We start from the raw sequence: 134,788 nt of genomic DNA on the forward strand, positions 1-134,788 counted from the left end.
AACAATTGTATGTACACTTGTTGTTTTAACTTAAGTTTTGTTAGTACCAGATTATATTCAACGATTGTTTTCAACTATTTGATTATTTTAAGAAGAGAAAATTTTACGTTTTACTATATTTTAAAAATTATTATGATTGTGATTGATTAAAATAATGCTTTTTTTTAAGATTTATATCTGACTATCTAATTGTTTTTTGTTTTTCATGTTATAACAATAGTTATATTTGTTTAAAATAAACGGTTATAAATGATAATAAATATGTTGCCAACTGGAGATTTTCATGAAGGGAAATGTTTACAATGTATATTTTGGTTTTGTACATATTATTATTATTTAGTTTAAATATTAAGAGTGAATAAAATGTGTCACTTGGTACATGAATACTCAAATATGATTCAAAAATTACCATAATTTTATAATTTTTAATGTAAACAATTATCATAATTTAATTTATTATAAATAAAGTATGAAATATATGTATTTTATATTTTCAGAGACTAAAAAAAAGGTAATGTCCCAAAAAGATTATCTAAAAAGATATCTGTCAGGTGGAAAGAAGAAAAAAGAAAAAATTAAAATTCAAAAAAGGTATTTTTTATAATATGACCAATATAATTAGCTTTATTTTTAAGTATGATTTTGCCAATATATACAGTTTAGGTGGTGCTTGTGTTAAATTTTGCATATTATACAAAAAGCTTATAATTTCATTTTTTTTTTTTTTTAATTATAAAAATCATCAATATTAATTTACTATACAAAAATGTCATATTAAAAGAAAATATATTTACTTATATTTTATTTAACTAAAAATAAAATAAATCATAAAGAAACTTAACACATGACTCAAGTGTTGAAAGAACTGTATCATTTAATTGCTCTATTCTAGTATCACAAACTAAAACAATAACATATTTAATATTATTGTAGAGTACAAATTATTGATGATAATATTGATTGTGTTGAAAATGATTATGAAACTTCCATTGGATTTGATCCAGTTGATGAATTTGCACCTCAAATAGTAGGTATCATTGATGAGAGACCTGAAGACGTTAAAACATTGGACACATACAAAAATAAAAATCGGTGGAAACGAGTTGGTGGAGATAGTGATATTGAAGAAGATTCTACTAAAATTGATATTGATCAAGTCAAAAATTATGTTCAAAAAATAAATAAATCTACTTTAAATGATCTAATAAAAGAGGTTAGTAATGACTAATGAGGTCACTAAGTAGAGTGCAGATTTTTATAGAATCACTTATTTTTTTCCTTTTCATTTTTTTTATATTTTTGTCAGTTATCTTCACGAATCATAATAATTTAAATCTAATGATGAAATATTTTTTGCATATTTCTTAATATTTAATGATTATTGCATATTTTTGTATATTTTTACAAAATTAGAAATGTATTGCATATTAAAACAAACATTTAAAAAGAAAAATGTATAAAATAATATTTTATCAAGTAGAAATATTAAAAATAACTATTGACATTAAATAATAACCAGAGTGCAAATTTATATGCATTTGTTTATTACTTTATTTTTTACTTTTTTGGATTTTTGTCAGTTATCTTCATAAATCATAACAATTTGAATCTAATAATGTTATATTTTTTTACATATATCTGAATATTTTTACAAAATTTTAAATAAATTGCATTTTAAAGCAAGAATTTTTCATATACTTAGTATATTTAAGTAATTAATTATTAAAAGTTGTTTAATTTGTAAATTTTATATAAATAAAAAAAAAATTTCTTGCATATTTGTTGCATATTTTTATTATTTTTACTGCATATTATATGGCATATTTTGGTACTTTTTATTGCATAAAATCCGTGCTCTACTTATAAGTAATAAGTTTAATCACAAATTAGATATGTTTAAATTTTAAAACATTATCCTAAATTTTTAGAAAAATGAAGAATCAATAGAAAATGATATGCCGATTAGACGTGACCGAAAAACTGGTAAGAAACGAGATCTCAAAAAAGAAAGAGAAGAAGAAAAAAAGAAAGAAGAAATATTAAACGAGCATAAAGCTAAATATGCTATTTGGGGAAAAGGGTAACTGATAAATTTATACATTATAAATAATTATTGATGAAGTTTTACTTATTAAATTTAAATACACTTTTAATTTTAATTATTTTGATTGAAGATAATTAGGATTTGATTTCTTTATGATCTAATTGATTTATACAGATTGGGTACTTAGATATCTTGTATATTATATGCTTTTAGAGTAAAACAAGTTAAGGATGCTCAAGAAAAATACGAGTCTGATCTACATGAAATGCAAAAACCATTAGCGAGGTATGCAGATGATCAAGATCTGGATGATTTGTTGAAGTCCAAGATCAGAGATGGAGATCCAATGCTCGAATATATCAGTAAAAATAAAGGATCGGGTGAAGATTCTCCTGATGGTGTGAGACATGGTAATTCTTAATTTTTAGATTTTAAATTAATGAGGCTAAGTCAATACCCCAAAAAGTTTTAAGTACGCTTTAAATAAATAATATCATGAAAAATTAAATTCAGGTAATTCTTTTCTTTAAGTTATTATTTTGTTTACTTATCATTAAATTGTATAAATCTATAAAATAATATTTTTAACAATGCATATTTAAGGATAAACCCAATTATATTATTACTTGCTATAATTTAAAATACATATTTACAAGATTATTTATTTAATGTTAGATACGCACTGTTTCAAAAAACAGTTTAAAAAAAATAAAAATAATTTAAATAATTATTAACATTATTCATTGTTAAATAATTGTTAGTTATTACTTAACGTTTTTAAAAAAAACTTATTTTTTTTAAAGTTCTTTACACATTTGTATGAAATTTCATATTCTGCAGTAGTATATTATTTTAAGTATTAAATAATCATTAAAGCATTATTCGATCTGTAAAAATCAAATTTCAGGCTACTAGTTTATTAGTTATTACTGTTATTAGTATTTGTAGTTAAATTGAGTTGAGTAGTGGAAAAAATATTTTGCTGGGTATCACTGTATTATTCCACTCCATCAATCTAAATTTTAAATACTTATTTTAAAAACTATCCATCCAAAATCTAACTTTTATATATCATATTATATAAAAAAAAATATTCTACTGAAGAATGAAATTGAGAATGTAAAAACAAAAAAATCAGAACTAATTTTTTTTTTTATGTATGTATAGAAGTAAGAGAGTTTCGAGGTTTTTGTCCACCAAATAGATTTGGCATACGTCCAGGATTTGCATGGGATGGTGTAGATAGATCTAATGGTTATGAACAGAAATGGTTACTGCAACTAAATTCTCAGAAAGCTGTGGAGGATGAAGCATATAAATGGAGCTGTTCTGACATGTGAATAAATATGTATATATTTATATATCTGTATTATGAGTTACTAACTGTAATTATTACCCATAATAATTTTATGTTTATGTTTACAATTAAATAAAATTATATTTGGCTTCTAATACATTTCTCAAACTATTATTTTTAACAAGCGAGATTCTTAAACTGATTCAAAGATCAAACATTTTAAAAAATATTTGTAATTGTGAAAAACTTTAATAAGCTTACAAAACAATTTACTAAGCAATAAAATCTAGTTTATTAAAACAGAAAATTTAATAATTTAAATGGTTATTTTACTTGCTATCTTCTATTTTTTATCATAAGAAATATATTAACTATTTTGTTTAAATCAATTTTGTTTGCATCATATTTTTCTAATATTACTATTGGTTATTCATAGTTGACATTGCTCACTGGCCGCAGACTAAATTTTTGTTAATTTATTGAAAATATATAATATTGTTTATGGTTAAAATAAATACAATAAATTGGACGATGACAGTAGTATTTGTAATGGAATTTGTATATTAATATACAAAATTACATAATATATAAAATAAAATATTTTCAACACTAATTATACCATATTTATTTTTTTATTATAATTCATATTGTTAATTGATTTTTATTCGGGTTGTCAATGTCTATAAGGGATTCAAATTAAATTACCTAATTGAACTATAAATACTTTTTTTTAATTGTAGTAATAATATTATTTGTTTTATATTTTTATTAAAAGTATGAATTATATTTAGTAATTTTAAACAAATTTTTATACTAAATATTATATACTATAAATTTGTCATACGCTTTACTTACTGTAGTAATTTGCAATAGAAATGTGTTAAATTTGAATTCAATCATATATTATGATAGGTATACAAAATGTGTTTTTGAACATAGATAATCTGCTAGTTGTATCACTACATTCATTTCATGATATTTTTGATATTGCTATTAAAGTAATTTATTTTATTGTAAGTTTTGATTTAATTTTTGGTGTAAACATTGCATTTATTTTTATTTTAATATTATGAAAATGTATATATTATTATAATTATATTATTTCATTAAGTTTTGTGTCAATACTACCATTACCATTCACCTTACCATAAAACAATGTGAATAGGATTTATTTTAAGTTTCCATGAATAATGTTTTTAAATTATGACAAATAAATTTGAATTTTAAATGTCTGTAAAAAATAATTATGTTTTTATTAACATTTATAAAAAGAAAAAGAAAAAAAATTATAAATTTAAAATGCCTTCAGATAATTCAAAAAGAGTAAAAATATTTTGATTGAATACTATGTGTAGAAATCACAAATATAGATATTGAATTAAAATCTTAAGCTCTAAGGTTATTCATTTTTAAGTTACCTACGCCCAAAAACAAAATCGATTTTCTTAAAAACTAGTTTTGTGTAAAAATCACTGTGTTCCTTTAATTTTTTATTTGTTATTCCCGATAATTTCGAAAGGTACAGAAAAAGTGTTGAGAATAATAGATGAATTTAAAAATCACGCTATTACATTCCTCTACGCGTTCCGGTGCTGTCGAGGTAATTATGTTTATTTATTCTAGAATTTGATCAAATTTACCATACTCGTACAATACAATATTGTACGTAAAATTTATAAATATTATGTTATAAACAACGTATGTGCTCTACCCGACAAAGATTTATTACACTCGGTATGCGGTGTACAAGCGGTTGCTTATATACCTGAACACCGATACAGCAAGAATAATGGTTAATTTTGTATCTGCAAGTAACCTATACATACGTAGCAGCCAATAGACATACATTCACATACGACTCAAACGAAAGCAAACGACTGGGTAACTAAAAAGTAAATTGGGTTGTGCCCAAGACCTGCAAAGTCGTACACAACTGTGTAGAAATATACACAGTATTATTTATTAGTTAATGTACATAACATAACAGGTACATAGCACAACAACAACAGTTGGTCGTACATTTTTGAACGTGACACCCACGCGATGTACGTATATCATAACAACGTGAAATTTACTTCCACGACGGTCTGGTCGCGTTGACCAACGACAGCGATGACGGCCGCAAATTGTTTTTGGTTTTCGCGTCAGTCGCTCTCTGCGCGTGTTCGAACGACTTGCGATTGTTTAAGGCAATCGTCTTCGTAGTCGGTGGCCAATAATTGTGGACCGAGTGGACCGACAGCTTGTTCAAGTTGAACATCCGCCGCAACAGCTGCGTCTTATTGGACTTGACGGACAGGGGCCAGCGCGAATTACAGCCGCCACCGACCGATGTGATGACAGTCAACGATCGGCGTCCCGATGTCTGCGTTCGTTTATCGGAACGTGATCGGCATACGACCGCCTGCAACTCTGCCGTCTTCCCCTCTTCCTCGTCTTCCTCCGTCACCGCCGCTGCCGACGTGACGTCGCCGTCCGTCGAGGAGTCGCTGTGGAAGCCGTTTAACATAACCAGGAAAGGACGAATTTTGATACCGGCTGGCACCGGGTTGGCCTTTCGATAATTCCTATTAATCGCACGACCGTGTTTGTTCAGCATACTATGAAACTGATTCATCTGAACGCGTCGAAACGTCGTACATACGCGTGTAGTAGGTAGGTACATGATAATAATAAAAATCATGCTTTTAAAATATTTTAATTTTTTATGAGTTCTTAACAGGTGTATAGGAGGTAGGTACTAGGTACTAAGATACATATTGTAAAATATATTAAAGTAGGCACAGCGACTGACTCAGTTTCGCAAACGAAGATGGCCGATGGGTTCAGGAGTGTTAGTCAACACTCCTATAAAGATGGAGGGAGGAGTGATGAGTGGCTAGTGGCAGGGTAATTTATTTGTGGATTATTTCATTTGAAGTTGACCTAATAATTATTATGATTGTTGACTGTTGTTAATGTAACAGAATTGATTTTTAAATAATTAATAGGTAATGGGTGTGTTATAATAAATGCTGACACCCTTTATACAGGACATCTACAACGCGAGGTTTTGTTTGAATGTGTTCCAAACCTTTTTATAATGTTTTTGGTAGGGAGATAGCCGGAAGGCACATTCCAAAAAAAATGACTTTAATAGGTACACTAGGACTTAAAGATAATTTTTTTTTAAGTGTGTCATCTTTAAAACGATTTAAATTTTCCTCTTTCGAATCTGATAGTGGATAAATAAGTACTAGAAGATATTTACCTTTATATTATATATTTCATTTAGATATTTCATTATTCAAAATTAAGTAGTCATTTCGTTGTTCCTACTTAAATCATAATATTATTTCCTATTTTTAAAGAAAGGTGTGGCTGATGACACGACCTACTTATATAACACATTTACTTATAATTTTTAGTACTTTTCTTATTCGACTATGTTTTTTTTTTAAATATATTGAACTTAAGTTTATAATATAAACCTATTTATTCATATAATGGGTACCTGTTCTCGATTTACTTCGCTTGTTTTAGTGAAAACTATCCACTGAGTTACACTACACTCACATCCGCGTTTATCGATTTTGCCAGAATACGTAAAGTACTCGACAGGTTGATTATGAATCACATGGCTTAACGGAAAAACGGGTATTCTAGACGTTTGTCCAGACGTTCGTACACTATTCAAATAAGTAGTTATGTGATTAATGCCTGGGTGTTGGTTATCTGTGACCTATGAAATATCAAATACTTATATATTATAATTTTCAAATCACATAATATATTAATCTATTAATTATTAATATTAAACATGTAATATTGGTAAATAACTACTGAATACAGTTAATAATTAAGATTATGCTAGGGTAGTTGCATTCGATGTAATAAATTCAAATATGTATAATAAATCAGTAAGTATAAGTAGGTATTTAGGAATCGGACCATAGACGCCTAATATTAACTACTTAGATACCTATTAATTTTCTGTTAAGTAATCATGTAAAATCAATTTTCCCACGACCTAGCCACATAAATCCACAGAAATATGGCTATACGTATATTTATATATTATATATAATTCAAACACAATTTTCATTATTAAGGTGACTTATACGATATTCAGTGGTAGATTATAGGTATAAATATATAATTAACAGTGCTTTACATAATTTAATCGAACTGTGTAGTAATTATTAATTTATACTGTTTTACTATTATTATATTCATTATTAGTTAATGTTATTACATATTAACATAATATGCTATATCCTTAGTAAATACCTATATTTTATATTATAATATATTACTAAGTGCTTGGAAAGTCTCTTATAAATCAATAAATCACAAGGTAACCTATCAACAAAAATACGAGTATCTATCTAATACACAGTTACACTTGTGCAGATTGTATAGATTTAGTACTTTTTACAAACACTGGTCGTATTTATAAAGATAAATAAGGAACAAATTGGGAAAATAACATAATTTGTTTTTATAAACATGATAACATTTAGTTCAATAATATTTTGAAAATTAATTTTGTATACATTTTAAATTTATTTGAATTGTTGAAGTATTTAAAAGTTTACAAAATAATACATATATACACAGCAGTAGTGGCCTGTGTTATAATACCTAGTAAATAGGTAACAGAAATTTTAGTCAACACATTATGCTAAGGGTATCTATTTTTATATTTAAAACACAATGATTACAACATAATGCAGATGGATTGATGGACGTTTCGTCAAACCATCTTTATATTCAACAATTTCACAATAAATTGTATTATAAATTTATTAATGTATAAATTCGAGGTCGAGGACATTTACATTATTTACAAATTCAAAGTGTTGTTTGTGAAGAATTATAAAAAAAAAACAATTAGTATTTATTATTTTTTAACATAATATCAATATATTTTGTGGTGTAATTTTTATAAAAATTGTTTATAATATTAAAATTTAAATTCTACCCCAGGCGTGTGCCTTTGTCGTCTACCCTTTGACCTGGGCCTACACAAATATAACTCAATATTATGTTATAATTATTTTATCGTAATAATTTCGTATGTATCTGGGTGATTAATGAAGAGTGGTTGTTTATCGGTTATCTATATTCATTACCTATTTTATTATCTCATTCGTAGACTTGAATCGTCAGACTGCTTCTACCGCTCAAACTATCACAAACTAAACAAGAATATCTATGATATAAATACTCAAACAAAAAATGAAAAAATGGATGATGATACTAGGACACTCGGGAAAGTATTTGAAAAAAACTTTGTAAAAATAAATCGTAAAATAGTTCAATAGTGTCGTCAGAAACTTAGTACATAAAAAAGGCCTGTATTTTTTTTTTATATAATATATAATATAAGGATGAATAATTATACTTTAATTCAAAACTGAGCACTCGCTAAAGAATATAATATAAAAAACAACTTGCATTATATTTATATCAATATAGGAAGGTATGTCCTTATTCAGTACCTATATTTACTTACGTCAAATAAATATGCCAATGTTACAATACCATTTTTTACTGATTCAGCTTCAAAAATTGTCTGACACGACCCTTTGAAAAATATTAGATGCATTTCCAACTCGTGTCTATAAAAGAAAAAAGTATGTTAATAATGCTTTTAAATTTCACCATAACGTGGATAGAGAAAAAACTAGTCTAGGGCTCATACTTAATACCAGCTACTTAACTTAACTTATCATTTATTAGAACATTTAATGTTATATTGTTATATGTATTTCAATTACGTACAACTGTCAACAGTGTCAACTGTATCATGGATATAGAACTATGACGTAGACATGATACTCTATAGCAGGGATGTCAACCTTTTATGAAAATTAGACCACATCATATGAGTAGGAGTTGTTGTGAGCCACATACATTTTAATAATAATAGGTACATTTAAATTTAATGATTGTAATACAACAATACATTTTTTATAATTTTACCATAGCGAATAATAAATAGAAATATTTTTACAATCTATTAAATTCTAATTATAATTACAGGAAATATATATTGTTAATTTATAACAAAAAAATTAATTTAAATAATATAATATTTTATCAAAATCGGCTCGAGCTGATCGACTAAATCACCCATATCGATAATTAATGTTGGCTCCACATCCGTGCTATTAGATCCAATAAATGTAAAACTTTCATACAATTTTAAACAAGGTTGGGCAGTATCTTCGATACAGGTATTTAAGATATACATCTTACATATAATTGTATCTTTTATATCGATATAATTATATGAAGTATCGAGTATCTAGTATATTGATACTCCAAATCCCAGTATCTAGTATCGCTATACTGATTGAGTAGGTATCTTGCCCATCCTTGACTATGACACACCACACATACACGTTGAACGAGATTTAACTTTACTTATTGCCTATGTATTGATATTAAGTTATTACATTTTGTGGTCTATATTAATTAATTAATATAAATATTGCCTATTATACAACCTACATAATTGTGTATAAATAAAATTTAAAAAAAAATCTTATGACTATTTGTTTTAATGTATCGAGTATTGGATATTGAGAATCTAAATATTTAAAATGTAAATATCCAGTATCGAATATCTAAATACTTAAAAAGTATCGAGTATCTAGTTCTAATATCTTGATTCTCAATACTCAAAATCCAAGTATCTAAAACCTAGTATCGCGATACTGATCTTTGAGTATCTTGCCCATCCCTGTTTTTTAAATTAATTTGATTTTTAATATTTTGTAGTTTTATATACTTAAATAATTTTTTTTCACAATATTAATATAGTATACACAATTAATTGATGGTTTATAAACTATCGAAGTGAAGGCCGCATCAATATCTACTGCGAGTCGTGGGATGGACATTCCTGCTCTACAGGCTTTAAATAATTATCGATTATACATTTATACACGTTCAATGTTCATTGTTACACAGTAGTCAGTAATACATATTGCATTGATAGACATAACTTAATGGATCGTTTGTGTAATATTACCACCTTTCTCTGTGATATAAACTTAGATGCTTGGACATGCTATACACTGGTAACTTAAGTTAAAATATCGGTACCCAGCAGTTAGTACCACCTAGGTACAGCTTTTATTATTTTTAAATATTTACTAATTTATTAGGTAAACGGAAGACCTAATAAGGGTCTTGTTCGTATCTATATTATTAGGAGTTATATTTAGAAAATGTGCAATATCATTTTCGCTGCTCATGGCCGCTTACTTGTGGTCTTATTGTGTTAATCGTAAATACCTAATAATATTAATTAGTTTATAATTGTTCTGGTACCGAGATTATCTGTCACACACTGAAGGCCCACACATATCAATATCGCCATTAAGTTATTTTGCTTAAAATAATCTTTACAAGAAAATTCATTTTTTTATTGTTAGATATAGTGTGATTTTCTACAAGACGGATTGGACTTTAACACTTAAATTGCTTAAAATAAAAATAAAATAAAAACTTGCAAAAATTGATTATATTTAAAATCATATAACATGGTTTAGAAATATAATTTTGAAAATCGATGTCTAATTTGCACTAAAAGAAATATTTCTCTTTCAAAAAAATAAAATAAATAAGATCGACTGTATTGGATTATTTTATGAATAAAAGTTGCACATAATCCTGTAAAGAGTGTAAAGCATGTTTTTAAGCACAAAAACAGGCCTATTCAACCCTTAATGTGTCTATATTATAATATCAAATACCTAGATAGGCTAATACTAGCCATCAAGGTAGATTCTTTCTTATACTATATTCACTATAGGTGGGCACTTATATTGGCGATGAACATATTATATTATTATGTCAATATCCATTACCTATCTTAATTATTCTATTATGTAAATCATACTTGCCAGGGCTCAACTGGTTACAAAACTCACTACAAAACTATATTTTATATTAAATTAGTAATGTTATTGTTACCTATATTGTGATAAATTTTAATTACAAATATTGAAATATATTATAATGATGTTATTTTCGAATTTGATAATTTTATGACGGTTCCCATGCACAATCATTCAATATAATCAGATTTTTATGACTCAACTAGTCAAGTAATAAAAATCAAATGTGTCATAAATCAAATCGTAAAAAATGATGCGTAACAATTACCGCGGTTATCTATATGGTAATGAATAATGATTATGCATCAATGCAGTCACGATTTATGAAGTGGCATTTACAATCTTGAATGGTCGAGTATGAACCAATTTATACAGAACAATAATTGTTTAGAATAATGCTTATGAGTTTATGACAATCATCGATAGATTATTTGTGTGTGGTAATTGTGTATATTATGTATGTTGTATGTAAGGGGAAATAGGAAAATTTGTAAACCCTACTCCTTCGTTAATAAAAATTGCGCCTGATACTTGCCCTCGACCATTGACGATGTGTTCATTAATTACTTCATCACCATCACTGTCCGTCCAGTGGAAATGCAAATGAGAAAAATTATACTTCTCTTCTAGGTTGGCACCTTCGATGCACGGCTGTCGATCGGCAGCCCATAGACCATTCAACGTTACTATATATATTATAATGATGCATGTTTTACATGACAAAACCATGTGTACAACACGAATAATTAGACAATCTAAACATTACTACAAACAATAACTGATATAAAATATATTCATATAAATTCTATTAATGTTTAAAAAGTTTATTTAGCAAATTAGAATAAGTGTATTAAAATTTGAAAAATAATCACTTTTAATTTAGATTCTAAACAGAGTGATGAAATCAAACAATGATTTTATAATGATAAGTATTTTTTTTTTTATGTTCATCACCACCTTTTAGAGCAGTAAATATGTGTAAATCTTCAACCTTCAACCAACGTTTTAAAATTCCCGTTATATTTTTTAATAATAAAATTGTGAAAAACAAATTATTACGTAAGCCAATATAATTTTTTGTTTTGATATAAACTATAATTAAAAAGTTAATAACCACAGATAGGTACTTGCAATTTTCGTCAAATGTTTATATTAGCATTTTCTATGTAGGTACCTTACTTATGTCGTATGGAATAGATTTCAATAATAATTAAAAAACTTTGATTCTTTGTTAACTGTTATTATAGGCACTTAAAATGTTTAATTTATTTTTTCTATAAATGTCAATAATTTATCAAAAATTTCGGCAATAAAAATTTTTTCAAAAAATGTTAATGATACTGAAACTAAAAAAAGTTAGAATTTCGTCATAGTTTAAAAAGTATGAACTGTAGAAACTTGAAACAATCTATTGACACCTAAATTAACATTCTCTACGTTCAACGCAATTTTAAAAAATATTAAAATAAACTAATTATTAATTTTAAGTTATAAAATTATTGAATTTATTTAGTTTTAATTATTAATAAAAATATTTAGGCTAGATTAATAATTGAACTTGATCCCACATAAGTTGTTTTTATCTAAAAATTCAAACATATTAAAAATACATAGTCATAATTTTTTTATACCAAAGCATTTCAAGTTTTGAAAAAAATTACAACAATTTATAAATTATTTGTAATTAAACATTTATAAAAAAAATTTTCAGGTAAAGCTTTAAAATTTAATACAAAATTATTAGTTTTTTGAACTTTTTTCTGAAGTCCAACAAATTTAAAAATCTGTGAAGATGGTTTTTTTTTTTTTTATAATTACCTAATTTAAATCCTAATTTGGATTAAATTTGACGTTTTAAAAGATTAAGGATTTTAGTTATTTAGTTGTAATTTAAAATTGTTTTTTTTGAGGATATTTTCAAAATTATAATATTGATTTAAATCTATTATCTAAACCTATTCATATCGTTCTATAATACCTAAATACCTAGGTATTAATTCAAAAATTTATATTTAATAATAATAATAATATAATATGATATAAATATTATATAGATACTATTATAATAATAATTATTAATAATAAAATAAATGTAACGTTTTAGATAAAAATTAATTAAATTTACCTATAAGGTACTATAATAGTAAAATAAATTACTATGAAAAAATATATTTAGTAGGAAGGTAATATAGGTTGACGGTCAGTCTTCGCTCAGAATCATTTTTCATATAATATGATTTATCATTGAATTAAAATTTAATACATTCATTACAGTAACTTACTAAATAATTATGTATATAAGCTATAAAACCTATTGTATACTGTTTAACAGAGCGATGCCGTTTTTTGTTAATATCGAAAATGTCTAAAATTTGTAACAACAAATCCCTAATAATATATATATATATAAAGAGATTATATATACAAGTTGATTTTTTTATCATTAAACAATTATTATTTCAAAATTATATTACTTTTCTTTTTTTTCAGTACAAATAAAACAACATTTAAAAAAAAGTTATGTTTTTTATCGCTATCATTTTTTTAAATGACAACAAACATTTTTAATTTCATTTTCTAAAGTAGAATATTTTTTGGAGTATTTAAATACATAAAAATCGAGATTCCTGTATAATATACATTAAAAATTAAAACTCTGAAAATTATAGTCATCTTTATAATATTTCTTAGTTTTGTGAATTGTGATTGTAACCTTACTTGTTAGTCCATTGTTTTGGAGCCGAATTTTTTTAGGCAATACATCAAAATATCGAAATTCTAAAATCGGCATTGGTACCACAATCAAATCGTCGGTGTTAACGGCTAGCGGCGACATGAGTATATCGTCAACGTCTCTCTTGCACATTTCCCACATTCTTCGTAATTGTAATGATTCGTTTATGTATATGGACAATATATGTAGTAGGTCGTATGGTAACAATAATGTTGTACATGCGTGTTGAACAAAAATAAATTGCTTAGCTATATAAATCAAACTAGCAGGTGTAACTGTGCAAGTGAGATTTGTAAGCAGATTTGTATGTTAAACACTGTTGACAATCGGTTTATTGTAAATTAATTTTATTTGATTAACAAAATTATTAAATTAAATAAGAGTAAATTATACATAAATAATTTACTCTTATTTCAATTTGATAAACATGAACTAAGTATAATTCATTTTAAAAATTAACTTTCCCGTTACTGTATATCACACACAATATTTTACCATATCTTGTTTTTTATTATTATTATAATTAAAGTTAAATAAAATAAATTAATTTTTACTCTGAATACATTATTCAATACTTTTGACCAGAAAAATAACATCGTAAACTTTAAATTTATAACAACAAGTAAAGATTTTCTGTTATTAATTTATCACTACATCATACAATTTTTGAAATATTTTAGTTTTGATGTTTACCTCTAATGAACATGTGTTGTATAAATTGTTATACGATTATGTGATCCAAAGCATGAAGATTTAAGTTAATACTTTTCAAGTCATAACATATTATAACTAAAGAGTTCAATAATTAAACAAAACAAACCTCTGTTAGTTAATAAACAAATTAAAAATATAATAATACGTATTTTTAAGTAGCCAACAACATTTATATTCAAGAACCTTTGAAATCTTGCTATTTTAAAAAATTTATAAATTAAATCCCATGGTATCTTAGGTTTATATCAACTAGTCAAGGATATGATTGGCATAGTGACTCCACAATGCTTCTCTACTGCCCACTATGTTTAGATGCAACGAGGAAACCGCACGAATCATGAAGCAATAACTCATCATATTTGTATTATTAATTGTGCATTTATTAATAGAAGCTTTTATACTAACTAAATTTTCAAAATTGTGGAACAAACTTATAACTTTTGTTTATCTAATTATAAATATCATAAAAATTATTTATAATTTATACTTGTTATTATAAATGTTGTCTAGAAATACTTCTTTGTTGAAAATCAAAGGAGATAATTTATATACAAAAATAATTCTTGAAATAATCTATAATAATTTAAATGAATATAATGTGTAAAATATATATTATATAATTTTGAATAAAAATCGATTAAAATTAATTCTCTAAATCATAAGTAATAAATCCTAAAAAGTTTAATTATAGGTAGTCTATTTTTATCTATGTCTTGAAAATTTTATTCTTACCGAGATTAATCAGTATCAAGTTTTTATTAAAACAATTTAAAATTTTTTTCAGTTACCAAATGACTAACATAAACGAAAGAAACTGTTACATTATTCCGTTTACTAACCTTCATCATTTTTAATAGTTCCAAAAAAGACAATTTTAAACTTCATTCGAGATTGAAATCGATTATTTAAAATAAAATTTGAAATAAAAATAAAGCAAAAAACGTCATAACATTCACAACACAGGTAAATACTTACCATGCATTGTAGATCAATAACAGTGAAGATTTCCTTACTTTAGATTAACCAAATTAATCCAAAATTCATTTTTTATAGTTCCAAAATATCTCTCAAAAACCTAAAATAATAAATGACTTTGTGTAAATTTACCTTAAATTTATTTAATTAAAATAAAAGAGTAGTAAATGGTATTAAAGATATGTAAAAAGATGATTTTATTTATATATATATATCATCATAATAGGTATATATTATATAAACAATACCGAAAAGATTTAATTTATTTTGTGGCTATATTATTAATTAACAGACACTAGTTCAGTTATTGGTTAAGCGCTTCAATTCTAAATCTGATGTATATTTTAGTTTCATCTGGTGTATATTGAGTGTTTGAGACGTTTGAGTCCATTTTTAATCACTTCACTTTTGTTATAAATTAAAGTTTACAATTATTACCAAAACCATAAATTAAGTTTATATACCTATATTAAGGTATGTAACATAAAATATAAATCAGTCGCGTAGTACCACAAAGGCACAAAATTCTAAAGTATCTATTATTATTTAGGTAGGTATAACATTTGTTGTTGTGATTTATCATGAAAAAAATAATGGAATTAGGTAGGTAGTAAAAACTGTTGTTATTGAATATAGTAAATAAACTACATGGTTCTAGATTTGATCAGATATGGTCACAACAATAATTAACATGAATCTGATAAATAATGGCTTACGTAAGTCATTACTCATTAGATGTATTAGTTTTGAGTACATATTTCAAACATCCTAAATTCCTAATACAAACAATAATGCTTTGCAGCGGGATTAATTCGAACATTAATTAATGAATTCGGGTAATATTCTTTTTAAAATTATCGACAATCACTTAACGATATCGCATTTCGCCACTAATTATGATAATTTTGTATTTAATTTTTACGTTCCTTACCTTATATCCTTATATGGAGTATCTATGATCCTACCTATAAATAAGATGTTTTATATAATTAATAAAAATATTTTTAGTAGCAAATTTAACTTTTGCCAACTTTTGTATGACAGTTGAATAGTAGGTAAGCAAGGATTGACTTTACCAAGGAATATTAAATTTGGTTTTTGCACTTGTTTTTTTAAGTGAAATTTTAAGACTGAAAAAATTAAAATTAATATTTTGATAATTTTTTTTTAATGTACCTATTTTGAATTTAAGAATAAAAAATTTCTTGAATTTTTCACTTTTAATTTATAACTATTTTAGGCCTACAACAATATTTGCAATTTGTAATGTTTATACATTATAAATTATAATATAATTGCATTATAATAATTTAAGTGTATCATTAATGTATTTTTTTTATTTTTTTTTTTTTGAAACATTACAGCACATCATTAATAATGTAATAATACGTATTATTTTATGATATTGACACAGCTATTTTATAATATTTATGTTATGATTATTTAATATAATATTATAATTTTATCACCAGCTGATAACCAGAAAATGCCGAAACTGATAACACTATTTGGTTTCATATGATATGGTATCTTTTTGGCATCATCAGTAGTTAAGTAGTTGTTAAATAAATTGTTTTACAATACCGAGTTTTAGATTTTTACTTATTAAATAACCATAACGTCTATTTGAAAACTAATTATTAGATTTCCTGTATTGAATATTAGTAATTCCATACAATTTAGGTAAGAAAACATCATTATGTTTTAAGCTTGTTTATACATTTCATATAGATATAGTATTTCAATTTTTTACACTGTGCAATAAAGGTTATCAGTAATAAGCTAATTATTTATGTAGGTAATCAATCATTTTACTATATACTAATATGATTAATATAAACATAGTGTTAGTTATTTAATATTAATAACTATTTAAAATAGTTAGTTATATGTTCATAGAATAGTGTAAGTTGCTTTAATATTATTGTTTGAATACCGATTAATTTTAATGATATTTTAGAATATTAGTATTATTATTGGTTTGTGTCGTTTATTTATTTATTTTTGAAAACTGTATAATATTACCGCAATATATCAAAGTAATTATCTCATTTTTCAATTTTTAATACTGATAATAAATAAGGCAATATTACATATATATAATAGATTATTATTGTAAATATTTTTGATTTTATGATACAATTTTTTGTAAAATTAATTATTGCTTGCCTAGGTTAGAAGAGTTAGAAGATGAAGTTATTTGTCCCTAAAACAAAGTGGATGTGAACTACAGCTAACCATGTATTCTGATGACACTGTGTATGTTGGCTTATTGGTCTTATCATTTTTATTTAGCTTTTTATTTAGAAAAGTTAAACACAAAAATGTTAAACAATGGATATCAACTATTTATGGAGCAATAATTGTACTAACAGTTTCCGGTTTACATATTGTCCATCCAATAATTTGCACACTAGTCAATTCAATTTTAATAAAAATTGATAAAAGGTATGATTTCATTAATTATATATACATTTTTTAGAATTAAATCAATTACTTAAATAACTCAATAATATGATAAATTCACAATATTATTGAGGTAGTTTATAAAATTGTTATAAAAGGTGGTTTGTTTTACTCAATTTTGTTTACTATATTACCACTTGGACTTTGTCTTTCAAACACCATTGTCATTTAAAAATAATTCATTTTATTTAAACTTATACATTTTTGCTCTATATTATGGTGTACAAATGTAATTTATCAAAAAAAAAAAAAAAAATTGTATTGATTATTAATTAGAAGACTTTATTATTATTTTACAATTTCTTTTTTAAAGAATGCAAAAATATTGTATTTAAGAGAACACTACAACCACATTTTTTGTTTCTGTCTTACAAGTGTGTAACATAGCAAATCTACACTCAGCAATTCATATTTAGCTTCATCAGTTTTAATATTAAAATGAATCAAACTTTTATGAAACTTATGTTAAGTATTTAATCTCTATTTGTTGGTAAATTATGGTTATGAAACCATAATAATTTAGCTTTTGAGTGAATTATGTCCATTTTTAAACTACACTATTTTATATACATAAAACTTGATAAAAAATTGAAATATTGTAAAAAATCTATGCGCAAATATAGATAAAGTTCTTAACATAAGGTTTCATACTACATTAATTCATTATAATATTTAGCAAATAAAGTAAAATATGAACCACTGAATACAAATTAACTCTGTTATGCACTTGTACAACGGAGACCATTAATTCAGGTGTAGCGTCCTCTTAATTTGAATATTTCATGGATAGCCTTAAGTTACAATTTTATTATAATCAGTGATTAACAGTTTATTTCTTTTTTATATGTACATTAACTATTAAAAATTAAATTATTAATTGTTATTGACAACTAATGAGGTCGTCAGAGATAGTCTTGTTCTACTACTTATTATTTATTAGACATCAATAATAAAAATATTAAATAACCAATTGAAAATTAATACTTTCTTTATAAAATAAAATATAATTGAGAATAATATATAATTATTGAATATTGTAAGTACTCAAAAAACTTTTATTTTAAATTTAAATTTTGTATACTTGTTTTTTAGTTCAAACTATTTTGTGAAATCAATTTACCAAACTCCCTTTATCATGACACTAGTATAAAGTATTTTTATTAATTTTATCAGTTATCAATATCAGTAATATTCATATTTAACTTCTATTTTATAATTTTGTTGAATAAAATAAAATAATTTTTAATTGGTTTACTTATACAGTTGTACAAACAGTGCTAGATAAAGCTTGATTTGAAAAAATCTTAATTGGCTTGATCAATATTAGGAAAATATGAAAGTATAAAAAATATGTATAAAATTATTGATTAAAATTAAATGAAAATTAATTTACATAAATAAATATACTTATTTTGTATGTTTTTTAAGTTAGTTTAATTTTACATTTTTCATAAGAAAATAATTACTAAAGAATTGTACTAAAATATATTTTAGCAGTTCTAATTGTTAATACATGTTCAGTTTATTTTATTGTTCAATATTATGTTTAGAAAAGATATATAGTTGTATGAGAATGTTAATATGTTATACATACTTTATTCTTTACCTAGTCACATTTAAAAAGAATTTATTTTTATTTTAGGCATTGTCATGTATTAAGTTTCTTATTTACATTTGGATATTTGATATTCTTTCGAATGACAACATATTTTGGAATACCATACCCACCAGCTCATACTAATTTGATACAAATGATGCTTACTCTAAAGGTATATAAAGAAATTATGTGTATAACTAATAATTTTTAAAATTAAGAATCTTCAATAATAGTTATTATTTGTAAGGATATTTTTTAAGATAATTTTAAATTAGTGTTTTTTAACATTATTTCTCCATTTTACATTTGAATGCTTGTTTTTTTTTTAAACACAATATTTTTATGAATTTTTTAAATTTTTATGTTGTTTTTATATATATTTATTTGAAAACTTATAACTTATTTTATTTTAATAGCTTGTTGGTCTTTCATTTGAAGTCCATGACAGTTATTTAATTAAATTGAAACAAAAGGATACAAAATGTGATGCTGAAAAAAAATTTAAAATGATTTGTCAACCTAGTATTATAGAAGTCTTTCATTATGCATTTTGTTATGTAGGCATTTTAACAGGTAATTATTAAACTGGTATATAAATTGATTTTAAGAATTATGTTTATCTGTTTTAAAATACTTTGTATTATAGGACCATATTTTAAGTACCGTACTTATTGGGATTTATTTAATAATAATTATTGGAGAAAAGCTACGTACATTAATTTATTGGTTAAAAAAATACGTATAATCCCAACTTTAATTATTTGTTATTTGGCAACTTCTTGGTTATTTCCATTAAGTGTAAGTAAATTATTATTTTATAAATTTAATTTTTGTATTTAGTACAAATATAAACAATTATTTTTTTATAGCTGTGATGTAATTAATAATAATGACAAATTTTATTGGTATCTTATTTTAAAAATACATTTAAATAAAAATGTATATATAAATGAATATTATTTTATTTTATTTGGACTACTTACACATACAACATACATATTTATGTTTATTATACCTGATAATTTTCTTTAAAGCTTTTAAAATATAAGCTACCAAATGGATAAAAAAAAAATTATATATTTCTTTAGTTAAATACCATAAACTAACTATCTGTAAAACATTATAATAAAAATTATTTACCTTTTCTTTTATACAATTATTTTTATTCAAGCAGGCGACTGAAAATTGTATCACCAATAATGATACATAGTTTGATTCTATGATACAGTATTTATATATAAATTTGTTTCGTTATTATTAATTTAAAGTTTTCCTGACACTATCATCTGAATTTAGTGATACAATATATATATTTCTTATTGTTAAAATTAGAAATAAAAATATATTTAATAATAAATGGTAAATTAACTCAAATAAAATATTTATAGTACTAATTAAACTCTTTAATTTTTTAGTTAAGTACAAACTATTTGTAGTTATGTTTAAATTTATTATATTTTAGGAATTCAACAATGATTCTTTTTATACATCAACATCATTGTCATACAGATTGTGGTATATGTACTCTTCGTTTTTTATTTTTCGCACAAGATTATATTTGGGCTTTATTTTTTCTGAGCTTATTTGTATAGCTTCTGGAATGGGCGCTTATCCTGAAATGACAGATCCACAGTCTGGAAGTGGTCCAACTAAAAATTTTGAAACATTAGAAACAGAGTATGTTTTTATTTCATAAAATATATAAATATGTACTGAATTTTATACTTCTTTGAAATTATTTAAATATTTTTTGGTCTTCACTATTCATAGATATTCTGGAAAAAGAGAGACTTACAATTTTGATTGTATTGAAAGTATTGATATCATGAAAGTAGAAACTATCTCTACAGTTCGCGGAGCTACAAGAATTTGGAATATGACAGTACAGTACTGGATTGCTGAGTATGTGTATAGAAGAATTTCTATTAAAAAACTTAGGTAATTACTAATTACATTTATTTATGTATTTTGTACGTCAGAAATTTTTCACCATGATATATATTTTTATTTTTATTAAAGAACGTTGGTAGCATTTGGTATTTCTGCATTCTGGCATGGAATATACCCAGGCTATTATGTTAGTTTATGTTCAGTGCCTTTTTATTTGGCAGTGGAAGATATTTATGATAGACAATACCGTAACTATGCTGACTCTGCAGGCGTAAGTATAATTTACATATGAATTTTGAAAACATTATCTTTAATAACTGATCAGTTAAGTGAACGCTATACTTGTTTATGTTGTTTCTGCCCAACAAAGATACAACATAGCAAATTTGCACTTAATTAAGAACATTTTATGTTGTTATCTTTAATATGAGAATGAATTATCCTATTATCAAAGTTAAAAATAAAATCATTAATTATGCTTAAGTTTTGATTTTTTTTTATATTTTAATTTTTAAGATATAAGTGTTTAATATTATTAGTTAAAATATAATATAAAGAAAAAAATCACATTTAAGCACAGATAATATTCTTATCTTTCACTTTAATATTTAAATGGTTTCACTGGAAGGCTTCTTAAATTTGTCTTTTTAACCATATAATCAAATATCACTTTCATTTATTTGTCTATTTGTAACTGATTGTGGATTAAATTATGATAAAAAAAAAAACTGATATAGAGAAATTCACTGTAATATTAAAATCTAACAACACAAAATTGATTCTACTAAAGTAGTTAATATTGTGTGTTTGTAAGACAAAAACAACACAAGCAAGTGTAGCACCTTTTTGAAATATTAAGAATTGGGAAATATTGAAATTTAGTTTAACTTATGTATTTATTCGCCAACAAATATTTGTTATACTACTGAAATCTTAGTATAATATCTAACGAATTACTTTTAGTATTCTGTTTCTTATAATAAAAATGGCATAATGTAATTTCTGGTTTTTATTACTTTCATCAATATTACATATTAAATTGGAACTGATGTTACTTAAAATATAATAATTTAACGTGTTTTTGTATTTTATTTTAATGAATAATAGTTTGGTGGTTAAAACATTTAAAAATTATTTTTAAAATGAAACAGTAATTATTTTTACATATTAAGTCAAATATTCTTTTTTTTTTTTTGTTGATCTAAGAAAAACATTGACATCAAAGGACATTAGCTAAATATTCTTTTAATTGATAAGTTATTTGTTTTATTTTTATAAACTCTATTACTTAAAAAAAAAATTAACTAGAGAGTTGTGATTTGTTAAATATTTAATTGATATTTTATTTGTATTGTATAGAAACGCATATTGTGGACATTCTTCTTGTACACTATGAAAATGTATCAGTTTTCATTTTGGGGATGTACATTTCAACTTTTACATATCGACCTCATATTCAGATACTGTCAATCTATATATTTTCTCCCTTATATTGTTTTGATAACTATGTATGCTATCTCTCGATTCAACAATTTGCGAAATAGTTGACCAAATAAAACTATTTGGCCTATTGCAGTCAACATCAGAGAATTTCTTTAAGAGACTAGGAGCCTATTTATGTTATGTTTTGTTTTGTTTTGGTGAAGTATACCATAATTTTAAAATTAATGTATAAGTTGTATATTTTTCTTATATCTAATTGGCCTTCTACACCAATAGGTCTATATGAAAAGAAAATATTGCCTTTTCACCACTATATGAAAGACATTTGTAATAACATTTTATACGATCTATAAGAACATTTTTAATTGCTATTTGTATTAAGTTTAATTTTATAGATAAGTGTAAATATACAAAATGAAAAAATATAGCCTTTGATATAAAATATAAATAATTTTGACTATTAATTATTGTCTATTGTTATGTGAAATACAATAACTGTTTATTATTATTATATTAATTTATTAACTAATAATTGTGAATAAATAATATTAATGAATATGTTATGTGTGTTATGTAAATGCTATAAAAATAGTAACAATTATAGATGTAAATTCAACTAATTATGCTCCTATCATAAATTTATTCCCTTATGGCTTATTCAAAGTATATAAAAATAAGTACATTAAAACTTAATATTATTTGATAAGTAATTTAAATTATAAATAATTTTAGTGTAAACTATTTTATTTATTTTTTACACAATGTCTTTATACAGTGGTTATTTTATATCATTAATATATACAAGATTTGAAATATTTAAAATAAAATATAAGTATATAAAGTAACATTTACTTTTATGTTAAAGTATTCGGTATAATATGACATTCTATTATTGCTTTAAAAATTAGTAGCATTCATATAATTTATGTTTTTATAAAATAATCAATTTTATCAATTTAAATGCATATTAAATATTATGTTTTTTAATCATAAGAATTAATTTAATATTTTGTGCCATATTTTTCTTTATCATTTTAATTAATATTTAAACTTCCAACTAACACCCTCAAATATATTTATTCTTAATTATTATTAGGATATAAAAATATACCTTTATCTAAAAGTTAAGACACACATAATATACGCATAATTATTATATATACTTAAGATTTGCCATGCTCGTTTAAGTTATAGGCATTTATAATATATAAGAATAATGTATACTTGTATGCTTTAGTATAACTGTGTATACTATATGTATATAATTAATGATGTGCTTAAGCTAACTATATACATAAATTTATCTTTGAGTTTTCGTAAATAATAAAATTGTTTTGTATATTTTTTTTATGTTTTGATCTAGATAATATAAATTGTATATTTAATTGATTGTTTTGACTTAATTAATTTTTTTTTTTTTTTTTTTTTTTGTTTTATTAAATGTTTCGATGAGGAACTTAATAATTGAATAAGTGTTTGATTGTTTATTTCTATTTTAGCATTATAATTTATAATGTACGTTTTAACTATTGGTTGAAATAAATAACTATAAATAATTTTAACATTCTTTAATGTATTTCACATTATTTTAACTTGCTTTTAATATTGCTGTGTAACATTTTACTTTTGTTGCTGAGTGAGCATTGGACTCACCTCTTTGATTTCTCATTATTATTTATTATTTAATTAACACAGACATCAAATCTAACAATAGATTACTTACATTTTATATTTTTATAAAAAGTGTTTCTACCATTTTTGTACATTTTAAATATTTCAAACAAAAAAATTAAAAATAATGTTACTGTAAGAATTTAATTCAAATATTATTTTCTTTTGAAAATTATTATTTTTATTTTTTTAATGTATAAATTAACATTCTATAAAATAAATACATATAGTATAAGTTTTAATATTATTCGTTTAGGCCCGACGTGTCTGACACATGTTGTGTCCATTGTTACGCTCAATTAATGGATACTGATGAGTGAAGACTAGTGTTCAAAAATTATAGGAGTTAAAAAGGCAAAATATGTACAAAAAAATTATAAAATATGCATGAAAAATTATGAATTATACAAAACAAATTTAATAAATATGTAAAGAATTATTCAAAAACACATAAAAATGTCGTTATTACTTATTATCAACTTAAATACTTGCAGATCTTGTTGACGATAAAATAGTATTTTGACATTTTAGCGCAATAAATATTAAATGTGAATCGCACTATTGTCATTAAATAAATGGGTTGAACCAGAATACGATTGTGCATGTTTGTAGATGATATTAATTTTACTATTAACCTAATAAATATTTATTAAAATATGTACACTTCTATAACAATTAGGTACCTACTTAATGAGAATAATTAAATAATTGTAAAATAATTAATAAATAAATAAAATTATCCTTAAATTATTAATAATGCTCAATACTTCGTACACGATCGTATAGCTTAAAAAGGTATCAGCGATAACAAATGTAGGTACTTACGTACGCAATCGTCAATCGTGTTTTATCCAAGTTTATAGTATAGATGATCAAAAATAACATAAATTAAATAACTATGATAAATAATATTTAGTTTTATATGACGCTCGTTTTCGGCATTATTAACGTTTTATAATTATATATACAAGGCTGTCCGATAAATAAGGTACAAAAATATACCGAATAATGAAAAATGAATTTATTACTTTAAAACTTCTACACAATAAATTAGACATATTTTGCTATTTTTCTATATAGTCACCATTTAAATTGATGCATTTTTCCCAACGATGGAATAATTTGAAAATGCTATCTCGGAAATATGCAGCACATTTTTCATCGAAGTACTCTGTAACTGAGTTCATTACCTCCTCTTCATTTTGAAAATGAGTTCCTCCTAAGTGTTTTTTTTAACGGACCGAACAAAAAAAAAAACTGAAGGTGCCAGATCAGGACTATATGGTGGATGTTGCAATAATTCCCACTTGTACTTTTCTAGCCAAGCTTTAGTCTTTCCCGCTGAATGTGGGGGTCTGGTGTAAGCATTTTCGGAACCCAACGTGAACAAACCTTACGAAAATTTAATTTCTCATGGACAATTTCATGTACAGTGGTCTTTAGTAGATCAAGTTGTGTAGCCATTTCCCTAATTTTAAGTCGTCTATCCGATCGTAACAATTTTTCGACCGCCTCAATGGTTTCGGCGGTGGACGTGCTTATTGGTCGACCATTTCTTGCTTCATCTTCAACACTTTCTCGACCTGAATTAAATTTTGTACACCAAACCGATACACTTTTTCGAGACATTACGTGCGGGCCATAAACTTCGGTTAATTTTCTATGAATTTCAGTCGGAGAAACATTTTGAAAATTAAAAAACCGAATGACGGCGCGAACTTCTTCTTTTGTGAAACTTAAATATTGGTTTTCCATGTTTAAACTTACGTATTCGACGGAACACTAAAGTAAAATAGTCATGACACTCATGACTCATGATGCATAGAATACGTCGTTTGTTACATATATTATCAATGCTGGAAATTTCAAACTGATATCGTCTATTGTTTACGCCAAAAATAACTTTGTACCTAATTTATCGGACAGCCTACGTAAGATAAGATTATTTTAAATAAACAGTTTAAGAAAGAAAAAACTCGACATTGTACAGCTCGGATTTCTGCTTGGTCTGCTATAAATCGATGGCGTAGATACTGAACAATATGCAAATCCTATAACTTCCGAACCCTATTTATTATTTATTAGTAAATATTAATTAGTATACATTTTGACATTGTATTTTGTATTGGGTACTCGTAATATAATATTTGTCATAATATTTTGAATTGTAAAATTGTTTATTCAGCGGTTTGTAATATTTTTCATCACCACATTGGTTCTCCGTCTTCGTTTCAATTATTTCTAAAAGTGCTCGTAATTTTGTCATTCATCAATGTTTTTCGAGTTTTAGTACTAAATAGTTTTACTTTGATTTTGCTGTCTTTTATAGAATGTATATTACCAGTTTTGAAGAGAGAACTTATTAGGATTTCACAGTTAAGTAAAAAAATATAAACTACAAGCCAAATTGGATCAATAAAATAAACATTATGTTCAAAATACATATTATACAATATACATAAAATATTCTTATAATTCTTTAATTCAATATTATACTACTACTTGTTGTTTATTAATACTATTTTAATTTTAGAATTTTAGATCAGCGGTTTTCAATTAGATAATGATTAATTGTTTACGACAAAACGTTAGAATATTTGAAGGTTGGTATTAATAAAAATAAATCTAACGTTATCAAACAAAAAAAAATTAATTTTTAATTTTAAAAACATATCATCATATAATAATTTTGTAAGACATCAGTAAATCTTAGTTAATTCTAAGTTTTCGATAATTCTATACTATAATAGTTTTAAATTTCAGTATGAGTTCAATGACTAAAAGAAAGGTTGAAAACTTCTAGTTTTTTCGTATTTTTTAGAAAAATCATTGAATAATGTAAGTGATTATTATATTAACATAATACAAATTTAAATACAATAAATAGTATTCATTGGCTGACAAGATAAATATTATTTAATAAATTCATAATTTTACCTACGATTCAAAAGTCTCAGGAGTTATTGTTGTTATAGGATATTCTACGTATTGTTGACAATTCTAATTCAGATTTTGACTTTTTCGTGATATAACTTTGTGTGCTTCTGCCTTCTGGTATTATGCAATTTGAAATTAATTCTTTTTTTAATATTTTTGTCACTCCTTGAAATTAATATTAAAATTAGTCATAGTTTTTTTACAAAATAAACACTATTAAGCAAAACAATAAACATATTTAATATTATAAAATTTATTTTTGCATGACTTCAACATTGCTTTTAATGATTCCTCTTTTGCAGTCTATTTAATAACTTCTTCCATTATTCTTTCACAGAATAGAACACTTACATCTTCGTGAATTTTTAGTACCTGTGTATCGAAACATAACAATAACTACTTTTGAAAATATATTTTGTATATATTATTAGATATACATAATAATAATTTTATGTTATCATAAATATTATAGCATAAAGCCAATAATTTTTAATATTTAAAAATGCTTTAATATTTTATTAGATAATGTTATTATTAAAACAGTTCATTTATTTTTTATTTTATTTAAAATATCCTAAAATAAACAAATCAGATACTTTGGAAAAATCTAATTACTCTATAATAATCAATATAATCAGTAATACTTTATTTATTGATTTTTGTTTATAATAAATAGAAATATAATTTTGCGCATTAATCAATAATCATTTGTTTTAATATTTCATCTTGTTCAAGACTTCCTGTTATTTATATTTGTCTTTTTTTTCTCTCTATTATTTCATTCGCAATTCTACTGAAATTTCCTTGTTGAATCAACATTTTGTTTTGAATTTCACTGTAATAAATATGAATTGATTCGTTGGAAAGAATGTCGAAAAATTTACTAATATGTTTTCTTCTGGAATATTCTAATACATCAACACCTGTAATTTCTTTAATCCTCTGTAAGAAGGTATATTTTATTATTAAATACTTTTCTATTAATAATTATTCTTAATTTAAAAAATATTTTTTTTATAATTATACTTTTGTAGTATTAAGTTTTTCTTGTGCTTCGTCTGAGTGTAAAATTGGTTTAATATCTAATTTTTGGCATTATCATCTATAATAAATTAACGTTAATACTACAATTTACTATTATTATTAAGTTTTTATTTTAATCATAATCTGATAAGCTCTTCCTCGTAATAGTCTTTGGAACTGGTCACGCTTTTGTCTAATTCGGTAAAAATGTCTTCATCATCAATTCGATATTTTTTACGATTTTCTTCAATGACTTTATGTTTGTTTTGTGATTTTGAATTAAGTATTTTAGATTTAAAGCTTGTATCTTTAAATGAAAATTAAAATGAAGTAACTACCAATATTTATTTTACCTATATTAAGTTAGACCTTTATTAGTAATTAGTGTACATTTGACATTATCTTTCGTATTAATATATTTGTCATAATATTTTGAATCGTAAAATTGTTTATTCAGCGATTTGTAATATTTTTCATCACCACATTGGTTGTCCGTCTTCGTTTCAATTACTTCTAAAAGTTTGTTCGTAATTTTGTCATTTATCAATGTTTTTTGAAATTTTAAATATAGGTCTTGATTATTTTCATTTGTTGGCAGTCGGGGAAAACTTATTGAAAACTTATTTTGTGTGGTTTGTGAATCTGAAAATCATATTAAGTATTTAAATATAATTGTAATTTGTAATACTATATTTTATTGACATATAGATTTTTTTTAATATGTTTAAAACTTTTTGTTAGTTTTGAAAAAAGTTTTAATGCTTTGGGGTCTTACTTTGATTTCGCTGTCTTTTAAGTATGAAGAATATCTACTAGATTTATTTCTATCAATATCTTCATAGGTTTGAGCATTTCGTCGTAAAAATTTATTTTGTTTCCAAATTAAAAATCTTTGATCTAATATTAAAATAATAGAAATAGTATAGTATAATTAATCTCGATTTTATGAAATATTTGAGTGTATAATAGGTACCTACTTCGAGCGTTCGAGCCAAGTGTTTAGCCCTCTGATCGATTTTAACTTTTAATTTATTTTTGTTTAATATCTGAATTCTAGTCATATTAGATTGATGGCGTTCAACATTTTCAAAAAGATTTTTATTTTTCATATGTATCTTTTCTGAAATCATTCGATTTTTTTTCCTGTATTAAAAATAATAAGTGTAATCAATAAATAATTAAAAAAGATTTTTAGAACTAAAAACGAAAAAACTACTGTTTAGTATAATAGGCTTATTATGTCTCGTCAATAGTCGTCATTTACATTGCTGTAATGCCAATGGACGTTTTTAATTTAAGTTTGGTCATAAATTGTTGCATAGGTACTAAAAACGATTTTGAGTGTAGACTATGTCAGTCTCTTTAGGGAATATTTTACAATTTTTAGAATAGTTTTAATCATTAATTTTAAATTTTAATATTTATAATTAAGAATTGAACTAATTTTAGGTAAAAACACTGCATACATTATTAAATAATTATTATATTAGCTTATAATAAATTATTTTTGTTAGCTTATAAACAAAGCGTGAATTTCTATGCAATCGCATATTTTTTCCTTTTCACTTTTTTAGATTTTTGTTAGTTATCTTCACAAATTATAATAATTTAAATCTAATGGTAAAATTTTTATTTTGTATATTTCTGTATATTTAATGGTTATTGCATTTGCATATTTTTACAAAATTCAAAATGTATTGCATATTAAAGCGAAAACTTTTCATTAAATATTTAAGTAATTAATTATTATAAGTTGTTTAATTTGTGAATTTTAGATAAATAAAAAAAATGTCTTGCGTATTTTTTGCATATTTTCATGATTTTTACTGCTTAGTATATGGCATATTTCGATACTTTTTAGTGCATACAAATCCGTGCTCTACTAATAAACTATAAATCAATATACCAACGTACAATAAATTGGTCAAATTAATAGTTTTACATTAAAGTGGCATATTTTAAGATCCTATAATTTATATTTATTAAATCAAAACAAAATAGTAAAAAACATTTGAGTAAAAATCGTTATTTATGTTTGAAAGTACCAAATTTGCTTAATTTATTTAATATTCTGGTAAAAAAAAAATGACCTAAGAGTAGAGAAAACTTGTGTTTAATTTTTTAACTATAAAATAATTAGAAAATTTCGGAATTTCGAATGTTTATAAAAAAAATTGTAGCTAGAATAAGTAAACGCACATTGTTACATGACCAATATATTCATTGTTTCTCTTTAAATCTTAAATTTGTCATTCATATAATATGACGAGTCATTTTTATAGCTCTAATATTATAAAGTAAATATTAAGTTAAAGTTTTTATATAATTGTAATATTGTTTTCGTTCAAAATCTGATACAATACAAGTATACGAATATGCAATACAAAAACTAACCTAATGCTGAACATGAGTTTAATGAAAACAAATTAATGATATTTGAAAGAAAAATCTTGCAAAAAGTTTTTGGGTCAAAAATAAAAATACGATTACGAAACAAGGGGGTAAACTGAGAACTTATTACTGTATTTAGCGATTCTAATATAGCTAGTAGTCATTTCAAGAGCCAAAGCTAAAGCTAGGTCGGACACGTATGGAGAACAGAGGGTCAACTTAAACAGTTACAAAATGAAGACCTAATACAAGTCGATTAACTACCAAGGAGGAGAGAAGACAGCATTGGGACTTTTGGGAGTATCGAGTAAGAGATCTTAAAATATTGCACACCATAAAGAAACGTGAAGAAAAGTTGTGGTAGCCTAAAATAAGCTAAAAAAGAATGTAATAAATAATACTTAAAACTTTTGACAAGTCGGTTATATTAGTATAATAAACAATAATATATGAAAATTTTGAAATCTGTATAGCATTTACGTCCGTATGTCCAAATGTAAATATTTTTATTATCGCGCCATATAAAATTTATAACCCATCAGTATAAATAGTCCGTTACTATGATATATTTTGTATACCGCTACAAAACATTTGAATAATAGTAAATAATTAAATAATTAATTGTTAATTTGTTTAAATAAATAGTAGCATAGTCGATAAAATTCCGATCAGCTGAATGCTGATTGAGTGTCACTTGTTATTCCTATATTTTTATTTTATGGTATTATGACTATGGTCTATGACGAAATTAATTGGTATAAATACATTTAGAAGCGAAATAATATAGGTTATTTCGTGATATAATAAATTGTTGACATGTGCGTCGTATAATTAGATGAATCGTTTTAACTAATCTCTGTACGGCTAGCGATGTAAGCTCGCGTGTACAGTAAAGAAGTATAGTTGGTCGTTATTTTAACTTCTTTGTAACTACGTCATAGTCACTTTTACGATTATATATAAACTATAAACATTATAAACATAGGCAATTGATACTAGGGCCCAGGGATAACAAGTTAGAGCCAACAGGCCTGGACACTGCATTAGCGGTGAAGTACGGTCACCATTGAGTTTCTCGCAACAGTCCACAATAATTGATAGACGCAATAATCTTTGCTCAAAATGCCTGTTCAGTATTCACACCAGTTCTACAACATCTATATGACTATATATTTAAGTTGACGAGACCTTAAGGCCCTACTTATGTCTGTATGTAGAAGTTTACCATTCCCCATTATAAAGTAGGTATATTTAAATATTTTATTAATTTTAAAAATACAACGTGTGTAAGAAAATAAAGCTGTGACAAGTCCTTTGAAATATGATAACGATGTTGGTAACTACTAAGTAATAACTAGTACGGTCAGTAAGGACAGTATGGTCACATCACCCAGGAGCTAGCCGAGAGAGGAGAGAATTGACATTTAAAAATGTGAGTACAATTTTTTTATTAAAATCTAATATAATATCTAATATTATAAAAAACAATGTCCAATTTTAACTTTAGAAAAAATATATGATTTCAACAGAAAAATTATTCAACGTTTACTAACTTTAATTTTTCTAAAATAATAACCATAAGTTGCCATAAAATTCGTATGATAGACTTTATTGTACTATTTTTGAATTATTAACGTGTGCGTATAAGAACGACATTCGCTGATATTCTACTCAATGATAAGATTAAAAAATTGCCTAATTGTTACTCCTTAAATAAAATCTAGAACGGAGTCTCTTAAAGATTTATACGAGAAAAAAGTTTTTAATGTAAAAATATTAAAACATTTTCATTAGTATATTTAGGTACAAAGTGAATCCAAAACGAAATTTAGAACGTGATAACCAAGTTTCTAAAGGCAGATTTGGTTCCTTATTCCATTTATTTTAGAATTTAGGATTAAGTCTAAATTATAATCACATAATATTTTTTATATTAGGTGTTGGTAATATAGACGCATAGTAATTGTTTTAATATAATATTATCTTAAATTGCGACCGTTTACGTGCAGGTCACGTTCGGATCAAGCTACATAGATATATTAAAATTTATTAAAATAATACTTTAAAAAGTATAAAATATTTTATATAAATATTAAAATAATATATTCAGTGTCTCAGTGGTATGTGAGAATAATATATCAGCGAGAAATTACCGATTACGATTAATGATAACAATAATAGAGCTGTGATAACATAGATAGCAAGATAAAATAATGTAGTCGCTATATAGATTACATATAAATGGTACGAGAGTACAATGCACAAGACTATCGGTCTGATAATATTATTAAATATTAATTATTAAAATGTATGCTCATATTGTGCTTGTGCGTACTGCGTAGCATTAGCATTAGCTGGTGGCTATTGGTTAGGCTACTATAGTGAATTGCAGTTGTTTCATAGTATTCCAAGTAGATAAATATTATTATAGATTATTGTTGTAGTTCATTTTTGCGGCGTTCTGTCGCTGTCGACTGTTAAGCGGTCGTCACCCGTCACTCTCGTCAGACGACGTCAGTACTCAGTAGTGTCATTCAATATAATGCGTGCATGACGCGTGTGTCATTCATTACTCATAAATAAGTGGAAACGACATGTGTCTCTTTTAGAAAATAAAAATTGTCCGCGTTATTCAATTTTTTTTCGCATCCCCTCCCTGTGACCTTGTGTGGCGCGTATTGTATCGTGTGTAGACTGTCGAAGTGTCGACGGTTATTCATTCCGTTGTAAATAATTCCTGACAAAGACGTTTGTTTGACTGACGTAAAAAAAATAAATATAAATAATAAACACAAAATTCTTCCCATCGTATTTTTGCCGATTCGGGTAATACTGTTATGATTACTTAGTACTGACTTTTCTTTGTGCCTTGAATGTGTTGAACTGTTGAGCGTTCAGTCGCGCGTGTGCTCTGTTGAGAGTCAATGTATTAATTTGACTGTTTAGTTGTCCAGAAAATACTGTACACGCTCTACGCTTCAAACGTAGTCATGGATTTCAAATATCTGTTGATAAGCGTGGTGCTATCGATTACAGCCAGCAATGTAAATTGCAATTTGTCCTTTGATGATATTGATGATGTCTTTGAGTTGACCACCAAAGTGTTTCATTTCATCAGCCAATCATGGGATGTTGCTGATAAAATGGAAGAGCATTTAGGTGATGAAAATACTCCAATTGTGTGGTACACAAAGAAAAAAGAACGAAAGATTTTATCCTACTTTGGACAAATCACTCATCTTATGCAAATCACCCAAAAGGAAACAAATGAATTAAGGACTATGATGTTGGTTAGTCTTAAAAAGCTGCAATCCTTGCCTGATGCTGTTTTGAACGGCATGCAAATTAATGAACTCTTGGAGTCTGTCAGATCAATTGAAAATGATTTTATGACTATGGAAGGTATGTATTTTCTATATTATTGCTTTTAATAACAGTTCTTAGGTATTATGTTTCTAGATAAAAATTAAAATTGTTCTTATACATAATATAAAAGCACAATAGTAATGTAAAATGTTTTATATATACCTATTTTGGATTTGTATTTTGTACTTTTTATATAATTTCATTAATTATGTACCTAATGAGAGGTATTTTATTAGTTCTGGTACCCAGAGAGTTTAATTAAAATGTTTTTGATAGTTAATATTCAGTAATAATATTTATTCTTATTTTGAAATCAAATTTATGTTTAATAAGCTTGTAATATTTTTGTATTGATAAATTTTTATGAATATGCTATAAAATAAAATTTGTGACATAGCTATAAATAGATAAATGTATAATTTTTTGAAATTGTGAACTTCAAATAATGCAAACAATAATTATTAGGTAAATGGTAAATTAAACCATTAAAATATTATTTCAGATCTAATTTAGTTGATTTAAATATTTAAATATAGGGTACCTTATTTAAGTGTTTTGAATTCATATTTATAAATATGTTAATATCTTAGATCTACGATTATCTATGGTCAAATAAGCAAACTAAAATTCTATTACTCTATTATAATATAAACAAGTTTTTTTTTTTGTTTACCAGTGCTTTATAATTTCTAAAATAACCGAAAAGCAAAAAATTAATAATTACAAAAAGATAGAAATATATTAAGCATTTTAGATAAAACATTCAAGGGGGTTGACGAGTGGAACGAGTATGGAATAAAGTCATCACACTAGCACTAAATTTAATTAAATGTTTAAAATGTTTATTATCTCTGATTAGTTTTTGTTTCTAAATTACCAATTAAAATAACTAAGTATCTTATTTAGTTGTGTAATGTTTTTAGAAATTAGAAAACTTACATAGTTATTTTTTATCCTGTTTATTTATCAATGTTTATAATAGTACTAGTACCATTCTCAGTGATATATTTGTACCTATTAAATCTGTGATAGTAATAATGGTATTTTTTAACACTAAATTAAAAAAAAAACAAAACAATTATTACATTTAAAAATGTTATTCAGGTTCAGCCTTCTTCAGTTTACTGTGTTTTTATATTATGTTTAGAGTATAAGTATGAAGAAAATGGTAAGAATGAAAAAAATGTAAATCCTACGTATACATCTTATACATTAGAGAAATTTGCTGATGCAATGTTGACATACTCTGCGGGATCTCCTCATAAACAGTTGGCTAAAATTCATTCTTTCATTGTTCCGGAATGGGAAGAATTTCAATTTCATACACATGGCGGTATTTTCAATATCTTACAACACACTTTTGTAAGTAATGAATAATTTTGTTAACTATTTTTAGTAGTATTTTTTTTTTAATTGAATATGTATAATTTAGCAGTAATAATTATCTTTATCTATTGTGGATTTATTACATAAAAATTATTTCAAGCATTTAATTTATACAAACATTTTTACTAAAGATATTTGAAAATATAATATTTTATATATTATAAGGTATATATTATTTATTTAACGTAATTGAATGAAGTTTTAGTACTCAATTTGTATAGTATTATTTTGAAAAATATTTATATTACCTAAGGGAGTATACAAATTTTTTTTTAATCTAATGTAACTTAACAATAAATTTAGTTCCATTTATGAAGTTAAAAAAAAATAATATTAACTCGTATTTTAAGTTTTAAATTTTTATGACGAAAGTAACCAAACTCCATGTCTAGCAAAGAAAACTCGATTATCTTTAGTAATCGAATTTTAATAATGATAATTTAAAATAAGTATATACACGAAAAATTATCAATAAAAACTTAGATGGAAAAGTTTATTGTCGTAAATTAGATCTACTTAATACTTTCGGAGGTCAAAAGTAAAAAATTCCTTGTAATTTTTTTGATAACCGAAAAAAAAAATTATGGAAAAATAAGATTTTTTTTTTACTTAATCAGTTTTTGATAAAATTAAGTTTTTTATTTTATTCAAATTTAAAAACAAATAACTGTGGAAACTTGAATTTGAATTTTTCATCGAGTGTTTATATTATAATTTTCAAAATATTTTGACTTTGAGTATGAGAAATTTTGAATTCTTTTACGTTTTTTTATAAATGTCGTTAAAAAATTATTTGTTGGTTCTAATTTCTTCAAAATTTAACTCAAGATTTTGCATAAGTTGTTCTTATATCTGTATAATATTATTAAAAATACATATGTATTTTAAGTTAAAATTTTTAAAAATTCTTCAAAATCATGGAAATTACAAACTTAAAGTATTTTGTAATATGTAAGATCTTTAATGTTTATAGCTGAATTATAAAAATATAATAATATAATATAATGTTCTTTACTTAATCCTAAGAAAATCTAAGAAAATTTTTCGTGGGATTTTTTATGTATATTATAAATTTTACTAAACACAGTGGCCAGTGGTATTTTAAAAATATGTTGTTTAATTTTAAAATATTATCTAATTATAATATGAACTTCTTCACACTATTTTACGATGTTTATAGTAAGGTGTTATTAACTTTAAATAGGTATAATAAATGTAATGTTTTCGGAAAAAATTATATCAACATACTATAAAAAATATTTTAATAAATATGTAATATTAAAAATAAAATAAATTTATCGTTAAATTAATTTTTTTACTTTGTACTTTTAACTACTAAGCGGATAATTTTCATTTTTTATTTATGAAATAAAATAATATTATAGTACGTCTGTAGTAGGGAATGGAATGTTAGCAAGGGACAATAGTATGCCCATGGTACCTATAGAATAGTTGGGTTATTTTTGGAGTTCCATGTTGATACATCACACGGTGTGAATAGTGAAACAGTAAGTACTAGATAATGTTTAACCATCCCTATGATAACTTATTTTATAATATGTAAATAATTATGTTATGATTATAATTTATAAGAAAAATTTAATAACGGCATAACTTATCTATTGCTATCACCCATTATTAATAATAATTAATAATGTAATTGTAGGGATTGTAAAAACCCCAGCCATTAATTAAAATATCTCAAATTTGTACCACAAGCATATTATATTTAATTCTTATCAAAATGATAAATATATTAGTTGAACAATAATTTGTTTATGATTTTTTTTTCTTGTGTCTTAACGTCTAAAAATTTGAATAAACTTTTAGAGCAGTAAAAATTTTAAACTTTAATCATCAATTAAAAGAGTGGTTTTCGATTTCAAATTGGATTTATGGCTTTGAAGTTTGAGTAGACAAGAATAGAAAATTTTTAACTTTCAAAACATCAGAAATTTTTTTTTTTTAATATTATAGAAAATGAGAGTTTTTTGCAATTAAACTCAATAAATTTTATATTGGTGTAGATAAAATATTTTTCTTGCAAAATAGCCGAAAACGATTCCTGGTTCCTCTGAACTAATTAATAGTTACCCTAACTGAGCGTTGTTAATTTGTTTTTATTCTCATTATTACAAATATATTGTATGTTTGTTTAGTATGGACTAAATTAAGTGAGTTTACTTGTTGTTTGTTAGTAAACAAGTCGTGAATGACTACTTTGATTAAACTTGATTGGTCGTGACTAATACTAGATTAAGCCAGTGTGTCACCGAATAAGTTAAAATGTGCCACGGAATTTATTAAATTACACAAAATATCCAAACACTTTTTACACAATTTACAAAAATTAATAGTTATTTGATATTATTTCTATAATGATTAAAAATTAGTATTATAATAATATTTTATCAAATATTCATATTACGAAAAAATAACATTATTTCCACAAGTAACCCAACTTAACACTACTAGACATTATAGACCTTTATTTAGAGCATTGGAGTTTCATATCATGACCACTATAATACTATATATTATATTATCATTGAAATATCAAAAGATCCTAAATTTTACAAGATACTTTTTATAATATAAATTATATAAATTATATTAATTATTATATATAAATATTTTTTTAAATGCAGTCCGAATTAATAAACATTAATTGGAATTTGCCATATACTAATTGGCTAACATTTTTTATCTTTAAAATGATCGATTTTTTGTCGTCAACATATTATATTATATTAATGATGCAAGCAAATTTAATTATTTTACCATAAGTACTTAAACAGACTGTTTTTATGGTGATAAATTATAATATTATAATTAGGGCTCTATTTTAAATTGGAATTTGGGCATATTTTTATTAGTTGGAAGCTAGATGCGTACTTAAAAATTATGTTTTATGTAGTTGATGTTTTTATTATTTGTTGATTATTTTACAAATAGAACAAAAGTATAATTCTTATGAATTTCTATTACAAGTATTTTGTATTACGCGTAGATTGAAATATTTTTTCACGGTCAAACGATTAATACGGAAATAGGTACATAATACAGTAATACCTATATAATCATAATAGTTCATAATAATATTAAATTATATTATGTCGCATTGGCGTGTTAACAGGATGTCTCACCCAAACGTATTATCTTCATCTTATAAATATATAACATAACATATCAAAATCATTGTTAAATACTAAAATATATGATAATAAATGTTAAATACATGAAAACATAATTTCATATATTTTATTTTATGACAATGCTTCGAACAGTCTTAATCAACTCGTCACCTTATAATATATATAATATGTATTAACATAATATATTTAGATATTTCATATATCTTATTAACTATCATTGGATATAATTAATCTCCCTATACAAACAATGTTATTAAGCATTTTCTTAGCTTATATTAAGTAATAATAAATATTTTAAAATTATTTTGTGGGGAATGATGTACCTATCTTACATAGTTGGATAATCAGAAATATTCACTATATACGTAATAATTCCTACATATTTGTTTTTTTGGGAAATTAATACTGATCATTATTTAAATAACCATTTATTTTCTGAACCTGTTATAAATCAAACTACAATTAATTTGATTTATAATTTAATATGAGAATTAAAGAAAAAAACAATACTTAATGATTTTAATTTTCAAGTATTTTTTTCAGATATATATTTCAAAAATAATAATATAATTATTTTAATTCTTGTTTAATTATTATGCATATTACAATTAAAACAAAATAAGATTGAACAAATCAAAACAAGTAAGCCTAAAATTACATTTTTTTAAAGTTTTATGCATAATTCCTGTGTAATAATTAAGATTAAAAGCTTTTAGTATTTTTGATACTTTTTTCAATTTTAAATTACGTTTAGTTCTAAAAGTATTGGTATTAGAACGTTTATATAATTTTATAATACGCCAGTTTTTTGGGTGAGATCGTTTTCGACCAAAAACATACTCTCCCCTTATCGGTCAAAACAAAATTTAATGTAATGTACGTAAAAAAATAAAATAGTTAGTATATAATTTTTTGTAAAATTAGAGCAATTATATAATTATTTAATTTTTAAAATGATTAAAAGTATTAGTTGCATAAAATATTGTAAAATAAAATGTGGAAAATTATTTAAAATATAATAGTATCTATTATATTAACATCATTTTTATGCTAATATGTCACAAACCTACTTTTGTGGTTTAAATTTTATTTTTTATAAAATATTATACATATTATATACTGTGACATTAACATAAAAATAATGTTAATATATAGATATTTTTGTATTTCAAATAATTTTCTACATTTTATTTTACAACATTCTATGCATTTAATACTTTTAATCATTTTCAAAACTATATAATTACTCTAATTTTACAAAAAATATATACCAATTATTTAATTTTTGCATATATTATTATATAAAATTTTATTTTGGACAAAAAAGGAATCAGTGTTTTTTTTTTTTAAATTTGGTCAAAAAAGGAAGGGTACGATTTTGATCAAGGAGTGAATCGGCCGAAAATAAAAGGATACGTTTTTAGTCGAAAACGGCCATGTCCCATTTTTTAATGAGTTATGGGAAATTGAAAAAAATTGCGATACATTATTATTGGTTATTGCCTGGTTGGTCCAATGAGTATATTTTATGTTATATAAACAATTGATATTTTGAAATATTAAATATTTTTACGATTATATTTTAATATTGTATCTTTATATGTTTGTACAATAATTATTTATAACGACCATTTAAAAGATCTTTTAAAAAATTTATAAAAATATTGATCAGATTTCAATAAAGTATAAAAAATGACCTAAAAATGCTAAGAAAACGACATTAAATTAAAAAAGTACAAAAATGCAAAATAAAAATTATATATTTGAACTCGTAGATGACCAAATCACATTTTGTGCTTGAAAAGCTATATCTTGAAAATCCTAAAAAAAAAAAAAAAAAATGCAAAATCCTATACTATTCTAGCCTTATTTATCAGCTGCTTTGAATCCATAAAAGACTATTATTTTATCTTTAATTTAATTTGTCTACTAACTCTTATGTTTTTAACTTATCTCCTGTTGTTTAATCTATTTAAATATTAATATATTTTGTAATAATTTTTTACTTAATTTATAAATATTTAACAAACTCGCCATAGCTAAGCTATGCCAGGGTTAGTTATAGAAGTACAATACTCTGAAAAATTGTACAGGTGGCTACTATAGTTATGGACTAAAATTACTCATTTAGTTTTTTAAATATTAATAAATAACATTTTTTATCAAATTTCTGGTTCTTATATGTCAATTAGACATAAAATAGACCTATAAAAAAATTGATGTCATCATTTTTAAATGAATGAATTATTGTTATGAAGTGCTCAATTTTGCACGTATTTTAAGATGACAACTGCTCTATATTTGTCCAATGATGTCACATAATCATTTTAAATTCATCAATATCTCTTTAAAAATAAAAATAATACATTTTTTTCATTGGATTTTGTATTATTTGCTGCATATATTTTGCACTAGTTATATTGTAATCTGTAATAAAACTTTATGTTAATTGTCTACACTCTACATATTTTTGGTTAACCTATACCACTTTATACCATTAATAATCAATGAGTCACAAAGTAAAAACTAAATATTTTTATGGAATAATTATTAGTTATTTATTATGTACAGAGAATATTTAGATGTATTTATTTTGCTTTAATCCTTAAACCTATTTATATCCATGAATTATAATTTATAAATTATAATTTTGGATTATATTTTGGGAGGTATACTAGCTTGTGACTAAGGCAACAAAATATTTAGATAAAATTAATTTTATTAGAAAATGTGATAAATTTATAATGTTTATGCCAATATTCAAATAAGAAAAATATTATTTTTATTTTATAATTTAATAAATGTTTAGAGAAAGAATCATAATTGTTGGATTGTTTCAATTAATTGGTTTGAATAATATATTATAAAACATGTATAACAATTGTTATAGTCATTACTATCTTCATTTTTCAATCATCAACAATAAAATAAATATAATATTAATATTTAAGAATAGCATAAATTATATATTTAGGGCATAAATGTTCAAAATACACCTTCATTGTAGATATATAAATATGTATAGTACATAATATACATTTGTTTAAATGGTATAAAAATTTTATATGAATACAAATACTTTTTATAAATTGTATACAAAATAAATAAATAGGTTATTGTTAAATATAGTGTGTTGCTTGGATTGTAAATATATCAATAATATTTTATGTTTTCCTTTTTTTCATTTAATCAATCCTCGCATTACAATTTGCAATCAATAAACATATTATTATGATATTATTACGTATACGTATATATATATACTATATATAGTCATCACGTGTTTCACAGTACCTATAAAAAATTGCACCGTAATCTTTTATAAAAGCAATATGCAGTTGTTGTAGAAAATATAATGGTATTGTGAAATGTGTATTATACTATGATCTATATATATAAACATGGAACCAAAAATGTATAACAATTCATCAATTGAGAACGGTTGGGCCGATTTGGCTCAAATTTTTTTTAAATTGTTCGTAATTGCCAGAAGAAAGATTTTTTTAAAAAAAATTTTAGAAAAATCTAAACACCCACACCACAAATACTTTTTAATATTTAACGTGTATTATTACATATATAGATTGTTTAAATTTTTTGTTGTCATGTAAAAAAACAAATTAAAAAATATCCATCCATGTATAATATTATTATTATTTAATTAAAAATTAAAAAATATATTATAATAATTAAAATATTAACGTGGGTTTACTACATGGACTTAACAACCTTATTACGCTCCTATACTTTCAACAACAGTGTTGGCCGCATGAGTTAAGGTGTCATTTAAAGTGTAGTGAACCGTCGTGGTTCGAATCCGCTCAAGGGATCAAAATTGACAACGGCTGGGCCGATTTGGCTCAATTTTTTTTTAAATTGTTCGTAATTGCCGAAAAAACATTTTGGAAAGTCTGTGGGATCAATTTAGAATTTTCATGTTTTTCGCACGGTCAGCTGTACGTTGCCAGTTCGCGTGTTGGCAAACCGTCTTCGTTGTTTGTTTTTGCGCCAGAAAACAAAACGAAAAACATTGTTTATCATATTGCACTCAACTAATTTCTGTTTTAATTCATAAAAATCAATAAATAAAGTCTTGAACTATATGTTTTATCATTCTAAACTTTATTAGAAGGCATTAAGTTCGCTGGGTCCACTTAGTATTTAAAAATTTTTTTTGGCAAAACAACGTTTGCCGGGTCAGCTAGTATATTATAAAAATGTTCATTGTTTATATATTTTTTTTAAATAAAATACTTATTTGCTTAATGTCTAGTCAAATATAATATATTTAAATATTCTAAATTCCATGGTAATAAAATTAAATTGTTGTGATATTTATGTAATGTACTTATGTATATAATGAAACTACTAAGATCATTTTTTTTTTAAATGTGGTAAAGTAATTCAATTTCTAAGAATAGACATACTTTAAAGATGATGCTGTTTTGTACTCTTTTAATATTTATATAAAATAACTCACTGTGGATTATTGAAAAACAATGTTTGAAAATAATGCTTGAATTGTGTGAAGGAACAGGGAAACTGAGCTCTTTTAATCTTTTTATATTTTGAGAACACCCCTATACTAGTTGTTTATTTTTATTAAAATTATTGTCATAGGAAGGGATATGTTCTGTTTTACAAAATATTTTTCAACACGTATTATTTTTATAATTTTTATCTCACAAATTTGTATTAAATAAATATTTAATATTAATTTGATTATTATACAACTTAATTTTATTATAGTGAATTAAATACAGGTATAAAATATAATTTAATTTTTATTTAAAAAAATGTATAATAAATTTGAAATTATTTTTAATGTGAGGAAATACTGTTCAAAAATATTAATTTAATTAGCAATCATTACTGGTATAAGTATATTATAGTTATTTGTTTGAGAATTGAAAGTCTAAAGATTAAAATTCTTAAAATTAAATTATTAATATACATTGATTAATTACAACTACGAGTATTTAAGCAGATATTCAAAAATTAACCAATTTTTTTTTTTTATTGAACTTAAAAAACATCAACAGCAAAGGTTATTAGTTTTTGTATATGTTACATAATTAGTGGTTAGGTACTAGAATTAAATTTATAATATTTATATAGTGTTATTTAAATATAATTACTACAAACAGAAATATTAAAGCTATCATTAACAGTAGGTTTAAATTGTTGTATAAGTCAGTCTTCCTTAGGAAGACTAACATATTTGATATGTTTTCAATGTCTAGCAAAGCATTAGCTTTGCTCATGTTGGTGGAATTTTGTATTTTCTGAGTTCGTCAAAGTATTGATAGCACTCTGTTATTATATGTTTTACTATTAACCATATTTATATTACGCAATTAAAGCATTTTCAAGTTGTGCATCTAGAGGATAATGAAATATTGAAACTTCGTAAATTTATAACAATAATTACATTTAAAACTTATCTTGTTTACTGTATAAAGTGAAAGGTTTAGTAAATTATGATTAAAATTAAATTGCTTTAATGATTTTATATGAAATTAACATTTCGGTATTATATAAACATATTTAGTCATTTAGTTAGGTATATTTAATAAGTGACAATAAATATTGGATTAGAATATCATATAACATAATGTTTGTAATCAATTATTGTTACTATTGTTTTAAGAGTTATGAGTTATCTGTATCAATGTGTCATAAAATATTGTCATGTTGTTGCGGTTCAGTCCATATATTTTTTGTTTTGGTCTCTAGTACTGGATTTATATTATTATTTTAAATACATTATGTAATTTTCAAAATACCTAGACCAATTTTAAGCTAATAATAGTTAAATATTATAAACAGAAATGAGTATATTATATATGTACACTGTATAGTGTTATTTATAACCATGTTTTACCCAAAACTCGAACCATTAAAATCAAAAAAACCGGGCAAGTGGGTACCGCTCTGCTGTACATTAGGGGGTGGGGTGAACCTCGGACTAGGGTAGGTTAAATTTGAATACAATAATAGGTATCATTGTATACGAAAAACGATTCTGAACGGAGATGATTTGTCAGTCTAGGATATATTATATTTAAATATTGTCATACATTATATTTTGAAACAAATATTTTATTTTTCAATTAGGACGCATTTGAAAAAGTCATGGTTAATAAATTAATTATTAATTTTTATGAATTATACTTACAAAATAGTTTGCAAATATTCATGGTTTTGACGAATTTTTGTCAATATTTGAACTTCAAATGCTAATAAAAAAAATTGCGCCTATGTATTCTTAAAATTTTTGATCGCTATAAGAATAACTTATGAGGAACTTTGTATTAAACGTTCAAGTATTTTGATTGGGCCAAAAAAATTTTATCGACACTTCAAAAAAATTGAAAATTTCAGTTATCTATAAATAGCTCAAAAAAATTCAAAATATTTTGAAAATTAAATCATGTAAAGAAAATGCCAATCTAAATAACTGGTAAAATTTTCAAGTATCTACGACTTATACTTTTTGAATATTAACAAATATTTAAAATCGTTATCGTTACGCTATTTCGTAAAAATTTTAAATTCAAACGCACTTAAAATTTTTTCTGTAATGATGCTTCGAGTTTTTACTATAGCTACTTGAAGGAAAACTTAGGGAAAATATAGTGTAGTATTTTTAATCTTTAGTTATAAACACACAACATTTTATGATTTTTCAACTTTAAAATTACTTACAAATTTTTGCGTTTTCGATAGATTTCTTCGTAAATATTTGAACTATAAACGTTTATAAAAAAAAAAAATTGTGACTAACGATTTTTAATTTTTTTTAGCTACAATAAGAACAACTCATAAGGAACCTTGTATTAAATTTTCAAAACTTTTTGGTAATCCAAGATTTTTTTATCGACACTTCAAAAAAAAAATTCTCATAAAAGTCGATAATTTCAGTGGTCTATAAATAACTCAAAAAAAGTCAACATTTTTGAAATACAACCATATAAAAAAATCGATTTGTTCGAAAACTGGTTTTGCATAAAAATTGTCGTTTTTCCGTCATTTTTTTTTTTTCTCGATTTTTTTGAAAACTGTTGGAAAGTGTTTACTTTTTACCTCTATAATGCACCAAGGATATTCACTTTGCCATCGGAAACCACCCCTGAAGTTTGAAATTGAAGCGTTATTTCGACTACTTATGCTGTACAGACACACACCAAAAAAAAACACATCATTGTAAAATCAATACATTCATCACTTCGTTCAGAATCAAAAAATAAATAATCATCCTTGTTATTAAAGAATAGGTATATAGGAATAGCTTTAGCTTATTTTATTGTTAGCAATGATTGAAATTTTAATTTTCTTTAAAATAAATTAGGTACCAAAAATAATGTTGTGGTATAGTTAGTTTTAAAATATTTATTAATTATCTTTCAATAGAATTACTATGTACTATGTAGTGATATCAAAAATTTGGCCAAGATTTGTATTTTTAAATTATTAATGTTTTACATAATTTTTCAAATAAAAACTGAGGTTAAAAATTATGCAGTTATGTCAGAACAGAGACCTCCTTTAAACTGATATAATCAATTTTGGGTCAACTGACCTCCTCTCACATCCCCCCCTGCAAAGGAAATTAGGTATACATTTATTTTAAATATTTTTAATTATCTATTTGTAATAATCATTAAAATATAATGACTAATAATTGTATTATGTTGTTCTAGAATTTTATAAATGTTCTTTTAATTTAAGTCTTTATCATAAATAATAATTAATGACCATAGTCCACAGCCACAAGATTTAATTTTAATTTTTGATTATGAAAACAATTTATCAATTAAATTACATAATAGTAAATACTTATATGCTTAGTAGTAAAAAGAATACAAAATAAAACATTTATAAAATGTAATGCGATATTATTCAAGGATGTTTAAAAAATGTTTAGTGTATAGAATAAGATAATCTAAATAATGGAATCAATAGTTCTAATATTTTTAATAAGTACATCTTTTATGTTTTTGCATTTATATATTATTACATCTTTCCTTAACGTAGATATAAATTATAATTTTCAGAGACATTAATTGAAAATTAATTCATTTAGTAGATATCTACTTAAATTTTTTTTTAACAAAATTGTAAGTTCTTGTTCTAGTTTTTATAAATGATTATAATTAAAGTTAATTTATTATCAATTTTATATTAACTAAATAGTTTATATCAATAATTATATTAATTGTAATTTAGTCACATAAAGAATTTTATTTATTTTTACAAAAATCTTTATTGATATTAAATAATTTAAAAATGTTACAAATTTTAAAAGTGATTTTATGAGATTATGGTACTCTATGAGGCACTGGTTCTTAATCTTTTTTGTATGATAACACTCTAATTTAAATCCATAAAAATGGCGACACACTCATGCCCAGACTGGGAGGATACCGACCTACTAACCCAGGTAGCCCATAGATACAATATAAAAAAAGACTTTTTTTGCTCATTAATTGTTTTAAAAATGTTGTATCATTTAATATAGTACTTTACACGACACATTTGACTTACTCGGTGACATATCGGTTGAGAACCATGGCCATAAGGAGTTAGTATTTATTACAAAATAAATATTATATAAATATAAAGTAATAATAGTAATAATATAAATTATTACGATTTAAAATTAATATTATTTATCTGTCCATTTAAAATAAATACTTTGTTACATAAATTTTAATTAAATTTTATTAATTGTTATCATTCTAGTGTTAGGTATAAAATAACTGTAAAATTATATTTGAAATTTTTAACCTACATAACATAATTTTAGTTTTATTAAATCACAAAAAAAATTTTGTTTTAATATAAACTGAATTTAATTTTTAAAAGGTTATGAGTATGACACTTAATACATTATTATTTATTACATTAGTATCTATTTTTATTAGCTTATATTTAGATAATATTGCAGTTCAGCTATCAAAATACAGTTTTAAACTTAAGTTTATCTAAATAATATAAATAATAACTATATTATTGCATTTAGCAATATTGATTATTATAAAATATTACTATGGCAATGTATCAACATTTATAAGATAATATATCCCAATTATATACTACCACTTTTGTAGAGTTATTAATGATCATTAGATAAATAATTTCTTTGTCAATTGTTGTGTATTACTACAATAAATCATTTTTGTAGGTAAAGCACAATCTGTAGATACGGTTTGAATTAACCACATAAAAAATGTATACCATTAATTTACTTCATATTACATAAAATATATTTTTTTGATTATAGATTTTATCTGTATGTTCGTGTTACATGGAATGTTATGCTTGTGTGGCATAATTATTTTGTGCCAAGATCTTGTATAAACCAGTCATATTAATAATTAATGTTGTTTCAAGCTCTCATATCAAATTATTTGCATGGCTGTTGGCTGCACTATCATAAAATATTCAATTATTCATGTCCAATATTTTTTACCTTTACTTATTAAAGTCACTGTTAACTATCACCAATTAATAAATCTAGTAGAATCACAATATGAGACTTAAAGGTATTTCTAATTATTAAATGACCTAAACATAGAGAGTTTGAAATACTTACCTGATGTCCACATAATTTCTAAGGGTGTCAAGTGACACCATTATACTAGTATACTATATACTGCATAGTTAAACTTAAATTAATTACCACTACTGAACTTTATTTTACACGCTATATAAAATACTAAAATATTGTGATTAGCTTATGATTAGAGTTTTATGTGGCATTAATCTTTGTATAAAATTATAGCCGAGATAGACTCTAGTAATTATTAATAATTTATCTACTCTATCATTATTTCGTAAACATTTGTTCTGTAAAACTCTAGTATACAGTGGAAATCAGTTATAGTGACTTTTAAGGCACCAAAATTAAATAAAAGTTACTAGTTTTGAAAACATTTAAACTAATATTTTAGTTACATGAACATTAATCTTAACCGAAGTCCGTCCTTTACGTGACTTTCCTGTAAAGAATATTGAGTGATAAATAATAATCAATGTATAATAGTATAATTCATATACCTATTTATGATAATGAAAAATTTATTTGTATAAAATAATTAAAATAATGTTTTCCGTTTATTTTAACGTTCACAGACTGATGATTGAATAACCTAAACTTAGATCAAATATGAAGTGATACATCAACTGTAATAGGTATCTAATTATTATAGACGTTACATTATGCTTTACACGATCACAAAACAACAATAATTATAATGATTACAGATAAATTATAACTATATATGATATAATAATATAATCGTTAAATCAGATTTAGTGTAATCCCTACAACTGTCTACTAACTACTTAATATTTTAACATTAAAGTAGTTGGAAAATATTTGAGACGACAGACATATTTTATTCGTTTTACCAGTGGCGTCGAATTAGGTAGTCAGTGTCATTATCAATTTTTACTATGTGTGTTTTAGTGTTAATATAATATATTGTTGTATTATTGTATTCTTAAAGAGATAAAGATGATAAAAGTACCTAGTATTGATTAATAAGTAATTACTAATAAGAATCTAATTGTCAATCAATATTGAACTAATATTTTTATTTTTTTGATTATTTCGTACCACTTTAACTTTGCTTAAATATTATAATATAAATAATTTTAATGATATGAAATATTTAACTAATTGTTCAAACGTAATACCAACGGTTATCGGTAATATTTAATTAAACTGAAAAAAATGCACCGATATCTTATATTATAAATTGTGTTCACATAGGTTAGGTATATGAATATAATATGACATTTATACAAATACTTCATAGCATAAATTATAAATTTATATTTATTTTTATTATGTTATGATATGAATATTAAAATATTATAAAATATGTAATATTAAATAATTTTTAACATTGAGACATAAATAAATCAAAAGTTTCATTTTCTGAACAAAAATATTTCCTATCTAATGAGTAATGACTAATAGCCTATTTTGTTACATCAGAAAACTATTAGTTTTCTCTCTTTATGGCCCATGTGTGACATGGACTAAAATATTCACGCAAAATTGATTTTTTTTTTCTAGTAACTTAGATTAAAATCACCTATTACAAAAATGATAGAGAATAATATTTTTGAGTGTGACATATCGATATATCTAATTATTGTCTAAAATCAATTTCATATTAATTTAAATTTATACAATTTTTATTGTTATTTCTTAAGTTAAATATTAAAATATACAACTGATATGTCTTAGCTTCAAAAACTGTGAAAAACGATTTAATGTGAATGTTTTATTTATGTTGAGTATTGGTCTGAAAGAGATTTGAAAACAAATATTGCAATGGCATTATTTTAAATAAAAAAAAAAAATAATATTAATATTAATAAATGAAATGAAAAAATAATTTTGTACTTTTATATTTTAGAAAAATAGTGATCTACTTTGTGATCAAAAACAATCATTGCAACAATTGATTTTTAATTTGTACACAACATTGCATCTCACTCAATTAAAAGGATATTCTGTTATGCAATATTCATGGATGTTACTGCAAACATATGGAAAAGGTATTATAATATATTTTACATAATGCATTATACTAAAACATAGAAGTTTCTGCACTCATACTTTGTTTATTCTTTTCATCACATTCATATTCTAAAATATATTTTTTAAATTAATTCTTGACAAGTTAACATACTAAATATTGTATACAAATTAAAGAAATCAATATTATAGTTGTCTAATAATTAAATAATTTTGACACAAGTGTTATTAAATATTTAAAATATCAAAGTTCTAAAAAAATATTGAGCTCTTTTAAGAATAGGTAAATATATGGGTGGTTACTGGTTAGATATTAAAAATCTTATTTACTTTAATATTATTAGGTATTTTTCATCTAAAAAAAAATGTTAACCATATTTCTTGGAATTACAAATGTACATATTGTAATAATATAAACAAAAATATTAATACTGGCATAAAGCCCTCTTAAAAATCTTATTTTTAATATTAATTTTATTATTGTGTATATTTTTTCTATTTCCATTTGTGAAAAATCATGTACAAAAATGCTCTATAACTATAGTTAATTATTTTACAGGGAATTTTACGTTTGAAAGTAAAAAACAATTGGAACAATTTGACAAAAGAATCATTGAACAACTCAATGCTTTAAAAAGTTCAATAATTTCTTCAAGTAATATCTACTGGAAATGTGATCCAGCAAAACATGTTAAAGATGTAACTTATTTAGAAGTTACACAGTTATTACAAGTATATTATAAACAATTAATTTAATAACTAATTATTACTATCATTGTTCAGTATATTATGTGTTAGTAATAACATATAATTCATATAAATTTCATGAAATATATTTTTGATAAATAGGGTTATATAGAAAATGAAGCTGATATGAACGTTGAGCAGAGCTGCATGAAAGACTGTGGATACTATGAAATTGCAGAACATAAATCATGTTTTAAAGATCAATTTTGTGCTAAACAACGTGTTTGTAATGGACGTATATTAAATTGTCAGTATTTGGATTCTGATATGAGAATTTGTCAATCTGTAAGTATGATTAAAAAAAAAAAAAAGAATGATTTGAAGTATCTCAAGTTTCTTTTTTAATGCACTTTAAATATAATAATTAATAGTGAAATTAACTTAAATAAATCTTTATAGAAATATGGAAGCAATAGACGTTATGATTATATCGCGTATGAAAGAGGTAAAATTTTGGGTGATTCATCAGTTGAATGCAAAGGTACAACAAGTATGGTGGATAGCTGGTGGAATTATTTGATTTGGCATTGTTCTTACTGTTTTTGCATTTGCGATTCAAATGATTCTTCTTCTGATAAATATTTCAGTTTAAAACCTTCTATTTCTGATATTAAAAAAAATAAGTAAGCTTAAACCATTAATTTATTAATTTCTGTTCTTACATTTATAATTTGTGTTGTGTTTTATTTAGAGTTATAACAGGTATAAAGTTTGTTAAAGTTAAACAAATGTTCCATTTACAAGCACAAGAAGGTGAACTTGGCCCTCGAGGAAAAATATATGAATCTTCCAGACAATGGATTCAACTACCAGGTTTTGAGTTTTCTCCTAGGAATAAAACATTAAAAGATGGTGTTGACTATCATACATTAACATATGAAGCCCGCGCTATTGATATTGATAATGTAATAGCTCCTGAAAATACAGTTGTGACAGGTAAAATATTTTTATTTTGTGTTTTAATCATAACTTATATTTATAAATTATTATAGGAGTAAAATTTAGAAAGATTGGATCTCACCTTAATATTGAAGTTCGTGTTACACTTTTTGATTTTATGACTGGTAAACTTATTGAACCCGAGTTGAAAAGTTATTGGATTGGAAATGAAAACACTGAATTGTCCGCAAACCCAAGGTTTGTAAATTATTTTGACTGCAACACACACACACACACACACATATATATATATACATGTATAATGTATCATATAATCATTTGCAGAACCCATATTGACATAAATAATTCAGATTTGCCAACCAAATCAATTTCTCCATCTGAACCAGATATGTCGTCAAACAAATACCTTATGTTTACACATTCATCTATTGACCGCGATGTTGCTCAAACAACATTACCTTTTATTGACATGCAGACAGTAGAACCATATCCAGGTATACCATTTTCTGGACTGGGAATTTACTTTAAAGGGACAAAAGGTTATGGTGGATTTATTGGCGCTAGTGTTTCTACATATGATTATAGTAATAACATAAATTCCAAGTTGTTCTCAAAGCATATATTATAAAAGTATTAATTATTTTAATCTTTTTTTCTGTAATGTTAAGTATCAAAACAACCTTTAATTTAATCTAAATTTGTTTAATAATAAAATGCATTATAATACCTATAAAATATGTGCCAATAAAAAATAGTAAATATCTATTCTATTCAGAGCATATTTTAAGAATTTTTTATTAGGTGGCACTATCACTATAGTCTATAAGAAATAAAGACTAGGCCAAATATCTACTTTGGGTTCCTTTTATGTTTTTGACTTGTGACTAGGTACAAGATACATTCATTAACCACAAGGTGGCACTAATTTTTCACCGGGTGGCACTCATGCCACCTATTTTATATGTTAAAATATGCTTTGATTTTATTTGAACTATTTATGTTTTTCATTAAGTCAAGATTAACAAATATTAATTTTAGTATTGGTAATTTATACCTTTTATGTTTTAATTTAAAATTTTATAGCATTAATATTTGATTTAGTATTTTGTTTTTTTTTTTTTTATGTAAAGTTTAATGAACAACTAAAATAAAATTGTGAACATTATTAATTAAGCACTATATTATCTAAAAATATGCATATGCACTTTTCTTAGTTTTTGTTCTATTGATATTTTATTTTATATATATACTTTTTTTTTCATTTTTTATAATCAAATATTGTACATGTAATATATATATATATATATATATTTAATTAAGATATTGGCCATCTTTAAAATATTTGGCTTGCTGCATGCGTGACATATATAATGTCAATTGTGGTTTAATAATAAAAGCATAAAACTGTCTAATGAACTAGAGTATTTTATTTAATTTTTTTATATTTAATTAAGAGAATAAAAGATAAAAAAAATTGGGCATTATAATATCCCCGGGTATTATAATTTTATGAAACTATTATAATTCTAGTTCATATTCAATTGTGTTATCATTTTCAAGATATAAAGCACAGTTAATAAGATTTGATGGTAAGTAATGGGTATGTAATTTTGACTGAAAAAAAAATGTATTGGTTGTACAAATACATTTTGTTAGCTTTTTCAGTGCACGCTTTTATTTTATATGTATCACATATTTATTATTTAAATTTTATAGATATATATGTTACAGTTAAAACCCGAAATCCGTTGAAACTAGTTTTAACTAGTCAATACTAGTTTTCACAAATCCCTTTAGTCACTTCTAGTTTTAACTAGTTAAAACTAGAATTAACCGTAGGTTTAAATAAATCAGTAAAAACTTATTTTAACTAAAACGCATATATTCGAACTCATACTACATAAAACGCACTCGACCACAGACTTTATATTTTTAAATATTGCACGGTAATTCGACAGAGAATCAAATTCCAAAAAATCATATTTCCCTCCGTACAGCCGCAACAAAAGCATCAACGGGCTCAAAGCAAGGCTTTGTAAAATGCACTTGCAAAACATCCTGCGGAACAAATTGTTGTTTATGTAAAAAAAATAAAATTCAATGTAATTCTAAATGCCATGATAGTTTTTCCTGCCGAAATAAATAATATAATAAAAGTCTATATTTAATAATTACTTAATATGTACTAAATGTTTCTACTATTCCCTAATTAAAACTAGTTTTACCTATCAATATAAATAATACGGAGTTTTACTAGATAATTCTAGTTTTCACTAATATAATATTTTAGACACATCTAATTCTAACTAAATAAAATAAATTAAAACTATTTTTGACGGTGATAGTCTTAGTAAATTCTAGTTTTAACTAGTTAAAATTAGAAGTGACTAAAGGGATTTGTGAAAACTAGTATTGACTAGTTAAAACTAGTTTCGACGGATTTCGGGTTTTAACTGTAACATATATATTTTTACTGTATACATTTACAATATTTATATCATTGAATAAAGAGTGTAATAATTTCTAAGTTCTGAAGATCTTGGCAATCTTTTTTTAATGAGTCTTAATTCTGTACGAATTATATTACTAGATTAGTTATCAATGGGTTATTTTTTATTATAATGTAAAAATATTGTGTTGCTATACACTATACAGTCATAATAACACTAACAAACAACATTATTCCAATTTAATATTGAGTATTGTAGTTTTAACATTTACCGAAAAAAAATAAATATTTAACACTTTAATACCTTGGTACAAGTTCTTTGATTACATTATTTGACCTCTTCAAACTTGTATGAGTAAATAAAATATAAATATAAAAAAGGGTGGTAAAAAAATAAAACTGTGCAAGTATAATATTCAGATTGAATATTATTTTAAGAATGATTGCGTTTTAATATTTATGCAGCTGTCTGACTCGTAGTTTCAAGTATCCTTACCCTATTTGTTGAACTACAATATGTACAATGAGCCTTGATATAAAAGTATAATATTTTTTAAGAACGCTCTTGACCATTACTGTATTATTATTATTATTATTATTATTATTACGCTTCATACTAGAACTTGACTATTCGCAATAAATCTAACCGTGTAACTTAGTACGCTTAACATTATCCATCAAGTCTTCATCCAAACCAAAACTAACACAATAGCACTGCTCTGTGAATGAGTGTATCCTACGAATTCGTAAATCAATACAGGTATGCAATATGTATAAATTACGTATACTAGAAATAAGAGTTTATTTTGTGTACATTTTACTGAATATTTTTTTTTAGTGTTCATAAAATTGGCTATTGAGCTACCCTACTCGTTTCGATATTATAAAGATAAATTAAGATTATAGGTGAATAATAGGCGTGTATTTAAATGAATACTACACAGTTTATGATGTAAAAATATCGGTAAAACTCGAATTTGCAATTGTTATTACGATAATTACTTTGATGATTTAAAAAAAAATTATATGGATATTCATTTTTTTTTTTAAATACCTATAGTTTTTAAAATATTTTGAAATTTAACGTAATAAATTTAAATATATTTTTAGTTTTAGTTTTTTATATTTTAGTTCATCGCTATTTTTTAGGTTATTAAAGTATTCCAATTATAATGATTTACAATTTTATTTACAATTACAACTTAAACTTTTATAATTATGGAAGTTAATTAATATTGCGAGACACTTAATATTGATGATAATTATAGCGAGAATTTGATGACTTTTGCATTTTTTTCTTTAAGTACTATATAGTTCTAAGTTCTAACCAAAAGCTACATTTATTTCATCGCATAACAATATGTGTAATTTTTATTTTGCATTTTTAAGGTAATTTTTACAAATAAAGTCGAACTTGGTTATCTCGAACTTCTTAACTCGAAATCGTCGATGCTTTGAACTTTTTCTCCGGTGAATTTCCTATTTAAACAATGTAAAAAAATCTTGTTTAACTCGAATATTTTCGTTGATAACTCAAAGTTTTAAATTTTATTAATATTATAAAATTTTGATATTTCTCTCGTGTACCTATGTTTATATTTTAATATCGGAAATAAGATCATTATTCATTACTCATTAATAATATCGTTACCGATAAATGGTTTACAACGATTCATTACAAACGCTACGAACAACAGCAAAACTCAAACAAAAATAAATACCTTTTTGAAATAATTTTCTAACCTCATTTTTATTTATACATAAATACATACCTCTTTAAAATTACATATACATAATTCATATATAAATACACAATAAATATTTTTTATTACATTACTTTTTTCATAATAAATGTGTAGGAATTAATATATTTTGTACTGATTTAAAAATTTTCAATTTGGATAGCTCGAATTCTTGGATAACTCGAACTTTTTTCCGGTCCTCTTAACTTCGAGTTAACCAAGTTCAACTGTATTACGTTAGTTTTGTGTATTTAAACTCAATTTTGTTTATTTTAAGCTTTTTTTAATATGTGTTGTATAGTCGTTTAAATAATTCCAATTATCTACTATTCAATCCATTGATATTGAAAAAGTAATATTATAATTAATTTTCAACTCAAATTTGAATACACATATATTTGCTTAATTTACTTCTTAAAACAAATTTTTACCTATTTTGTGTAATATAAAAATGAATAAATAATAGTTATTTTTAAATTAATTTTTTTTTTTACACGTTTAAGTACGTTTTTAGATTTTTGTGTATTTTTTAGGTCATTAAAATCTTAGCTCTAATGCTAACCTATTTTCTAGGTACCAATCTAATATCGATATTCTGCACGGGTTATTAATAGTTGATGGATAATTATTGACGATAAAACAAATATTGAGTTGATAATTAAACATTTATTGTAAATTACACCCAATCTACGAAAACAATTTTACTGAAGCTTACGTAAAATTTACTGACATTTTTATACATAGCCTAGCCACTGGATATTTACAGTTTACAATGCGATGGTTGACGACGTTTACCGCCACCGCGGTGTTGGTCGGAATTCTGATGCCGGCAGCTGCTGCAGGACGCCTGGCTCCTTACGCTCCGGAATGGCCACACCGGTTGACCACGGCCACGTTAACAGCGTACGTGAACAAAACGTTCGGACCGTTGCAGCGGTGCTTGAAAGTGGCGGCTGACGACACTGCTGAGGCAGCCGCCATAGTGGCCATGCTCTACCCGCAGCGGGACAACGGCGGTGCGGGCGGACGTCCATCCGACGTGGACGTCCCCGTTAAGACTATCGCTTTAGTCACGTCTAATGACGTTTCGGTGTTCTGTTCTGCCTACGTGGTTGTCGGACGTCGGCTGGATACGATCGAAAATTATTTCGAGTATTTTAGAAGTGACGCGGCCGAAAGAATGTTGGTGGTCTTCTTACAGAGTAGGAACTACATTAAGCCGTTCATCAAAGTAAGTCTTAGCTTCTTCTGTGCCTTTCACCTCACCAAAGTCACCCGCCGAAATTCGGCTAAAACTAATTTTTGCAATTATGTAGGTACCTTGCGTTTACGATATAATTTTCCGATTGCTTGAAATCATTTACTCGGTCGTAGGTATACCATTCGAGGGTTTAATAATATAGAATAATTCTGAAGTATAGATTATACAGCTATAATGCAACTACATATATTATATATTTACTAACAGAAGATATATATAGAAAAATATATTTGCCAATTGAATAAATACAGGGTTATTCAAAATGATTCATCCGATTTAAAATGGCTATAAAATAGTTAATAATACATTTTATCTTATCAAACTATATACCAATTAATCGTCTATTAATTAGTAATTTAGTTAATTAGGGTATTCTCAAGTTTTATGATGTCATATCATTATTTTAAAATAATAGCTAACGGTGATAAGTTAGTTTTCGCAAATATGTTGACCGGACAGCACAAAGCATTTTGTGTGTTGCATTTTTCGAAGTGTGAATCGACGATAACTGTGAAACGCGATTTTCGCCGTCGTTACGGGATCGATGCTCCAACTATTCAGAGCATACGTCGATGGTATAAGCAATTTGAAGAAACAGGGTGTTTGTGCAAAGGAAAAAGCACAGGCCGGCCTAGTGTATCCGACGATAACGTGGGACGAATTAGAGAGAGTTTTGTACTAGATGTTATTCATGTAACCAAAGGAGCTCACATAGAACATTTATAGATACAGTTAATTAAAATTGACATATTTTTCTTTTATTTAATATATAACATATTGTTCTAAACCTAAAAAATAAAATAATATAAGCACTTTAAATCGGATGAATCATTTTGAATAACCCTGTATAATTGCTTATTTTTGTAGGTACTATATAAATAACAATTAGGGCTCGGATTTCAACGTATTTGTATCTTTTTTTCAAATGCCTTACATGATACTTTCCAAGATACAAATGTGTTTCAAGTACTCTGTGTTCTAACCATAAAATTTTTTTGGGGCATTTTTGCATTTCACGGATTTTATACTTTTTTAGGGCATTTTTTGATCTATTTCTCGTATTATGACTAAAAAAATTGACTTTATTGAATCATTAGTACTATACATAGTACTACATAATATAAGTTATTTTCATTTTGAACTTAATTTTTTATATTATACTTTTTTTACATAATACAATTTATTAATTTATTAGTAATAAATTTTTTGGTATTTTTAAGAGCATTTATATCCGATCACTAGTCATAATACCATTAACCAGAACGCGGATTCTATGTAATTGCATATTTTTTTTCTTTTTCGTTTTTTGGATTTTTGTCAGTTATCTTCACAAATTATAATATTTTGAATCTAATGGTAAATTTTTTTTTGCATATTTTTGTATATTCAATAGTTATTACATATTTTTACAAAATTTGAAATGTGTTACAAATTAAAGTGAACATTTTTCATTAAATATTTTAGTGATTAATTATTATAATTTGTTTAATTTATGATTTTTAATGCATATTCTGATACTTTTTTGTGCATAAAAATTCGTGTTCTAAATATAACCATACATTATACCTAATTCAAACTACAACCCATTATTGTAAACTGTAAAACTGAATGACTAACAATCAAGTACAACGAATAGAGCTAAAGCTTTCCATAGGCATTTTAATACTGAGAATGTATCTAGATACCTATAGACTTTATTGTGTACATATAATCTGTACACAAACGAATTATAAAAATGTGTGCAAATAAGTATTATATAAGTAAATGTGCGAAAACGTGAATCTTTCACAAATACAATAATAACCTATAAAACTATAGATACGATTAAACATATAAAGTACATAGTTAATAATTATAAGAGGACACCGTCTTCATATGTTGTTTTCGTATTATAAACGTACCTACTTACGTACAATACCTACAACAAATTTTATGTTCAAAATAATTTATTTTACTTTATTATTTTTAAATTTAAAGTGAATTGATCTATTTTGAAGGTAAGATTATTATCTAAAGCATATTGAAAGATTTTATTGATGTTTTAATTACAAAGCAAATTATGAGATTTTTAAAATTTACAATACATGTACGATTTTAAAATATGAACATAACTTGTTACAAAATCAAAATATAAAAGCTTCATATTTGCCCTAGATAAAATCAATTATAAAATAAATCAATTCATTCAAATTTTAAAAATATATTCAATTTGTCATTTTATACGACTATAAGATAAAGCAACACATGCGGATGTAGTGTTCTCTTAAGTTATCTTATAATAGCTATCATTAGGGCTGGATTTTGATGCAAAGGTTTTTTTTCTGGTGTTTTGAAATGTAAAAAATGTGCTCTAGATGATACTGATTATTTTAAAGTATTTATTTTTTTTTTATTTTTTGACAAAATTAACCTTAAATGCATTTTTAAGGCACTTTTTGACAATTATAGTGCATTTTATTAGTTTTTAGAGCATTTTTTACAAATTTTTCATGAAATGAGCAAACATTTTTGCAATTAACTAGAGACTTTCGGCAAACTGCTGGTGATACGAAAAGTTATCGTCGATAACTTTAGTCTTAAAAAAATATACCATAAAATACTTAAATCTTCATAACTAACACTAAAAATAATATATTAAAAAATGTTTGGAGAACACAAAAAATATTATTATTTTTAAAATAGATAATAAATCACCCGAGTATTAATACTATAATTATAGCCTATAGGAAAGTACTACAAGTAAATATTTTTACATTCAGACAGAGACAGCAAAAATTCTACGCATTATTATAGTAGTAGGTACATAATATAATATAGTATCTAGAATTTAGCATTCATGTTTCGATGTTCATACAATAAAACATTTTCAAGTTTGATTTTAATAATAATTATAAATTACTAAAATTATTTAATATACCTACATAAGCTATAATTTTGTAAAAAGTCTTTTAAAAATGAGTAAAATGTATAATATTTTAATTTGTAACTGTTATTACTTATATTTTAATAACAGTTACATGCTTATAGCTTATAAGTTATAAATATTTAGATCATAATATTAATTAAATATTTTTATCTATTGAATTTATATTTTGCATATATTGTCTTAATTTAACGTTGGACTCTGTAGGGGCGACTTTCATTTGAGTGAGCTTATATATATTTATTATGTATATATAATTTAGGTGAAAATTTTATGAACTTATACATTTTCTTTACCATATTAGAGACTTAATACTTTCAGTTAACCGGTATGGTTAATTGGTTAAAAATATGAAGTAAATATTATAAAAGTTGTTATATAGATGTGTTACTTCATTCGCAACGTACATTTCGATTGAATAGTTAGGTATATTCATTCACAAGTTCATAACTCACACACCTGACACATGCATTTTTTTCTAACTATGTATATTATTCATTAATTAATAAATTTTGCCCAAACGATAGGTTACTTTTTTATCCAAATAACACAATTCTCTATTTAAGTAAATTTTGGTTCATTCACCCAAATGAATGATGCCCCTTTGTAGAGTATTATTTTATAATATAGTCATTCATCAGGATTCAGGGTAAAACAATGATTTAACACATTTATATATTATTTAAATTTTTATTTACAATAGGTTCTCTTCAAATTTGTTACCTATACCAATTGTGCGTGTTATAAAATATTGTTTACAATATAGAAATTAGATTTTAACGATAACTGGTAGATAGGAAACGCAACAAATGTTACGTTAGATGTCATTATTTTTTTTTATTTACAATTTATAACAGTTGATGTGTTATTAAAATTGTGTTTAAAAAATTTTGTTTCGAAAAAACATGTAATTTTATCATTTGAACGGTGGACGATTGACAAATTTATTTCTAACCTTTTTTATTACTGAGCCTTTGTTTAAAGCCGATACTGAGGTTGTTAACATTTGTTTTACTGGAGGAATATCTTTTATATTATCCTTTGAACATTTATTTGATGGCTTTTGTTTTCGATTTTTTTGGTGGATATTTTCTGGTTTTGGAATTGTAGTACTTTTTATGTTAATGTTTGAATATATTTTATGCGAATTTGAATTATTTTTATCCAATTTAGGTTGTTCTATTTTCTGAATAATATCAGATAATCTATCAAATGTTTCAATATTTTCCGGACGTGTCTGCACATTTTGTAGACGATCTCCGCCAGGACCTTGTTTTTTAATTAACGAAGACTGTCTGTTAATTATTGTGTTCAACTAAATTAGGGAAGTTTAAAATATAAAAAATTAATATTATTAATATTTTATTTTAAATGAGTTATTGTTTATGGTTAACACAATATTTAGTCAATTAAGGTTTTACTGATATTTGTAAAATGAGATGGGGGTGGTTATCCTTATCAATCTTATCAGTTCTTAAGTAACTACAATGATACAATGTAAATTTTAACTTACGAATATAACAGTGTTTTTATATAATTAGTATATTATATTTTTAATTCAGCATCACAACATATTAACATAATTATTTTACCTAATATTAATGTTTAAAATTACGGTTTATGTAATGATATTATAAAATAAAATTTATTATCCAAAAAAAGGTTAAATTTTATAATACAATTTCAATATTTGAAAAAGTCAGTATTACCTAATAAAACAATTACTTGATGTATTGATGACTTGTCTACATTTATACTATAAAACACTGACTATAACTTACTGTTTGTTCGTTCTTGGATAAGCTGTTTATTGTTTTATTTCTTAGGGATTTTTCAAATTCTCTCATTTTATATTCATACCTAGTATTTCTGATCTCATAAAAATATGCCTTTCGTAATAATCGATCTGCGGAATACCTCTTGGATGGATCGTAAACTATCATATCTTTAATTAATTCATATGCAGGCCGGTATGGTTGGTACACCAAATGCAACCCAACTCCGGTGATTCTCTCATTTCGTTTATTCTTGTACCGTTTAACGAACACGTCAGATTTATGTTTCTTGAATTTATTAATTAATCTTTGGTCTGGACTGCCTAATACACAGTCAATCTTTTCCATCTGATCGTTTTCGTCTCGACCATCGAATAACGGATGGCCGGTGGCTATTTCATAAAGTACACATCCCGTAGCCCAAATATCCATCTTTGAATTGTACCAACCTCGTGTTAACAAACATTCTGGTGAGCGGTACCATCTAGTTGCCACGTACTCTGTGTACGGATGGCCATCAGTGTAATGACACGTGGTTCCAAAATCGCCAATTTTCAATAGCTTGTCCCGCGATCTCAGCAAAATGTTTTCTGGCTTGACATCCCTATGGATAAAGCCATTCTCGTGCAAATATCTTAAACCTTTAAAAAGCATTCTAATTAATAATTATTATTATTACTGTGGAGCGTCAATTATCCGTACTACAAAATTTTTGAGTACAAATTTATTTTTAGTTTAATTTAATTTAGTTTTATCATTTGTTATGTTTTATCGTGTACTATAATGTTATATATAAATATATATATATATTTAATGTTATATTATGAAATGCGAGATTATTTATAAATTTTATAATTTATTTATAATAAAAGAAGTTCATCGGAAGTGAAAAAAAAATTGATTATTATTTCAAATAAATACATTATATTTTTATTATATTTTTTATATTATGTATGAATATTATATTTAGTATTATATCTAATAAATTAGTTTTTAACTTTATATTAACATTTTCATTGGTTGTTTGATTATCCACACAAATCGATTATTCGCACCCCCTTCGGTCCTAATTAGTGCGGATAATCGACGCTCCACTGTATAATAATTTGTTAAAATTATACCTTCCAACATTTGATACATATAAGTTTTAATTCTATAATCTGATAGAGGACATTCTCTGTTTTCTATGATATCGTATAATGATTTTTTCATTAATTCTGACACTAATATAATTTTTCCTGTTTCTTTTTCGTGGTATGCATCTTCTAGCATAAGTAAAAATGGATGTTTTCTCAATGAGCTTAATACATTTACTTCGGAGATGGTATTCCATATTTCAGCGTCTACTTTATGTCCATAATTCTTTTTCAATATTTTTGCTGCATATTCTCGTCCGCTGTTACGTTGCACACATAACCACACATCGGAAAACGATCCTTCACCAATTTTTTTCTTTAGATCAAATTCAGTACTAAAATTATTAGAATTATCTTTTCTAAATGGTGGTACATTAGGTAACATTAGGTCAACTAACACTAAAAATGTAAAACAAATATTTTTTTATAAATTATTATGTGCAATATTTCTATTTTATGCATAATATGAACATATTATTAAAATGTTTTGGTTTCTATACAAACACTGAAAATCGATTTTCATTAATTTATATTTAAAAAGTATAGGCCAGAAATATTAAATTTCAATTTATTTTAATTTTAAAATTTGTGTATATAATAGGGCAATTATATACACAAATACAATAGGGCATAGATCTATTTGATTTTCTAATGGAGTTTGAAATGTATTAATCATTATGAAATTCAAAATGAATAAAAAAGGTGGGTTACCGTAATGAATGTGTTAAATTTGAATTCAATGGTATCATTTTCGATTTAAGAAAAACGATTCTGAACGAAGACAGTCTTTCAACCTATATCACTTAGTATATTTTACGATATGTTTTTAGATAAAATTATTAAATTAGTTTATTTTACCATTAATATTTAATTAGTATAAAATAAATATTTATACCAAAAATATTTTACGGTATTTATACCGTAAAATAATATAAATAGGTTCACATTATTAATAGATAATATTTTAAAATTGATTTAAATATTTTGAAAATATCGTTGTACATATAGTTAAATTCAAAATATAAATAAAAATTTTAAATCTTAACAAATAATGTTTTTAAATTGTAACAAAATGATTAACATCGTTATTCATTATTAAAATATGTAATTTTGTCAAAATTTGAACTTCAATTATCTTTAAAAAATATTTGTGATTATATAATATAATTTAAGGTTTTTACTTCCAGTATGAACTACTTACGAGGAAAATTGTATTAAATTTAAAATTGTAGCTATAATAATTAAAGGTTTTTTTTACATATTTTATTACAAAATACTTGTTACTTTATAATTTCCGTAATTTAGACAAATTTTGTAAAAATTTGAACTTTAAATGCATATAAATTAAAAGTGTGCCTATGCATTTTTGATAATATTATACAGATGTAAAACAACAAAAGACATAAGAATTAAGAACAACTTATGTGGGATCCTGTATTAAAGAATTTTTCAATTACTTATTGTGTATATGTTACGGTGAATGTCGTCATTCTCCAGTGAATGACGTCTTTTACCAAAATGATTCAATTATGTAGGTAAATGATGTAAAAAACCAGATTTTAAATTCAAATATACATCTTTCACCGGTCATTGATGTCATTAACCAAAACTATTGGTAAATTATGATAAATCTCAAATAATACACTAATTTTTTTAGTATAGGTACTATTTATAATAATGATTTATTGTTGGTGGATGTTTCATTTTTTTATTTTAGGTATTTATTTTAATGGGATAATATGTTAACTAAAAATAATAAAATACGTGCATATTACAAATTATTTATTTGTATAATTTTGGTTACCATGATATTTTAAACTGCACAACATTTCCGCTGCATTGAAGCACATTTTTTAGTACCACAACTAGTACACAAATTTTTACAAATAATATTATAAAACACACATTCGTAGTAAATACAATTTGTTATAATATGCCCATCGATACTACCTAATAAACTAAAACAGAGGTCTCCAACCTACGGCCCGCGGGCCGGATCTGGCCCGCCAAGCTTTTTGCACTGGCCCGCCAAGCTAATTAATGTTTTGAAAATAATATATTAATTTTCATTGTTTTTAATTTATTTTTTATTAAATTGATTAATAAATTAAAAAATTATATAAATAAACATACATTTTTTTAAATAAATCTCATCTATTCTTATTTATTTCTTAATTTCATAACCTATCAGATATTCCTAGAATTCTAGATAGACAACATTTTTTTTTTTTTTTAGACAACACATTTCTAAAAATGTTGGCCGCGATGCCAAAGCGTATATCAAATTTGGCCTGCCGTAAAAAAAGGTTGGAGACCCCTGAACTAAAAGATTATCTCATATTATTACTCGGGTTATCGACGTTATTGCTAGTTGGGATTTTCGTTTATCTATCTACTTCTGCATGATATTTTTAACTAATGAATATTACTCGGTACCTACACGCTTATCACTGATCGTTCACATCGACAAAAAAGTATTAAACATCATTCTCCAATTAAACTGGTAATTGACGACAATTACCGGGGAATGTCTGCATTTACAACGTTTACCAAATTTTAGGTAAATGATGTCATTTACCGGGAATGACGTCTTTTACCACGTTTACATCATTCACCGTAACATATACATACCTACACAAAAAAAAAAATCCTACTTTATTGTAAAATTAATATATTAATTATTAACTAGTTTAAGATCAAAATAATTAATCAATTGTTATATTATACTCTTTGATAGATAAAATGGTTATTACTTATTACAATTAAAAACCTGTAAATATTTACATGAATATTATTTTTTAGAAAAAAAACTTCATTTATAATATAAGTATTAAGTATTGTATAAATATTATTTTTATATTAAGTAGTAGGTACCAATTATATTCATATTAGTATAATTGTTTAATATATTATGGTAATAATAATTAATACTAAGTATATATTATTATGTATAGGTTGGATACGGAAAACACATTCAAAAAATATATAATACTAACTCGTCGGTTTCTATTCATAATAATTATTAATTTCATATTATTTATCATCTACTGGAGTTCGGTACAATATGCTTTGTAGCTAGACTAATTTTGTTTTATTCTGCCTACATGGTAGTAGGCCATCGACTAAGTAATCGATAAGTATTTCGAGTATTTTAGAAGTGACGCGACTGAAAGAAAGTTGTGGTCGTCTTACAAAATAAGAATTACATTTTACAATTGTACACATATAAAAAAATTACATAGGTACTAGACTAATTGTATTTAATATTTATGTATTTATTAATGATTAAATTCATTAATATTCAGTTTGTTTTATGAATTGCTTATTATTACTAGAAGCAAGAATTCAATAATTTATAATTTAGATATGCTTACTTTTACGTTTTTCTATAAACTATAAAGATTTTACTAGTCATAATATTCAACGGATAATATAAATTAGTACTTATTTTGAAATATTAATAGTTGGAGTAAAATCGTAAATATAATATATTTAAATGTTATATATATTAAGCATGTATAGTGATCAATATTAGTGATATTTATATTAATATTGAGTTAATAATTATCATACACATTAATATTTGCCTACGTTAATTTATTTCGAATTCAATGTAAAACATGCAATTCAACAAAAAAAATCCGCCTTAAAACTTACATTGCTGTTTATATTATTACGAAAATAACTCAATATCTGATGAAGTTGTATACTTACATTATGTTTCAGTATTCACCTTCATACTTCAATTACAAAGATGTTATACTTATAAATGTACATCCACAAAAAGAAACAGTGTATCAAATGAGCATATACTTCAAAAAATTTGTTCCTATTGCCAAGGAACATGACCAATGGTTTAGACATGTAAGTACTTAGTATTAAGTATAATAATAAATATTTGAAGTAACTTTACTATTTAGTATTTATATTATATATAATATACATTAGGTATAAAACTGTAATATACCAGGTGTGCATAGAATAGTAACATCAATGGTACCTTCTCTTGTCAAAATATTAATAAGATTTAAATATTAATAGGTTTTATTCAAATAAATTATTACAAAGAAGTAAGGACCTACCTACTCTTAGTGAAGTAACGAATAAGTTAGCATAATAATTTATTTTATAGATTCTGAACTAAGTATTAATCGTAAACGGTTCAATATTAGATTTCAATGGTTGTTTTTTAGGCAGTAAATCAGATGTAAATGTAGTTAATACTATAAGAGATTAAAATTAAAAATTCTATAGAGAAATGTACATTTTAAAATATTTATGAAAACTAAAAGTACAAAAACGGGAATGTTTACGCAAAATCTACTTTTGGTAAAGCAATTTTGTGTTTTGACATAATGCAAAAATAATTAATGATAGAAACTTTTATTTTATACAAAATATTCGAGTTATCATTTACTAAATATTATTTAATTTTCAAAATATTTTAGCTCTTTTGTGCTATTTAAAGTTATCTGAATATTTTCATTCTATAGAGATACTCGTATAATAACATTTTCGTTTATAATTATAAACCTTTACAATATAAAATTTATCGAAGATTTTCTTACAGCTGTCAAAAATACATAATCACAATTTTTTTAATAAGTTCCTATTCATAGTAAACTTTTTTACAAAATGTATCGTAATTACGAAACCTTGAAAATTATCCTGATATATACATTAAGTAATTTATTAACTAAAAATTTAAAAACATAGTTCACTGTGAAGTTATTATGTATTTTTTATTAGTTATTAAAGTTCAAAACATAATACAGTGAGTTCCGCTTACATTAAGCTACATTCAATCACTGGTTTATAGAATCAACCGTTTATTAGAATCAAAAATGAAAATCTCAAACCAAATTGTATGTTACTTATGTTAAATTGACCTTTTATTAGAATCACTAGGTACCGGATAATTGAATCACTTTTATGAACAATCTTATCGTTTTTATGGTATTTCAAACTGATTAATTTATAAAACCCATTTTTTTATTTAACTTATCAGTTAATTTAATTTCAGTCTAATATGGAAATGAAATTGGTAGACTCTCAAGTACAATCAAAAATAGATAGCTTCTTTAATTTGTTTTAAATGTATTTATTTAATTTTAATTTTAATTTAAGCATATACCTAAATATAGAACCATTAAATAAAAAAAAATGTAAAAATAAATAATTTTATGTCTTATAAATTATTAAATATGTATGTTAATTTAAATAAAAATGTAATTGTCTTAAAAGATTGAATTATGAAAAAAATGTTGTAAATGTTTTATAGAATCGGGAGATAGTAAACTGCGTCAAAATTTACCTTTTTCTAAAAGTCGATATGTAAACTGCAACAAAAAAATAATTAAGATTATACAATCTGCGACAAAACCGATAAGATACATCATACAAACTGCGGCAATTTATTTTATATACTTATACACGTTTATTGTTTAATTAGGTATAATACGTAGGTATTACGTGTTATGACAGTTATTAGTATCTCTTAAGAGTATTAGGCGTAAAAATAAAGAAAAACCAATTTTTAAAATTGAAAAATATATTATTATTAAAAATTAGATTGCGTAATGATTGTATAATCAAAAAACCAATTTTAAAATTAAAAAATATTATCATTATATTAAAAATTATTTTAAAAAATCGTATAATCAAAAATAAATAAATAAATAATAATACAATAGGTATCTAATTAAATTGCCGCAGTTTGTATGATATATCTTATCGATTTTGTGGCAGATTATATAATCTTAATTTTTTTTTTGCCGCAGTTTACAATCGACTTTTTGAAAAAAGTAAATTTTGCCGCAGTTTAGCCATAGAATCAACCGGTTAATAGAATCAAAATGATCTGCACCAAAGTGATCACATTAAGCGGAACCCACTGTATATTAATTACTTACTTAAATACCATATCATAAACTCCTGCAGAATTGCAAATCATTATCAAATTTAAACGGGAATACCTATTTAATTAATTATTTTAAAATATATTGAGTATAAATTGTAATTATATATTGATTAAATAATATTTATTTATCATTTGATAATTATTTTTATACGAGTATGCGGAGTATATATTGACTAATAAACACTGCAGTAATGAAATAAATAATATTTCATATTCATAAAAAAATGCTCTAAAAATTAAGAAAATACACTAAAAATGCAATTAAGGTTAATTTTGTCAAAAAATGCAAAAAAATTACTTTAAAATAATCAGTATCATTCAAAACACATTTTATACTTACCGACCAACGTTTCAAAACACCAGAAAAAAGATGCCTTTGCATCAAAATCTCAACCCTACTCATTAACAAATACATTCCTTTATGACTTTATAAATACAATACAACAAGTTTGAAACTATAATACCAATTTAATATCTCGAATTATTGTTACTAGATATTATTTTATTTTTATGCAATTATACTTAAGAGGACGCAATAGTGAAAAAAATATGGCATAAAAACATTGTTTCATACTTCAAGCAATACGGATTATTGAAAGGTTTTAAAGTAAAAATAATGATTATAAAAATTGTAGAGGAGAATTTTTGCTAGATTCGTAAGAAGCCTAATTTTTCTATATCGTCTAATATTTTATGGAAAATTAACTAGTTTTTTTTTACTTTTTATCGTTTAATTATTTAACTAATATATAAAAATATCAAAAATCGGGCTTTTAACAACTCTAGAAAAAATTCTCCTCTACAATTTTTATAATAGTACGAAACCATGTTTTTATACCATATTTTTTTTTCACTATTGCACTCTATTAAGTGTAATTGTATTAAAATGAAATAATATCTAATAACAATATTTCAAGATATCAAATTGATATTATAGTTTCAAACTCATAGTATTTAATTATTATCTAAAATAACGATTTAATGTGTACATTTTTTTTTACTTGTTTTAAAATACTACTTTTTGCAAATGTATTTTCAAACATGTTTTCATTTTTTACGATTTTTACTGCATATTGCATAATATATGCAATATTATGTTATTTAATAATTTAATATAGTATAATAAATCCATATATTTTTCTTACAGTAATAATAATATTGTGTTTAGATCTAAAAAAAAGACGCCAAAAAATGTATTATTTTTTTTTTTAATCTGTATACTATAGTCTATCTCTTTAGACTATTATATTTTTCTTAGTATATAAATTATTTATTATATTTATAATTAATTTTAGGACTTGCAAGGAAAAAAAAAAGTAAAAAACTTTCATAAGATCCGTATTAAGTTATTGGCTTACAACAATTCACTTTTTAGTAGTGTGATAAAGGAAAATGGAACGGGAAAATTAAGTGAGTATGTTAAACCTTAAACAGATCACGTCTAACTTAATATTTATACCAATTACTATGTATAGTATACACCTAGTTCATATAATATGGCAAAAATTCAAATGTTTTTAAAGTTATTTTTGTTATAAAATATTTAACTATAGACTATATAGTTTAATAAGAGTTTTTCTTATGCTACATATTAAACGATAATATAATTTTACACAATAAGAAAAAAATATAAAAATGTTTTGTTGCTAAATTGTTTTAAGCTTATATAATATATTGAGCCGTCCAAGGTGTAACTTTGAAGTGTCAAGTGTCTTTCAAATTCACATATATTTTAATTATTTTATGTATTTATTTACTTCTTTAAAAAAAATTTTATTTTTCACATATTACATAGGTACACAAGAATATTATGTTCTAATATGAAAAATTATTAATTCACTTAATAAAAATTTTATTTTTAACAGTAAATATACAAACATGGAAACACCTACACTGCACTATAATTTATCAGCACGTACAAGTTCCACAACAGACTAACTTTACTGTACAACACATTATACCGGATATTAATGAAAATACTAGTTTTTAAATATTGATAAATGATAACATAATATATGAAATCATAATCCAATTCCACGTTTTGAACTTATGCTTTATAGATATATATGATAGTATACTAATACTATGTATCCATTTATAAAGTTCAGAATATAGACTCTATTGACTCAGAATCTAAGTAAAAGCTAAAAATATTTATAAACAGGCTTATCGTATGGCGTTGAAAGTATTATATTCAAAGAAATCGCTGCAAGATTAAACATCACATGGGACACATACACGTCTGACGACAAAGACAAATGGGGGACTGTGTGGTCAAACAATACAATAACCGGTGGAGCACTCAAATGGTTGTACACTAAAAGAGTTGATGTATCATTTTGTTCACTTTGGATTGATCATATAAAATCAAAGTTTGTTGACATGTCTAAATTTTGGACATTAACGTGTTTAAAATTTTTAGTCCCCAAGCCCCAACTGTTGCGAGAAAAATGGGACTTGCTGTTCAAACCATTTCCATTAAATTTGTGGTTATTAGTTTTATTTTCTGCGACATTGACAACGTTTACAGTATGGATATTGGCTTGCGTTCAAAAAAAAATTGGCTATGAAAAAATCAACGGTTGGTATTAACGTCAAATTATATAGTTTTATCTTTATGTTACAGACTTTATAACTATATACAATTACTCTAAAATATTAAATATATAATATACAATAGACGTCACTTATAAGACTCACAGATATAAAATTCAGTCACTTCTTAGACTAAAAATTGACTGAAACGGTCTGGACGTATCTCTATATTTTTAAAAAAAAATCTGTTATAAGACTCAAATTTTGTGAGAAAAATGATATAAAATAAATTGGTTTTGAAAAACCAAAAATTTGTAAAAATTTTGATGTGCAAATTATAAATATAAATAGAATTAGAATTAGAAATAGTAATTAAAATTAGAATTAGTATTTTTAGAATACTAATTTAAAATAAAAATCACTAATTTTTTCATTATTAAAAAAAAATATATTAATAAAATTATAGATTAAAAAAAAATATAAAAAATAAATTGTATTAAACTGTATTAATAACGTATCTGGTTTTATTTGTTATTAAGTTAAAACAATAATAAAAGTTTAGTAAATATATATATATATATAGTTATATTTATTTAATAATATGTAATGACGTATTGTGTAGTAAAAGCAAAGTACCTATAATTGATAATTAACTATTTGTTGTTTCTAATTTAAAATCATCAATACATTTTTAAATGCATAAAAGTATCTAATACGTATTTATTATTAACTAATTGCACATGTGTCAGTTATATCTGGTATTTATAAGATGGAATATGGATATGGATTTTCTGTTTAGGGTTAAATATATATTTTTGTTACGTAAATAAATTTTATTGATACGGGCTTTATGAATATTGAATTCAACTTAATTTATGTACTATTATTACTTATTACTTATTAGTGTTCTAAAAACGTACCTATAAATATATAATGTTTACAAAACGTACCTACTTGTATTTTTTTAGTATTTACTTCGTTATCAGCGACCATCTTTTGGATTATCGGAATGATGTTATTGACGAACAATCCACGTACTTATCGAATGGGACCTGTTAGACATTTGATCAATTGGTGGTGCATATTTATATTCGTCATGTCTACTTCATTTTCCAGCATTCTTTATTCATTCATTACATCGTCTGAATATACAGATATTGTTTTAGAAGTTGAAGATATGGTGAAAGCGAATTACCATTGGGGCCTTACGTATCCTCCCCCTTATAAGTATATATTGAAAATGCAGGTAAGTTTATAATGTTATTTATATTATGATTGTGTCTTGGGATAAAATTATAGATATTTTCGATATTAATTTTAAACGATTTAGCATACATGTAATTGAAAGATCATAAACTAATGAAATATACGGTTTTTTTTTTTCTTAAAGCGTAAATTAAAACATAAGATTGCCGTGTTACTAACTGGTTTATTTATTGTCAACGTGTAAAATTTTTACAAAAATCGTGGTTTTGAAAAAAAATAATATTTCATTAATTAGATACTGGCAAATAGGGTAAGTTCATCAAGGACTTTCCAACTTTGCTCTCCTTTATTACTATGGCCTTAGGTGTATTAAAAATTATATAATGTGTATATTGTACCTATATTATATTATATTATTATTATCGATATTTTAATTCAACATTATTTAAACATTTTAAACTATTAACTATTCAAATTGCTCACTTTCCTAAAGTGTCCAATTTACAGAATATTCAGTTTATGTTTTACAGAAAGTTTGTGGTTTTTCAAAAAAAAAAATGTTCACTGTCCATTTGGAGAGAATAATATTTACCTGATAGATACATCGTACACGCGTGCATATAAACCTACCTGAAATAAAATAATAGATAATCACTAATCACTAATCAATAATCCAAAGTACGTAAATAATTATTTTTAAATACTGATGTTAACATATTGGAGACAAGCGCCACATTTACGTGGTATGTGTATAAAATATATTATACCAGACGGTCATTTCCGGTCAATTATTTCTTTTAAAGATGGGTTATTTTATTTTATTTTCTCTAGTTGTTTACTCGTTATTGAATAATCTGATTAAATTGTTTTTTTTTTTTTTTAGTCGAATTCTCCGAGTGTAGATCTTAAAATAAGTCTAAGAATAAATATCATACTGTAAAAACCAATAATAGTAATATACGCGTTATTTCAACAGTTTTTATTTTTTTGCCTTAAGCAAACAAAACAAAAAGTTGTCCGAGATATCATGATTTATATTGCTATTTTCATTATAAATACATCTAGGCATATGTCATAACTCATAAGACTAATATAAAAATAGTATAATATATAATTATTAAATTTTATTTCGTGTTTTCTTTGTGTATACAACACGTTATATTTATAATTTTATAATTGACAGAATATTGTACAATTGGCAGCGTAAGCATGCATGTGACAACATGTTCATTATAGCTTATTGGAGTATAGGACAATAAAATAAAATAATCGAAAAAGTATCGGTATTTAATATCGATTCAATATAAATAAAATATTGATATTCTTAAACGATTTTTTGTACACACCGTTCTAAACACGGTGCTTGTCCTTTTAGCTGTGCAAAAGCTAGTACCGCGTTAGAAACTGCGCTCGTCTCAAACGCAATAACAAAATAAAAGTAGATAGTCTCCAATGTGTTAACACTCCAATGCGCGATATTATTTTTAGAATTAAAATAATTATGACAACTAATTGAATGTAGTAAAATTCGGGAAAAATAGTTTAAAAAAATATAAGACTTATAGTTTTTTTGTAGTAAACTAACTTTTAGTTTGTTGCAAATTTTGCAACATTGCGCACAAAAGATATACATATTTTTACCATTTTCTTTTTTATATTACTCGAGAAAGGTTTATTAAGTTACTATTAAAGTAACATAAAACATCTCAATGCATTATGCAATATATTACTTAAGATAACAATTAACATTTAAAATGAAATGAGCTCAAAATAAAAATAATATATATAAATTAGTTATAATATTATGTAATATTTTTTTATTTAAAAAATCATAATTATGTTATCCAGACGTATGGTAAAATAAATCCAATGTATAAAAAAATTATTTTTAGTTTTTATTATTTATAGATACGTAAGTTTAATTTAATACTATTACCTATATTTTATTTTAAAATCACTTAAAATAATATTTTATATTCCTAAAGAAAAATGCTCTGAATGCTGTGTGAAATAAATATCTTCTTAAAATATATACTGGAATAATGCTTGATATGTTTAAAATAGACTAACAAGTAACAACAAACTTCTCAGTAAAGCCAGTTCGATTGTTTGATAAAAATAACTTTATCAGCAGATTCATTACTGTGGGAAAACATACCCATTACAAATATTATACAGACTGCCGACTCCACACAATATTATAAAATAATAAAAAAAATAAATAATGTTCTTATCGCAGACGTAATTATTATATAAATTGTTTTTAAAAACAACAACTGTATTATTTTAATAGGATTGTCTTCATGTAGAATCAGTTTTACGTAATACTTATATTAAAATACGTATTTTATTTTTAATCATTTTTATAGGAAACAATATTGTATTTTAAAATTTAAAAATTATAAAATATTTGTATTCGTCCTCTTAAAATGTAAACAGCTAACCAAACATTAAGAACAAAAAAATAAATAGTTTGAATGAAAATAGCTGATAATTTAAACTTGTATAGTACCATCACTTTATTTATTATGATATGAATTAACTATAAAAATAAGAAAATAAGCTTAAAACCAGAGCCGACACAATGGTAGTGCAACCGGTGCACCTGTACATGAGCCTCGCGGAAACGGAGCTCACTCAAGAAAAACAAATCATTAGTAACTAAATATCATAATTTTGTAATATTCTAGAGAACAGTACTAATGTATTGTATTTTTATTAATACTGGTTATTTACATAATGACATCTTAAAATAAATAAATTATAAAACATTTATAATGATATTATGGTTGATAGCATCGTTTACAATAAATAATTATGGACATTTTCGTGGTATCAATAATTGTAGAATGATTAACTAAAGAGTATAAACTATTAGACGCGTAGACTATGTCGAATATTGTCGATAAGATAAGATAACTTTGAGGTCGATATATCATTCCTTGTGCTCTTTTAATTCTTCTAAAATAATGCATTATTGTATAAATTAATTTAATTTATTTAAGCTAAAAAGTAAAGAGTATATTATATTAAATTTTTATTTAAATTATTTTACTTTTAGGACCCGCAATTTGTAACGTCGGCCCTGCTTAAAACTATAATATTTTTAACTTATAACTAGCTTTAAAATACAAATATATAAAATTATAAGTGAGATAATAATATGACCTTACTTTTAAATTTGATATCAGCACTGGTAAATTTATAAATTATTAATATTATTTAGGCTGCATACCCTGTGAAAAATCTAAAAGTGTTGTCTGACATATTAGTTAGGTAACAATAAAGTGTAGTAAGTTTTAATTAATATTTTACATAACTTTAACTCACTTCAAAATTAAAATATAAAAAAATCAAAGTTATTCCGATTTGTAAAAAATAATAATGTTCTTATTAAATTATATCTTATATAATAAATAATCTAATACAATATACGATATGCATATTCGATTTATTATAATTATAAAACTAATAACAAAACTAAATGTATTCCACCAAACGAAAATTTGCGTTCTATATGTGTTATAAAACTATGTCATAAATTTGGGCCTAGGGACTTAAATCTCTAAAAACACGAATTGTTAAGCATCAAAGAATGACCAAATATCATAAGCGTGCACACGGGGTAGTCAGGGTAGGCACTTGACTACTCTGCGAACAACTCCCCCTCCTCAACTTAATATTATGTTTAACCATTTCAGTATGTCCGTAAACGGTAAAATGTTAGAAATAAGAATACTGGAAAAATTAAAAAAAATATATCGTCGTTAGTAACTGCCATGATAAAATAAATATATCATAATTTTATTTTATCAATTTATTGTATCATGGTTATCGCTGTTCAAACATTGAATTCTATCCATAGAGTAATACCACAGACTATGTTTTCATATACAAGATTTTCAAGGAAGAAAACGATACGTATCGATACGTTCCGGAAACGGGCTCGAGTGTTCAAGAAGTTTACGATACGTTAAAAAGTTACATCTGTATCCACGGTTGTATTATATATTGTATTATATATCTATTGTATCGAGATTTGACGTATAGTCTGTGGTAATACTCTATGATCTTATCGCAAACCAGACTGGTTGATTTCAGTTTACAACATTGAGTAATCCATGGCTAAATATATACATATTTATAATTAGTCATGGAGTAATCTATTTTAGGTTCTATGGCTCCGTGGTAGACCATTGAATAATATCGATATTCGTTTATGATATTAATATTATGATAAAGTATTCGTGTTTTTACCGAATGTGACTACTGACTAACGAATTATTGCTCGAAAAAACGATACCTACATATTATAAAGAATTTAATTTGTAAATTATTTAATAAGGTGTATGTTAATTTAGAATTGTGATTTTAATCTCAAAAAATTTTTTTTTAGGTATACTACATTTAATTATTACTTATAAAATATTTTTTTATTATGGTAAATGCAGTTAAATAAAGTTACCCTATTAAAAATTTTTTGTTCATGTTAAATGTCAATGTGTAATGTATCATGTATGACTACCCTGCCAATAATGTCTGCGCACGCTTATGCCAAATATGCAATAAAAATATAGATACCAAGTATAAAAAAGTACATTTAAGTGGCTATTAAGTTCACTAAAAAAAAAGTTATTGAAAATAAAACTTTTTTGACCAAATAGCATATTTATTTATTTTTGTTATACTTTGGAACTGTGATTATTTTGCATTAAGAAATTGAAAATTGAAAATATATTTATTAATTATTTGTACAGTTAAAATAATTGTGATAAGTATTTGATTATTTTTAAATAATATACCTTATTTTTTCATTAATATTATAAAAATATGATCATAATATGAATAATGTACGTATACAGTGTACTTTTTACTTACAAATTATAAGTTATTACTTGATTTTTTTCTGAAGCTTAAATTTATATGAAACTAAGCTTAGCTTATATAAAGAAATTATATCAAATGTCATGTAGAATAGGGCTAAATGGGTCAATTATATTAAATTTGATAATATGGAATACAATAAAGTTCTATGTCAATGTCATCCAATGATTTAATAAAAACAAAATTATGATTCAATAGATATTGTATTTTGGCGAGGAGTCCAGAGCTTATGATTTGGAAACTATAAAACACAATGTTGGTGAAATATAGGAATTTTAATTTTACAATTACATTTTTATAAATAGTTTTTTTCCTGAGTAAAATAAAGAAAAAACGCTTATATTATAAGTTAAACGAGGCATTAATATTCAAAATTAAACTTTTTGAATTTGAATTCCAATTATAATATATTTATTCAAAATGTTTTAGGTCTTTTATAGTTATATATGGCACTGCTATTCATTGAATTATCCATAGTAAACATACTTATACCAAAGTCTAGAAGTTCCTAAGTCTAAACTTATAAATCATAATATTAAAATATTGTCATATTTATTATACAAGCCGACGGAAAACGGTGAAAAATACGTACGTGAAGTTGATTCACGTATTATTTAGCGTAGCGACTAGGTTACTTTCTCACAATATTTGTATTTCAATATAAGTTGTAGTTTTCAAAATCAAATATTATAATTTATAATAATTGCATGTAGAAGACAACGTTTTGAATTTCTGAAACTTTCAGTCATGTGAAATTGACCCACCCATTTTTATATTGTCTGTAACCCACAAAATCTAAAAATTCTCACGATCAACTCGAAAATATTGTTGAAAACTTTGAGTCACTGCTCTAAAGTGGGTGGACCGATTTCGCGTAGGTACATTAAAAACCTGCCGGAATGTGTGCCATATATAGCTGCCGTTTTAAAATGATATTATTCTACATTTTTCTATAATAATAATGTTGCACTTTATTGGATAGATATTTAAATATTATTAAGTAATAATTACAACGAAAACATCAATTTTGCATGAAACGCACGCAGAATCCGGCGCACATGGAGTTCAGCAAGCGGTTCATACCCGAACGCGGCGTGAACGATCGGATCAAGCGACTTGAAGGCGGCCAGTACGCAATTCTGACAAAGTGCCTGTACGAGAAACACTTTATGGAATCGGAAAATGTTCCGGTGTCCATGCTGAACAACCTGCGGACGGCCCGGACGTGCATGAATCAGTTTTATATCGGGTTCGGGTTCGCCAAGTGGTCGCCGTACACGAAACCCGCGAACCTGGTCATCCAGCGGATATTCGAGAGCGGACTAATCGACTATTGGCTGAGTCGGGTGACTGAGGTCCGCATGTCGCCTGCCACGTTCGAGCAGGTGTACGAAGTAAAACCGCGCAGGGGCGGTGACCCTTTGCCGCTTAGCTTCAAACAGTTCAAAGTTGTCATGGCCGTATGGATGGTCGGGTGCGCGCTGTCGACAGCCGTGTTTGCCGTCGAATGTCGGTACGGTCGCAGCGGCGCAAACCGATCGCACCGCACATAATGGTTACCTACTGTATAACAACAGCCCATAGAATATTAATATTTTTAGGATTAAAAGCACACGTTAACACTTCACATCGGACGCCTACGTCAAGTGTTGTCTCCGTCTTAAGCCGGTTTCTCATCATGATTTAAGTATTTGATCATAATATATTAATATACGCCCAAATTGAGGCAGGGCTTAGATGGGCTCAAAAATTATGTTCCCAAATTTAAAACACAATGTTTGCTCATGTATTCGACGGATATATTAAATAATATATTTCACGGGAAGGTGACAATAAAAGAATACCATACATGGGAAACAGAAAAAAATCTCGTGGGAGGAAGGGTAATTTGGAACATTTTTGGAAAATAAAACTAAATAATCATTTTGTATAATATGTTTTATGTTTCATATGGAAAATGCGTAAATAAATCTTTTCGAATTTAAATGCATACAGAATATTGTTTATGACTTACTAACTAAAAAATTTGTATTTTTCGATGTTTTTTAATTGGGAAATGAACAATTTATTAGGAACCTCGTATTAAATGTTCTAGTATTTTACCCATTTATACATTTTTATCTGCATTTATAAAAATAAATCTAAAATTACTTATAAATACGTATCTTAAAACGAGTCAAAATATTTTTAACCCGTCGTTGGTAACGTTGTATGTATAACACCGTTGTAGATGTGTGAGTGAAACGTTAGCGTACTGAAAAATGTCAATATTGGACTGCTACAACATAATAATAAAAATATAATAAATAATAAGATAATAATGAAATAACAAGATAATAAACCGAAAATAAAAACAGTATAATTTATTATAAAATACATGGTATGGTGATCACTGATCAGTGACGCGCGAGCACGACGCTAATATAATATCTATTATTACATATTATACGACAATATTGGACTTGATAACTTAAATAGTTTATTTATAATATTTAATTTTATTCCGTATTCATTTTCATAAATAACTCAATGAAGCATTTATAAAATATTGTCAAAATCGAATGAAATACAAACCAGTGGTTCTAAAAATAATAATTGTGTGAGCGAAATGCTTATAGCTATTGTGTTGAAAATTGGGTCTACGTAAAAATTTCAGTTTTTCCTTAATTTGTTGTTTATTTTTTCCAATATTTTAAAAAATACTAGTAACTTTTGAATTTTGAATTCTCTGTTGCACAAACTACATAGATCTAATTTGCTATCTAAAAACATTTTCAAAGTTTAAAATCGAACTATTTTCTTGACTACTTATTGTCTTGTACTCATACACAACAACAATATATACTCATCGCTCCGATTAGGATCTAAAATATATGAGTGTTGTTTATAAAACAAAGTAAGCCCATAATTTTATTCTATTTAATACTTCTAAATCCTAATATTGACTGTATTATTATAAAATGTAATTTAAATAGATATTATCATTAATATCATTACACAGAGAAAATTGCTTTATATTTTCATTATACATGTATAATACATGACAAATAAATATTTCAAAAATAAACAATTCAATTCGTAAACCACCAATACATGATAAAGTAAAAATTACCTAATTGTAAAAATATATCATAATATTTATCAAGTTTTTATTTAACAATATTAGCAATATTACCCATCGACAACAGACCTATATATAAATGAATTTATAACAGATAGTTATCCAAAGGTTTAACATTATTAGAAAAAAATAGTATAATAAATTAGTCATCTATACCGAAAGCCAAAATTAAAAAATATCTAATGAAAGAAATGTTTTTAGGAAATTGATCCATTGATTGCTTTCTATTAGTTGTTGACAAAACATTTAATATAAATATATCATTATTCATTATGCAGCTAATGAGCTAAAAATTTTCGCTATCACTGAATAATTAATGTCATCATTAACTTATTTTTGTAATGACGTAATTTGTTTATCCGTATTAAATTAATGTGTATAGAAATGAACGATGGGCGTATAAAACAATAAGATGATTTTAAAGATATTCAAATTGAATTTTGTATTAATAGTATTATTGCTCGATTTGGATTTCGACGTTTTTTATGGATCATTTTATCATTATTTTAGGGAGTAGGAAACATTGCAAACACGTCACTCATCAGACGATAGACGATCCAACATCCAAATCGTGCTCGGGCAGTCGGACTCTCGAAATTTGGAGTTCGGACGTTCGACAGGCAATATTGTCACTTTGTTCTTAATACAATAATTATTATATGTATTATGTAATATAGACATTGAACAGGCCACGGAACAGTGGTAGAGACATTTGGTATTCAGTGTAGAACATAAAAATTGTAAACGTTATGAAAAACCTTATAAGTTATAATATATTATATAATATTCTTTCCAGTGATGTTGATATTAACATTATCGGTATTATTTTTTGTTACTAGTTAGGCAACACCGGCGACAACAGACCACTCTTCGCAGTCCATAGTCCGCAGAAACTAAGTGTACGTGTACAAAGTATAATTATTAATAGTGATGGGCGCTACCGACTAGTTTTGGGTGTTTTGACTATCGAGTTAAAAAAAAACAATCGAGTGATTTTTCGGTATTATCGACCGAATTTACTTGATAATTTAAGTGTACTACAGTTTAGTGTTTACACTGTCTAGTGTCTATTGTCTATAGTACTACAGTTTATACTTATCATATTTCTATATAGTGTACAACGTTACAATTTACAACGATGAAATTTCATTTATTCTGTGGTATTACGCTTTAGTGTATTGTGTAATTAATTACGACGCAATTCGTCCGTCTGTCCGTACTCTGCGAAGTTCACATGCTATTATATTAATAAATTATTATTTATTTAGTCAGAGTATAAATGATTGCCGGATAATTATTTATATTAGACAACCAGTATATTAAATTTTCATTAGTATTATATATTAACACTTTTAACGCCTATTTTGTCTTGTGGAACGTTATTGCGTTCTGTATATAATTTAGTAAGTACTTTTAACGAATATAATTTGTGATAGATATTAAGTTATAAATAGTACTATTTAGTATGATAATCGGGATAAGATTCCTGTGTAAGTACGTCAATTTAATCTACTTATATCCCTTTTTTCAATGTTCTAAACAAAATTAATTTACCTTAGTCACACCAGTGTCACGTCATACTCGTACATCACTTCATTTTTTCTTTCCATATTATAAATTAATTAATTATTATTATCTGATCCATATAATATAATTATATAATATCATATAACCAGTGCTTGATTTAGAAAAAAAATAGAAGGGAGACTCATCGGATGTTTTATAAACGAGCGTTCCACACAAAATTAATCGTCACATTACCGTGGGGGCAAATAGAAGGGGTATGCTAAAAAAAAATTAAAAAAGAAGGGGGACTCCGTCCCCCATGTCCCCCCCCCAAATCAAGCACTGCATGTAACTATATATACACTCTATATTACTATGCTAATGCATAGTTCATATTATGCACATGTATATTATCTGTATTGTCTAAATTTGTTTATGTACATTAATTATCGAGCCGTAATAGTTTTGTACTAATGGCTAAATAAATAAATAAAAAAAAAAAAAGTATGTCAATAATTTTCACTCGAGTAGTCGTCTACATTCATTGTTTGATGTTCAAAATTCTCCATTTATGATCAGAGCGCTGCTTAACTGATGACTTCAGAATTCCTGGTTACGTTTTGCTTATCACTGGTTTGTATCTGATCTCCTATCCATAATTATTTTGTTCAACATAGTGTGGCCAGTTGTGCTTTTGTCCCATGTTCATAAAATTAATAAATATTAATTTTTTAGTTTTTATATATTAATATGATGAAAAGTGAATATATTATTATCTATAATTCATAGTTTTAAATATAAAATTTACACCATTATATAAACATGAACCAGTATTTATGCTTATAAGTTATAACCATTATCAATGTTACAATATACAATATTTGTGCACATACTAAAGTATAATCAGCTATATTGTTTTTTGTTATATTTTTAATTGCCTAAAAGTGTTCAGCTATCATTATATATAGTATTATACTTTATCTGACCTCAATAAAATTAATTAGGTTTACCTAATAATATGTGTATTTATAAACAATAGATATATTTCATACATTTTTGTATTTGAGTTTAAAGATCTCCCGAGAGATCTCCTTATCATTGCTCATTGGATATTTATCTTAATTGATATATTTATTTGAACCAGACTCGTTCAATTACAAAAACAGTGTAATCATAATTCATTTGGGGGACAAAGTAGCTGAGCATCCCTCTGGGCAGGCAACTGTCTAGGTGTTGAGGCTGCCATCCCCCAACTGGGCATGGCAAAAACCTATGGGTGTTTAACTAAAAATTCTGCCTAAAGGCGTCCGACTAGGTTTTCAAGCTTATTCCTGGACATAGGCAACATAAAAAAAAAAAATTCATAAATATCTCATTTTTAATTAATAATTATTATTAATATTGATATGATTCAATAAAAATGCATATAAATTTGTAGGCAAATTTAACAACACTAATTTATTTCCGTTCTTCAACATTTCTGACTTACAATAGACATTTTTAACTCCAATAAAAATAATTGTTAATTGTGTTATGAAGAATACATTGTATTATTGATGTAATGAAATAAGTTTTGCCTATTTTTTCCATAAATTTTTTTTATATTGTCATAATTTATAACAGAAATTATTATATTTCTATAATTCATAATAGTTGTATAAAATAATGAATAAAGAAATGGATAATTTAAATTTCAAACATTCAAACTAAAACATACCTATCTGATATGAATATTTTTAAATATACTTATTATATATTTTAACTTGTCTTAGATTTCAATAAATTTGATACCTCGCAATCTTGGTTATGCATATTACACTAAAGTTTATGTTACAATTTAGATACCGTCAGCTAGTATTACATGATACAATTTTTACTTTATTTTATTTTTTTGAACTTAAAATTACAGAAGTCTACAAAAAGTCATTTTAATTACTGAATTTCATTTAGTGGAATGCACATAAATTTATTGGCATAATTGTGCCAAAATTATTAAAATTATTAGTTACAAAATTAGATATTTCAATATTTAATAATAAGTATCTATATTTGTGTTTCAATTGTACACTATTATTTAATAAAATATAAAAAAATATAAATCTTAAAAGCCGAGGAAGTAAATTTATAAAATCTTTAATTATTTTAGTTAAGGTTTTAAAATATTATCAATGTTCCTCGTAGATATTTACATAAAAGTTAAAAATTCTTGAAAATATACAATCAATTAATTTTTACAAAAATTTATTCAGATTTAGACAAAATTACGCATTTTAAAAATTAATATAATATTTAACATAATACTAAAAATTATATAAATAACTTAAATAGCTATATAAAAAAAACCAATGTTTCCGAATTACGTAACTCTAGGTCGAGTTGCGTGTGTAGTTTATTTGCGAATGAGCCTACTTGCTTGTGGGATTAGTTGACCAAGGACTACTTTAATTAACCTAACCAATGCAGTATAAATTTAGTAAATATATTAATGAAAAATGATAGAATTATGCATTTACAAAAAATCAAAAAAATCATTAATTAAACTGATAAGTTTTTGTAAGCCAATTTCTCTATAAGCTCCAAATGGGTTATAATTTTATTGCCATACTGTTGCATATTTTCTTTGATATAATCTTTTTTTTTTTCACAGCTTTATGTCGTTTTTGTTAACCAACTTCCATGTTTATTATTTGTCATTTAACCAATCTAGATGCTAATTAACTATCAAATATTATAAATAATTGAATGTTAAATTAATATAAGGTAAAAAAAGTTACAATTCTATGTTTAATACTTATACATTATGATAAAAGACCATAATTTACTACAGCATATATTTAATACTATTACAGAATATAAATGTAAATCTGTGACTAGTTATAGATTAAAGAAGTATCATGTTCAATAAAAGACACACCAAAAATCAAGGTCAAAACCGTCATACTAGAAAATCCAGAAGAAATCCATCATTAAATGCAGAAAACATTCAATTTGATTTTAAGTTGCTCGATCAGCAATTAAATTTGAGCAGTTCAAATGGTTCTAATACAAAAGAAGAACAAAGGGAAAAAAAACAAAATTCAGATAATAGACAAGAACATAGGAGAAAAAATCAAAATTATGAAAATAGACGAGAAAGAGGGAGAAAAAATGATTTTGAACAAAAACAAGACTTTGATAATAACACTAATAAAAAAAATTTTAAAAATAAATTTTTTGGATTTAAACGACTTGAAGAATTATCTGATGAAGAACCTTCTAAAATTATATTTGTGATGTCTGATAAAGTTAATGGATTCATGGATTTATTCAAACAAAATAAAGAACCAGATTGGATATTTTTGCTTATGAAAGTTTCAGCTAAGATTTGTTCTTCAGAATTTATACAAAATAAAATTTTTTTACTAACAGAATTAACGTGTAATGAATTTTTTAATCATATAAAATCCTATATATTGAGTACACCTACAGAAAAAAATAAAAATCGTTGTGATAAAATGAATACATTTTATGAAGATTGCTTAGTAGTTTTTCAGTCTATAACTACATTATTTCCAAAAACAGCTGAAGAAAAATTGAAGGAGATTATAGTTAGTAGTAATATTGCTTTAACTGGTATTAAAACTTATTCTAATCATATTAAAATAAATGAAACTACAATCGTTGAGATGAATAATTTGCTAGAAAAACTGAAAGAAACTATAGTGACTGATGAATTAAAATTAAAAGAAAAATGTACGATTGAAAATATAGTTCAAATTATGCCTCCGCCTGAAAATTTTAGAATACTTACAGTATATCCAACCTCATTTGATTTTGAATATGGCAAACCATTTTTACGACCTAATATTTTAAAAGGAGCTTATCAAAACATAGAGCACTATTTGGATGTTCAATTTCGTCTTTTACGTGAAGATTTTATTTCTCCATTACGAGAAGGAATACAGTTTTTTAAAGAATCAATACATAATCAACATCACCGAAAAATAAATAATATTCGTATTTATCGAGATGTTGAATTTGAAATAAAAGGTGAATTTGTTCGTGATAAATATGGTTATATAATAAACTTTGACATAAAAAAAAAATTAAAAATTAACTGGGAAATGGCAAAACGTTTCATGTATGGTTCTTTATTGCTTTTTTCTGTTGATAATTTTAAAACTTTTTTTTTGGGTATTGTTTTGGAGCGAAAGATTGAACTTTTGAAGCAAGGAAAATTGATTGTGGAATTATTAGAAGATGCAAAACCTTTATTTAATACATCTATTACCATGGTAGAGAGTGAAGTATTTTTTGAACCATATAAATGCTCAATGGAAGCTCTTAAAAATATTAATGCTCATAATTTTCCAATGGAAAAATATATAATAGAAGCTTCTAAAAAAGTAGATTATCCATATTACATAGACACATTACCTGATCCATTCTATTCAATTGATAATCTCCAGAAATTCAATTTAATGGATGATTTTCAATGGCCTACTAAAGAAGAGCTAAAACTTGATGAAATGCAATTCAAAGCATTCAAAGCAGCACTAACTCAAGAATTTACTATTATACAAGGGCCCCCAGGTACAGGAAAAACATTTATTGGTTTAAAAATTATGAAAACAATTATAAATAATTTATATATTAACAACGAATGTTGTTTTAAACCAATTTTAGTGGTTTGCTACACTAACCATGCATTAGATCAATTCATGGAAGGTATTTTAAGTTTCACTGACAAAGTTATACGAATTGGTGGTCAATCTAAATCTGAAATTATAGAAAAATACAGCTTAAGAAATGTTGCTCGTATGTACAGAAGATCCATTACTACTAATAGAGGCCTAAGAGATGTTCAAAATCAAGTAAAAACAATTATGGATAACATAAACTATTTTAAAAAATGTAGTGATGTTGTATCGTACAATGCGGGAATTTTAGAGTTATCGTTATTAAAAAATGGTATGCCTATAAAATATCATAATTTTTTTAATACTACCTTAGATCTACTCTCTTGGTTATTTCAAGATCCTAATTATTTTAATGTAGACCCAATTGGATTTATTACTAGTATTAACCCTGAATTGATTAATAAAGTTTATCATTCTGAAAAATTATTGAAAATTGAAAAAGAAGTAAATGAAAATGATGATGATGAAAATAGTCAATATGAACCAGATTATTTAGAAATAGAACATAAATATAAAGAAATTGTTATTTATAGTATAACTTTGAATGACATAAAACATGTTTGCAAGGAACTTCTTGAGGAAAATATACGATTAAAGAATCTTTTGAATTTGGATATAAATTACTACAACCAATCTGAAGAAGTCAAATTCAAATTTGATGTAATGGAAAAGATTCATGATTATTTTGAAAACATGTTAAATTTGGCTAATATTTGTATTGAACTACCAAAATCAATTAATAATTTAAATGTATTAAATATGGGTCAAAGATGGTCTCTATATTATTGTTGGGTGCGAAAAACAAAAGAGATGTTTAATCCAAAAATAATGAATTATGAAGAAAAATATATTCAAGTTTATAAGCAGTATTCTGAATTAAGAGAATTGGAAAATATAGAGTTATTAAGTGATATGCATGTAATTGCATTAACTACTACTGGTGCAGCTAAGCATAGAATAATGCTGGAAGGTTTAGAGTCGCCAATTGGTATGTATTACATTTTTTAATTTTAATTTTTACAAATTTAATAGTTAGTTTTAATTTTAGTTGTTGTTGAAGAAGCTGCTGAAGTTTTGGAGGCACACATAGTTGCATCATTAACAAGACATTGTCAACATCTTATATTGATAGGTATTTATATTTACTTTATAAGCGAAATAATGTTAAAAATTATGATATTATTTTTCATATTTAGGCGACCATAAACAACTCCGTCCTAGTAATGCAGTTTACAAATTAGCCAAAGATTTTAATTTTGATATTTCACTGTTTGAACGTATGGTCAATAACGAAGTACCTTGTTACATGTTGGGTGAACAACATAGAATGCGCCCTGAAATAGCATCCCTTATAACTCCATCAATCTATAATGAATTGAAAAATCATATTTCTGTTCACAATAGAGAACACATTTGTGGTGTTACCAAAGATGTGTTCTTCCTAAACCATAATGTGTATGAAAAAGAAGTATGTTATTTGATTGTATTTCATTACAATTTAATTTTATTAATATAATTATTCTAAGCATAGGTTGAAGAAATTTCAAGCAAAAGTAATGATCATGAAGCTAGATTTTTAATTGCGTTTGCTAGGCATTTAATTTTACAAGGATATACAACTAAACAAGTGACAATATTAACAACTTACAGTGGTCAATTATTTCTAATTCGTTCAGTAAGTTTATGTTTTTTTTTTTTTTTTTTAAATTTGTATGACTATTTTTGTTTATCTCTTATAAATAATACAATTTATGTTACATATTTAATTTGTATTTTAATTTTAATTATGTTAATGTTTGTAAATGATGTAATAATAGAAGTAATCTTGAAATGAGTAAATAAGAGACTGGACGAAGAAGAGTAGTGCTTGTAGATTAATAACTAAGAATTTGTCTGGGTAAAACAGAGGAAACCAAGTATGATTTCTGAAAATTCGATAGTGATATACTGGTGGGAACGATAGTATTGATAGTAAAATAGTAGACATCAAAAATGTATGATTAAGTATAGATGGATAACATGGATAAAACAATCTGGTATTTTGTGTATAAGAGGATGCCTATAAGATTAAATAGAAGATTTTTAAGATGTTATCTAGTTCATTTTGGGGGGGGGGGGGGGTAGCACACAAAAAGATAAAATAGAAGATGAGTATAGTAGAGATAAAAATTCTTAGATGGATGGCTAAAGTGATCAAGGAAAGTATAATACAAAATTAAATAATGGCTGATTATAAAAAGTGTAGTACATTACTAATATTAGAATTTATAAGGTTATAAAGCGAAGGAAACAATTTTGAATATAATCTAAGCTGGACTTAGGAGATAAGATGACAGTTTACATGTTGTTGGATGTTCTTATGGAAAAATATAAGAAGGATATTATTATTATATTGATTTTTATTTTAAATAATTAAATATTTGGGTATAATAAATAATTTTCAATATATTTTTAGTTGCGAAAAAAACATTCAATATTAGAAGGTATGAAAATAACAGTTGTTGATAACTATCAAGGCGAAGAAAATGATATTATATTGCTATCGCTAGTTAGAAGTAATGAAAATGGAAATGTTGGTTTTTTAAAAACAGAGAACAGAATATGTGTTGCATTATCAAGAGCAAAATATGGATTTTATATAATGGGTAACATGAACAATTTGTGTAATTCTAGTAATTTGTGGAAACAAATAAAAGAAACATTGGTAAATCAGGGTTCATATGGTAAATATATTATTTTTATTTAGTTATGGTAGATATATTTTAATTTTTCTAAATCATTTTTCTAGGTGATGAAGTATCTTTAGAATGTGCCATACATTCTGGTGTTATAACAAAGGTTTCAAAGAGTGAAGATTTCAACATAATTACGGAAGGTGGTTGCTCCATGTTGTGTAAATCATTGTTGTCATGTGGTCATTATTGTTCAAGTGTATGTCATTCTTTTGACCGTGAACATTTAAAAAAAAAATGCAGGGAGCCTTGTAACAAGTAAAATGTTTAAAGGTTTAATTTATAGTTTTTAGAAAAGATTTTTAATTATTTTGCAATATATGCATGTATCATAGATCCTGTGATTATAATCATCCATGTACAAAAATATGTTTTATGGATTGTGGACAGTGCACCATACTTATGACAAAAGATTTACCATGTGGTCATCAAAAAGAATTACCATGCCATGTTGATATTAATACTTATCCATGTGAAGAAATGGTTGGAGTTTTATTATTGCACTTCTAACTTTTTTTAGTACTCTTGGGTCTTGTTAATCCAAATAAGATTGGGAAAAGGGATCATTTGGATTAATGATTTGTTCGGATTACTCATGTCTTAAAAGAAAAATAAATTTTCTTGCAGCTAAAATTTTGAAATTAATCTCTATCTATACTGCAGTATTAATTCATAAAGTTCGTTGTTGAAAAACACAACAACGTTTACATTCAAAATCTTTATAATTATGTATATACAGCCAGCTAATATGTTTATATTATATTGCATATAATTATAAATTATGATAATGATAGTCATGTGTATTAATATAGCAATGCAGCTATTTCCAAGCTCTTTCGGATTAGCCTGTGTTTGGATTAACGAGACTACTGTATAGTATATTATTTTAATTAGAAATTGTCCTTAAAACTTAAATACTTAAATTTAGGTGGAATTAATCCTTAAAGAATGTGGTCATAAAATTATGAAAAAATGTCATGACAATAATCCAAATTGTTCAGTTAAATGTTATATTCGGTTAGATTGTGGCCATGCTTGTGAGCGCAATTGTCACAAAAATGATGATCCAGACCATGAAAAGGTAATTTTAGTTTATTAAAATGTGTTATATATTGAATAAATAGCTATGTTTGTAATATTTTAAAATTCATTCACAGTACAAATGTTTTAAACCTTGTGAAAATACTAATAAAAAGTGCTCTTTAAATCACAAATGTCAAAAATTATGTTATGAAGATTGTGCATCGTGTACTGTTAAAGTTGAGAAAACTCTGCTATGTGGACACAAAAGAAATGATGTACCTTGTGGATTAAGTGTTAATAAAGTTATGTGTTATCTTCCATGTATTCGTCCTTTAAAATGTGGTCATAAGTGTTTAGCTAAATGCTATGAACCATGTAAACCTTGTGAAAAACTAGTAAGTTAAATATTTTCTTCTGTCAATCAGTTTTGTTTATTCTATATTTTTCCAGATAAAAAAAATGATTCCAGACTGTGGACACTCAACCACAATTAAATGTAAAACAATACCAGAACGTAAGCATTGTACCAAGCAATGTGATCGAATTTTAATTTGCGGGCATTTGTGTAAGAATTTATGTGCAAAAGAATGTAATCCTGAAGAATGTGAGGAAATTGTATTTAAAAAATTTAGTAAACTTGATTGTGGTCATAATAAAGTTTGGGTCTTATGTTGTGACAAAGATAAAGGTAATATATTTTATTTTCATACTATTGAAAAATTCTATGCTTAATTAAACATGTTATAACATATGATGTTACATAAGTTTGATTTTAATTTTGACCATATATTATATTTTATTTAAAAACATATTTCTGATGACTTGTAGATTAAAATAATAGTAGTGAAAGAAAGTACTTGTATAAAATTTTACCATGTGGTTATAGTTACATACGTTTCATTTAAATTTTAAAATATATGATTATAAAATCAAAGTATCAAAACTATTGAAATATATTCTATAATGTATTATATAAAATACATAAATATTATTTGGGTTATTTTAACCTTTAATTTTATACTGCTTACTAATTGTTAAGTTCATATTATTGATAACAAGTGTATGAAAAAATATATTTAATATTAGTCATCAATTTTAAATATATTTTAGTATGCAATCATTAATTATCTTAAAGTATATATTGCAGTGAAACAATGCACAGTAGTAATGTATTCTTGATTTAAATTTAAATTAAATTAACATCTATTTTATAATAGTGAATAAGATATGTCTTTAATTTTGATATTGGTTGCCTTCTTTATTTATGTATCCTTTTATTAAAGACAGGCTAGTAAAAATAATGGTATTAAAGAATTAAATTAAAATTTTAACTCTTAAAAAATTTGTTTATTTTTTTAAAAAATTTAACTAAACTCTTAATATATAGTGTATATTATGATTAGTTAGGATTAATTGTTTTATTATTTATTAGTCATTAGGATATTTAAAATATAAAATATGATCTTATTGATCTTATTAAATTTTCCTGTTTTGTTTGTTATACCTGTATTCTGTAAATAAAAATTGAATTAATAAATAAGATTATATATTTTAGAGTTCAGACTGAGTAGCCAATATCTACTTGATAAATGCCGTGAACCATGTCTACAAAAATTAAATTGTGGAGACATTTGTTTGGGCACTTGTGGAGAATGTAAGCAAGGTCGATTACATATTCCTTGCGGTGAGATTTGCGACAAGATAAACCCTTGTAATCATACGTATGTGTATATTTTATTAAAAATGTAATTAATAAATTATTAATTTTATATTTAATTATTTTTATAGTTGTAAATCTCCCTGTAAGGAACGGTGCCCTCCTTGCAATCAAAAATGTATTTATTCTTGCATTCATTCTAAATGTCCTCGTTTGTGTGGTAATCAATGTGCACCATGCATGGTAATAATTAATAATAAGAAAAAATGCATTAATATTTTTTTTTTCTAATATATTGTATCTATTGATTTTAATTATAGGAAAAATGTGGATGGGAGTGTCCACATTTGAAATGCACTAAAAAATGTAATGAAATTTGTGATCGAAAACCATGTAATGAGCCTTGCACATTAAAGCTGAATTGTGGGCATGAATGTATAGGATTTTGTGGTGAACCATGTCCTCCTCTATGTCGCATATGTCAAGAAGAAGAAGTTACTACAATTATTTTTGGCAATGAAGATGAACCAAATGCAAAGTAAATTAATTTAGAAGAAATACAATAAATATATTAATTTAGTATTTTTTTTTTATATCTTGGAAATGTATTTTGATATTTTCAGTAAATGTGAACATTAAATTTAGTTGTTCATTTGTATGTTTTGTTAGAGCTTTTAAAAAATTACTTAGTCATAATAAATAAAGGTTAGGTAAATCATTATATATTGTTACAACAGTTACAACAATGAATATATATATGTCATAGAACTAAAAACATTCTACATGCATTAGCTGTGATTTGTATGTAAATTATTCAATAATTATGTTGTATGTTTTAGATTTGTTTATTTAGAAGATTGTAAACATTCCATTGAATCAGAAGCTTTATCTAAATGGATGCACCAAAACGATAAAGAAATTTGTTTGAAACAGTGTCCATTATGTAAGACACCAATTTTAAGAACCCAACGTTTCATGAACCAAGTAAAAGTTATAGTAGAGGACATTTCAAGAATAAAAGATATACAGCGTGGAGAACTAGATGTTATTAAAAGAGGAAAGAAGAAACTAATTTTTTCATTACAATCCTTGGATAACAATTTTGTTTCAAATTTTTTTAGTGATCAAAATAATGGATATGATAATATCAAACATCTATGGGATTCATTTTGCAAGCCTTTAATAGCTTCATTAAAATGTTCAGGAAAGAAGCGTTACTTCAATTTACCTGCAAAAGATATAGAATCTTTAAATTTTGTCGTTGATTTATTTAAAACTACTTCAAAGTTTAAAGGAAAAATTGAAGGCATTGATGATATCCAAAAGAAACAAACCATTACTAATCACTTTAAGTGGCTACTTGAAGTTGCTTTTACTTATTCAAGACAATTATCTAGCCAACAAAAATACGATATAAACATGGAAGTTGCAAGAGGTGCTAGGATATTACATTTATTTGAAATAATGTCTAATCCTAAGTTTAAGATGGCATGTGGATATAGGCATAGTTCTAGCGCAACTGAAGTAAGAGCCTTAGTAGACAATATGGAAGCTATATTAATGTCTTGTAAAAAATACTCTGTTGAAAGTGAAGAAAGTATAGACGTATTAACCAAATTAATTTATGATAAATTTGATGGATTGGCAATTATTACCGAAGAAGAAAGAAAAATGATACATAAAGCTATGTCCTCTAGTTTTTATTCGAGTGATAGAGCTCAGGGTCATTGGTGCAAGTGTCCCAATGGACATATTTATTGTATAACAGAATGTGGAGGGCCAATGCAACAGGCTCTTTGTCCAGAATGTAAAGTAATAATTGGCGGGCAAAACCACAGCCATGTTTCCGGTATAACAGTGGCTTCAGAAATGGATGGTGCTAGTCATCTCATGTTTCAAACTCGTTAATTTAATAACTTATTCACATAACAATTTATATTTTACTTTTAATTCTACAAACTTAATTTTTTTACATTTTTGATAATATTTTGTTGTTATGTTTAAAACAATATTCATTTGTATAATTTTTTTTTTTGGTTTGGGAATTTAATAATTTAGTTCAACGATTAAATATTTTACTTCAAATAAAACTTTTTAGGCATCTAATAATGTTCTTGTTTTCACATCATTATTTATATGACCCACTGTACTGATTTGTTTTGGTAGATATTTGATAAATGTTTACTGTACACATAATATTCTTCAGTTAAACTAATAATTAAATATTATAAAAATTACTAATTAATTATACCAAACAAACCTATTTTAAAAAACACATCATACCTAACTGTGGTCTTTGAGATCAAGGTTTATAAACTAAGTTTTTTTTTCTTTATAAATTAGTTTTTTTTGTCAATAGTTAAAGCTAATACAATGTCAATTTATTAAAAACGCTAAGGAAACCATTAAAAATATAATTTATTATTAACAATATTCTTTTAATAAAATTACAATTACAAAGTTGAAAGTATTGTGATACAATGAATGGTCTAATGTAAAAAATAGCGTTTTCAAAAAATATAAAACTGAAATCAAAAATGAGTTGCTCCTTTAAAAATTAATGAACTTAATAATAAATAAAAAAACATTAAACATTAAACTTTTATTTCATGGAAGACGTACAAAAATAGTGGACATTATAATTACATTTACTTAGTGAAATATCTGTATGATGAATTATTAAATAGTAAATGTATAGAATAAAAATAAATATATTTTACATGCTGTATTTATGTTTGAACTTCTTTGAATGAATTGATAAAATCTATTAAAAATAACATATTTTATAAGATATTTATTTAAATTATTAAATACATTTAAATTTAATGTAAAAAAAAACAAGTTAAGAAAGCTTACTTAACTAGTTGGCTACATTTTCAGTTTCTTAACATATTTTAATACTAAGTCATATACTATAATTCCGTGTACAATTTAATATTAATTTGGAGCTCAGTTTAAAATACTGACTTAAGATTATAATCTATATTAAATAATTGATATTTTTGAATATTCACTTGTACCGTTTATTATGATTTATGATATAAAATGCTAGTGTGTATTTACTTTGAATAGAACTACTATTTCACAGTTCATCTAAAATGAAATTCATTATTAACACTGATTGAATTATTTCATGAATGAGTACAAAAAATTACCTGTATAATTTAATAATTTTACCTCTACTTGAGTGTACATTTTTAATAGTAGTCTCTACAAAATGTATGTACCAATGTTGATATTTGTGAACATAATGCATTCATGCTTAACCTGATTAATATAGAGTAGTCATTTATAATAATTATTTCTAAACAAAAACTATACATAAATTAAAAAAAAAAAAAAAAATGAACAATATATTATTCAGATTCTTGTAAAATATATACAATTAGTAACTTACAAGTAATGCAATGTATGTATTGACATAGATGAGTACCTATCTAACTATAATGTACAGTACTATCATGACTATTTAAAATTAAATTTGTATTAAGTACTAAAAATTATTTGTACTTAATTTGTAAATGTTTTCTAATTTATGCTTTTATCAATACATATTATGAATGTAGGGAAGATCAGACAAATCTTTCCACACTGTATATGCTCAGTCTAATTGTTATGCTATGTGTTTTTTCACAAATTTATGTATTTACCAACCTATTACATCTTGAATGTTATTATATTTAATGATTCATAAACTAATATACCTATATATTATAATGTATAATTTAAAGATACCATACCTAAAATTCAATAATATCTATCTAGTATTTTTAATTTTGATCAAATGTCAAGTGTTGGAATATTATATAATTAGGAATATGGAGAATGGTATATTGGTCATAACATGTAATCAAAATATCTATATAAAAAAATAATAGTAATAATTAACTTTCTAGGTTTTTAATCACATAAAAAAAAAAAAAAAAAATTATCATCTTTGAACTTTTAGCATAATGACATATAAGGTCATATATGATTACATTATCAATATTTAAAAAAATGAAACATGCTGTAAGTACAAATTCTAGGCTCATTTTTTGTATTACAGTAGTTCAGTTTTTACCCATACCTATTGTATTTCAGTACCTATACCCTGAATGATATAGTTTTTAATAAACTATTAACAGTTATAATAATAAATTGCTTATGATGTTTGATTCCTGAAATTTTCGAATTAATTGAACAACCTTTGATAGAACAACAATTTACCATTTTGAAATATCATTAAATATATCTAATATAAGTGAATACATTTATATATTAATACAATATAAAAATATTAATCGAATTTTAATTAAGTATTATTATCATACTATTTTATACTAATTATACTATGGGTTAAAACATTAAAAAATGATTCTAATACATAAATAACAAAGTAAAATAACCATGTGTAAATACCATAAATTAAGATAGCTTGTTTTGTAGTAAATATACAGTTAAACATAAATAGATTAGATTTAACAAGTATTTGCGGTCAAGATTTTCTTTGAGTAAAATACTTACCTATCGGCTATCATATACTTATTATTGCACTAAGGTTTAAGACGACGACACAACATATTGTCAATATACAATACATTTGATTAGATTCATTTTCGAAGTTATGAGTTTAATGTTTGAATCAAACTGTTTATGTACCTACCTAATTATTAGAGCTCGGAAGTTGATGATCTTAAAACATTAAAAAATGACAGAAAATCATAAAAAACGACCTAATAAATTATAAATATTCGCTTAAAATTAGTAAAAATACATTTTTTTCAAAAAAATAAAAAAATTGTAATAATAATAAAAATTACTCAAAATTAATACATTGTAGCCTGTAGGTAGGTAGTAGGTACTATTAAAGATTATTTTATGTTATTAAAAGTAAAAATGACAACTAGCAATTGCTTTATTCTATCAAATCTTTATCTTTACCTAATCCATATACAACTTGTGTAAAATATAAATTTGATGTACCTAGGTACTTATATACAGTCTGTAAAAAACAAAAACTATTAATGTAAAGATGTTAATTGACAAAATCTAATAATAAATATACGAAATTGAATTAAAAAGGATAATAGGACCTAAAAATGACAAAAATTACTTGAAAAGAAAAATATGACTTAAAAATGACAAAAAAATGATTTGAAAAGTAAAAAAAAAAAATGCGAAATAAAAATTAGTTATTTAAATTCACATGTTTATGAAAAACATTTGTAGCCAGAAGAGAATCGTCTAATAAATTCCAAAAAAAAAAATGTAAAATGCATCAATTTCCGAACCCTAGTAATTATTATTTATACGTTTGATAATAGTCAAATTTCGGAAAACATTATCGTAATTTGTAAATAAGTGGTGGATGCAGTGTGGGTGCATCCAAAAATCACACACTTTATCGGCTCATTGTACCTATGTATTGCAAAATAGTGCCACTACCCAAAATTAACTCAAAGGTTAGGTTAAATGTTGTTTTAAATTTTGATAGGTATTTTAATTAATAAATGACTTATGTACAATTTTTTTATAGTTTAAATCTATGATTAATATTAGGTAGGTACAATACATTTCATTGATGATTTTTTTGCATTTCTTGTGTAGGTAAAAGTAGTAGCAAAAAAATAATCAATGGTAGTAAGTACCTATAGTATATCTATGTAGTACAATTTTATTATTTCCTTTATCTGGTTTAAAACTTTCATTATTAAACACATGCATATAGGAAACTCTAAACACAAACTGGATACGTATAATAACTAATAAGTAAGTAGATAGGTAGGTATCTACTTTATAGGATACCTACTATAAAATGTATAGACTTTAATGTATATTGTGTAAAGACGATCAGTGCAGTAGGTCAAATTGTAAGACTTTAATCTTGTGTTAATTTTCATCTGCTAGTTATTGATAAGATTAATTAATTCAATTTATTTTAAAATAATAAGTATAGTCGAAAAAAATCGTTTTTATTTTTTATTGCAACTCATTTTACAGTGACTTTTTCGGCATCTTTTTATCTAAATACATTTTTTACTGCTGTATTTTTTATCCCTAATATCAAATATTTGTTGACCAAATAATGATCAGGACAAAAGAAAATTGACATTTAGACAACATATTTGTTGGTCAAGTTATGATACATTTTTTTGGAGGTAAATAATAATTTTTGGTTATTATGTTTTTGGATGTTTATTTTCATTTTTTTCGGCAAAAATACTGTACTTCTCGAATACCTATTTTAGTTTGGTAAATTTATTTTCGGATAAAATATTTTTGGTCCTTCAAATATTTTAATATAACTTTCCCCACTGTACCGATTAGTGAATAGTGATTATACTTAACATGCAAGTTGTTTTTAGTGTAAATCACTAATACTTGGACTATTAAAGCGTACAATAATCGAAGTGTAATGATAAAAAAGTTTTTATATCTAATTAGTCCAACAGCGGTTATTTATGACTTTCTAGAGAAAGGTGAATTTCAATAATTATAATTAGATAGTAGGTATTATACTAAACTCGATTTAGGTATAAGTATTGCCTTTTACTTTATAGGTATCTGCCTACTTATAGTCACTGTAGCTTACTAATTTCCATTAGGTACCTATTGTTGATAACCATATTTAAATGCATTTAAATCACTTATAGTTTCACGTGAAGTTGGAAAGTGTAGGTACTATTATTTACTACCTATAGCCTATAGGTATACAGTAAAACCTGTCCTGTGCGGAATTTCACGAGACCAATAAAGATTTCCGTTTTTAGCAGGTTTCCGTGTAACTGAATAAAAAGAAAATTTCTGTACTATAGAGTTGCAATATTCTGCATAATTAAGATTTAAGGTTATAACATTTTCCGGCCAATAATAAAAATTAAAATTTTGAAAATAAATAAATATTATAGGCCACAATAAATTTTAATTTTTAGTAAATAATTACATAATATGTATTAATTAGATATTTCAAAATAATTTATCAAAACATAATATTTAGTAGGTATTAATAAAATAATAATATGATAAAATAAAGTAAGTAGATTAAAATACAATTTAAAATTCCAAAATTCGTGTAAAGTTTTTGTCCGATTTTTTCTTTAACAATTAACAACTTTCTTCGATAACTTTCATTTTCTCATTTAAACTTAAACAAATCATTGAAGACATTGTGAGAACGAGTAAGACGAGACGAAAGATAGAAAAACTACCACTATAAGTGACTAACGGTGTGACAATAATGGGTACTGATGATATAGATTCAAGATAAAATGTAGTTATCTATCGACACGTATGAATATTACTGAGCTTAATAATTGTTTAATAACAAAATAAATATGAGTATCAAAAATTTTTTTGTTCATTTTATGATGTGTTTTACCGTTTGTTAAAGGTATATATGATTTACAAGACCAAAAAAGCTATTTAGCTATCCGTTTTACGTTAGATAGGTTCCGTTTTATCAAGGGTATAATCCGAAATTAAATTATAAAAATCTGCCGGCATCATAATAAATTTCCGCACAGAACAGGATTCCGTCTTAACAAGGTTTTACTGTACTCGCCTATCTACCTTCTATTCATTGAAAAAAAATTAAATCACAAATGTTAAAAATAACTAGTATAAAATCATACTCATAAATCATAACCACTAAAACTTTGAATAGGTACACATGAGTGGCTTCTGAATAATTATTAGAACGTTATATATTTGTTGATGAATGAATAAATTACAATTGTTTACATAAAAATAAATATGTTTAAAGACATAGTTATTAATTATAATGATTATAATTAAAAAATAATAAAATATACCTGTAAAAATAATAAGTTAAAAATATATATTGTTACTAAACCTATATCTAGGTAGTAGGTACCTATTTATCAATTTCCGCAGGATAGCCAATACGTAATAAATATTTTAATAAATTATAAATTAAATTTTGTATTATATTAACATTATATTTATTCAAATTTTTATTATTTTGTCTTTTTAATAATTTAATAATTCAGTTATTCTTATTTTTATCTTGTTTTGCCGTAGATCTTATAAATACTAAAAAACACCTACTTTTTCATGACTTGAAAATTATAAATTGTAAACTAAAAATTGATTTAGTGATTTTGAAAACTATGAATTAGAAATTAGAAATTTAAAACTATTTATATAAATTTTTATCATAAACTTGAACATTCAGTTAATTTTAAAAAATAACTTTCTCGTCACTATAAATAATTTTTACCTAATGTATTAATTTTTATAATTTTTATTATCAAATCTTGCAATATATATATGACCTAGTGATTAAATTAGGAAATTAAAAAAAAAAGTTGAACTATGCAAATAATTAGATTATACGTACCTAAACTTAAATTTACTCTAACTTTGTTTTATTGTTGATAAAAATTTTACATACAAAAACTGCTTAAAAAAATAGTTTGTCTGAAGGTATAATGATTTTTTTTGTTATCATTTGTGCCTTAATTCTTTTTTAATATTTTGAATTAAATTACCAATTTATTACAATAATTTTAGACGTACCTATTTTCATAATTCAATAAAAATTAATATTGGTGATGTCAAATTAATAAATATATTGTAGTATTCGAGATAATTATTTATGTAATACATTAATGTATTTACCATCTAGGCATCTATTTATATACATAACTTAAGTAGATGTTGAAAAGTTATTTTTGATGTACCTATATGAATTTTTAAGTCTGAAGCGTCTACGTACTTGTGAAAATATAGTTTTTACATTTATTTTTCAATACAAAATAATTAATAAATAGAAAATAAATAATAGGTAACATAAAAACATTTTCTTGGATACATTTTTTTCTTTGTTTCACATTTTTTAATACGGAAACAAAAAAAAAAAATTACTTTTTCTGTGTTTTTGCAATTTAAATATTAGTATTATTTATATTACCTAAAATTCCGAACTCTGATATTGACGTTACTACGTAAATTTAATGAAATACTGAAATAGGCATGGTGGAAGCCAAAGGAATTACTCAGCAACAAATATTCAATTGCCTACCGATACTATACTATTCATTAATATAATATTTATTATATTGTATTATATTTATTTATATTTATATTATACATTGTGTAAACATTTTGAATAAAAATAATACAATGGAGGGGGACAATTAATACATTTATTATTTGTAAAAAGGCTGGTTAAAATTTTATCCCGTTTAGTAAAATTTTTAATCCTGAAATTATGCCCTTGACTATTTTTAGTCTGAAAAAAATTAATCAGTATCTATTATTTGTTAATGTTGGTATAAAATATGTAAAAGAATTTAATATAATACGAATTTGAAATAAGCAAATGCGCAAATCTACCTACCTACTTAAAATACATAAAATAATAAACCCACATAGCAAAATATTAATATTACTATTTCTAAAACATTATGTGTTTAATTTGTGTACAATATCATATGTCATTTAAAAATATTCCTATAAATAATGTTGTGATTTAAATATAATTAAATAGTTTAATAATGTGTTATTTTTCTGTAATATAGTAAAATCGCTATTAGTAATATTAACCATTAGGTTATTATTATTTTATGGAATGGTCGAAAATATCAAAATTAGTAAATTACGTCTCGTAGCAAATGAATTTACGCATATTCTTGACTGCCACGCTTTGTAATTATTGAGCTGTATAGGTAAACGATATATAGAAAATGCGTAGTTGATTTTTGCATATATGAATGAATGAATGAAACTATGATAATTGATAGTTGTTTTTAACTACCTAATTTTAATACAGTATTTTACGTAAAAATAATTAAATTTGTATTAATTGCCCGTCGTAAAATGTTCAATTTATGTTTATTTGTCTATATATTATTTTTTTTTAATTTTAATACTAGTAAAAAGCCTATTCAAATTGTCATGTTTTTTTCTAGAAGCGCACTAATAAAGGTGAATTTGCGGTAGGTAGATATAGATGTATAGTGCCTATACTTTATTAAAATATTTATTTTTTTGTTGGTAACTTATATATATTTGGTAGATTATATTTAACCTATTATTTATTAGTATATATTATTAAGACTAGGAAATTTGACGATTTTTTTTTAACTCGTTCAGTTAAATTATTTTAAAATAATAAAGTTAAATTAAAAGTTACTTTTATTTTTTTCACAAATTCGTTAAGTTAAAAGTTAGCTTTGAAAATAAAAGTAACTTAACTTAATTTAAAGTTAAAATTTTCTAATTTACAAAAATAAAAAATTTCAGACACATAACATTGTTTATTAGATACCTAGTATTTCTTTACTCTCAAGAAAATTACTGAGGAAATTTAAAATGATACATCAAAGTTCCAACTAGCTATCAAAAAACCTACTTTTTTAAAATAAATCCTAAAAACGTGAAAACCTCATATAAAAATTTCCATTATTTTTCAGACGAAACACGAAATCAACTTTAAGTAAACACGTTAATTTTTAAAAAAGTAACTTATTAAGTAGTTCAAAGTTAATTTGAGAAAAAAGTAACGAGTCAATTAACTTCACGTTTTAACTTAATTTTAACTTTTAATTCGTTTATGCCCAGCCTTGTGTATTATAATTTATGTTGTGAATTATTATATATAAATAAATATTATTAAACAAAATTTATTTTGTAAATAAGTATAGGACATAGGTAGTAAATAGGTACTTATTAGAAGACACCCGTTCCCTTACATATTTTTCCTATTTAGAACCACTAACATCAAAGAGATGTTATCGTAGGTACTAAGTTAAGTTGGTCTCTACGACCTACATATACATTATTGTTTGATAAATAGGTATTACACAAATACACAATTAAATGTCTAAAGTATTTAGATTCATATTAGGTAAGTTATCTATACCATAAACCTATTTTGCATATTGTTTTGCTGTAGCTGATAATTAATATTATTTTGAATATAGATGTATGAAATAATATCATAATTACTATTTAATATGTGTGATATGTTTTTGGCAAAAATGTATTTTAATCTACCGCGCTATTATAGTTATTTTTCTATTAAAAATTAGCTATACGGGCCAATTTAAAAATATTATGACATTTCCTTGTAAATATATATTACCTATGTAAGTATACGATGATGGGTCTTCATTTTTGAAGTATGGTCAAAATCGTTTTTCATCGCATACAATGATTTATCATTAAATTCAAATTTAACACGTCCTTATTCAATTTTTAGACAAATTCGACATTTAATACGTAAAAAGCAGAGTGATAAGTTTCTTGTTTGTTATATAATTATTTGTTACCAAATGATTAAATATTTTTCAATAAGTCAAGTAAATAAACAATATAACCAACAGACCAATCCCTTAAAAATTTTATATGTAAGTGTCTACATTTATTTTTTTACAGTACCTATATTTTTTTAAGTATAAAATTACAAAATACTTAACAAGTATATATCTATTTTAATATAGATACTAATCCGGCTTTATTACAAAGATGAACAATATATAATACGTGATTGTGTGAAATATAGGTACCTACTTACGTGGTTACACATGTAGGTAATGTATATTTATTGTTTTTATGGAAGTGATTACATGTTATATATAGGTAGGCAAGTCCTGCCTATAGTCACTTTTTATAATGAAAACTGAATAGTACAACTAAGCCTACATTTACAGATTATGGTTTTTATTTATTTTTTATTGTGAAATTGTGGAAACACTGGAAACTACCAATGGTTAATTATTCGTGTCATTTGTCACATAATAATAATGTAACTACAAACTAGGTAGATAATAGATATTGATGTTTGACCTACTATTATTTATTATATTGATATGGATACTTTTTAGTGATATAACATACACTTACTTATCAGTTACCTATCTTATGGATACCGAGCGTTGAGCAGAAAACTTAATATATTTTATACTGCATTACAGATATATAAATATAACCTTTTTTTTTTGTCTCAAGTTTGGAATTTCTGAAGCTTTTTTTAAAAAAAAAGAAAGACAAATAAAACCGAAAACATGTTGATAAAATTTAAATAACATAATACCATAAAGATATAATGATACTATGTACAATATTAGTTATTTTTTCCCGAGACGAGTGGCAAGCATACGGCATACCTATAAATTATATAAATTATAAATTATATGCTGTCCATTAAACTTTCCGGCCATTGCCAACAATCGTTACAACTCGTAATGAAAATAATTAAATAACAATACCATAATTGATGAGCGCAAATGTGTAATTGTGTTATTATAATTTATAGTATTTATACGCACCATCGGAGGACTGATATATGATGAATACATGAATTATGTTACTATTTTGTACCTACACCCGTTATTATTATAAGTATACACGGTGGATTAAATGGGCACTGCGCCTTTGGTGTACGCAGTAATAAATCGCAAATGTGTACCTACGTCTGTACGGTGTAGATACGGTTCCCCATTCCCGCGGGAAAACATTTGAAAACATTCTCTAGAAAAAAATATGAAAATCGTCGACTGTCGGACGAACAGAACTACTTCATTTCCGTGTTGGTGTCGTTGGTGACGGCGAGTGTCGGATGCCGATAACGATGGAGGAATATCCGTACCGCGTACGTTGTGACTTGTAGCAGCAGCTGCTGCTGGCGGCCAGTTAAAAATGAAAACGTTCCGTTGCAACCGGTCCGTCGATTTCGTAACAACCGATGCGTCCGAAAACCTCCGAGCCGCTATCATCATTACGACCATCGCGATTTTGTGCGTGCGTACACATATTATTATCGCAATACCATTAACACATAATGTATTTATGTATATGTATTATGTAGATTTTGTTGTTAATTTTTTTTTTTCTCTGGTTATTGTTTTTCCGTTGATTATTAATTATCGTTTAATCGTTTTCGGGCCCGCCCTGTGATCGAGCGCGCGCCACCGTCGAGTGTCGACGCGACAACTCCACACGAACTGCCGTCGCAGCAGCAGGTGCGAAGGATTTAGAGTTTCGTCACAACACAATATTATTACTACTACTACTATTATTATTATTATCATCATCATCAACTGCGCGACCTGCCTACATACGTTACTCCTTATTTAGAACTGGCCATTTGAAGGCCTAAAGTTTCCTTCTATTTTTTTTCTCTGTTTGTTTACTATAAATTCCACCGTTAGTATTGTGAAGTCACCGTTGTCATTTATGTCATAGTGGTCTTTCGGCATCCCTACCGTCATCAACTCGGTACTATCGTTGTCGGTACAATAACACTGAATAAGTAACACGTAAGTACTATTTACTATTAATTCTATCTGTTGAACTGCTATTGATTAATTTTTCTATCGATATTATGTTAGTAGCACAATTAAGCTAAACGTTTTAATTAGGTGTATATATTGAACAGTAAAGCCATATAGTTTGAATAGTAGATATTATACAAGCTTATAAGAAAATTTAATTCATTTAGTTCAAGTCCTAATTACTTAAGTAGATGTATAGATTTTACCTTGAACTTTTAACGTTTTCAATGCTAATTAGAAAATAATTATCATGTTTAGTTAGAAAACACTACACATATTTTATCTTTATTATTATTTATTAATTATTACTAATAAGTTATGATAGTAAATAATAATACAATATTTTATGAACTATCTACAAATTGTTTTAGTACATTACCATAAATTTAATTATTTAAAAAAAATTAGTATAGTTTTTTAATATTTCATAGTTCTGTATGATCACTCTTAGACCTCGCTAAGAAGCTAAAAAAAAAAAAATTAGTGGAGAGACCTAAATAAAATTTTACCAAGCATTTGTAAAAATAAAGCTTAAAATTTTATTGAAATCTAATAAATATAAGCACTTGTTACTTGATATGCCTTTTATAACACAAAATAATGCATATTAATTAGTGTGTAGTTACTATGTAAAGTTTTTTTGATTTAAAAATCACCAAGTCCTTAAAAATAACTAATACAAAGTTTGATCATGTTTAATTAATGTATATCTATACTATAATATATATAAGTACCAAATAGTTATTGATACTTTATTTTAAAGTAGCAATGAACATTGATTTTTAAATATTTTATTAAGGATTGTAGGTACTCACATAGGCAGTAATTGGAGAGGAGTTAGATCCCAGAAATTATTGAACATTTTTCAAAAATTTTCACCAATTATAAATTGGTGGTTATTACTTATAATAATCAACAGTATTTAGAAGTTACAATAATTAATTTAAAATTCTTTGCTTATCAATTGTATGAATATGTTAATCTTACAATATCACATACATTTAGGTATTCATTATAAGTTAAATTTATACAAAGTTTCTTGAGGTATTAAATTTTTTTCAGTTTCATAATTATATTTAACATTAATCCTTTGAAAAGCGATAATAATACACATTAAACACTGTTAAAATTGAAGAAATAAAACTAAAATTTTGTACAATAACAAATATAATTGTATGTCATTTTTATCACTCTATTTTAATATACTAAACAAGTATATAATATATTATATATAATACATAAAAAATAAATTTATAAGATAAAATCATTGATATTAAACATATAGATACCCCTTTCCTATCTTCAATAACTATAGGCTTTTTGACCAATATAATAGATTAATAGAGAGATTAAAAGATGGTTGTCATTCTCACTAAAAATTCAAAGCAATAAAGAAACAATTAAAATAATGTTTAAAAAATGCAACAATATTGCAGTCAAGAATAGTATTAATTGTGTTTGTTAACTGATTTAATTTTTTCATTAATTGCATATATATGGATAAGATCCTATTAAACCTAAAAAATAACATTGGTAGTAAAAATGTATTCTATACAAAGCCATCTAAATGTTAATCTGTAAAAGTGCAGATTTGGAAAAAAGTTTTAATTAAGAAGAGCTTTTAATATTTGTTCTAAATTATATTATGTATATCTATTAATTTTTTATTAGTGGAGTATGTTATGTATATGTAATATATATACTAAAATTAACATTTTTACCTGACAAAAATAAGTAGATATATCCACTTCTTCAATTTTATTCTAATATTGAAAATAAATTAATGTTAATTATAATTTTTTTGCTAAGATAATTTCATAAATTTAAATTGATATTTTTGTTTTCACATCACAATTAAAATATTTCATGCATTTGTTGTAAAGTATATCAATAGTTATTTAAAAAAGATCAAAAACATATGGTTTTATTATTACTAAGGCTTGATTGAACATTGTTAGAGTTGCATATCTCTTGCATGCTCTTGGTTTATACCATACCAAGTTAAAATAAACCTATTTTATATGATTAAAAACAAAAATTGTAAATGCACATTTCTGTCAACTTTGTAAAAACTGTTAAAAAATAAGCAAATTTTTTCATTATGGCAAAATGTTTTGATAGAGCTATTTTTTAAAAAAATTTTCTTTTTTAACCTGAGAATACCTACAACCACTTAGTATTTATTTAAAGCAAATTAATTTTTCCTTACATTTCTTTAATATTATAGTTATGATTAAAATAAAATGTAATATACTAGTATAATAGATTACTATTAAATGCTTAACTATTAATTAATAAGTTATAATTTTTGGAGTTTGAACAATTTTTTTTTCTCATATTATTTTAGATTTTGAATGTATATATTTTATTTATTTTAACTCCTTTACATTCTAAACTCTAATAGTTATAAAATATACATATTGTGTATTTATAAATTGTAAAAACAAAATATATTTAAATGTTATGACTTCTAATTTAAAAACATTTTTTATTTAGTTCAACATATTACTTATTTCATGATTATTTAATATTTTATTATTTGTATTAAGTTAATTGTTTTTGTTTATTTCAGATTATGCTGTATTATATTGGAATGGATGACTCATGTTTATTTTTAAAAAAACAAGTTATAAATAAAAAATATTATAATATCATATCAAGTTGATAATGAGCCCTTGACATGATGGAGAATTTATCATCATTGAATCAACCTAGTAAGCTAATTCGACCACCGACATTAAAACGTGGTCGAACTGGTGATTCACAAGGTGGCAAAGTAAGATATTCAATTTTCAAATAATTTTTGCACTATAAGTTAATTATTGCAAGACACAAAAGTAAACACTCAGTGTCTCAAAAGTATTAACATATTTAAAAATAGTAGTTAATTAGTTATCAATATTAAAAATTTAAAAGTTGAAATTAGTAGTAGACTTATATTTAATTGATTCTCTTGTTACACTAAATCTCACTTATCTTAACTTTAAATACCTATAAATAATAACCTACTTATTTCAAAATTTAATTTTTGTTTATCAACATTTTGAAAAACATATTTTGCATTGAAAATTTAAATAAAAATGTAAGAATGTAAAAAAAAATAAAATATAAAATATTGATTTATTTTAAAAAATTTCAAAAATGTCTTACAATTATGTAAAATATATATTTAAAATGTTTATACTTTTTTAGATAATAAGTGTTTGCTTTTAAAAATCTTCACTTAGTTTCAGGATGGAAATGTATTTTAAATAAGTAGTTTTGTTTAAAACAATTATACATGCATTTTTAATCAACTTTTTAAAAAAACATAAAATTATATGGTAATATTTTTTATGAAATATATGTTTTGTATGTAGATTTTGTGATATATACAACTAATTTATAATAGACACATAATTCACAAGCAATATTCTTAATTTTATTGATCTTTTTGCTTAGAATTTAAATTAAATTTGTTTTTAAGCTATTGTGTTATGTATATAAATATAAGAAAAAAAAAATTTTAAATTAATAAAACTTAGAAAAAATTGTTTTTTTTTCAATCCTACCCAGTATAATATTAAGATAGTTTAATGTTAACAACTAATAAACATAAAGTTTATTTATTATTCATTTTTAGATAAAACTTGAAAGGGTTATTGGGTTGACTGTATCAACAAACTCATCATTAGATGTTGATAAGAATACTGGAACTATTGCTTATCCAGCCGGGTAAGTTATAATTATTTTTTGTTGTTTAAAGTATTTAACAATTATTATAACTTTGAGGAACACTAATATTGCTAACAAAATTGTAAGTTGTATTTATGTTTTGAAAACTATTTTATTTTTTAGTCAATATTAATATACTTTTTTGCTAAAATTATAGTTTTTCTTTTTCTGCTTATACCTTTTTTCACCAAATGAGATATTCATCATGCTTCTACCAAAAAACTTTTATACTTACCTACTATTTTTTTTTATTGATAGCAATAATAATGTATTTATGTATCAGTATCAAAGCTTTGTATTTGTTAAATATTTATAAATATAATTATATTTTCTGAAAAGAATAACATAAAAACAATATATATATATATATATTTTAATTAATTACATATTTATTTAATTTATTTATACTTAGTAGATATCTTTACCTGTATGTATATACTTTGTTAAAAATAAGAAGGAATCTCGATGACCAACTTGTACATAAGAGCATGACTTTATTACTTACAGGCATGCGAACAGTAGACTCAGTAGAGGTCACAAACGAGTATTACCTAACGATCATTGACGAAGATTGGTTGCTACTGAGGTTTCTTTTTATTATGAATAAAATATATGTATACAGATAAAAAGAACCCAACTACATTAAATTATTAATTATGTACATAGAAAATTTAAAATATAGAAACAATTCATATTTAGTATTAATAATTACACACAATAATGAATAAAAAAATAAAATATGAGTAGTTTAAAAAATGTTTTTAAGATAAATATTAAAAGATTTAATGGAATTAAATTTAAAATTAGAAAACAATAAAATATACATAATATACATACCAGAGTGAGGATATGGTATGTATCATTTTTTTAAAATAAAATTAACATTATTATATTTAAAAAAATATATTAAAAAAATATTTATCAGTATGTTACAATTAAAAAAATTTATACTTAATAATTTTAAACTACACATATATTCTTATAATATAATCATAAAAAATTGATTTTATTAAAATGTTTATCACTCTGTTTCTTAGTATTATATATCTAGTTTTTTTAAATAAACTTAATGCATTATTGCTTTTAATAGTTAAGAAATTGTCTTAATGGAAATATGATCAATATCTAATTTGATAGAAAAAGAATAGGTATTTTTTTGGTAGAATGGGTTCCATTTCTTTTTTTAGTTTAGTAAATGTCAAAAAATTATAATGATTAATTTTATTTTGTAGCTATACCTTGATTTAAAATTTATAATAAATTTGTATTATAAATAACTATAAGTTTAACCTTTAAGAAATTATAAAGTCTTAAATTAGAAAATTTTGAGTTAAAAATATTTTATGGTACTAAATTTAAATTAAGCAATAATATAATTTAATTATTTCATTTTATATTAATTTATTTTTATATTAAATTTCAAGTCAGTTTATAACAATTATTTTATTTTATATTTTATAATTAGGGGTCGGATTTATATGTAAATACATATTTTTACTGTGACTTGATAAATAAATTTAGATAAGTGATAAATTCGTTTTAAGGGATTTCCAATAAAATTAACTATATTTTATTTTATATATTTTGACAATTTGTTCATTTATGATTTATTAATAGCTATCAAAAGTATTCTCTGCAATGGCCGTTCTCTTAAATTGTCATTGAATGTAGAACTTACTTTTTCAGACATAGTCAAAATCCAATACTGTCCAATAACATTAGTAGAAGTCGAAGGATTATTTAGTTGTTATAAAGCAGTTTTACGACCAAATCAAAGATCTTATGAATTTGAAAATTTAAAAATGCATGTGATCATAAATATAATCAAGATAATTCATTTTTTTCATTTTTTTTAGTTTTTTTATTCATATTTTTTTCATTATCTTAATAATTTTACTATTTAAAATATAATTTGTTTCATTAGTAACTCATATGAATATATTAAATAATTAAATATTAATAAATAAATCATATTAGTAAAATATATATTTTGAGTGTTTAAGCACATATTTATGTACATATTTTGGTAGCATAAATACATATAAATCCTAGCCCTATTTATAACTTTTACATAATTTTAAATGTGGGTATTGTATTTCAGTTTCATTAAATCATACATTTATTTTAATAACTATTGTAAATACAATTATTTTTAGATGTACTGTGGTATTCCATAATCCAGTTTTGGGTACTGAAACACATTTGTCTAACATCTGTAGAAAATCAATAACATGTTTAACATTTTCATCTGATGGAAGATATCTCGGTACTGGGGAATGTGGTCATCAGTCAAATGTTAGGGTTTGGGATATGACAGATTTTACCCAAATAGCTGAATTCCCAGGTCATAAATATGGAATAAATTGTGTGGTAAGTTTTAAATTAAATTTAATCAAAAATCACTATTTTATAAAATTAATATTATTATAATTTTTAAATAATTTTTTATTTGTAGGCTTTTTCTCCCAACCAAAAATATTTAGTTTCTGTTGGATCACAACATGACATGATTGTGAATGTTTGGGAATGGAAATTAAATTTAAAATATGCATCTAATAAAGTGTCTGCTAAAATTAAAGCTATTGCCTTTTCCGATAACGGTAACTTTATAACAATTGGTAATAGACATGTAAAATTTTGGTATTTACAGTCTTCTAGATCAGTTACAGTAAGTTAAAGGTTTTTAATTATTTGGTTATAGATTATATTTTTACCATTATTTCTAATAATTTTAGTATAAAGAACCAGTACCATTAATGGGTCGATCAGCTATTTTAGGAGAACAACGAAATAATGATTTTATTGATGTTTGTTGCGGACATGGTGAACTAAAAGATTACACTTATGCAATAACAAAATCTGGATTATTGTGTGAATTTAATAATCGTAGATTATTAGATAGATGGGTTGAATTAAAAGTAATTATAAATTATCTTAATGTGCCTACAGTTAGTAATTTATTTTATTATTTTTTAGACTACTAGTGCCAACTGTATGGCCATTGGTAATCAGTTTATTTTTGTTGGATGTGCTGAAGGTATTGTAAGATGTTTCAATCCAGGAACTCTTCAATTTGTAACTACCTTACCACGAACTCATTATTTGGGTGTTGATGTAGCTCAAGGACATGATATTAGGTAATAATTTTTACAAATAAATTATTGTTTCTCATTTTAAAATCATTTTTCTTATTTAGTCATATGGCCAATATTCCACCAAATGCAAAATATCCAGATGCTATAGCACTTGCTTATGATGAAACTAATATGAAGGTGACCTGTGTTTATAATGATCATAGTTTATATGTATGGGATGTTAAAGATATTAAAAGGGTATGTATAATATCTTTTTTATTATTTTTCACGTCTAAATCATACATTTTTTCAATCAGGTGGGAAAATCAAATTCCTTTCTATTTCATTCAGCGTGTATTTGGGGAGTAGAGATGTATCCTGCATTAGAGCATGATTTACAAATTCCAAAAAATTCATTTATAACATGCTCAAGTGATGATACTATTCGAGTTTGGAACCTAGACAGAATAGAATATGATAGAAACTCCCTTTATCAAAAAAATATCTACAGTAATGTATGCATGAATAATACTTTAAACTTAATTTATATATTTAAAATTGTTTACTTTCTTCGTTTTAGGAACTTCTTAAAATAATTTACATTGATCCAGAACTAAATTTTATTAAGAATACAGAATTAAATGTAGTTGATAAAAATGATTCATCATCATACGATGGTAGAAATGGTGTTCGAGCAATACGAATTAGTCCTGATGGTGTACATCTGGCATCTGGTGATCGTTCTGGTAACATAAGGTAATATTATAAAATTAGACATGGGATCAATTTGATAAAAGAATTTTAAAATTTTTCTGATTTTACCATTATTTGCTTGTTATATTAGATTTATAGAATGTTGCCAAAAAAGTACTTTTTTGTTTTGATCACATTTATTTATCGTATTATAATATTTATAAATTACGTTCAAATTGTAAATTTGCCATTTTTATTATTAAAATATATTAGGTTTCCAATTTTAGCAAACTTCCATTTTATTCATATCCAAGAGATATTTTACTGTGTATTAATGTAAAGACAAAATTTTTCCTTAAAATCTTTATTTAATATAGTATATATAGTTTATAAGCATGTGACATGACTTAATTTTTGTAAATTGAATAGGGTTCATGATTTGAAGACTTTACGACAAGTTTGTTTAATTGAAGCCCATGATGCTGAGGTATTATATTTAGATTATACCAAGTACAATGAAAAGATAAAGTTATTTGCTTCAGCTTCAAGAGATAGATTAATACATGTATTTAATGTTAATAAAGTAAGTAATTTTTTAAGTATCTTATTAAAACAACTGTTCTTTTAAACGAGTTTTATTAATAAAACAAATGTATGTTTTTTCAGGGATATGATTTTACACAAACATTAGATGATCATTCATCATCAATAACAGCTGTTCGGTTTATAAATTCTCACAATAAACTTCAAATGGTTTCTTGTGGAGCAGACAAATCAATTATTTTTCGAAATTATAATGAGGTTAATTAAACATAAAAATGATAATTGTGCATGTCTCACTGTTTTAATAAATGTAATATGAGTGTATTATTTGCTTATCTAGTCAGGTGATAAGAATCAAGATAGTTTTGTACATGATCATTATGTGTCAGGAAAAACTACATTTTATGATATGGAAGTGGACCCTAAGCAGAAACATATTATGACTGCATGCCAAGATCGTAATATTAGAGTATACAATACAACATCTGGAAAACACACAAAAACATTTAAAGGATCTGTAGGAGATGAAGGCTCACTTATCAAAGTAATCACATTTTATTTGTTTTTTTAACTGAAAAAAATATTTTATTTAAAATTATTATTGAGCAGGTAGTATTAGACAGAAGTGGATCATTTATTGCCACTAGTTGCACTGACAAAACATTGTGTGTGTATGATTTTGTCGCTGGGGAATGTTTGGCTACTATGTATGGACATTCAGAATTAGTTACTGGATTAAGGTTTACTAATGACAGTAAACATTTAATATCAGCTAGTGGAGATGGTTGCATATTTGTATGGCGAATGCCATCTGATATGATCAAACATGCTAATTCTAATAAGAAACAAATAACTAAATTTGAAAGGTATTATATGTTGATGTAATTAATCACAATTATGATTATTTATGATGCATGCATCATAAATAAATACATTTTAAAATTTATCTTTTATTTAATTAAAATTTAAAAAAAAAAAATGCATTCTTAGTTTCAATAATATATTTTTGATACAAAAATACTATTAAGTTAATTATTTGAGTAAGAGATATAAACTAATTATAATACAACAAATTGTTATGTACATTTTAGACCTGTTCCAGTATCAATTATTGAAAATGAAAGTATATCATTTACACATAAAATAGTTGAAGAAAATGAGACAAACGCATTTAGTATTCCTGTGTAAGTGACAATTTTCAGTTTAATGTATTGCTAAGTGTTTAATAATTTTTTTGTTATAGAGATGGCCAATTGCCATTATGGGCCAAAAACCAGGTCTCAGATGATATTTCAACTAATACATTATTAAATACTTCTCAAAATCAAATAAACGCTCCCAAAGGACAATGGGCTCAGCGAGCAACTAGTTCATCAGAACCAAGTAGTATTTTACAACTACCGATTAATAAAGATGACTCAGATTGTTTTAAAGATGATAGTTCTGTAGACAGTGGTACTGAAACCAGCAGATCAATTTATCCCGAAAGTCAAAAAGAGTCATTAATAGTACCAAAGAAGGTGAATTAATTATATTAAATTTTTAATATATTTACTGTTATCTATGTCGCTTAAACTATAAAAATTCAAGTACATTCAGTACTCTTTTCCATTAAATCAAATAAAAAATTATGTTTATTTTAATTTAAGTATCATTTTTTTTTTAGACAATGCGTGTGCCTCCTGTATTTGTTCCACATGATTTTGAGGAAAATACTTTAACTCATGTAAGTATTGTAAAACAAAAAATATTGTAATGGAATGGTTTAGGGTTTTTATATGGACTTTATACATTAAAGTTTCAGAAGTTTCAATTATAATTATTGATTTAAATGGAAAACATTAAAACCTTTTATTATACTTACCCATTATTGTGTAGAGAACAGAATTAATGTAAAGTATTATAGATTATATTTGAATCACAATATTCATTTAAATTCTTAATATTGTTTATTTAACATAAAATGTTTAATCTACTTTATATGTATTTATTTTATATGCATTTACATATTGATTAAGCAATCAGGTTCTGTAAAATTATCACTCAATTGTATTGTGAACATAACAAATATTTTACTCATGTGACAACTATTTTGATTAAACATCCATCCCAAAATGTATTTTTCTTTATAGCTTATTTAAGGCTTTAGCTGCTTCAAACATTTTTTGCCACTTTTCTCTATTTTTACTCTCCTTTATCTTAAATCTGGTGTACAGTTTTCTGATTTAACTGTATCACCCCTACCTTAGTCGTTCTCTAGGACTTTTCTCATTTATTGTTTCAGTCATTTCTTTTTTTTTTAATAATATTCAATATTCATTACTAAATATATATATAATATATATATTATTTTTTTTTTTTTTTTTGTTTCAATCCTCTAACTATTAATGCAATTATATAGTTAACATCTGAAAAGACAAATTCTCAAACCATCTCAGATATTCAGCGTATTCGTAATTTAACTGACGACAGTTCATTAGGCAGCTTTAAAAATGAGGTGATTTTGAGTTTAATTAAAATTTAAATTAAAAGAAATTAATGTATATGTTGAAAAAATTTTAGGAATTGGAAAGTAATGATCATGATGGTGATATTGAAGATTCTGAAGGTGAATGGATTGGTAGTGAAAAAATTAAAAATACTGTTCTGTATTATCCATCAAATAACGATGATCTTGTCAAGTAAATCCTTAAATAATTTATCTTTATGAAAGTAACACTTATAAAAACAATATTTTTTTTTTTTTTATATAGTGACTATACAATTACAAAATTAGATTCTGATGCACTTAGGATGTCTCAAAGAAAATCAAAAGCTATTAAACAAAAAGATCGTTTATTATCATCTGCGCTCACTGATTTATCTAGTCATTCAATGTCTGGTAGCCAAGGAAGTGATGAAGATGATGATGATACTTCAACTCCAAGTGTTGATCACTCAGACAAAAATTTAACTAACTTTTCTACTAGGTAAGCAAATTAAAATTTTACTTATAAGTATATTTAGTTTGTTGAATTATTTATTTGTTTTAGTACTGAAAGATTAGATATGATTGAAAAACGCGAACAATTCTTAAAGAATACTTTTGAATCGCTTGGAGGAACTGAAACTGATTTTCAAGACAACAAATATCATTTCCCAAGTAAGAGTTTTAGCTAAAATTATTAAAATAATTTTTTAAATTATCATCTTATTTATTTAACTTTTAGGTAAAAGAAGTATATCTTCGCAGTACAAAGGTAATAGTAATGGTTCTACAGTACAACAGAATACTAATATTGAATCTCAAAGTAAAAGAGAAGAACTTCAGCAAAGAATTGAAGAAACTCGAAGAACTTTACAAAACGTGTGTATTTAAAATTATTTTGTAACTAAAGGATTTCTTAAAAACTTATAATTTATTATTTTATTTTAGTTAGGAGCTCATTCCAATTTAAAAGCTAGTCAAAGTATATGTGATTTAAGTCGAAGTTATGGAAAATCTCCATCAAAATTGCCAGTTCGTAACCATTTATCAGGTACATAGTGTTTATGATGAAAAATATTGAGTTATTCTTTCTAGATTATTTTCCATCTTTTCTATCCATACCTATCTTATGTCAATTTCTACTGACTATCTTATTATTTTTACTTTGCAGTTCTTAATCAAATGATGGGTTTACAGTAATTATTTATAACTCACTACTTGTATTTTGTTCTCTAAATATCACCTCATGTACCCATATTCATTCTTAATCTTGATTATATTCTGATAATTCAAGGCAATCAATTATGTTGTTTAGTAATTTTAATTCAATTTTATTAAATATTGAAATTTTGGTTAATTAAAATCTCAACACCTATATACCCTAAGTGTAGAATTTATGATATAAATTAAAGAAATTGTTTTGAATTTTATAAAATGTATATAATTGACTTAAAGATTTTTTTTTATATTGATTTGTATGTAACTAAAGACACGATGTGCATGTATGTACATTTTTTTAAATTGTAATATATTTATTATAACTTATAATTCATTTTCAAATTAAAATATCTCTAAAAACCTATGATCTTCCATAGATAATTTCCCTAACTTGAAGTATAGTAGTTAACTTATAAGAAAGATGTAGTATTATAATTTACAACAAAAAATTTGTCTTTAAGAGTGCGTTGTTCGAGTAGTATTCTATTTACTGTTAGTTTGTTGACTGAATATATTATCTACTGGTAAATTTTTACCCACCAGAAAATTTGATATACCCCTCTGTTGTATGATGTGTTTTATTTTTATTTCATTTTAGTGACTTGAATTATTAAGATAATTAACACTAATGATCATACAATACTATAACAACCATTATGATAACTAGTAATTATCCATTGTAACTACAATAACTTAATATTTCTGTTAGGACATAGCAATTTACAATATATAACATTTTAAAATTCTTAATAATAATGATCATTGTTTAACAATAATTTAACGAGTAATTTTTAACTCAATAAATTTTATACCATTTTTGATAATTGGCATTTTATGTCAAATAGTATACTATATGTGTATACTATAGAATATCTCTTTAATGCAAATTTGTTATTTTATTTAGTTGTAAGACAAAAACAGCACAAGCAGTTTTACTGTCTTTATAATAAACCTTATAAACCTAATATTTATTAAATATAGATTTTTATATTACAAATTTAACATTTTATTTTATATTCATATTTTTAGTTGATGTACAAACAAATAGAGTTGGGACTATACGCAGAGTATGTTCTTTGGTAGATTTGTCTACAAGTACACCAATAAAAGATTGTCAACCTTATAATACATTTAATGGAGGTGGTAAGTGATTTCAAACTAGTTTTATTATCATGTTATTTATCAGAGTTAATGAATTTATATTTTGTTAATATTAGGTTCAGATAGTTCAAAAATAAGTTCTAAAAGTTTTTCAAAGAAAACAGTTATCAGTAATATGCACAGAAGTAGTTCTGTCAATGTGTTAGATCAGGTATATTAATTTTACACATTATATTTCACAATAAACATTTGAATTTATTGAATATTTAACGTTATAGAGTGATTCTGAGAGCGATGCCAGTCAATCTACTACTGGTGGAAAGAAAAACACAACAGCTGTACGAGCTATGAGACCAACAATATCATCACAAAATAAAATTATTATGAATAAATCAAATCTTTTACGCCGAAGAAGCACAACTTCTTCACAGTCTACAAGTAAAAATATATCCTATAGTTTAAGTAAAAAATTATTTTTTAATATTCAATTAATTTTTAGCTGCTCTAAATATTATTGGACATAATGAAGATTCTAGTTCAGAAGAATTTTTCACATCTTTACATAATAATAAATCAAATCAAACCATGCATTCTAGAATAAATCCTATTGTACCTAGGTAAAATAATCCCTTTATTTTACTCAAATTGAAAAATGTAAATTTAATTACTATTTTTTTTAATAATTTACAGTCGTAATAATTCTTCATTAACTAGAAGTGTGAGTGAAATGAATTTAAAGAGTCCGTCAAGTAAACCATTTGAAAAGTCTAAAAATCGTAATGATTTGGCTATGAAAACAAAAAACAGTGGAACAATTGGCCAACAAAAAAACTTAAAGAGTAAATTTTTAAATATGAATTGTTTTCATAAAATTATACTTGTTGAATTTTTAGATTATTTATCTTTGATGGCTGATCAACTATTTCAAACTACTGACAAAATTTTGGAACATACAAATTGTGTCAATGTCAGTGATAGACGTATAAGTAAAGCAGATATTACTGATGTAATGATAAAACTAGAACAAATTGTCAACAGTGGCGGTATGTTTGGTCATCAAAATTCAAGAGTAGCACTCAACAGTACTCAACAATATTTAGATATCCTTATTGATTTGATAAAAAAACGTTTATCACTTGAAATCATTTAAATCACCAACTGCGAAATATTTACAAACTTTAATTCTCTTATTTGCTATATTAAAGTTTTAATCTTTAACAAAAAAAAAAAAAAATTAGCCATCTAATAACTAACATTATATTGTCATACGGATTATTTTAACAATAATTAAACTGTTAGATATAAAAATAATTAATTATAATTATACATTCGAGAATATGTGTTATACGAGAATATTAATTGAATTAGTTTGAAATGAAACAATGGCTCTCTAAGTTTTCTTATTGTTTTTGTTTCATTTTTTTGTTTCTTCGGAAATATTGAAACGTTTTACCAAAGAAAAACATAGGAATGATTTTTCACATTTTATTATTGTTTGACTAGTTTTATTAGTTCAAGTTCCTGATTGTTCTTTATCTCTATCAGTCGATATTTGTAATGTACATGGGGTTTTGAATACTTTCTTTTTTGTAGATAACATGTTATTTTAATTGTTTACACCAGAGCTCATCAATGTAAATGGTTAAATGTCATCCCAACTAGTTACGATCAAACTGTACAATAAATATTTTTATAATATTATAGTTATGAAATCTAACCTTGTGGAAACTAATAGACTAATTTATATAATCCGTCCAAATTCATATAAATTTATATTTATGTTTATGATGTATCTATTGAAAGTTTACTAATTTAAAGTTGTTTATTGATGACACTTAAATTACGCCTCACCAATCTTCATGGAAACTATGTGTAATGAATTATAATCCTTTAATAATTTATTTTATAGTAGAATAATTGTATTGTTGTTAAATAGTGTAGTTAAGTCAAAACTGTGCGTTTATTTTTAAAATTATATTCTTGTCTTGTTAACCTTTTTTTCTTATTGTTATTTAGATAATTATAGTAGTTAAATAATTTTATATTTCTTTTCCAAATCTAAACGTATTAATTCTAAATGTATTACAGACTACAGTATTACAATATATGTGCCTTTTATTACAGTATACTACTAGTCATGTTAAGTAATAAGGTTTAGTTAAAACAATTAATGCAATACATGTAAGTACTTAACCTTCCATTATGTATTAGTTATTGTTAAAGGTGGAAAAATAATGAGAAATTGGATATATTTTGTTTATTGAAGTATTTCATATTTTATATAAAATATTTTATTATTATTGTAGATATTTTTTACTAAATCCGTCCAAATATCTTTGAATACAATTTTCCAAAAGACGCTCATTATTTTTATTGCATCTTGACTGACCTTATTAGTTATAACTTATAATCAATGAGTATTTATGATATTTATTTATTTATTATTGTGAAACAGATTATCTAATATACATATATATATATATATACATTATTATTATATTGGTTTTTAAACATTATTATATAAATTCTATTAATATTTTGTGTATTTATTTAATTTTTTGAAAATTACATTTGTTTAAAACTCATGTCCTTATATTCTTTAATAAGCACACATAACTATTGTGTTTTGTGAATGTAAAAAAATACCAAAATATTTCATATTGTTTGAATAACTGCAGTTAACATAATTTTTATTTAATTATACTGCAAGATTTAGTAATTTCAAATATGTCTACGTTTTATTTAAATTACTAATAATTATGAAAAATGTTGGAACCAGTTTTTTTTTTTTTATTTAATAATTTCCAAATAGTGCCTATATTTTAAGAAAGTTTGTTATTGTCATAAACAAAAAATTTATAATAATTGTTGTTAAGAAAAAATATATAAATATAATAACAACTAACCGTGATATGAATAAAAAGACTATTAATAAAAAAAAAAAACATATATGTTATTTCTTAGGTATTTTTTATAATAAGTCAATATATGTAATTACTATAATACAACATAAATACTAAATGTACTAAAACTCTAAATAAAATTTTAATGCACCTCAGATTGAGTGTATTGTATTTTTTTATTTTATTTTAACTCAAAATGACCTAAACATGTGTAGTGTGCCACAATACTCTATGCTTGTAATGAAATTCACTGAATATGTGAAATAATATGTATACATTTTCCAAAAATTAAGTAAAATGGAAGGCCGGCTTAATAATCAAAAAAAAAGTTAAATTTTCAAAAAATTTGTGCATGATAAACTTGTTGTATTAAAATATCATAGTAAAATACTTACACCTTGTATATTATAAATTTTCTATTTTCATTTAGGTACATTTGAAGTAAAAAGTTATTAAATAGCACTATTCAAGTATATCATACAAAATAGTGTACACACTTGGTTATTGTATTAATTAATAAATAATAAATTTATTAATCAAATCAATAAAAAATTTATATTACTATTAGAATTATTTAACCAGTTTGCAGTGGATAGACAAATGTTAAAAAATATTTTATATTATTTGACCACGACCCACTAGAATTGTGACATTGTCACAAATTTATATAATTTTCATTTATTGTGATTCATTGTAGTGATATTTTCATTTAACGTTCAATTACAAATTACAATGAATATTTACATACCTACTTTGTTAATCCGTACTGAGTAAAAATTGGATATTAATTATTTAATTTGTGGGATTTAAATCAATTCTTAAACCGTTGATTAATGTTTTACCGAAAAATATTGTTTTTTTAAATGTATTAGGTACGATTATAGGTGGTACCTACTCTAATTTAAACGGCTGTTATTAAATGATACCTAACCGATGAGAGAGCTGCACGGATTTGTAGTCTTCAATTATTATAAACACCTTCAAATTACACAAGACACAATTAACTTAAAATTATTGTTGCGTGCTAAGTGTGTCTTTTATAGTTGAATTTTAGTTACTTGAAAATGAACGCGTCATGATGTATTTTTCTGTGCATAAAAATGTTTATTTAATTAATATTCTCTAACAATATTACAGAATACAAGCTCTGTGTAATTACTGAGTTTTCGAGTGGTATTACGATCTAGCTATGTAAAATAATATATTAATTAAGTTTTTTTGAATGTGACCGATTTTCATAAATTTTTGGTTTTGTGAATTCATAAAAAATTTTCTGCTCATATTTAAGATTTGAAAAGTTAATAGAAAGAGGTTCTTGTACGATTTGCTATCTATATAAAAAAAAAAAAATGATGCTCGTTTGAATTTAAAATTTTCACGGCGGATATTTTACTCGTGTAATTCAATGTTTAATAATTATTACTTATATCAAACGATTTTTGTTTTTTGTTGTAATTCAAAAATGAATAACCGTAGATTGGTAGGTATTTGAAATCGTCACAAATTATTATATTTTACCATTTTAATATTTTACATGGTACATGAAGTAGGTAATTTTAAAAATGTATACTATGAATCTATTTTTACTGTTTTACTGTTTTTGCAGAAATATGTCATACCATTTTGAGTGATATTTATATAAGTTGATATTATTTGGAATAAACGCATATTATCGTAATAATTAAATACTAATTACATGATCAATGCAATATTTTCTGAAAAAACTGTATCAACCTATCGTAGGTAACATACTAAAATTAAAATAGAAAACATTACTTATCATGATGTATATTTAGAGATATAGGTTGACAGTTTGACACTGATAGATTTTTAGTGCTTAGAATCGATTTTGAATACAATGATGTATCATATCATAATAGCGATCCACTCGAGACACTTAATGTACAGCAAAGCGGTACACTGCACTTGTCTACCTTTTTTTTTTTTTTTTTATTGAATTATGTGTATTGTGTCTGGTAACATTTTTATTTTTCAATTAAAAAGCTTGAAATTAATGTAACACAAGGAGGTTCCTCGTTAGTTGTTCTTATCGTAATGCAAAAATACGTAGATAGATATTCACAATTTTTGTTCGCACGTTTGTAAATTCGAAATTAATACAATATTCAACAATATTATATTAGGTATATTATCGTTATATTATAACGAAAACCGGAAAACGTGTATACTTTTACGTCGTTTTGTCATAAACCGGCGCATGGCGGTCCACACTGTACGCCGTAGTGCTACGGCCGTACGGTTATAAAAAAGAATAAGTTATGAATAATTATGATATTAGCTAATGAACGAAAATTAAATTGACACAAATTTTAAGTAAATCGTATATAATATAATGTATAAAATAATGCTATTTAATTAATAACTGTATCATAATATGACATATAACATAGAATTAAATACAAAATCAATACACATTGACATTTGCCATCAAATTTACAATGTTGATCAAACTCTATATATTGACCGTTTGTCGTACATTCATAATTAATATTATATAGTAGGCACGCAAGAAAATAACAGTTATTAAATACTTTGAAAATGTAAATGTCAAAAAACCATTACTGTTGATTTATAACTAATAGTTTTTCTTGTTTTGATTTCATAAAAGAATTGATAATTTCGGTTAATTTTCGATTCGATCATCGTTTATTTGCGTGTTATTAAAGTCTTCTTTCTATTTAGCCGCCTAATCATGCGACACTACATCGTCACGAAAATTGACAGCCAATGGACTGCATTAGTGCAACATATTAGAACCTACCTATTTCCAATTCATGTTCAGCGAAAACAATAATTTTTTTACCGTATTGATATGAAATTATTGCACAAACGTTCAATATGGGACACAGTCGCACCGGGACAAACGCTTACCCCGGGTCCTTGTAGCGTGACTAATAATTATTCTGATTTAGGACGATTGAGTTTAAAAATAATGACGTGATGTATATCATTTTTCGTTTGAAATTTAGAGTGACGTGGGCTTATACTTGCACCACGGTGTGCGCATAAAATTAAAAATTTTTATCTTTTCTACATCGCGACTTGCACCGTGTTAATTATTTATCAGCATAGGCAGTTCCCACACAAAATATTGTAAGAATTATTGAGATTAAACATTTTTTTTTTTTTTTTTTTTGAATATCGTAGTACAATAATACATGATAATATGTGATGTGGGTCAATCATGTTATGCGTGAAAAAAAAATAAGGAATCTAAACGCAAAAGTATTTCGAAAAAAAAGTATAGACGAAAAATGACGTATTTCCATAATTAAATGACTATAAACGCCAGAGGCAGTAGCGGACTGAAAAAAAATAGAAATCTACCCATGAATACTATTTTACCGACTTTCAAATTTATTTCGTCCTGGATTTTATACTAAATGATTTTTTTTTTTTTTAGGGCATAAACGCATGATTATTTTTATGTCGTGAACAGGACAAGCGAGAAGAGATAAGAGTAATGCGACTGTCCTCACTACGGATTTATTCTTACTGTGCTATCCTGTAGATTATTATTATTTTATCAATTAATATATTTCATAAGTCTTTAACATTTATAAATTTGTCGAAAATCTGGTTGGAATTTTAACCTAGTTCAAATATTCACCATTTTACCAATATTATTACAAATTTTTCTAACAAATAAGTTTGAATTTTTAAAATTGTGATTTTAAGTGCATCTAATTCGTACTACAATTTTCGGAATTTTAAGCGTATGTTTTGTACATTTTAAATTCATTTTCAAGGTTTTTTACTGCACTAAATTTACAGTCCTACTTATCCGAAAATAATAAATGAAAATCGTGAAAAGTGAATGGAATGTTTAACTACGAATTGTCATTATCTAGAACCAGCAGAGAAGTTATATTTTGTAATGTATTTATGTATTTAAAGTTTTAAAATCGTTCGTGATCATTTTTGCGCAGACGATATGTTCACGCGAAAGATTATTTTCAAAATTAAGCATTATAAAAACTAAAGTTATTTTAGTCTAATAAAGTAATTTTAAAACATAAGACAGGCTTTTAATTCATCGCGAAGACTTCTAGACGCCGACTCTCTCATGTTTTTGATTTTAATTTGTTCAACAAATCAAATACGATAGTTATAGGGTTCGGTTGAATACAAAATCTCACACGTCTGAGTAAGTCCACGATCTCGAATATAGACCTGATGAAAAATTCAAATCTGTTTTCAGAACTTTCACCTCTCTGAGCACCACAGATCTATCGATCGATCGATCGATACATTGAGCGATAGAACGCGCTAAATGCCTATGAATTGCGTGTCGGAGAGAAAAACGCGTAGGCTTGCAAGAGGGAGGGGGACGTGTTGGTCAGTCGCAGTAGTGACGGATCTGTGCTCGTCGTGCCGTTTGCGATTGTCGCGTCTACACAGGAACGAACCGATTCGGTTTTTACGGTCGGCGACCTGTCGTGGCGCAAAAGCCGACAAGTCGCGTGGTTGCTGCGGTAATCCCAAACAGGATCAAAGGCGAGTACCGTCGCCGCCGCGTTAAGGGAACGAATAAACGATCGGCACTGGGCAGCGACGACGGACATGACGGATGACAAATCGACAACGGGGGGGAAAAAAAATAAATAATAAAAAAAAAATAATCGTGACGGAGTCGTCGTCGACAACGAACAATAGCCGATAAGCGGCGACAGCCGACAAGTGGCGATCAGACATCAGCTGCTGCGGTCGGAACGCGCGCGCGGTCTCCGTCAGAACGTTATCTGCTCGTTTCGCAGTATGAGTAGAAGAGAGGAAAAAAAATAACGACGACGGAACAAAACAAAAACAATGCACCGCTGTCCGCCGCCGCCGCCTGTTACTCAAGGGCGCATTTGATAACAATGCGAAATCGTCTGCGTTCCTCTTGCACGGTTCCGTCGTCGGCGAATCACACGGTGCCAGTCGGAAAATCGTCGTTTGCCGCTGTCCAGATCAACGACGGTCGACACCGACGGCCGCCATCGCGAGGCGCAAACTGAAGTGCCTGTTAAAGCCGCCGCACCGGAGACGGACGCGCGCGCGTGTGTTACCGGTCGCCGCCGCCGCAGCGACAACGACAGCAGCAGCAGCAGCAGCAGCAGCAGCAACAACAGACTCGCGGCGGTCGCCAGCTATTCCGGCGCCACACCCGTCCGACGGTGCGATTCCCGTTCGCACGGCCCGACCTGACCCGTCCGCGGTGTCGTCCGTCCGGGATACGCGCGTCCATTGCCCACGACGTTCGATTTGCCAGCCGTGCAGGTACCGTTCGCACGGAATCGTTTGTGGACCGCATCCATCTGCTCGACGTCGTCCATCGGTCCACGAGCCGACAGGGGAACGCACTGCCAAAACACAAGGAATATGCCTTCGGTATGGGATCCAAAGGTGTGTAGTACTTGCTCGCTAATCACTATTACTTTCGCCTGCTAACGGCCGTTGCTTTGAAAATATCTTTTTTCTGGTCATAGCATTAAGCGTAGCCTTTAACGCTAGTCTTAACGACCACGTCGACAGCTATTACTTGTTTGTTTTAGGTATTGTAGTGGAGTACAACAAGCGTACTTACTTTACCGAGCCAGTGATATGATTTAATCGACACGATCACGTCACTTAAATAGGCACAATTTAACGTATTATTATAACAGTCGAAAACTGGGAAAGCCAAGTCTTTTTTTTAATCAATGAAAGTTAAGTCACTTTAACATAACAACTAACTACCTAAGTCAGAAGTTAATTTTTTTTACAGTTAAAAACTTGTTTCTTTAAATGTAAAGTACCTATTACATTCAATTAATAAATAATTATTTGTTATAAAATATCTATATCTATGGCCGTGGCATGAACAGTGCATTACAAGAAATAAAAAGAATTGATAAGAAATACTATTCTAAGAAATGTGTCTAGTTATTATCATAAAATACAAAATATTAACTATAAATTATCATCTAGTTAACATTCGTCAGTTTTACAAATCATTGAAATTTTTATTGTAAAAAAAAAAAACGAAAAAAACAAAACTAAAAAAATAATTAGCTACTTATTTTGTTTAACACATCAGATAAGATTACTTTAATCACTGAATTCAACTAGTTAAGTTAGAGTGTTTCTTTAAAAGTAACTTTCTAATTAGTTAGTTCCCAGTTTTGTATTATTATTACTGATTATCTAAAGTGGCTCTTAAATAATTATTTATTTAAAAGAAGTATGTACTGGAAATATTTATGATCTACTCATTATTATGATATTTTTTTTTGCATTATAGTGTAGTAAATAAAGAAATGTATGGTCAAATATATGTATGTTATATTTTTGCTGATTGTATATAATTTATTGTTAACATATATTTTACTATATTTGTTTAAAAACTTATACATAAGAATTTAGTTTTATATTTGGATACTTACTCTATAATTCAGCTGTTAACCTTTGTTGAGTTGACTTTGGTATGTATGACTACATTCAGATACAGGTACAAGGATACTGGCTGGTGACAAATTTCGTATAGATGTGAAATGACCAAACTGAGAGTTAAATTTTATTAAAGTATAAAATATAATAACAGATATGATGATAGTCATTTAATCATTGATTTTAACGAATGACTATCATTACAATAGGTCTTAAGCTAGTATTCTTTGTTACATGTTCTATTGTGTTGTTAGTAAATCTAATGATTTTAAGAGTTGTCTACTTGTCTATGATAATTTGTATACAAATTTAATATATTTTAAAGTCTAAGGCATTAAATTATCACAATTTTAATGTTGTTAAATTAATTCTATGTAATATTGAAATAATTTATTAAATACTTAAGTATTTAATTATATAAGTGCTCTAAAAATTAATCTCATTTTTAGCTCAAATTCTAGTATTTTTTATTTCTAAATTCTCTGTTGATTGATTTTTAATTGTATAATACCAGAGATTTAATTAAATATCTTTACAGAATTTGTTTAGTTGTTTACTCTTTAAATTTATAGCCACTTCTAAGTGTTAAAATGAGCTAAATTTATCAAAATGTAATTGTTTTCTTATTTTATTTCTGTTAAGTAAATTAAATAGAATAATTCAATTAATTTTGAATACAATTTAGTTATGAGTAGAGAACAGATCTTTAGGTGTTTACATATTTTTATTGGTTTTATGTAATTTTATGTGAATGATATGGACGATTTATCCATAACAGAATTCACAAAAAAAAATTTATTTTGCACACTAAAGAATATTTTGGACGTTAGAGAATATTCAGCCTTTTTTTTATCTTTTAGAATATATTCTATTATTGTTCATAAAAAATCATATATATTGTTAATTTCTCGATTTGTGATTTTTTCCAGCAACAATTTTTGTTAGGAAAAAAATAATAATTTAATATATGAATGATAAAAATTAAAAATCATTCAATTATCTACTTGTCTGAATTGGTAATGTTGGTGATTTTGTTCCTCTCAGTATGTGATTATATCGTAGACTATCATATTTAATAACTGATAACGTGATAAAATTATTTTTTAATAATAAATATTTGTTTTTATCTTTAAATATTTTACTTGTTACCAAAGAAATGGTACGTAAGTTATTTATTGTTTTTATTGAACTATTTTGGAAAAAAAAAAATCACATTACCTGTATATTTACTAGTTTAAGGAATATTTAGAGATATTTTAGGTTTTTTTAGAGCATATTAGCATCATATTTTAAGCTTTTAAGAACCTAAAAATCATCTGCTCTTTAGCTATGAGTAATGTATTATTTGCACAGTAAAATAAAGTACATTTATCTTAAAATATTAAACTAAATAAGTTATTATTTACTAGAATCTAATACTTGTTTATATAGTCAATAATCTTTATATTCTTTTATAGAAGTTTTTTCATTTTTTTTGAAAATGAATTATTTAAAAATTTTAAGTACAAAAAAAAAAATGTTCTCAATAACTGTTATAAAAAATAGATTATAACCAAAAATAATTATTGTAAAACTATGATAAAAAAATGTCAGTGTTATTTAATTTTTGATGACTTTAAATTTGTATGTTATGCATTTTATTCTTGAATAATTGTCTATGTGACTACTATGCTCACTTGGTAAACAATTATAAAATAGTAATACATATATGAGTTAATAAACTTACTTTTTTATATATATTATAAAGTTGAAAATGTAATTAGTTTATAATATATTAAGAATTATTTAATTCATTTATAACACCATGTAAGGTAATATTCTATATTTTGTTTACAGACCACTGTCAATGGCCAAAAAATGAATCCAATGTCCAGATATCACCAGGTCGCCAATTGCGTTCACATGTTTTTCAATTATGTCCAAATTGTAATCAACCAATTCAAGGTAAGACTGGGCAGCAAAATGTTTGTGTGTGTTTGTCTTCAACCCCAACTACAACCAGTGATTCTTCTTTTGCTAACCAATCAAAAAAAAGAAACAGAAAATCTTTGCAATTACCAGCCACGTGTAAACGTCAGCTGTTTGATTTATGTTATGAACAGCCCGAAAGTACGGTGAGTGTAAGCGATACCCAAAAGACAACAGTGTCTGAGAGTACAGAAAGTGGTGAAAGTTCAAGTACTTCTATACAACAGTCACAACAACATCAACAACAACAACAACAACAACAACAACAACAACAACAGCAACAACAGCAACAACTGGGAGTCAATCAGATGTTGAGAGGTCGACATATATGTCAAGTCTGTTTTAAGTCATTTACAAGTCCATGTAAATTGACACAGCATTCTTATTCACATACTGGTGAAAAACCATTTGTGTGCAAACATTGTTCAAAAGCATTTTCATCAAAATTTAAATTAGTTCGTCATGTATTAATACATTCTGACCAACGTCAATATCATTGTACAATTTGTGATCGAACTTTTCACAGAAAAGACCATTTAAAAAATCATGCCAAAGTACATAATCCCATTAAACGGACTTTACAATGTGATCGCCCTGGTTGTTCAAAAGAGTACAGTTCAGTGCTTAGTTACCGTAAACACATAGCTGTACATTCTGTAGAAGAAGGATTTCTTGACTGCAAGATTTGTAATAAAGTATTTGAATCCAAAGATGAGCTTATGTACCATTTGAAAATACATTCAGGATCAAGGGTAATAAAGACTCCAGCTGATAAAAAATATCGATGCAATTTTTGCGATCGTAGTTTTTACACTGGTAAAGATGTTCGGCGACATATGGTAGTGCATACTGGTCTGCGAGATTTCCTTTGTCAATTTTGTCCACAACGATTTGGTCGCAAAGATCATCTTACTCGGCACATAAAAAAGAGTCATAACATTAATGCAAGTAAGAAATCTAAACCCAAAAAACCAACTGAACTGTACAAAAGTAAATCAGTTGAAGCAATTTATCTTGAAACATGTGGTCAGCCATATAAAGTAGAAAGAAAAGTAGCAGAAACAGTAACTAGTGGAGATTTCATAAAACAAGAGAATTCTTCGACAATGTCGTCAGGAATAGAAATGTTTCATTCTTCTAGTATAACTAGTTTTAATTATAGTGAAAATAGTAGTGAGACAGTTATTCAAACTGTTGGATCATCCAGTGAAGTAAATTTACCAGTTATAAACTATGAACCTCAATCGTCATATCCAGTCGATGAACTGAAAGTATTTGATACAACCTTGACCAACCAGCTAGCTGACAATTATGAAGAATCAGCCAACCCTGAAATGCCTGGATTGTCTCAATTAATTACTATGATACCATCTTCAACCCTAACTAATATTGAGCCTAATCTTTCAGTACTAACAAGTCACGAATCAACTATTTTGCCTACTCAACATGTAGTTGAACATGAGCCGACACAACTTCAAGTTGGTGAATACCTTACGTCTTCATCAGAAATACTGTCCGCTCTTTTACGACAAAATTCTGAAACGGGTACTACACCATTGCCAGGGTTCAATCAGGTTTTTCATCAACAACAATAATAGTTCCACTAAAAAAACATTATATATATATATAATTATGTATATATATATATACATATTTTAATACTTATCTAGTCAGTCATCCATAGTAGTTCATATACATTTACCTTATCAGATTATATATTTATTTTAGGTATAAAAACCTTATATTAAAATAAATTATTTTTGACTTAATACAAAAAATTACTATTGCACTTTACTGACTTACTGCAGTAAAATAATATATTTATATATATATATTTTTTTACATTTATATATATTATATTCCTTTGTGTCAGATATTTTTGTAGATTAAATAATACCGCTTGTCATTTGTTATTTCAGTTACACCCAATACGTAGTGTAAATTCAAATATATATATATATATTATACAGTCTAGTCTTCAAACAATGCATACTATGTTAGCGTTATGTTTCAATAGTTTCAGCGTGTTATATTTTTTCAAAGAATCGTTAAAATTATTTTATAACTCGTACATATGTGAATATTTAAATGGTTTGTTAAATAATTGTATGTTTTCTTTTTTCTTTTATGTACAATGTTTATTATTAATTACAAATATAAGATTAAGATTGCCGTTGTCAATATTATACTAAACCATGTTCGTAAAAAGAATGACCCGGCCAATAAACCATTTTAGTTTTTTAAATATCGCTTTTATGGGCATGTTATTATTATTTATTTAAATTTTTTTGGGTTAATAATATTAAAAAGGAAATACTATGTTTTTGTTTTCAAATCATAAATTTGATTTTATATTTTGTATGTATGTTATAATGGGGACCAAAACCAGTACTCATAAGTTCCTAGTGCTACACATCTAATTGTTGTAAATAACATATAAATAGTAGTGGTATAATGTATGTTATTGCACAATGCTAAAATAAACTTATTACAACAATAACTGTAAGTGTTTGTAAACATACAGAATATATAAACGTGTATTTTTTTGTGTATTAATAGTGTACCTGCTTTATGTTAATTAAGAAAGAACCATAAGATTATATATTTTTAATTTAATTTGTATGTTCTGTTTGCTAATATTGATTTAGCTACATATTTTCTTGCCGTGTAAAGAAATCTAAATCTTATGATTGATGTAAGAGCTTCAAATATTTATTTTTTACTATTTTGTCTGATCATTTTATACCAAGTTTTTATAAATTTGATACCAAAATAACAATCTTATTTTATACTATGTATTATAAATCTGTTATTGGAATTTGTTTTTCAGATAATTCGACATTTAAAAACTAATTTGGTATTGCTATGAAAGAAATGACCTGTAATTTTGAGCTGTGTCAAATTTTTTAATTAATTAATTCCATGTGTTCATTAACGCTTATAAAAAAATATATATAAATCATTATTATTTATAATATTAATGTTTACCTAACCTTTATGTTGTTCAAGAGTACAACTGTTACCGTTGTTACCAAAACTATTTTTATATGTCTACAAATATAATGTTTATATGTGTTTAATAATAATAGTTGATTAAGAATATAATTCTCTAATATTTTTCTATGTTTTATTGTTATTACTTACAAGTTGTGGTAAATCATAGAATTTATACATTTTTAAGGCAGTTTTTTTTTTTTTTTTTAGATATGTTTTATACTGAAGATGTATCTTTTTGTTTTTAATCATGATTCATGAGTTGTGTCTATATAACAATAATTACTTATTAATGAAGGTTGCTGATTAAAACACATCTATTGTTAATTGTTTCAGTATTTCTGATCACAAAATATTTTGATTTTTCATTTAAACATTTGTATTAGTTTTAATTTTATAAATAGGTACTTACATTGTGATTTGATACATTGCAACATTTTTACTGAAATTGCCTACAATTATTATTTAATAATGTTTTATTTTTATATTGTTAAACTAAAAGTAACAGTTATTCATTTTTTAAATGCATAAAAGACATGTACCTTATTTTATATATTAACTTGTGTGTAAGGTTTATTTTATTAATAAAATTATATTTTGTTTTTTTGTACACTTAAGGAAAGCATTTCTGTGATATTATTGTTACAATAGTTAAGTACAAATATTATAATTTGTTATGTTTTATGGTTAACAGCTTTGGTTAGAGTTTGATGGTTCATTTATTATTATTATTATTATTATTATTTTATCAACTTGTATTTTGATTTTATTTGTATACACATATATATACTTATATTTTTTGTAAATATAAACAGAAATTGGTTATATATTTTTATTATTCACTGGGAATTCATACAATTCAATAAATACTTTCATGTTCTTTTCAGAAAATTTAGTTTAATAATTCCATTAATGTCATTGTCTTTTACTTAATTTTAAATGTTAATGTATATATATTTAAATATATTTTTATGTTAAATTAATAATCTTTTTTTAAGCAATTTTAAATTGCTTATTCATAGTTTTTAAGAACCTAGTTAGGTTATAATATTTTATTAAATTTAATTATTAATTTTCTTAATGTTAATAAAAAGTATTAAATACATCAGTGGCACAATTCCAATGAAAAAACTAAGTATGTGGCAGCTCCTTAATTTTTCACTTAAGAATAAATTTTAAAACTAATATTTGGGAGAAAAATAGTTTGGTAAGATTAATTCAACTTATCATACCTATCTATTACTAATAGTTAAATAAATAACTTACTATAAAAGCAATATAAATATGTCATATTAAAATATACTTAAGAATACACCTAGACTGACGACCATCTTTGCTCAAAATTATTTTTCATATGCAATGGTTTATTATTAAATTTTAATTTAACACATACATCATAGCTAGTACTTACTCAACGCCTACTATACAGGGTGTTTCTGAAATGGATGAGGAAACTAGTATATGCGTACTCACTGCGATGGCCCAAAGTAGATTTTTTTGAAATTTTTTTCCTATCTCCAAAATCTTGGTTTATTCAATTTATTTTAAGAACATTAATTTAAATGTTAATATAAACACTCGAGTTGTATTTTTTGCAAGATTCTCATATGAATCGATACGTCACACCGTTTTTGCGCTTGTCGCGCGTTTTTCACGCTCGAGCCGCC

General features: G+C 24.9%; 10 protein-coding genes across 16 annotated transcripts in view; 7 read left to right on the forward strand and 3 right to left on the reverse strand.

Annotated features, from left to right (window-relative positions):
• Nucleotides 1-3,496, forward strand: part of LOC112591465 (BUD13 homolog) — a 4,154-nt gene extending 658 nt beyond the window's left edge. The window contains exons 2-6 of the mRNA XM_025335302.1: nucleotides 498-591; nucleotides 934-1,213; nucleotides 1,929-2,080; nucleotides 2,258-2,454; nucleotides 3,212-3,496. Coding sequence (XP_025191087.1) covers nucleotides 498-591; nucleotides 934-1,213; nucleotides 1,929-2,080; nucleotides 2,258-2,454; nucleotides 3,212-3,384 — 896 coding nt within the window. The 3' untranslated portion in view covers nucleotides 3,385-3,496. The remainder of the gene's footprint in view (nucleotides 1-497; nucleotides 592-933; nucleotides 1,214-1,928; nucleotides 2,081-2,257; nucleotides 2,455-3,211) is intronic.
• A 1,916-nt stretch (nucleotides 3,497-5,412) lies between these two features.
• LOC112591486 lies at nucleotides 5,413-14,098 on the reverse strand. Its single transcript, XM_025335335.1, has 5 exons — nucleotides 13,952-14,098; nucleotides 8,839-8,944; nucleotides 6,835-7,062; nucleotides 5,791-5,958; nucleotides 5,413-5,751 (listed from the first exon to the last, which is right to left on the reverse strand). The coding sequence occupies exons 2-5, from the start codon at nucleotides 8,929-8,931 to the stop codon at nucleotides 5,413-5,415; spliced, it is 828 nt and encodes a 275-aa protein (XP_025191120.1). The 5' UTR covers nucleotides 8,932-8,944; nucleotides 13,952-14,098.
• A 3,127-nt stretch (nucleotides 14,099-17,225) lies between these two features.
• On the forward strand, nucleotides 17,226-23,417 carry LOC112591456 (lysophospholipid acyltransferase 7). Of its 3 annotated transcripts, none has more exons than XM_025335282.1 (9): nucleotides 17,226-17,339; nucleotides 17,830-18,104; nucleotides 19,765-19,891; nucleotides 20,136-20,292; nucleotides 20,366-20,517; nucleotides 21,182-21,396; nucleotides 21,490-21,657; nucleotides 21,739-21,880; nucleotides 22,969-23,417. In XM_025335282.1, exons 2-9 carry the CDS (start codon nucleotides 17,896-17,898, stop codon nucleotides 23,155-23,157), a joined length of 1,359 nt encoding a protein of 452 aa, XP_025191067.1. In that variant the 5' UTR covers nucleotides 17,226-17,339; nucleotides 17,830-17,895; the 3' UTR covers nucleotides 23,158-23,417. The 3 variants fall into 3 exon arrangements, with proteins under 3 accessions (XP_025191067.1, XP_025191069.1, XP_025191068.1); XM_025335284.1 differs by having other exon boundaries at nucleotides 17,835-18,104; XM_025335283.1 differs by lacking the exon at nucleotides 17,226-17,339 and adding an exon at nucleotides 17,674-17,695.
• Nucleotides 23,418-26,040: 2,623 nt separating this feature from the next.
• LOC112591426 (protein GVQW3-like) lies at nucleotides 26,041-26,478 on the reverse strand. The gene has a single exon (XM_025335242.1). The coding sequence runs from the start codon at nucleotides 26,476-26,478 to the stop codon at nucleotides 26,041-26,043; it is 438 nt and encodes a 145-aa protein (XP_025191027.1).
• A 6,886-nt stretch (nucleotides 26,479-33,364) lies between these two features.
• Nucleotides 33,365-52,942, forward strand: LOC112591459. Of its 2 annotated transcripts, none has more exons than XM_025335293.1 (9): nucleotides 33,365-34,476; nucleotides 35,588-35,802; nucleotides 50,417-50,558; nucleotides 51,098-51,270; nucleotides 51,388-51,570; nucleotides 51,685-51,908; nucleotides 51,977-52,221; nucleotides 52,278-52,422; nucleotides 52,510-52,942. In XM_025335293.1, exons 1-9 carry the CDS (start codon nucleotides 34,065-34,067, stop codon nucleotides 52,811-52,813), a joined length of 2,043 nt encoding a protein of 680 aa, XP_025191078.1. In that variant the 5' UTR covers nucleotides 33,365-34,064; the 3' UTR covers nucleotides 52,814-52,942. The 2 variants fall into 2 exon arrangements, with proteins under 2 accessions (XP_025191078.1, XP_025191079.1); XM_025335294.1 differs by having other exon boundaries at nucleotides 35,657-35,802.
• A 4,206-nt stretch (nucleotides 52,943-57,148) lies between these two features.
• On the forward strand, nucleotides 57,149-79,569 carry LOC112591428. The gene is made up of 6 exons (XM_025335243.1): nucleotides 57,149-57,607; nucleotides 67,198-67,335; nucleotides 70,687-70,801; nucleotides 71,556-71,972; nucleotides 72,895-73,172; nucleotides 79,063-79,569. The coding sequence occupies exons 1-6, from the start codon at nucleotides 57,149-57,151 to the stop codon at nucleotides 79,567-79,569; spliced, it is 1,914 nt and encodes a 637-aa protein (XP_025191028.1).
• On the reverse strand, nucleotides 61,477-63,856 carry LOC112591469 (MAPK/MAK/MRK overlapping kinase-like). Its single transcript, XM_025335307.1, has 3 exons — nucleotides 63,457-63,856; nucleotides 62,342-62,976; nucleotides 61,477-61,875 (listed from the first exon to the last, which is right to left on the reverse strand). The coding sequence occupies exons 1-3, from the start codon at nucleotides 63,854-63,856 to the stop codon at nucleotides 61,477-61,479; spliced, it is 1,434 nt and encodes a 477-aa protein (XP_025191092.1).
• A 2,496-nt stretch (nucleotides 79,570-82,065) lies between the features above and the next one.
• Nucleotides 82,066-94,708, forward strand: LOC112591491 (NFX1-type zinc finger-containing protein 1-like). Of its 2 annotated transcripts, XM_025335340.1 has the most exons (16): nucleotides 82,066-82,540; nucleotides 85,291-85,403; nucleotides 85,493-88,310; nucleotides 88,371-88,454; nucleotides 88,519-88,790; nucleotides 88,854-88,997; nucleotides 89,778-90,045; nucleotides 90,111-90,312; nucleotides 90,390-90,537; nucleotides 90,983-91,135; nucleotides 91,212-91,472; nucleotides 91,528-91,765; nucleotides 92,633-92,798; nucleotides 92,866-92,977; nucleotides 93,055-93,272; nucleotides 93,574-94,708. In XM_025335340.1, exons 3-16 carry the CDS (start codon nucleotides 85,538-85,540, stop codon nucleotides 94,640-94,642), a joined length of 6,108 nt encoding a protein of 2,035 aa, XP_025191125.1. In that variant the 5' UTR covers nucleotides 82,066-82,540; nucleotides 85,291-85,403; nucleotides 85,493-85,537; the 3' UTR covers nucleotides 94,643-94,708. The 2 variants fall into 2 exon arrangements, with proteins under 2 accessions (XP_025191125.1, XP_025191124.1); XM_025335339.1 differs by lacking the exon at nucleotides 85,291-85,403 and having other exon boundaries at nucleotides 85,518-88,310.
• A 10,821-nt stretch (nucleotides 94,709-105,529) lies between these two features.
• LOC112591431 (mitogen-activated protein kinase-binding protein 1) lies at nucleotides 105,530-121,145 on the forward strand. Of its 3 annotated transcripts, XM_025335247.1 has the most exons (30): nucleotides 105,530-105,999; nucleotides 108,587-108,790; nucleotides 109,637-109,728; nucleotides 111,885-112,098; nucleotides 112,184-112,396; nucleotides 112,464-112,646; nucleotides 112,705-112,865; nucleotides 112,925-113,060; nucleotides 113,120-113,317; nucleotides 113,383-113,558; nucleotides 113,925-114,078; nucleotides 114,162-114,296; nucleotides 114,379-114,582; nucleotides 114,648-114,904; nucleotides 115,130-115,222; nucleotides 115,282-115,421; nucleotides 115,488-115,558; nucleotides 115,705-115,764; nucleotides 116,440-116,535; nucleotides 116,601-116,719; nucleotides 116,792-117,007; nucleotides 117,071-117,180; nucleotides 117,248-117,384; nucleotides 117,454-117,556; nucleotides 118,753-118,866; nucleotides 118,941-119,035; nucleotides 119,103-119,262; nucleotides 119,324-119,441; nucleotides 119,515-119,663; nucleotides 119,718-121,145. In XM_025335247.1, the coding sequence occupies exons 2-30, from the start codon at nucleotides 108,695-108,697 to the stop codon at nucleotides 119,972-119,974; spliced, it is 4,257 nt and encodes a 1,418-aa protein (XP_025191032.1). In that variant the 5' UTR covers nucleotides 105,530-105,999; nucleotides 108,587-108,694; the 3' UTR covers nucleotides 119,975-121,145. The 3 variants fall into 3 exon arrangements, with proteins under 3 accessions (XP_025191032.1, XP_025191031.1, XP_025191033.1); XM_025335246.1 differs by having other exon boundaries at nucleotides 115,282-115,558; XM_025335248.1 differs by lacking the exon at nucleotides 116,440-116,535 and having other exon boundaries at nucleotides 115,282-115,558.
• A 4,983-nt stretch (nucleotides 121,146-126,128) lies between these two features.
• Nucleotides 126,129-131,832, forward strand: LOC112591466 (zinc finger protein PLAG1-like). Its single transcript, XM_025335304.1, has 2 exons — nucleotides 126,129-127,136; nucleotides 129,996-131,832. The coding sequence occupies exons 1-2, from the start codon at nucleotides 127,124-127,126 to the stop codon at nucleotides 131,720-131,722; spliced, it is 1,740 nt and encodes a 579-aa protein (XP_025191089.1). The 5' UTR covers nucleotides 126,129-127,123; the 3' UTR covers nucleotides 131,723-131,832.
• Nucleotides 131,833-134,788: the final 2,956 nt, after the last annotated feature.

The sequence above is a fragment of the Melanaphis sacchari genome, unplaced genomic scaffold (assembly GCF_002803265.2).
Source record: "Melanaphis sacchari strain LSU unplaced genomic scaffold, SCAv2.0 Contig134_pilon_pilon, whole genome shotgun sequence".
In the NCBI taxonomy this organism is placed as follows: Eukaryota; Metazoa; Arthropoda; class Insecta; order Hemiptera; family Aphididae; genus Melanaphis; species Melanaphis sacchari.

What these genes read in the sequence shown, in the direction of transcription:
- LOC112591486 (XM_025335335.1), bottom strand. Translation starts at nt 8,931, where the DNA reads ATGCATCTAATATTTTTCAAAGGGTCGTGTCAGACAATTTTTGAAGCT. An exon ending in CATTGGCATATTTATTTGAC is followed by an intron (nt 7,063 to 8,838) that starts GTAAGTAAATAT and finishes GATATTTCATAG; the next exon opens with GTCACAGATAACCAACACCC. An exon ending in ACGTCACGTCGGCAGCGGCG is followed by an intron (nt 5,752 to 5,790) that starts GTGACGGAGGAA and finishes AAGACGGCAGAG; the next exon opens with TTGCAGGCGGTCGTATGCCG.
- LOC112591431 (XM_025335246.1), top strand. Translation starts at nt 108,695, where the DNA reads ATGATGGAGAATTTATCATCATTGAATCAACCTAGTAAGCTAATTCGA. An exon ending in AAAAAAATATCTACAGTAAT is followed by an intron (nt 113,318 to 113,382) that starts GTATGCATGAAT and finishes TCTTCGTTTTAG; the next exon opens with GAACTTCTTAAAATAATTTA. An exon ending in AGTTCGTAACCATTTATCAG is followed by an intron (nt 117,557 to 118,752) that starts GTACATAGTGTT and finishes TCATATTTTTAG; the next exon opens with TTGATGTACAAACAAATAGA.
- LOC112591428 (XM_025335243.1), top strand. Translation starts at nt 57,149, where the DNA reads ATGCGATGGTTGACGACGTTTACCGCCACCGCGGTGTTGGTCGGAATT. An exon ending in ACATTAAGCCGTTCATCAAA is followed by an intron (nt 57,608 to 67,197) that starts GTAAGTCTTAGC and finishes ATTATGTTTCAG; the next exon opens with TATTCACCTTCATACTTCAA. An exon ending in ATGACCAATGGTTTAGACAT is followed by an intron (nt 67,336 to 70,686) that starts GTAAGTACTTAG and finishes AATTAATTTTAG; the next exon opens with GACTTGCAAGGAAAAAAAAA.
- LOC112591426 (XM_025335242.1), bottom strand. Translation starts at nt 26,478, where the DNA reads ATGGAAAACCAATATTTAAGTTTCACAAAAGAAGAAGTTCGCGCCGTC.
- LOC112591456 (XM_025335282.1), top strand. Translation starts at nt 17,896, where the DNA reads ATGTATTCTGATGACACTGTGTATGTTGGCTTATTGGTCTTATCATTT. An exon ending in TTATGTAGGCATTTTAACAG is followed by an intron (nt 20,293 to 20,365) that starts GTAATTATTAAA and finishes TTTGTATTATAG; the next exon opens with GACCATATTTTAAGTACCGT. An exon ending in ACTATGCTGACTCTGCAGGC is followed by an intron (nt 21,881 to 22,968) that starts GTAAGTATAATT and finishes TGTATTGTATAG; the next exon opens with AAACGCATATTGTGGACATT.
- LOC112591491 (XM_025335340.1), top strand. Translation starts at nt 85,538, where the DNA reads ATGTTCAATAAAAGACACACCAAAAATCAAGGTCAAAACCGTCATACT. An exon ending in ATGATCCAGACCATGAAAAG is followed by an intron (nt 91,136 to 91,211) that starts GTAATTTTAGTT and finishes ATTCATTCACAG; the next exon opens with TACAAATGTTTTAAACCTTG. An exon ending in ATCAATGTGCACCATGCATG is followed by an intron (nt 92,978 to 93,054) that starts GTAATAATTAAT and finishes TTTTAATTATAG; the next exon opens with GAAAAATGTGGATGGGAGTG.
- LOC112591459 (XM_025335293.1), top strand. Translation starts at nt 34,065, where the DNA reads ATGGATTTCAAATATCTGTTGATAAGCGTGGTGCTATCGATTACAGCC. An exon ending in ACTGCAAACATATGGAAAAG is followed by an intron (nt 50,559 to 51,097) that starts GTATTATAATAT and finishes ATTATTTTACAG; the next exon opens with GGAATTTTACGTTTGAAAGT. An exon ending in ATATGAGAATTTGTCAATCT is followed by an intron (nt 51,571 to 51,684) that starts GTAAGTATGATT and finishes AAATCTTTATAG; the next exon opens with AAATATGGAAGCAATAGACG.
- LOC112591469 (XM_025335307.1), bottom strand. Translation starts at nt 63,856, where the DNA reads ATGTTACCTAATGTACCACCATTTAGAAAAGATAATTCTAATAATTTT. An exon ending in TATGTATCAAATGTTGGAAG is followed by an intron (nt 62,977 to 63,456) that starts GTATAATTTTAA and finishes TGCTTTTTAAAG; the next exon opens with GTTTAAGATATTTGCACGAG. An exon ending in TATCCAAGAACGAACAAACA is followed by an intron (nt 61,876 to 62,341) that starts GTAAGTTATAGT and finishes TCCCTAATTTAG; the next exon opens with TTGAACACAATAATTAACAG.